Source organism: Homarus americanus, unplaced genomic scaffold (assembly GCF_018991925.1).
Source record: "Homarus americanus isolate GMGI-L3 unplaced genomic scaffold, GMGI_Hamer_2.0 scaffold57980, whole genome shotgun sequence".
Lineage (NCBI taxonomy): Eukaryota > Metazoa > Arthropoda > Malacostraca > Decapoda > Nephropidae > Homarus > Homarus americanus.
In genome coordinates, this window is record NW_024716703.1 from 14,861,637 (window position 1) to 15,005,815 (window position 144,179).

Genomic DNA, 144,179 nt, shown 5'->3' on the forward strand with positions numbered 1-144,179 from the left:
TTTTTGTGGAAATGTGTTTTTATTTTAACTTCCGAGTGAAGAAGTTTTTGTCAGCGGGGAAAGTTATTGACTGAACTCTTGATCATTTTCCGCACCAGCCACTCTGTGACTTCAATGCGTGATAACATGTGACTAAGGTTAGGTTAGATTATGGTTTGTTGCATTTCAATGGAAAATGGTCATAGTAACATTTTTATTGTTATCTTTTTTTACATCGTGATTCTCAACTCGGAAGTTGAAAAAAAATAAAATAAAATTTAGTGTTTCTCCCCCCAAAAAGACTATCTCCATTGCATTAAGCATCAAATATTGAGCAAAATGAGACCAAAATTGTCTGCCAACTAGCAACAGTCAAGATCCAAATATTAGCCAATTTTTCTCTCAATGCACTCAACACAAAATAAAGTCTTCAGTATAGGCCAATCAATTTTTGGGCCCAGAGAAATGAAAGGGTTTATAAAAGCTGCAAACATGTGGCTACCATACATAACACTTAATATAGAGATAAAATTTCTTCCAGGGTTATGGCTTTGACTATCATGCATGAGCCATGACTTGGCTAGGAGGTATATGAATTAAAGAAAAAAACATAGTACTGTACTGTATGTAAGTATCTATGCATTCTTTGGTCATGTCCTTGTAACACATGACTTATGTCTTACTCAGTATATCATTCTCTTATAAAAAAAATCATATGCTGTACACATAAGAGTGGTGAGTAATATGTATGCACAGAAATGGTGAGCATATGTATGCAGTCTAAAAAAGATATAGTATACCCTTGATATTCGTAGCAAATTGGATTTCTGAAGAACCTCACAAATGCAGAATCCGCAAGAGTAAAATCCTTGGTTCATTGAAAAACAGGGGTTAAGCTCCAGGTACAAATGAACATAAGAAAGGGAAATCATAAATGCTTAAGAAAAGTGGCTACAATAAACACTGCACCTGTCAATAATAGTACAGTACTGTAATACATAATGCATATTGAAAGCATACTTCCTTTTTTTACTTCTCTTTGATGATAAAGATTTAAGGCAATCTGTGTGACATTGACTAGTGTGCCAAATTTATATTTAAAAAAGTGTGCATCAATGATACACAAAACAGTTTCACATATTTTTTTCTTTTATGAGAAAAGTCCGATACAGTGACCCCTCCATTAACGAACTCAATCCGTTCCAGAAGGTCGTTCGTTAACCGAAACCATTGTTTCAATGGGTTTTTGGGTAATTGGTTCCAGCTCACCGAAAATTTCCTAATTTCAACAAAAATGGTAGAAACATTTACTTACTTTGAGGTGTGTATGTAGAAGGCTCCTGGATGATGATGATAATGATGTGCATTTGAAGTGGGAGGTGGAGGAGGAGAAGGGAGAAGAGAAGGAAGTGGAGGTGGAGGAGAAGCATTTTACTGCTTCTTGGAAGGTGAGTCACCTTCCATGAAAATGTCAGGAACCTCTGGACCGACAGATTCTCCACCATGAACATCCTCTCTCCTTCTTGAAGTGGAAGGCTGAGGGCTAGCATCTTGTTCCCTCTGCCTTTTACTGAAGAAAGTGTCAATTGTGGTCTGTGGGGCATCTGTCCTCCTCACCATTAACTTATGTTTAAAGAAGGAGACCACCGAGTCCTCAACATGACACAAAGTTAGTTCAGTTTTTTCCACTTCTGGGAGCTTTGAAGCCAGTTCCCTGAACTTCTCCCAGTAGTAAATCACATCTTTCAACTGTTTAGTTGACATATGGTCATCACTTTCAATTTCCTCCTCACCACTGTCAGCCTCTACCCGTAACATCTCATCCAGTTGCTTCAAGTCATCAGGAGTAAGTTCCTCCTCATGAGACATCACAAGCTCTTCCACATCCTTCTCCTCCACTTCAAGGCCCAATGACTGACCAATGGACACAATCTCCTGGTCCAACTCTGTTTCTTCCTCAAATCCCTCAAAATCATGGACTACTGATGGCCACAGTGCTTTCCATGAAGAATTGAGGGTTCTAGTGGAGACTTCTTGCCATGATGACACAATCAATTTTACAGCCTCCAGGACGTTGAATTGTGTCTTCCAGAACTGTTTCAGTGTTAGTTCAGGATCAGTGGAAGTTGCCTGATGACACCTCCTAAACATTTTCTTCATGTACAACTTCTTGAAGTTGCTGATTACATTCTGGTCCATTGGCTGTATGATTGATGTAGTGTTTGGAGGCAAAAACAACACCTTTCACAAAGTCAAATTGATACTCCAAATTGCTGGCAAGGTCAGGGTCATGACCAGGAGCATTATCCATGAGAAGAACCTTTAAAGGGAGTTTATTGATGGTTAGGTAGCTCTTGACAGAAGGGCAAAACACATCAACAGCCCATTCATTAAAGAGCTGTCTTGTCACCCATGCCTTATGGTTGGACTTCCAATAAACTCCAAGTTTTGTTCTTACCACTTTCTGTTGCTGAACACCCTGGGGTTTTCAGAGTGGTAGACAAGCATAGGCTTCAGTCGGAAATCCCCTGAAGCATTGGCACCAAGCAATAGAGTGAGACGGTCTTTCATGGGTTTATGTCCAGGTAAAGAGGCTTCATCTTTGGTGATGAATGTTCTTTTGGGCATCGTTTTCCAGAACAGCCCAGTTTCGTCCACATTGAACACTTGCTGTGTTAGATAATTTTCTTCTTCCATCAGTTTTTTAAATTCAACTAAAAACTTTGCTGCCCCTTCTTTATCAGCACTAGCAGCTTCACCATGCCTAACAACACTTAAAATGTCACTTCTTTTCTTAAATTTTTCGAACCAGCCTTTGCTAGCCCGAAAATCTTCAAATTCTGTTCCTGAAGAACCAGGTTGATCTGCCTTTAAATGTTCATAAATCTCCCTGGCTCTTTCACAAATGAAATCACCAGAAACTGAATCACCTTTCATCTGTTTTTCCCTAATCCAGATGATAAGTAACCTCTCAGTTTCTACGATTAGGGATCTACTTTTAAACACTCTTGTAGATTTGTCTCTCACGTTCACTTCTTTAAATTTGTCTTTTTGTGCAAGAATTGTCGGCACAGTTGATGCCGACATGCCATATTCTTTGCATAGCGCATTTGATTTAATGCCTTGTTCGTGTTTTTTTATTATTTCCTGCTTGATTTGGATTGAAATTGCTTTTCTTGATCTCTTAGGCCCCATGCTGGATTCAAACAATGTCAACACGTGTTTTTCAAAGTTAAACTAGCTGTAAATAAAGAATATTTTCTTTAAAATAACACTGCACTGCGCTATATATTGTCAATATGTAAAATAAATTTCAAAATGACCAACAATTTGCTTGGAAACACAGAAAAAAAGCGTTTAGTTGAATAGAGTCTCAAGCAAGATGTTACCTCCAGTGAAAACAGAGAGAGACTACGGTAACTCCTGTTTGCTGTGTTAAGAGGCTGGATGCCGCGCATTAAACTAGTCACTTTACCTTCAATTATGTTCAATAATTGTTAAAATGACTAAAAAATTGAATACTAAACTTTTCAAATTATTGAATAGTATAAACTTCTTGATATTTACTAAAATAGTAAGGAATTTAAGCCCTAGAACCGATTAATGTATTGGCGGACTGATACTAAAGCTGGTTGCCCGGTCAGTGCAAGCGAAAACATGTTGAGGTCGGTTCGTAAGAACTTCGTTAACCGAATTTTTTTTCGTTAACCGAATTGAAGATCCTTATGGAAGGCAGTTCATTAATCGAAATTACGTTAACCGAGGTGTTCGTTAAACGAGGGGTCACTGTACATCACAATCAGAAAAACTTGTTAACAATGCTAACATGTAAAGTTATGGCAAAAAAAAGTGCAACAGCATCACAATTCCACACATGTGAAAGCCATAAACTCAATGCTTAATGGCTGAGACACAAGACAGCTTCAATACTGATTGGTTGTGGAGTGAAGTAGGTTCTTCTCACACTTACCCAAACCCAAGCCATTTTCTTGAATAGTGCATGTTAAGCTATTTACCTTAGTAGCGCAAGAAGGATAACTCATAAAATCATATAAAATTAAAAAATTACAGTACAGCACATATTTTTATTATTCTACAGGTATTTACCAAACTAAAAAATATATACAGTATCTATCAAATTTATGCTTTAAATCTACATTTAAAAGCAGTACTGGTATATGTAGTTTTATTCTCTGAAATTTTACTTTTGATTGTCAACATGTATAAAAGTTCAAGCACCAGCAGTTGCTTGTCCAATGCATAGAGCATGGGTGTCCCAAGTCTCATTTATTATTTATTATGAAGATATCTATATTTCCAGATATTTGCCAAAAGAATTTTAAGTAGTACTGTAGTGAACAAAAGTAGCCTTTTAAGTGGTGGTTTTTTAACCTTAAACAAAGGTGGTTGTAAACATATGATGAGTGCCCCCCAATGATAGTGGTCATCTTATTAGTAGTATAACAAAAAACTTTCTGCTCGAGTGATTTATTGAAACTTTTCCTTCCCCATGTTGGTCCCTCCTCGTGTCCTTCCTTCAACCAGAAACAGTTTTTGTTATCATGGAGGAAGTATCTGGCAATTCCAGTGATGAGTTGCAGAGAAAGACCCCTCATTGCATTGTGATGCCTTGACATCCTAGAAAAACAAGTAAAATATAATGGGAATCAGAGAATGAGGGTGAGTTTAAAGAACTGATAGATTCACTGAGTAAATTCTGAAATGATAGCTTCGGCAAGAGTGACACTGACAAACTATAGTCTATTACCACACTGTTTCACATGCTAATTCTTGCTTCCCCAAGTGTGGAAATTATCAGAGATCAATACAGAATAGCTATTTTCCCTTAAAATATCAGAATTAAATACTGTATAGGTAATAATTAAATAATTAGGAACTGTAGTGACTTTTCCAACGTCCATGCACCAGCCAAACTACTTCCTTGCTACAAACTAACCATAGACCTCAGTTGCAATCTTCAGGTGAAGAGACTATAGTCATCTGCATAAGAGAAGTGCTTAGAGATCAGGAGGAAAGCTAGGTACATATACACTGTACGTAGTTGTCATTTTTATCGAATCCATGACCATTGTTTTCTTACCCTTTTTTATTGTTGATTTGTGTACCAGGGATTATTCAAACATGATTTAGCTTCTATGCACTTCTGAAACATGTCAGCTAACTCCACGGGAGAACAAATTCCGAAATGTTGGCCAGTGGTCATTTTCACCATGCAGCCGGTGATAACTTTTGAATTAGATACACTAGAACCATGAATAAGAGATCATTTTCCACTAATTTTGAGGCGAGAAGTCTGATGGGGTGGTAAATTTTTAGTTAGGGCACCATCTTGACCTCCAAATCCAAGATGGCATCCGTCGCCAAGGTTAAAAATGGGAAACGAATAACTAAGGAACCAACCGATCTATATGCACGATTGAAGCTTCTTCTACCACTAGTTCCAGCGTGGCACCTTGATCCTTTATACAAAATAGTTTCACTCTGAAATTTTATAGATACAGGTGGGAAGATAATGGTCACCGATTTCATTAAAGCAGCACCACCATGTGAAAATAATTTGTGATCTCAGTATCAAGGTTATATACTGAATAAAATTAAACAAAGTTCCTTTTTTATGCTTCACTACAATACATTTTAAGCATCATTGTTCCTGTCACTGCTAAGGCCACTGCTGCCATTAGAACCACGGTCACTATCAGAACATCTCCATTGTCACTTTCACTGTGTCCAAGTCTTCATCCAACGGATTCAAGGGTAGGCGGTACTGATGTGGGGGCTGGGCGTAGTGGACAGGCAGGCACAGGCCATCTGACAAATGCCATCCATGTCCAATGGGTAAGGCATGGAATTTGAGGTTGGGTGTTTAAGCAGAAAACTGAGATAGTTTGTTTACTTTAAGTGGAGGTGAAGACTATCTGAGTCAGGTGCCACTTGGACGGTGTTCGTCTTCTTTTGTGTCCTTCACTGAGCTGCCCTTACTTCTCCCAGATTCGTGTTCTTGGCGTCACAATAGATGTATCGGATCACAAACTTCTCCAAGTCATCGAGGACTTCTTTTGGGGCTGGCAGCTCTGTGCCACATGATGCCAAGAGGTCACGTGCCTCCTTAGAACTTTGGACACGATCTGCCACCAGTTTCTTGCTGGTGCCATAGAAGCCAGAGTTATGATTGCAGACGGTGAGGACATGAAGTGGAACGATGCAGGTCGCCATTTCCTCATTGCATAGACTTTGAGAGGTGATGAATTGTATCTTCCTCTTCAGACATAATACTCCTGACATTTGCTGGGCAACATAAGCTGCCTGCACATAGTAATCGGTGTCTTCTGTGTCAAGAATGAAAGCTTATGTATAGCCCTCTGACCAGAAGACACTGTAGATGAAAAACAGTGCAGTGCCAGTCTCTGCATGGGAACACGTGAACTGTGGTGCAGGCTAGCCTATACTGAAGTTTTTCGCACTGGAGCCTATACAGTAGAAGATTTTGACAGCAGATGTGTCTGCAGTGCTCTGGAATCCAGCCTGCAGAAAGGCCTGCAAATGGAAATTATTTTCTGCTTTACCCAGAAAAAGGTGGAAGTCCTTGATTGCAAGCAACTATCTTCAGACTTCATGTAAATGTTACTGATTGATGCACTCTTCTGACATAGCATCCGCTCATTGTCTGTAATTGTTCATCTCTGATCGTATGGGTCATTCACACAAATGATCCGCTCTGCATTTTTATGCCTTGTCAAAACTGTGCGCACCACCTCCTTTCTATAATCTTTCCAGGTGTATTTGGTACCATCGTCCGTCTCTCGATCTTCGGTGGTTGGGGCAGCCAGACGCCAAATTAGGCCCATGTCAACGATCTATGTGTATGTATCAGGTTCTTGTATGGGTGTCATCGTGAGTTTCTCTTGCAACTTGCTTTTATACACCTTCCGCATCGTGCCATTGGTGTTGAAGATCGACAGACTCTTCTGTGACACAATGCTGCAACACCTGTTCAAGTTTGAGGGAACCACTCTCTTCAATTAGGGCAAGAATGGAATCCATGGCATTTGTTAACAATTCCTCTGTCTTCCCTTTCACATTATTGTTGTCGGCCTTTGTGACTTTGTTGGTAGTAAAGTTTTGGCGTCTGGTTTTCGGGACTCGGTCGTTCAGTGACTTCACCTTGGAATAAAAAAAAATTTCCATACCATTTACCTTTGCAGATTTCAATCAGCAGCGATCATTTCGGAAGCCGGAATGCCTGACTGCAGAGAACGAACTGTCTGATTGGTATGGCCAAATGGATCGCATTTGAATTCAGTGAGGCATGCACTGAGATCTGCATTAGCTTTTTCTTCTATCTTGATTTTACTCATCGCCGAATCGGCATGCTTCATATCAGCATTTTTGTTGGGATTGGCATGGTGATGCACGCTTGCCCTCACTCTGTTTACGTTCTTGATGTTGGGAGTGTTGGAAAGTAACGGTTTCTCATGATTGAGAATAACAAGCCAGTCCGACTCCAGCTTGGATCCCTTATTCATTGTTGATTCAAGCCACATGAAGGAGTATGGTTTCCCGGTCATGAACTGGGCAAACAGACCATTTTCCATATATTCAGCCTGTTCACCCTGAAGATTGTCGAGAACTGCACTGAAATCTGGAAGATACTGGCCATATTTGTCATTGTCATAGATTGTCATCCATGGCAGCATGAGTTTTAGTGATGATATGAACTCATGCCAGTTTTGAGTCCTGAGGGCATGAATGTCCTGAGTCAGAATCTCCACCATCTCCAAGAAAGATATTCAATACTGGGCTTGCAGGAATTTTCATAGTCTTTGAAGAGAGTATTGACAAGCTTCTTCAAGACCTCATTGGTTTTAATCTCAGCGTAGGGTTTCACAAGCTGTGCGATGGCCGCCATCTTGGATTTGGAGGTCAAGATGGAGATCTAACTAAAGATTTACCAGCCCATCAGATTTCTCACCTCAAATGACCCCTTATTTATAATTCTAGTGTATCTAGTTCAAAAGTTATCACCGGCCATGTGGTGAAAATGACTACTGGCCGCTATTTCAGAATTTGCGTTCACGCAAAGTTAGCTGACATTTTTCAAAGGAACACAGGAACCTAATCTTATTTGAATAGTCCCTGGTACACAAAATAAGAAAAAAAGAAAAAGTAGGAACACAATGGCCACAGATTCAATGATAATGACTACTAGTAGAAATGCTTCTCAACATGTTGCTTATGTACTGGCTAAGTGTGCATCAACATGTGCACGAGGTGTTTGTGGCGCCATTCCCATAAACCTGTTATTTATAATTACTGATAAAAACACGACTATCCGAGGTAACCTGTATTTGGGAAGTACATCAACAGGTGCAGACACCAATAGCATTGTCTTGACTCCAATCCACACAACTTTTAAGCCCAGCCCTATCAAGTCTTATTCTCTGTAATCAGCAAACAAAGTATGATTCTTTTCATCGCAATACAGGACAGTACTTCATTTTATTTCATTTCTCATCATATTAAATGGTTTGTTTTAATGAAATTTTTAATTAACCTGAAGTGTCACAGATGGGAGACATGGGTTGAGGGGCCAGGAGATACCTTCCGATACTGGTTATCCTTTTATTTTCAAGTAAATTTACATGTATTTTCTATTATTGAGAATGTATTATTATTTATGATGAATTGTACACCATAAGAGGCTGATCATGTGACAATATAATAATGAATCAATAATAAAACAGGTTCAAATCTGTCCCACGCAGAAATGCCTCAATCTCACCCATCCTCCCACCTGGTCACATACTGTACACAGTTTCATCCTTCCCATTGCTTGTTTCTCTCATTGGGTATACATGGAATCTGATTACAAGCAAAAGTTGTCCTTTTCATAAGAAAATTTTATATTTTTCCCATTCAAAAAAAAAAAGAAGAAAACTCCTTGTCAGAGAAATAGTCTACACAAATAGGGTTAATATTAATTGTTTTTAACATACAAATATGGAATTCAATATACAAAATGTTCTAATAAAAGTGAAAAGTTACCTCAATGTAATATAGAATAATATGTAAAAACTGAACATTCTCAAATTTTTAAGTAAATTTGATAGTGGTACAGTATATGGAAAAAGAATGTGGTTTTATCCTCAATGTAGTTACTGTTATAATAAATGATATTTCTTGAATTATATTTTTCATGTTTTAAGATACTGTAATAATTTCACCCTAATCTTTGAAAATTTGCAAATACCAGAGGTTAGGGAGTCAAGAATATGGAATCAGCATACATTTACTAAAATTGTGAATATATGCAAAATTTGTGAATACCAAGGGGCTACTGTATACTTGTCCTTTAACTTAAATTTTAATCCATGTGCCAGGGGCCTTAATGTACAGTTTACAGCACCTTATACCACCATTCTACTGGTTATTGGGATGCTTAAGAGGAACTGCAGACTAAGGCACTGAGGACACAGATTTCATGTTTCAGGCACATAGGGTAAAATTTTTCAACTGAAAATATTTATTCGCTGACTACTGTACTGTATATCACTCACTCATTCTTCTGTCACATAGGGCAGAGATCAGGATTTAAAGTTTCATAATTTATCCTAAAACCATGAAATAACTATATACATCACAAACACAGATTACTAAAAACTTTCTTCATGATGAGAAGAAAAGTTATCAGCATCTTAAGAGTCAGAGTTAGCTTTTCTTTAACAAACTTTCCAATATTCATGTCAAATGAATGTTAACAAAGAAGGGAATATCAAATTTCTTATCCTTATAACACAAGAAAAACCTTGCCTATTTAACATTAGGGAACTTCTACATACAGTAATACTATTTACATTTCATTAAAGGGTTACTTAATGTTCTATTCATAGTCTTCAAATAAGGCCAATTTTCTTTCAAACAGATTTATTTTATCATAAATTTTCAGCTGAAAAAAGCTCAGCAATACTGTATCATGTAAGGCAACATCATATTAAAAAGTTCAATGAAACCCAGATGCTGTATCAATGATCTCACAGATCAACATAAGACCACTGAATGTATATATCATATAAGACAATACCCTCTGTACTTAAATTCATGATAATCTCTTCATAAGCCATATTAGGATCCTGATGAAATCTCCTGTTTTATGTACTGTATATTTAACACTTTCTTTTATTCATTATGATTTGTTTAATATCCTAAGAGATCATAGGTTAATTAAGAAAGTGAAAGTTTGTGACCTTTCATTCATTCATTGGCCTGAGAGCTTCATGAACCACTGGAGTGGATAAGATTTTCAAACATATCGAGGAGGCGCCTCACTTCCTTACTGAGATTAGAATTTAGGAAAACAAGTCTTTTAGTATGACAAAAAACAATACAGGGGTAATAATAAGAAGCATTAACCAATATCAATAAACTATGCTATTTAATTATTATAGGGTACAGTATTTACAAATTTTAACCATTCACTTATACAGCGGAGTCACATTAATTTGAAAAAAAAAAAAAAAAAAAAATTTGCATTCTTAAATTCGCAGGTACTGTACCTCAATTACTACCTCCTTTTTAAAATTTTGCGGCCAAGTGCTGGCTGCCACATTGTTTATTTTCATAAGAAACAATAAAAGTTGTAGAAATGTCACTTCACTGTTCCAATGTGGCAAGTGAATTGTGGGCAGGACACTGCGACATCCTTAATATAGCATTATCAAATTTAACCATAATTCCTTCATTAATTTGGTTCATTTGGTAATGTACAGTTGTAGAAATGTGTTCCTACACCCCCTGTGGTAACCAGTGTCTCTAAGTGGCCAATCTATTATGACCTATAGCAAACCTATGCACCAATCACGTCCATTGTTACACAACCAATACTCATCCTTTCATAAATAGTGAAACTACTACTACTGCGACATTGTCGTTTGGAGACATGGATTAACCACAGGGGGTGTAGAAACACATTTCTGCAATTGTACCGGGTTAACAAGACATTATTGTAATACATTTTCAGACACAAAAAAATCCCATATTCAACCCAGATGAGTTATTGTTTGGTACTGTATTAAATTCTGTGTATGTTTTTACCCCACAATTCGCCTCTATTTCAAAGTACTGTACTGAAAATTTTGTAGCCCAAACAATGGACCCTATATTCATGTTGAATTGTATACTGTATCTGAATAAATACTATTATTATTATCACTGTACTATTATTCAAACTTGGATTAATGTAGCCTGATCTTCAAACTTTTTCCACTGTAGGAGCCTGATCTTAAAACCTCATTTAAAATTTTCAACATTACATTGGTAGTTGTGTAGTTTTGAAGCTGTACTGCACTTTTTTTTAAACGTTGGTCATCAATAAACTAGCAAGCACAGTATTCAATGAAAAAGTGGTGTCACTGCCAGTTCTGTTAGCAAATTGTGAATACCATGATGTTCTTGTATCATGCCTGTTTAAAAACTACAATAAAATGCACTGGTTAACTGCCTGCAATTTTTTTTTTATAGTAAATGGTGTAAACTGGTGTAACTACCACCATCACTATTACTGAAGAACTGAACGGAGAATATTCCTTTAAGTTGTAAATACAGTAGTCGGGATATATCGCTAATTTATATAAAAAAAAAATTATATCGCGGCTACCAAAATTATCGACATTTTCATACATATAGCGATAAATTTTTTTATTTCCCGAGGGAAATCAGGCAGGAAATAATTCAAATGTACCTCCATGGCAAACAAATGCATTATTTGCTCACCAGAGGTGCCACCGTGGCTGCTCACTCATGCATTCACGCTCGCCCGCTCAATCTTTCCGAGTGAGTGACAAGAAAGCAGCCGAGTCTGCTGCAGATTACGACTTCTAAAGTGAGTGTTAATGGGTTGCTAGTGACGGGAAAAGTGAAGTGAAGATAATGGAAAGTTTAATGGAAAAGATTTAATACTGTTACTAATATTTTGGGTTTGTTCGTTTATGATTGTTAAGTGCGGGTGGCAGTCTGTTTTCACGGGATGGCGCATCAGCTGCCGAGTCTGGTGCAGATTCCAATTTCTAAAGCGAGTGTAAATGGGTTGCTAGTGACATGAAAAGTGAGGTGAGGAAAATGGAAAGTTTAATGGAAAAGATATAATACTGTAACTAATATTTTTGGCGTTCGTTTATGTAGGTGTGGGATTGCCAAGTGAGGGTGGCAGTGTGGGGTCTATTGCCGAGTCTGGTGTTCCTTGATATTGATACCGACATTGAAATAGCCTGTTGTTCCCGAGTCTAGCATTCATTGGTGCTTTAGTTAGTAAGAAAATGAACTTGTTAAGTCAAGTTTAGTCACTTTTATTAGCCTCCAGAACCTAACCCAATTTTCCCCATTAATTATATGTAATTATATATTGTGATTTAGTATACAGTGAACATAACTATACAGGTTTAATACTTTAAGATATGTGACAAACCATACCGTTAGCCCAAGTTACCAGGCTAGCTAGGGACCCATATAATCGAGCTTAATTATTCAAATGCTGGCAAAAAATGTAAAAAAGTAACAGTTGTGGGAATTATCCTAGCAGGTATAATGCAGTTGAGTTAATCATCCTGAAAGGGTTGACAGTGATGACATAATCAGGCTTGAGCAAGCTGAAATGATAAAGGTGAGATGGCTGTGTAATGTGACATTGAAAGATATGAAACACTATTCAGAGCTAAGCAGGAGGCTGGGTAGTGAGAGGATTGGTGAAGTTTTGCATAGAAGTTGGCTGAAATAGTCTGGGCATATGGAGAGAATGGAGGAGACCAAATGGGTAAAGAGATGCATGAATTTGAATGTGGAGGAGAGGAGAGCCCGAGCTAGGTCAAAATGATGTAAGAAATGATCTCAGACACAAAAGCCTGATGAGAGAGGCTGCAAGAGACCACACAGCATGGAGAGCTGCCATCAGGTAATCATAACTAACCCACACAAGTATGGAAAATGGCCATAAGAAGGTGATGATGATAATGGGCATAAAGGACAGGTGGATTTATCATCATCATCACCGATTTACAGTCATACTTGCCTTGATTACCTGATAGCATGGTGTCCTAGTTGCCATGAGGCAAATTTGAAGTAAGTTTTATGGCTGGATGCTAACCCACTTTTACAGTGGGAATGGTGTATCATACGAGTACAGTATGTAGAACTAACAAGCACCCACTTAACTGGCAAGGCAGGATTAATAGCCCCTGAGGTAATGAAAGATTACCATCCTACCATAAAAAATTAAATAAAAAATGGTAGCTTCATCTGGGAACCATCAAGTGGTAATTTATGTTCTACCAGCAGGAGTCAGACACCCTCACTATTCCACTGATCACAATGCTTCCTTTTTGGGGACTGCAGTTGTATTAGGAATGAATAACTATGTTCGCAATTTCTTCTGAATCTATCAGTTATTTGGAAATTAGCCTCATGCAAATGTATCATAGGTCCTGAGACCTGGGATTTCAACCCCTTAGACTGGTGACTGTTCTTGAGTCATCAAAGATGAGCCTAGACTGAAAATAAGCTAAATATTATATTAACCCAATGAATAATGTATGGGCAAGTGCTATAACAAATCTGTGACAGAAAGATGGGCTGCCAGACAGACAGATACAATGAAAATAGTATGCAAGACATAAATATGAAGCAGAAGAACATTATCAAAAGGATACATTTGCTCTTGAAGCTTGTAGATAGGCTTCATCGACTTGCTCAGCTCCTCAGTTTTGGCCATCAGTTGGTACATTGACTGGAAAGATGTACATCCGTCAAAAGACTTGAATGAACAAGGCAATATAAATTTGAGATTTTATTGGATCATTTGTTGATAATAGTTTCTTCAAAAGGGGGCCTTAGTATTACACAGGAATGAGATACAGTAAAGTATATAGTAACAAATCTGAGGGAGAAAAAAGAGAAAAAGAAATCAATTATAGCATACAGTACTTCTCATTTAAAGGAGTATGCAACTATCTTGCCACTTAGTTTTCTAGTTACAAACTAATTCATTGGTTCAATCCCCATAGGAAGGTAGCTCATAAGATGCACTTTTATTTCCTTAAAATCAGCCTGCATCTTATCGGTTGAAGGTCAGTTTAAGGTTAAAAGTTCTGTTCAAAACATGAACCCCAGAGATGTCAAACACAATCCCCAAATTACCCGGAATTATTATACAAGCTTATACTATGCTCAGATAATGAGAAACTAATTACTGTATAGACTTAAAATTGGTATGATCATTAGCTTAAAAATATTACTGGGACATAATTCCTATAATTGTGGAACATTATCGTGTTTACCGCCCGGGCACCGCTTGTTTTGGTAAACTAAGGCCATCTACAGGTAGGTGAACCAACTACCATAATAGCTCGGGAGTACAGTACAGTAAAAGTCCAAAAATCCGGATGCCAGAAATCCGGACCACCCGAGAATCTGGGTTTTTCGAAAACTCACTTTTTTTTTAAAATTTAGCGGGCTTTTGTGTGTATGTGCACATGCGTGAGCGCCACAGCTGCACAGCAACAACAAGCGTCCACACGGTCGCCACTTTAAAACGAGCAATCAAACTGTGACAACGCATGTAATTTTGAGTCCTACTCTTTCCATTTACAGATTACTGTACAAGCCAATAATAATGGCTCCTAAAGTAGATAAACTTCGTTGTGTGAAGAGAAAGAAGAACACGTTGAAATTGAGTGACAAACTTGAAATAATTAAGAAACTAGAACGTGGTGTGAGCAATGCTGTTCTAATGGAAACATCGACAATGGGAAGTCTACAATTTATGATATAAAAAAGGCAAAGAATAAAATTCTAGAACTCGCAGCTTTTTCTTTAAAACTGCTCGTTTTGAAAAATGAGGCATGCTATATTTGCTAATGAATAAACTATCAAAATGTACCTGTTCATCTCTTCTTTGTTCCTCCTTAAATTTGAATTTTAAAAGTACTTCCTGAGAATCCGGAAAATCCGAAAATCCGGACTGACCCAATCCCCAAGCAGTCCGGATTTTTGGACTTCTACTGTACCAGTATTGCCTTTCCAACGTCAAAACAAAAAAATTTGCTATGATAAACAATAAAACTGATATACAGTATAGCATATAAAATACAATAGCACATATTTTATGTTAAAAAAAATAGCTCCTTCCACACTCAAACCATCCTCTGGGCGATCTTGACATAGTTCAGTTGAGCCAGGCAGTCACCCAGCTGACTCAGAGATGTGTGTGGCTGCTGCTGAGCTGCGCTATGTGCATGTTGTGACGTCACATCGAGGGAGGGAGAGTGTGGCTGGGTGGCGAGTCAACAACACAGTTACAACCCACTGCCTCCACACACGTTCACTTCACACACATACACATCCACTTTTCTTATTTGACACAGCAGCTTTATATTATATTTTCTTTACTTCTAAGCTACATCAGAATATTGGAATGACCTTTTCACAACTGAATTAACGTCAAGTGAATTAACGCTAAATGAGGGATACCTGTACTGTCTAAACCCACAAATTGTAATTCTCTTATTAAGATTTCACCCAAAAAAAGAAAGAAAAAGAAAAGATATTTTGGGGTACATCTTAACCGCTGAAGCATCTTATGGGCTGGGAAATATGATAGGTTAAAACATGACCCTGTCCATAAATTTTTTGTATTTTCCCATACATAAAAAACAATGTACAGTGCAGTAAATACTGTGATGTTAAACAATAAAAAGTAATGTAAAATATATAATTTTAAATGTAACTTTGTATACTGAATATATTAACGACAATATGTCATTAATAACTTAACTATATTATGGTGAGAATGGCATTATATCATGGAGATATGTAATGGTGTGTGGGAGTGCATGGGTGGTGGCGATCAGCTGAACGGCATGAGACAGGGATAGGAAGGCGAGCTTTTTTTCAACACAAATCTCATTTCCCATTCTCTCCTCCTGTGTGGTCCAGATCTCAGAGTGCCGTAGATTTGAAGAGTGCAAGATTTACTGCTCAACAAGGTGTGTGGGAAAATTTTTTGAAGGTTGTGGCATAAATGTGATTTACACAGTCATCAGCAATTTGTTTTCAGTTGCATTTCTGTTTCAACAGGTGGCTGGCACTGAGGATTCAATCAATAAAATTATGGTTTTTAATTAAGCCAAATGAAGGTCAAGGAGCACACAGCCAGTGTGATGGCACATCTCTTTACCTTTCAGCCTTTACTAGCAGCTCGTTTTAAGAGTTGTGAGTCTCATGGGAAGGTTTTTAACTAATCTTTCAGTTAGTTCCAGCTAATCAGTTTGAGGGAACTGGGATTTTCACCTATGAGACATGGGCTGGGCAGGTAATACGGGCAGTCTTCGCTTAACACTGAGGTTCTATTCCTGAAAACTGTGATGTTAATTAAAACAATGCTAATCGAAACCAGAAATCCTGCAGGAATTTTAGAGGTACTAAGGCTGATAATTTTGTACACAAACATTTAAAAATTTATAAAAATAACAATAAATATCTACAAAAATATATATGAAATACATCTGAGAGGCATGTGCAAAATCTCCACCTCACAGCTGTTATTCAACTACCAGCTGCCACAAGGTCCAATCATCGTTTCCTAGTTACCACCACCTTATACGTACTATACACCCATTTTTACCACCCTTATGACATTTAAACAATAAACATGTAATAACTGTAAGAATGCATTAGATAATCATTAAATTTGTGGTAATAATAAAGTGTTAGTAATGAATGATATTCAATTTTTAATTTTAGGTTTTGGCCAACATTGTAAAAACTAAACAAAATCAATTGAGTCAACTTTAAGCAAGGACCTCCTGAACCTGGGTTGACCAAGCTAGGTGTTAAGGTTATGAAATATGCTTTCTGTTTCAAAACAAATTAACAGTAAAACAGTTTGGATAATAATGGCAATATCATTCAAGCTTACCTTAATATTAGCATCAACTGCATCACAAGTTTTACACACAGCATCCCGGTAAGTCTCAACACAGTCAACAGTTAGAGCAGAGATCTGAAAGTTGGTTACCCAGAATTTAATGAGAAAATGTGTTTAAGGTTAAAGCATGAATCATACATTTGATAATTTCAACCATTTCTTGTGCTAAACCCTAAATGTATCAACTGAAAAATTATACATAGTTATCAAACTCACACTAAGGAGAGTGCCAGTAAGATTTTCAATAAGTGTGTCAACAGATGTAGCAATATGCCTAGCATGAGTCTCAATATCATTGATGATGGATGGGTCTATAGGTGGCACTTGGGGGGCAAGTGCAGTCCGTAATAAACTTGGGGTTGAACTCCTTGATCCAGGGAAAGATGCCACAGCTGAAATAGTAACACATGAAAAATATATATATAAATGGTAAAAGTTCATAGTCTGGTTAACACAAAAACCCTGGCTCAACCCTACACCTCAGAAGAGTTGGTGCAGTAAGATGTTATAAACTATGGTATGTTAAAGACTTGTGACAGTCATCTTAAAGTTTTAAAGTATAACTGGTATCTACTTACAGACAGACTTTATCCCATTCACAAGATAGTATTGCTATGAATAAAAAAAAAATATTTAAGAAAACTCTATTTACTGTATATCCATCCTGCATATAATGTTTCATTACCACTGAAGGTAATCAGAAATAAGGTTAAACTTATTAAACTGACAAGAGAAAATAAGGTAAGTCAGGGAAATTCTAAATGACTTTCCATTCCAGCACTAAAATTGTCAGTCTAAGATTTACACTAATGAGGTAAAATTGTCAACTGACAATCAAAGAATTTGCACTCTGTTTTTAACAAAGTGTGGGCTGATATCACTCTCAGGGTGCTGTGTAGGGATATGTATTCCTATGCCCCAGGCAGGAGAGATGTGGCAAGATGGTGGTATATGGGGTTATTGTGAGTTAGGATATGGGGCAGCAGGAACATCTGCTTAACTAACATCAGTGTGGGAATGATCTTGACTTGGGCCAGCTATTCACCCAATGTTTGGGTCACATCTATGATCATCAACATAAGAGCCAAAATTTTCTATGTTAATGTCATATTGTGTTGGCCTGATCATCAATTCACTATCATCACCATTACTTGTCTCATGCACACTTTTTGTTTATAATGTGGGAGAAGTGACACAGTTGTTATCTTCTTCATAGATTACCTCATCACTGTTATCTTCATCAGGTACAATTTTAAAGAACTCGGTGGGAAGTGTTTTAATTCCTTTCTCACATCCAACCAAGGCATATCTTATACAAAATGGTCAGATAATGCCATGATACTACATACAATGAATGGAAGAACCCAATTCCCAAACTTACTTTTTGAAACAGGACTGGAGAGTTTTATCTTGTTATGTAGATCATCTGCTACAAAGGATATGATGTCTCCTTGTCTTGTAACAATTCCAGCACCTTGAAGAGCTGACTCTGCTTGGTCTGGGCTACATCTCCCCACTTTTAGACTCCAAGGTCGTTTCTGATAAAATATTATGTTAGGATGAGAATTAATTGTGAAAAATTATAATCTTACATAGAAATTTTAAATGAAAAAGTCTTTACTGCAATTCTCAAGGAAATTCTTAAAATTCTAAAATTATCTTGATGACAGTCTGTAATGTCTAAGAAATAAAAGAGAGAATGATGTAAGCAATGCTCATGAAAATTGATATTACGGTCCTATAGTAGTGAGTTACAGTTGGCCCTTAACATACACGGGGGTTAAGTAACAGAGATAGCCGTGGATGTTAAAAATCCGCAGGCGTCACGGAAGTTTTTGGGAACGGATGTATATGCGATCAGATGTTGTTCGGTTGGACGTTAACCGGTGCATGACTGTATAAAGATTAATTCAATCAAATACATATTCAGTAATAAACAATAATGAATCTTTTGTACGTTTGTTAAAAAGATAAATGACGTGGTATCATTAAATTTGCACATACAGTATATGTTGGCGTTCCCAATCCATCTTTTTTTTTTCTTTGCCATTAGTGGTTAGCTCCTTCTATTGTTCCATTTATTAACATTAAATAACGTTACTTAAAATATATATACAGTCGGCCCTTAACATACGGGGGTTAAACTTACACGGATTTGCAAATACATGGATTGCCGCTGGAGGAATATTCAGATTCAGATTTGCCCCCGAGGGGGCTAGTTTATTGGGCACCCCCCTTACATCCTGTGCAAGGTGAAGCGCAGAAGCGTTTACAGCGCCCAACAGGGAAGTATGAAAAGTTCATACTTGCCTTTATGACTTGTACATTAAGGGCGTAAAAGCCTGAAGGGTCATAGGTTCTGTCAAGTTACATAAAGTGAGAGAATGATGAGTGTGTGGGGGGAAAGTTCCCGGTACATTTTATCTGTTTGTGGCAGAGAGTGGCAGGTCCCTAATAATGTCAAATGCCAGGCCTGTGACTAGGAGGAGGGATATCTGGTCTGGGAGGGAAGAGGTGTTGGTAACGGCTGGGGACCTATAGGAGGAGGTCATAGGGCAAGTGAGGATGTAGTGAGAGAGGGTGTGAGAGTCGGGTTGGCCACAAAGTTTACAAACAGTGCGGTGAGGCTCAGGGTTGCCAATGTACTCCCATAGGTACCTGTACCCTAGGCGCAGTCTCATGTATATAAGCTGTTGAGATCGAGTCAGGGATTGATATGCTTTGTAGTGGCGGTTGTCGTCACCGGTTACAGCGTCATAGTGGCATAGTGTGACGCTACCCCGTTGTTTCAGGTGTGTCCAATTTTCGTTGAATGCCTCTCGTTGTGTGGCGTGTATGCGAGATTTGAGATGATTCAGGGAGAGGGCGAGAGTGGCTTCAGTATCTTCTTCTTGTGTAGCTTCTTTGGTAAGCCGATCAACAGTGTCACAGGCAGTTATTCCTATATGTGACGGGATCCAAAGAAACTTGACACGGATGTCATCAGTTTGTTCTAGCCCGGCAACGGCGGCTAGGGTGTGTTGGGCGGCAGGGGAGGAGGGGGAGGGTAATTTGAGCCTCGCTAGCGCAGAAGTGCTGTCACTGATTATAAGGAGGTTCCGGCGTTCAGTGCGAGCATAGGTCGCCCCCTCATGAATGCCCGCGAGGATGGCTATGCTTTCAGCATCAGTGGAGGAGGCCCAGTCGTGGACCCTGATTTTTCTGCAGGCCTGGCGCTCAGGAATCCACACAGCTGGCCCAGCGCTGCCCAGCGTGGTAACAGACCCATCACAGTAGACGAGGATAGGAGGGTGGGAGGTCTTTAGAGAGGAAGCGACATCATTAATCTGCTCAAGGCAGTTAAGTTTGAGCATATACCTCAGTTGGGTGGATTTACGACCAGGGAAGGTGTGGACGACAACATCAACACACGGGGAGGTCCACGGCGGTAGAGGCGGATGAGTGTACTCGGGAGGGAGAGAGGTCGAGGGGGTGTAGAGGTGATAACGCAGGATGTCAGCAGCAGTGTGGACGGGCCAGAGTTGAGAGGGAGGGGGGAAAGTAATGGGGACAGGCCGGCGCAGGAGGGTGTTAAGATGTGAGTTCAGTGAGCGCGACAGGGGAGTCGGTTGCTCACTGCGAAGAAGTTTAACACCAAGGATGGCATTGAGAGCAGTAATTCGATCGCAGACGGGAAGCAAGATTAGTTCGCGCTGCATGACTTCTATTCTGATGGTCATAGGGCAGCCGAGGATGAGTCTCATCGCCCTGTTTTGGATTTTCTCTATGCTTTGTTTCTCGCGCTGGGAGGCAACTACAAGGACAGGAGAGGCATAATCTATGACAGCTCCGACGATGGCAATGTACATGAGACGTAGGACCCTGACAGAGGCTCCTTTGAGGCCGTGAGTGAGGGACTGGAGGGGCCTCGTTCGTTGGCGGCACTGGGAGATGACGTGGGCGGCGACAGCGGAGGTCGTGGCTCTGGTAGTGGCTCGCACAGGTAGACCAAGGTACCTGTAGGTGCGTACTTGATCGATGTCTTGTCCTTGCAGAATCAGTGGTGTCTGACGCCGGAAGCGTGAGATGAACTTGGTTTTAGTGTGTGAGATGACTAGCCCGAGTGTTTGACAGGTCCGGGCGAACGTGGAGAGTATAGGTTGTTCATGTTGCACTGTAGTAATTTGGAGGAGGATATCATCAGCGTAGCTTATGATGTGACCGTCTAGGGCTCGCTCAGCAAAGATGACGTTGAGACGGCAGATGGAGTTCATGAGAACATTGAAGAGTGTAGGGCTGAGTACACCTCCCTGAGGCGTGCCAAGATCAAGGTCCCTGATCTTAGAGTAGTGGCCCTGAAAACGGACACGGGCCTGTCGATGGGAGAGGTAGTCAGCAATCCACGTGAGGAGTTTGCCCTTCACATCCATGTGAGTGAGGCCCTCAAGGATCACTTCACTGTTGGCTTTATCAAAAGCACCCTTGAAGTCGACGAAGAGGGAGGTTTTGGCGGAGGTGTTTGCCATGTAGTGAGCGATGCAGTGAGCAGTACTCTTTCCGGGGCGAAAACCATAGAGGTCAGGGTGCAGGTGGGCTTCAATTTTCCAGTGGAGGCGGTGGAGTATCATGCGCTCCATCATCTTTGAGAAGCAGGAGATGAGGGATATTGGACGATATTCATCTTGTCTGCCCGGTTTAGGGACTGGGATGATGGTGGCAGTCTTCCATGAGTGAGGCAGCTGACCAGTATCAAAAGAGAGGTTAAATAGACAGAGGAGGGGGTTACCAGGGGTGGCAATAAGGGCATTTAACACATCATATGTGACGCTGTCATCGCCTGGGGCAGTGGACCGACCACGCTTAACAGCATTTAGTAGTTCACACTGTGTGAAAGGCACATCAGTGTCTGCAAATAGGTCTTGGTACTCGAAGATGCACTGTCGGCGTTGTGGTTGCAGTGCGAGGGTGAGGTCTCGTACAGCGGGTGGTAGCGCATCAATGGAGGCGGCCTCCTGCCACGTCTGGGAGAGTGCCTCAGCTCGGGCAGCTGGTCTGGGGTGGAGCGCGGGTCTAGCGTTGGTACCCCGGGCACGGTTAATGGTGCGCCATATATCACCTATAGATGTAGACTGGTCAATAGAAGAAGCAAAATCAAACCACTGTTTCTCTCATGCGAGAGTGATGGCAGATTGGAGCTCTTTATTTGTGCGCATCAGGAAGCGTAGAGAGTCAGGGGGGCTGGGAGATTTCTTCCACTGGTCGACTGCTATTCGGTGCCATACTCGGATAGACTTAACATGAGGGTCACGGTTAACGTTCCACTGACTCCTGGGCTGGCGGTTAGGGCGGCGGTGTTTTGGGACAGGGCGGAGGAGTTCGGTGCATTGTTTAGACAGATCAAGGTAGAGTTGGTCTGCGGTGGTGACAGTGTAACCCTGAAACCATTCAGCAATGGAAGTGATGAAGGCAGGTATGTTGGCAGGGGGTAGCCTGAGCCTAGGGCCCTTGGGTGGAACGGGTATTCTCACATACTGGAGGGTAGTGTGGATAGGGAAATGGTCACTGTGGGGGGAGTGGAGGATGCGGGTGGAGTGTGGGCGGTGAGGGTCAGAGTAGAGAGCTATGTAGTCAAGTTTCCCTCCCCCGATGTGGGTGGGTGATGGAGGGCAGAGAAGACGTACAGGGTCATCAGTGGTTTGTAGGTAGGAGAGCCAGGTGTTACCCCGGGAGTTTGAGTGGGGCCCCTGGGAGCCGAGACTAGGGTGACGGGCATTGAGGTCCCCCACAAGGAGGGTGGGGGTGGAGGTGATATGGTGTGGTAGGACAGGTACAGTAGGGGTGGAGGGAGGCACATAGACATTGACAATATTGAGGGACATACCTTTTAGTGTGATTGTGATGGCATGTGCGTCGGTAGTGTCGTCATCAAGGGGGATGTCGAGAGGTTGGTAGGGGACATCCTTCTTGACGTAGATCCGTAGTCCACGTGCATGGCTTCGTGGTAGTCCGTCGATGCAGAGAACAGGAGTGGATGGGCTCTCAACACATGTGTAGCCACTGAGCACATAGGTACCAGCAGCACACCGCGTTTCTTGGAGGCACAGCACGTCGACGTCTTCAGTGTAGATGTAGGTTTTGAGGGCACCAAACTTGCTTTGCAAGCCGTTTATGTTCCAGGTGAGTACCTGCAGTCCTGTAGCGTTGCTATCCATTGTGGTGTATTAGACTGATTACCCCTGACGTGGACGGATGGGCCTTAGGTGCCGGCATGTCGGTGGAGTATGGGTAGCCGGGGGTGGAGTCCTCAGGTCCAACAGGTAGTCCTGGTGGAGACAGCACAGACACAGGAGCAGGCGAGGCTTGAGGTGGGTAGACAGGTTGAGGCACCACGTGACGTAAAGATGAGGCAGGGCTTGGCTCGGGGGCCCCAGTACACACAACCTGTGAGCAGGGGGGCTCACAGGGGGACTACCAGCTTGTGTCAAACCAAAAGAGGGGAGTGACTGGGTGGCAGCAAAGGGCAGGAGTTGGCGGTGTAGGTCGGAGATGGCGGTACAGAGTGTAACCAAGAGTTTCTCAACATGACTGGTAAATTCTTGGAAGAGGGACATGATCTGTGTCATGTCACTGGAGACGGGTTGTGGGGGGCACTGGTGGCGGCACAAGGCTTGACAGCGTCAGGGTAGAGACGGGGTTGTGGGGGGGCACTGGTGGCGGCACAAGGCTTGACAGCGTCAGGGTAGAGACGGGGTTGTGGGGGGGCACTGGTGGCGGCACAAGGCTTGACAGCGTCAGGGTAGAGACGGGGTTGTGGGGGGCACTGGTGGCGGCACAAAGGCTTGAACTAGAGGCTCGTCAGAGTAGAGACGGGGAGGAGGCTCAGTAGTGGTTGAGTTAGGGAATGGTAGGTGCGCTGGAGGAATATATATTCAAAGGAATATTCATTATTCAAATCGCGCGCGACACCACATACTGCACACCACACACTGCACACCACACACACACACATCACCCGCACCACCCCGCATTCCCTCAGTCAGTCAGTCTCGCTGTAACCACGCTTGTGTTGACATCAGCATTATAGTTGCAAAAATATTACATTTCTGTGAATGTATTACAGTAGAAGTCCAAAAATCCGGACTGCTTGGGGATTGGATCAGTCCGGATTTTCGGATTTTCGGATTTTCCGGATTCTCAGGCAGTACTTTTAAAATTCAAATTTAAGGAGGAATAAAGAAGAGATGAACAGGTACATTTTGATAGTTTATTCATAAGCAAATATAGCATGCTTCATTTATCAAAACGAGCAGTTTTAAAGAAAAAGCTGTGAATTCTAGAATTTTATTCTTTGCCTTTTTTATATCATAAATTGTAGACTTCCCAATGTCGATGTTTCCATTAGAACAGCATTGTTCACACCACGTTCTAGTTTCTTAATTATTTCAAGTTTGTCACTCAATTTCAACGTGTTCTTCTTTCTCTTCACACAACGAAGTTTATCTACTTTAGGAGCCATTATTATGGGCTTGTACAGTAATCTGTAAATGGAAAGAGTAGGACTCAAAATTACATACGTTGTCACAGTTTGATTGCTCGTTTTAAAGTGGCAACCGCGTGGTCGCTTGTTGTCGCTGTGCAGCTGTGGCGCTCATGCATGCGCACATACACACAAAAGCCCGCTAAAAAAAAACAATGTTTGAGTTTTCAAAAAGTCCGGATTCTCGGGTGGTCCGGATTTCTGGCATCCGGATTTTTGGTACTTTTACTGTATATCAAGCACAGTATGAATAGAATATCACTAATATAACAGTATTTTAACCAAAAACTATTAAAAAATGAGTAACATATCTTGAACATCGGAAGGTTGGGTAAAGTCTTTTGTTTTCATGTAGTTTATCCTAATTTACATTGAAATACATTATGTTTCAGCAAAACTACTATTTATTTCTGAGAATATGGAAATGTAATATTTTTGCTGAAATGACGTACGTATTACAGTGGAAAGTGACGAAAGCAATGACTTTCGCTTTGTTTCGTTCAAAATATGTTACCGTAATCGCTTTTCGAATGGTTTTCATTTAAAAAACTGTTGTATTACAATAATATTCTATCCTAATTCACTTGTGGTGCAACAGTTTTTCAACTGAAAACGATTCGAAACACACGTCTAGCTGATACGGCAGAGCCCTGGTGACATGGTCGCAATCAGACCAGAAATTGTGGTGAAATCTTTTAAGAAATGTGGGATTTCGAATGCTCTTGATGGGACAGAAGACAACTTGTTGTGGGATTATGAGGCTAATGAGAGCGTGATTGAGGATGAAGATATTGATGATCCTATGGCTGATGATGGTGTTGATCCATATGACGATACTGTTCAAGGAGAGGACTGTTTGGTGCTGATGACAAGGAAAACGATTTTGATGGATTTTAATGAAAATATCGTAGCATTTATTCAAATGAATTAGGATAGAATATTTGTAATACAACAGTTTTTAACTGAAAACCATTCGAAAAGCGATTACGGTAAAATCTTTTGAACAACGAAAGAAAGCAAAAGTCATTGTTTTCGTCATGATTTTATCCCACTTTCCACTGTAATACGTACGTCATTTCAGCAAAAATATTACATTTCCATATTTATTTCTGAGAATATATTCATTCAGTCACAGTTAAGGTAAAATATACTTGTGATGTAATATTTTAATGAAAATACCCGGTACAGTATTACCCCGCTTTACACGGTTTCCCTTTCCGCGACTTCTCATTTACGCGGTACCTTGCCAGAACCGGACTTTCACTTTCCGCGGTGCATCTACTCATATACGCGTGAAGTATATATATATTTTTTTTATTTAGCTCATAAAATTCATACAAATTACCCGGCCAGAATATAATTTACATTGCTGGAATTCTTACAATATGATGATCATTTTGAATATAAACATCATGGATTTTGCATTAGACATACAAATTTTAGATCTAATGTAATAATTTGGTTTACACAAAGCAAGTATTTTATCTTTTGTGCAAAATATATGAAGTTTACATTCAAAATATTCCCTGACCTGCAAGGAATCCAGAAATGTCAATTATATTATCCTAACTTTAGTCTGAGGTATTATTTATTACTAAACGTTAAAATCTAGTGTTTCACCCAATCATTTCTCAGAGAGGTAGGGGCCAGTGAGCTGGGAAGAGGGGGGGGGATTTGAGTCCATTATTTGAATGGACATTAACCTGGCGACTGTATTTCTCTTAAATATTAATTGTGTGAGCATACCATCATAAAATTTAGATGTTATTTTTACTACAACATAGGTATTGTGTCGGAAAAAGTGGAGTTTGGGGGTCGGGCCAGTCTCTATTGGAATTAATCCCATATGTTCTGTTGTTCACTTTCCGCGGTACCCTGTGGGTTCAATTGACCGCGTAAATCGGGGTACTACTGTATTTAGAAAAACGGTATCGTAGTTTTCTTTTGTTTTAAATTTAATTAACAAAGATTGATGTTTTAAATGTAATGAACAAAAATTTATGTATCTATAAATAAACTTTAAAAAATGAATACTTTATGTTTTACATTGTCCTGTGCATACCATACCATGCATTTGGCTACTTTGGGCTTGCTATGATGACGCAAGAGATCTGCCCTGGCAACTGTACCGACACTCACAGCTGGTGGTGCGTCGTTTCCATTGTTTACTGGTAGTTACTGGTAAATATTTTTCAACCTAATGAAACTATTACCTGTTTAGAGGTCGACCCCCAATTTTTTGCCAAAAAATTTGGTCTTAAAAACTCGAACTACACACAGGTATATACGGTAAATAAGGACATGGGGGGCCAGGGGCAGCAAAAGTACACGGATTCTTAACATCCACGGGTATCTCTGTTACCTAACCCCCGCGTATGTTAAGGGCCACTGTACAGTATATTAATTTTTTCTATTAATTTTACTCCAGCTACAACCAGGGTGTTATTTTCTTAATTTTCTCTTGTAGAACTATCGTCCCTGACTCCTGACTGTAAACACAAACGAAAACAATGGCGTCCCATCTCCTCTTGTGTGACCATATTATTATTCATTTATATTGTATAAGATGCATTCATAAACATTATTTAAAGAATATAGTTGGCATTTTTCATTAATTTTATTGTTTTGGGGGAAAAGAGGGTAACATGCCACACAAAAGATATGAAAAGGTCACACTTGGGAACACATCTCATTATTATTGCTTTATTTTAATGGTAATTAATGATTCACGATAAGACGATTCACCTTACACTGCAATACTGGAGGACACATTAACGTCGTTATTTGAGGCTTTACTGTACTGTAATGTAATACAGGTCCACAATCCCTTATCCCTTATGTGAGGTGTATAATGTCTTCATTCAAATTTTTCGTTATCTTGCAAGGATTCCAGCAATGCAAATTATATTCTCCTAACTTTAGTCTGAGAAATTTTATAAGATAAAAATTTTAAGCCTAAAAACACCTTCACCCCTGGGAAGGGGGAGGTGATGTGTTGACAGCCAGGCAGGGGGGAGGAGGGGAGGGTGAGGTGGGGTATTCACCAGCTGTCGGGGACATTAATCCTGTGTGTCTTATCTGTTTTTCACTTATAAAATGTCACTGAATTGACCGGGAAGAATATAATTAACAATGCTGGGAGTCTTGTAAGATAGTGTTTAATCTGAATATACACAATTTGAATATGCACCTGATATAAAAATTTTATTAATTATTTAGTACAGTGATCACTCAGTTAATGAAATTTCGGTTAACGAATTACCATCCATAAGAATCTTCAACTCGATTAATGAACAAAAATTCGGTTAACGAAATCCTTATGAAATCGTGTCAACATGTTTTCACCTGCTTACCAGCTGTAGTATTAGTCCGCCAATACAGTAATGAGTTTTAGAGCTTAAATTCGTTACCATTTGAGTAAATATCAAGAAGGTTGTACTATTCAATAATTTTCCAAGTCTTATATTAAAATTTTTAGTCATTTTAACAATTATTTAACATAATTGAAGTACAGGGAACTAGTTTTTGGTGCGCCAAACAGCCACTTGACTCACCCAGAATGGCGTCAATTTGTGTCTCTGCTCAGTGGAGGAAGCATCTTGCTTGAGACTCTCTTGAACATAAACTATTTTTACGTTTTTACAGTACAATTATTGGTCATTCTGAAATTTATTTTACATATTGACAATATATAGTGCAGTGCAGTGTTGATTTAAAGAAAATAATCTTGAAATACACCCAGTGAACTTAATTTTATGGGTGAAATGGTGGCATGAAGCATGAGGTAACTTCTCTTCCATCCCCACTGCCTTCTCTTCTCCCTTCTCCTCCACCCCCACTTCTAATTCCCATCATCATCATCAACCAGGAGCCTTCTACATGCACACCTCAAAGTAAGTGTACTTTACTGCATTTATTTTTAGTTTGTATGTAATTTTCGGTGAGCTGGAACCAATTACCCAAAATCCCATTGAAATAATGGTTTTGGCTAATGAACAACCTTCTGGAATGAATTGTGTTCATTAACCGAGGGACCACCGTACATTTGAGTACAAGTACAGTACAGAGTTGGCTTGTGTTTGGGCATTATGAACGAGTATGAGAAAGATTTAAGAGCACTAAATTGACACACACGAGAGGCAGCTGTTACACTGACAATACCCAAGCGGCAACTGAAGACAGAGAAGTGGGATGACGGGGTTGGAGCTTTGGCGGGCTTATGACCCATTCTGAAAATTTTGAGCTTGAAATTGGAAATTGTTACCTAACCCCGGGGTAATCCGCGCCAGATTTGACTCGCATAAAATAGGAAAGATTAGCTTTAAATTGATAAGGTGTCCTTAATTGTGGGTGTCGCTTTAAATCAATAATTTTAAATCGATTTGCTTTAAATCAACGTACTACATGTAGACAAAATATATATCTAAAAACAATTAGAATAATAATTTGGGATTTTAAGAACATATCTCAGCCATTTATTGAATATTAATGTACTGTAAAATATTTTGTTACTAGGAATACATGGGATTAATTCCAATAGAAACCGGCCCGACCCCCAAACTCCACTTTTTGAAGGCACATACCTATGTTGTAGTAAAAATAACATCTTAATTTTATGATGGTACATGCACACAATTAATACTTAAGAGAAATAGAGAAATACAGTCGCCAAGTTAATGTCCATTCAAATAATGGACTCAACCTTGCCTCCCCCCCTCTTCCAACCGCGCGGTCAGTCCCAACCCTCCCCCCCACCCCCCACCAATCCTCCCTTCCAGGGTTTTTAACATTTAGTATTAAATAATACCTCAGATTAAAGTTAGGATAATATAATTGACATTGCTGGATTCCTTGTAAGACCAGGAATATTTTGAATATAAATGTCATATATTTTGCACAAAAGATAACATAGTTAATTTGAGAAAAATTTTTATCTAAAATTTGTATGTCTAATGCAAAAATATGATGTTTATATTCAAAATGATCATCAAATTATAAGAATTCCAGCAATGTAAATTATATTCAGACCGGATAATTTGTATGAATTTTATGAGCTAAAACAAATATCTTCAGTTAATAAAAAAAAAAATAATTCTTCACAGGGTAACAGATGGTCGGTCGGTCCCTCCCTCCCCCCCACCCCCCACCAACAGTCCCAAGGAGATGTGTGGGATAACCACTAAATTTTAATAAATAATACCTCAAACTAAAGTTAGGATAATATAATTGACATTGCTGGATTCCTTGTAAGACCAGGAATATTTTGAATATAAATGTCATATATTTTGCACAAAAGATAACATAGTTAATTTGAGAAAAATTTTTATCTAAAATTTGTATGTCTAATGCAAAAATATGATGTTTATATTCAAAATGATCATCAAATTATAAGAATTCCAGCAATGTAAATTATATTCAGACCGGGTAATTTGTATGAATTTTATGAGCTAAAACAAATATCTTCAGTTAATAAAAAAAAATAATAATTCTTCACAGGGTAACAGATGGTCGGTCGGTCCCTCCCTCCCCCCCACCCCCCACCAACCGTCCCAAGGAGATGTGTGGGATAACCACTAAATTTTAATAAATAATACCTCAAACTAAAGTTAGGATAATATAATTGACATTGCTGGATTCCTTGTAAGACCAGGAATATTTTGAATATAAATGTCATATATTTTGCACAAAAGATAACATAGTTAATTTGAGAAAAATTTTTATCTAAAATTTGTATGTCTAATGCAAAAATATGATGTTTATATTCAAAATGATCACCAAATTATAAGAATTCCAGCAATGTAAATTATATTCTGGCCGGGTAATTTGTATGAATTTTATGAGCTAAAACAGGCAGTCAGGCAGGGTGGGGCAAATCTAAAAATAGCGTCTCGAGCCGGACACTCACCGCGTATATGTGGAAAAAATCCGTGTTAAGTGAAAGTTCAGCTCTGGCAAGGCACCGCGTATATGATAAAACGCGTTAAGTGAAACCGCGTTAGGCGGGGTAACTGTAATTAAATCTTGCATTTGAAACATCTGGTATTTCAAACTGAGAGGCAATCGGCTTTAATGGATTTTTGGCTTTGGCGACCATTGCCTTCCCCCAATTAGTTCGTTATCCCGAGGGTTTACTGTATTATTTATTTATTTTTATATAATTTATAATGGCAAAAATTAACAGTTAAAGACATTTAACCCTTATGGTCTGGGTGACATAAGATCCACTAGACATAATTTGGCAAAAAAAAACATCTTTTTTTTTAAACCACAGTTGAAAACTGGTATTTCAGGTGTAAAATTAGTGCAGGCATTCCAAGCATATTATTGTGGCTGGCGTGCACGTGGTCCTCAACGTCCACGGCCACCATGACCTCGCTGAAGGGATGGGGAAGGGGAGTGAGCGCCATTGTCTGTATCACTGACCTCACCACTGGCTGCCTCAACAAACTCTGCATCATCTGGATCTGTTTCCTCCTCATCACTGTTTTTCATCCTATATTATATCAATGCCACTCAAATCAAGCAACTCTTGATAAATAGCACTACAGTGAACCCTCCAAGATCCGGAGTAAAAGGAGGGACCACCTGTCCGAAAAAGCCAATTGTCCGTATCTTCCGGCAAATGTACTAAATGTATAAAACGATAAATAATGATATAAAAACACCAAAAATACATTTTACAGCATAAAAGAAGCAGTCCATAGTTAAGCAGGGAGCATGTAGGAAAAAATCTTGTGTGTATTTTCCTCCTGTAGCCATAGTTTTCTTTAAATAATACAGGGTGATTCAGCAATGAGTACATTAAATTGGAGGATGAAATCCTTGGATAATTCTAAACCACAATGGATCTATGGTAAAATGTCAGATTCTGCATAGTGTCCATGTTACAATACATTTAAGATGTTGTATTAATTAGAATGAATTTGAAGTGAAACTCCCTCCCCCTGTAACTGCCTTTATCTCATTCGTTCGTACACGGTCCCTGTCTTATTGCACCTGTGTCAGCCATCTGTGTCACGCTGTACTGCTGTACATAAGACATCTGTGAATAAATGATTACAAAAACCTATGAGGGTTTCACTTCAAATTCATTCTAATTAATACAACATCTTAAATGTATTGTAACATGGACACTATGCAGAATCTGACATTTTACCATAGATCCATTGTGGTTTAGAATTAATCAAGGATTTCATCCTCCAATTTAATGTGCTCTTTGCTGAATCACCCTGTATATACAGTACCAGGAAATATGAGGAATAAATAAAAATAATACCAATAAATAAGTTACAACAAAACATACTGTATCTCCAAATCAGTAAACAAAAGCTAAATGAAAGATTAACACAGTCGTCATTTGCATACACTCCCTGCTTCACCATATTAACGGAGACCAGCTGGGACACCGATTCCCTAGCAACACTCCCCATCCCCTAAACTCTGAGCTCTCCCGCTCCCTCACTGAGCCAGCTATCTCGTGTGCAAGGAAATGTATATTCCCTTTACATGTTTGCCCTTAGGATGGTGTGTGTTGATTTTAAGGCCCAAAAGCCATCGTTTGTTATTTCTGCTCACCTGACTATCACAAGATAATTCTGCCCCATATTCTGGGGCTTCCCCCTGTGAATCATCATGGGCCATGAAAGCAGTGAGGCGCTCTTGAGTAAGGAAAGCTTGAACTGGATCTACATTTGAACATACAGGAGTAACGGCATCCATCTGCAAATTGAAATGGTTTTTGTTGTAATTACTTACACAGGACTACCTTATATCTGTCCACTATAACGTACATACACTTATTAAACTGGTAAACATCAAGCCTTTCATATTATAGTATTGCACAGGTATCCCTCATTTAACGATCGCTTGCTGAGTGATATTTCCATTTAGCTGCAGTAGACTCGCAACTTATGCGAGGGTTATGTTCCTGCCCAGTTAAGATTCTTCAAGAATGGTTTACCAGATTCCCTAATCGAGGCCCCTATGTTTTCTCATCAAGGGATGGTAAGAAATAATCTCCTAGTCAAATGACAAAATCCTTATCTCAATTAGTGAATCAAGCAGACCCTGGCAAGAAATTTTTGGCACATGACACTAGGAAATATGTAGGGTCTGTGGCCTTTCTGCGGCATATGAGTCTCAGTCAGATCAAGGAAATGGGCTTTTGGAGATCTTCAAAACTTTTAAAGACAGCTATCTTCATCTATCTCTGAAAGATGCTTCAAATGTGGTGGTGCTGGGTTCCCCTCCCCCACCTAGTCAATCTCCACAACCAGGACCTTCTTCCTCATCAGAATAAATTGAGTATCCTTTTTGAGTAAATTAACATTTTACCTTCCGGTAAATGTTCCTAATTTGGGAAATATTCTTAACGGTTTATAACATAATCTGGACCTAAGTCAGCGGAGCCTTGTATGCAAAGTCACCTCTCTCTCCACCTCCTGCTCGGGTATTCTTGCTGAGCGTCGCATTACGACTAGAACAAAAAGCCGTTTTTTTCTAAAAAACAGTTTTTGTGATATAGCTCAGAATGCGACGCCGATAACCCACCCATCTCCACCCCTCGAGAGTTGACTTTTGTTTACTGCTCGCTCTAAGGCAAGAGATGAAGGTCGTGATGCGTATGGTGGGGGTGAAGGAGGGGGTATTGAGAATTGCAATTAAATGCCAGGTAGTGACGTGTCCTCCTAATATTACTTATTAAGTAATTATTAGATGTTTAAATTGCCTGTATGTTGGCCTGGTGAGTTAGCTAGGAATTAACATACCTAGGTAATATTGCTGAGCGTCGCATTCTGAGCTATATCACAAAAATTGGTTTTTAGAAAAAAAAAAAAACACAAAAAAAAACGGCTTTTTCTGGCTTTGAGAGTCGTCTCATTACACGGAAATCTCTCATTCCCGGAAGTGCTCTGCACCAATTGTTCCAGCTAATGGAGATATTACTGTATTGTAAAGATGTGCACTTGGAGCACAGAATCCCCAGTTTTTCCGACTTCCCTCCCGGATTTTTCCCAGAGAGCTGAAGATAGCTAAACAGAAAATTAGTAATTGTTAAACAACTAAGGGTGTTAAAAATTTTAAATCAATAAACCCAAAAATGGCTAAGTGAACGATCGTTAAACGTGGGATCCCTGTACTGTGATCATTTCTATAATATCAGGCTAGCTGTTCATATCTAAATACTTTTTTCGAATATCGTAATTTATAACATGAGAAGTGTTCACTACACTTCAGAAATATAAACATACACAGTATATATTCTGCTGATGTTTGCCATCTATGGGGCCTCATTATCAACCAAGGCTAAATACATCCTCATGCAAAGCGCTTGTGGCTGGCACAGTTAGAATGATAAGTGCCAAATTGACCTGGATCACCTTGTGTAACTGATTGCAACCCAGGAATGCCTACATATAGTCAACTTTTGCCTGATAGTGGATTAGTGAGGTAACTCTCTACCTGAACCCACACTTAATAGGTAGAATACTCTCTCCCAAAAAATCTAAAAAAAATAAAATAAAATAAAAACGTTGTCTTGAGCATAATTTTGAGACCACAGAAGACCAAGACTGAAACCGTTGATAAGCAACCGAGACCAGAAAAAAAAGGCCCCAAGACCTACATCACTCCCTCATTAACTATACAGTACATTATATACAGTGTAGCCTCAACTTACATCATCCCTGGCCATGTCATTGTCCCCTTCTTCTACTTGCTCATCTTCTTCAGCAATACGTTGTCCCAGCATTGGCCGCTCCAAGATCTCAGAGTATGAACCGGTCATTGTCTGTAACTTTAACAAGAGAAAGAGGATATACAATAGGTACCATTAACATCTACAGTACTACAAGAGTTTAAGGGTAAAAATCCTATTTAGTTATGTGGTCTGATTTTTAGTTATTTTTGGATGGAATTATTAACAGCATTTTTGTTTTACGGTAAGTCCTTGTTTAACGTTTCCCCCCGTTAACGTTGTTTTGTTATAACGTCGCTCCTCTTCAGATGCCAATAATTCGGTTAACGTCCGGACGACTCGATATAACGTCATTTTTGCGTTGTCGCGGACTACTATGCACGGAGCATCACTCTCTCTCGTCTTGGAGTGTTACCTCTCGCTCGCTGAACGTCACACGGCATCCACAAGCGACGCCGGTCTTTGTTAGCCTTCCGCGGCGTTCTTACGTGTTCGAGTATTTTTGCTCGTAATCCTGTACTCTAACCTTTCGAAATGGCTTCCAAGCACCTATCAACTGCTACTGATGCTAGTGTTGTGAAGAAGCAACTTAAGACCATTAGCCTTGCTACAAAAATGGAGGTTTTAACCCATTTAGAAAAAGGGGAATGTGCGGTGGACATTGCTAGTGCGCTTGGACTAACCCCCACAACGGTGCGTACTATGCGGACCAACACGTACAAGATTAAGGCTAGTGATGGAAGTGGGAGTTCTCTGAGTGCAACAAAGACAAGTCGTACTTGAAGTTCCGTGATTGAAAAGATGGAAAAGATGCTGGCAATGTGGATGGAGGACCAGAATTAAAGCAATGCCCCTGTGAGCCTTATGGTTACTCAGCATAAAGCAAAATCCTTGTTTGACGACATAAAGGTCAAAGAATGAGAACATTGCGGCCAGCCGAGGATGGTTTCAATGTTTTAAGCACCGTTATAACTTCCATAACATTAAGATGACTGGTGGAGCTGCTAGATCAGATATGGTTGCTGCCAAGATATTCCCGCCAAAATTCAAAAACATTATCGAGGAAGGAGGCTACTCAGCGAAGTAAGTCTTTAATGTGGATGAGACTGGTCTCTTTTGGAAGAGGATGCCAGATAGAACCTATATCTCAAAGGAAGAAAGAAGAGCACCAAGTTTTAAAGAAGCAAAAGACCGCTTGACGCTGCTGCTTGGCGCGAACACTGCTGGCGACTTCAAGCTGAAGCTTCTGCTAATTTCTCGCGCTGCCAACCCACGGCCCCTGAAAGGTTACTCTAAGGATCACCTTCCTGTTATCTACAAGGCAAATAAGAAGGGATGGATAACCGGCGCCATATTTAGCCAGTGGTTAAACGTGTACACCGTCCCTGCACTGAAGGAATACTGTGCCAAGGAGAACCTCAACTTCAAAATTCTTCTTGTCGTCGACAATGATCCAGCGCATCCTCCCAATATTGACGGCTTACATGACAGTGTTTGAGTTGTATTCCTGCCTCCCAACACGACAACACTGACACAGCCTATGGACCAAGGCGTCATCGCTGCATGCAAGGCGTATATTTACTGCATACCATGGATCAACTGCTAAAGGCTACTGATGGAGAAAATAAACCAACGATCCGAGAATATTGGCTCGGCTTCAACAATCTTCATGGAATTGACAACATTGGCAAGGCATGGGAAGAAGTTTCAGAAAGTTGCCTGAATGGTGTGTGGCGTAAACTATGTCCCGAGTGCGTCAACAGTCTTACTGGATTCACGGACTTAGTCCCAGCAGTGAATAGGGATATCCTCAGCTTGGTTAGACAGGCAGACTTTGATGAGCTGGAATCAGAGGATATTGAGGACGGCCTGGCATCCCATTCAGAAGAGCTCACCAACGAAGATCTGCAACAACTAACAGAACACAGTTCCATTGAAGACGACGACGGCGACGAAGAAGAACCTCAACGAACGTGAACTTCCAAGAGGTTGGCAGAAGCGTTCAACATGATCCAGCAAGGAATGCAAATCTTCATTGATGACAGAGAATGTAGCTCAAAGATTCAATGCAACATTGATGACACAGTCTTGGTTGCTACAATAAGATTTACAAGGACGAAAAGAGGAGCAGCACTAAGCAGTCAACGCTGGGTTCTTTTTTTTTTCGTCTCCAGAAGGCGGCAGCAGCAGCAGCATCTTCGCAACAGCCTGCAAGCGAGGAGGAGCAAGCAACAGCCGAGGAACCCCAGTGAGAGCGGGAGGAGGAGGCACCCACCGAGTCTCAGTGACTCACCACTCTCCTCCGCTCCAGCCATCCTCCTCCTCCGCTCCACTACCCACCACACACTCCACCCATCAGTGAGTACAGTAAGTCCTTGTATAACGTCAACCCGCTTAACATTGTTTCGGTACTACGTCGCTAAACTTTAGAGACCAATAATTCGTTCAACGTCCTGGTGATTCAATACTACGTCGTTTTGCATCGTCACAAACTACTTTCTACGGCTCATCACCCTCTCTTGTCTGGCCGCGCTACGCTCTCTCGGCTCAGCGCGCTGCCCTCACTTACGGAACGTCACAGCGTCCCCAAGCGACGCCAAGCCAGTCTGTTACAACTTCACATCATTCGTGTGTGCTTAAGTGCTTCTGCTCTAAAACTGTACTCTAACCTTTCGAAATGGCTTCCAAGCGCCCATCAAGTGCTACTGATGCTAGTGTAGTGAAGAGGCAACGTTAGACCATTACCCTTGCTATGAAAATGGATGTATTAACCCGATTTGAAAAAGGGGAAAGTGTTGTGGACATAGCAGCTGTGCTTGTTCTAACCCCTACAACGGTGCGTATTATCCGGACCAACGCTAACAAGATTAAGGTTAGTGCTGGAAGTGGGTCTTCTCTGAGTGCTACTAAGACACCTCGTACTAGAAGCACTGATAGAGAAGGTGGAAAAGATGCTGGCAATGTGGATGGAGGACCAGAATCAACGCAATGCCCCTGTGAGCCTAATGGTTATCCAGCATAAGGCCAGATCCTTGTTTGACGACAAAAAGGCAGAAGATGGTGAAGGATCGAAGGACGAGAACTTTACGGCCGCCGAGGATGGTTTCAACGATTTAAGCACAGGAATAGCTTCCACAACATAAAGATGACTGATGAAGCTGCCCATTCAGATACAGTTGCTGTCGAGACATTGCCGCCAGAATTCAAACAGATTATCCAGGAAGGAGGCTACTCATCGAAGCAAGTCTTCAATGTGGATGAGACTGGTCTCTTTTGGAAGAGGATGCCTGAGAGGACCTATATCTCCAAGGAGGAGAAAAGGGCGCCAGGGTTTAAAGCAGCTAAAGACCGCTTGATGCTGCTGCTTGGCGCAAACGCTGCCGGTGACTTGAAGCTAAAGCCTATGCTGATTTCTCGCGCTGCCAACCCACGGGCCCTGAAAGGTTACTCTAAGGATCACCTTCCTGTGATCTACAAGGCAAATAAGAAGGCATGGGATATCCTCAGCTTGGCTAGACAGGTAGGCTTTGATGAGCTGGAATCAGAGGATATTGAAGACGGCCTGGCATCCCATTCAGAAGAGCTCACCAATGAAGATCTGCAACAACTAACAGAACACAGTCCCGTTGAAGACGACTACGACGACGAAGAAGAACCTCAACAAACGCTAACTTCCAAGAGGTTGGCAGAATCATTCAACATGTTCCAGCAAGCAAAACAAATCCTTATAGATATCGACCCAAACAGAGAACGTAGCTCAAAGGTTCAATGCAGCATTGAGGACAGTCTTGGTTGTTACTCTGAGATCTATAAGGTCCTTATAATAAGGAGAAGAAGAGTAGATACCAAGCAGTCAACACTGGATTGATAATAAAGTTATAATAAATAACAGACTATTTTTGCATTTGTGCACACAACTTTCCTATCCCAAGACTATTATTATATTAAAAAAAGATGTGCAATTATAAGATAATTTTCTTCTGATACATTACTGTCACAAACGTATAATAACGGAGATAGCACATCCAAAATTTTCTCTACTTTCTCCCATTAATCTTCTGCCATCATCGCCTACCTCACCTCCCACACTGCGTGTTTCCTTCATAAATCGTCACGCGCATGTGTTACCGTCCACGTCACTCGGCCAATCAAAAGCTTTTTTTTTTGCCACCAATTAAAATGATTTGTTGTTTAATTCGCGGTAATTTTGACCCAATCAAATTCTATTTTTATTTTGGGTCTCTCATTTTTCAAAATTCAAAGTCATTTCCGACCATGGCAGTTTGCAATTGGTGTCAGTTCAATTATATGGAGTTGATTGAGCACTTTGGGGAAAAAACGAACAAGCAATATAATTTTTTTAGATCTCATGGTGTTCTCCCGACCTCAGTAAAGTGTCCTAAGTGCAAAAACGAATGTAAATATCGTCAAGACCAACATATGTGGCAATGTGGTAACTCGTTCCTTATCCTCAAGACAAAGAAGAGATGTTGCAGAACAATAAGGTAAGAAATAAGTGATTGCATCATATGGTGAGAGTTAGTTAGGCTAGGTTATGTTAGGTCAGGTCAGGTTTTTCTAGTGTTTTTTTGTGTGTTTTGTATTCGCTTAGCCATATTTTTTTGGAAAACGCCCCACCCAAAACCCCTGACAACTAAAAAACGGGCAATTTCCGACGGAAATGAAGGTCAAAACCAATCAAAACACACAAATATACACTAGAAAAACATAGTTTTGACTTTCTAACAGAGTTGTGTGCACTAATGTAAATTTACCCCAAAAAGCCTGAGAATTAATACCATTGTTGACATCAGGTTGTGGGCCGAGATTACCGAAATGGGGGTCCGACTAATTACCCAAATGTACCCAAATGTAGCCGCAACGAAGCCAAATAATGGTCCTACATGAATAAATCGGACTGCCAATCACTTCTCGACTGGTATTTGGTGTCACGAAGTCACAAAAAATTGGTAAACTTAATTTAATCTGAGTTAATAGATCAAGTGCATGTACCTAACCTAACCTAACACAACTCAGATTAAATTAAGTTTACCAATTTTTTGTGACTTCGTGACACCAAATACTAGTCGAGAAGTGATTGGCAGTCCGATTTATTCATGTAGGACCATTATTTGACTTTTTTGCGGCTACATTTGGCTACATTAGGGTACATTTGAGTAATTAGTCGGACCGCTGAAATGGGGCCGAGATCACCACTGTAACTGGGCCAAGTTCACTGGGCCTAAGCCACCAAGGGCCAACTTCACTTGTATCCAAAATCGACCAAATAACGGTAAAATAGCGTTAGTATCAACAGTAAACTACCCACTGCGTTGAGAAATAATCAATTTAACCATGAAATTTCGATTGAGTCACACTGCTTACCTTTTCATCATCAATATCAATGGACATACTAACTGCAGCTCGGCCCATGACCCACACTTGTCTGCTGGGGATCTCTGCTTGAGGGGTTTGGTCAGGATCACCCAGTAATTCCTGTGATCCAGTTATGGTGGAGGTAATGGATCCCTCAGTAGAGCCTTCAGTAGGTTCGAGGCCAGCCTGTAACACGTCTTCTTCCACTAAACTGCCATCAGTGTATAAGAAAGGGTTAGTGGATATCCTCTTCCTCTCGTACTCCTCCCCCATGTTTACCTCAGCTGGCGACGATCACAGACACAGTAACGTCATTCACTAACTGTTACATCACCCTCACACACACATACATACACAAATAAATAAATCAATAAATCAATGAATGAATTGATTTATTAATTTATTGATTTATTTATTTAGTTATTTATGTGTATGAGACAACAGACAGTGAACCGTGGTGTAACATAAGTGGCTCAGTTGTTGTGACTGTTATCTTCACGTCACGGTGCAGTAGGTGAGTCTGTCCCTTCCTCATGTAATGGGGGTCTTGATGTATACTGTATAAAAGTGGTGTTATAAATGACCTATCTCATCCAGATCATCAGGCTTCAAGGTGGTAAATGGTAAATTTGCATTTTCAACTAATATGGCTCTTCAGTTTAGCAATGTGTGGTAAATATTCTTACATTGGCTGTCCTCAGGTTTTGGTACAAGGATAGGTTTATTTGGTGTGTTTTACTCAAATCTGACCTTCATTAACCCTTTGGCTGCAGGAGGTTACTCTAAGCTGAATAAAATTGCCTGGCGGTAGCCAGAATAAAGTGGCAGGTGCGCGAAATGGTTAACTCCTATTTGTATAATGGCAACATGTGAGATTTTTCCACCTAATCTTACCCTATCCTAACCTAGCATAACTTAACCTGTCCGACTAATTACCCAAATGTAGCCGCAATGAAGCCAAATAATGGTCCTACATGAATAAATCGGACTGCCAACCACTTCTCGACTAGTATTTGGTGTCACAAAGTCCAAAAAAATTGGTAAACTTAATTTAAACTGAGTTAATAGATCGCGAGCTTGTACCGGGGGAGCGAGTAATTACCCAAATGTAGCCGCAATGAAGTCAAATGATGGTCCTACAAGCGTAAATCGGGCTGTGAATCACTTCTCGATTATTATTTGGTGTCATAAAGTCACAAAAAATTGGTAAACTTAATTTAATCTGAGTTGTGTTAGGTTAGGTTAGGTACATGCACGCGATCTATTAACTCAGTTTAAATTAAGTTTACCAATTTTTTGTGACTTCGTGACACCAAATACTAGTCGAGAAGTGGTTGGCAGTCCGATTTATTCATGTAGGACCATTATTTGACTTCATTGCGGCTACATTTGGGTACATTTGGGTAATTAGTCGGACCCTAACTTTACACCTGCCGTGGATGAACTTACTGTTACTGAGATGGGGAAAGCAGCTGTAAAATCCTTCACTTAGTTGAAACCTGGAAGCGTCAAAAAGAAGTGTCTTCAAATTGTCTAAATCATCGGAAAAACACATTGTGGTTAATATTCGTCTATTGGCTGTCTGGAGGTTCCCGCTATGTTTACTTGAGGCTATACTCCTCACTTTGAGTCACTTGACTCCTCCTTTCCTCCTAAGTTAGTTAGGTTAGGTAGGTTGGTTCCTTTGGTATTAGAATAGTTTTTTGTGTGTGTTTTTTTGTGTGCTTTACTCAAATCTTTCTCTATTCTTGTGTAAATTAGCGGCTCGTTAAAAGTTAAAAATGTAAATTTTTTGCAAAATCCGCTAATTTGCACAAGAATGAAGGTCAGATTTGAGAAAAACACCAAATAAACCTATGCTCGTACCAAAGCCTGAGGACAGCCAATGGACGAATATTTACTGATAAGCCTTGCTCTGATTTCAGAACCTAGAGATTTTCCATAAAAATCAAGGTAAATAGTGGGTAAATATTTAGTAGTTGCCTTCACCTAATTGACTTATGAAAATGGGTTTTTATAGTGTAAATCATTGTGTTAAATACACATATGACCTTCATTGCCATTGGAAGTGAACAGTAGTTGCGATACTGAAAAAAAAGTGGAAGGTCAAACAATGTGGAAACCTCAAATATAATTAAAAAAAACCTCATCTCACCAAATGTAACCCCTAGTCACTAGTGTCTTACCTTAAGTAAGAGATACAGGAGGTTAAGAGCGATGTGACTTAAATGAGGAAGTGGTGTCTTCGTCAGTGTCGTCTCTTACCACAGTGCCATACATGGTGATCTACACAGTACTAACACTCTGACCTACATCTTGGACACTTTACAGATGAAACAAGAACTCTGTGAGCCCTAAAAATGACAACGGCTGCTGTTTCATTGTCCAAAATACGCTGAATAATGCGTCAGCCAGCCAATGTACAGCACATCCATCTCGCAGAGACGCCATCTTCCAACTGCCCTCAAATGCTGATTAACATACGAGTATTACGTCACATTGGCACTCGTGCTGATTGGTGCGTACTCCTATGATGTTACATCAACACTGACGCTGATTGGCCAAATATTATAAAATAAAAGTTAAAATAACTCGAAAACCATCAAATTAAGACGGAAGCATAAGAGAATAAATTATTTCAATTTTTTTTTCCGCTATTTCCCCATATATGACTCAATGTTCAGTTAGGGTGTGGCAACTACTAAATATTAACCCAAAAGTGTTCAAAACACATCGAAAACCTTCAGAAAAACTAGACCCTAACCAGCCAAACTTAACCTAATTGGGGAGCTCCGCGGTCGTTTGATGTTTTGCGTATGTACCACTACGTCGTTTGATGTTCTGGGTGTGTACCGCCACGTACGAACAAACATAATAAAATGTTAAATATCTCGCTTAAACGTAGTTTGCGCTAGAAATGTCATTGAATAAAAGTGTCTTAGACTTGTCAAAATTACCAATTACAACTATAAAATTCATGAGATCCGTTTAGTGGCAACAAGTGAAACACAGTAATATGGGTTAGGTTAGGTTAACTTGAACTTTTATTTATTTTATTTTTTTACGAGATTAGCCCACCAGAGCACAGGTCAATGACCCACATCCAGGCCTTTTGGGCGAAAATATAATAATAATAATAATAATAATAATCATCACTATTATTATTATTATTATTATTATTATTAGATAGAAATTACTAAAAAAAAATATATATATATATATAAAAAATATTAAATAATAATACAGTCGACCCTCGTTAAAACGGACTAATAGGGGGGGAAGGGTGTCCGTTTTAGCCGATTATCTGAATTAACCAATTTAGGTTAGGTTAATATTGCATAATATTGCAGTGAGTTTGTCCTTAGCCTTGCGTATGTCCGAAACTGTTTGCTTTTTAATACCATACTCATCACAAACTCTTGACACCGAAGCACCAGCTTCTAACTTCCTTATAAGTTCAAGTTTCTGGTTCACAGAAAGGGTCTCATACTTCCTCTTCGGCGTATTAAAGGTACTCCCCCTTGAAGACAAGATGTAAAATACAAGGCTGAAAGATCCCTAATCACAGAAATATCAACGAAAATTGTAGGGCAACACAACACTGATACTCGAATATGGCGCGAAGTCAACAATGACTGGCGGTCTGGCGTGCGCACCATCTATCGGATAATCCCAGAACCAGAAATTTGACACGGACAGTCCCTTGCTCAGTTCAGATTTCATCCGAATTATCCGAAATCCAGATTAAAGGGGTCCGAATTAGCGAGGGTCGACTGTAATAATAATAATAATATGATAATAATAATAAAAAAAAGGACCCCAAAAAATAAAAAAGATCAAAAGTGAGAAACGATATATGTATGTTGTGTTGTCAAAGTAAGAGAAACAATTGAGACCCTGCAATTGTGTGTAAATGAAGCAGAAAGTCAGATCAGCAACCTGGGACTTGGTCACAATTTTTGTGATGCCATATGGCAGCAGGGTCAACCATTAGACAGCACATTATGCTTCCAATATCTTCCCAGGGGTAGTACCTCCCTGTTTGATAGCTGCCTACTACCTATTACTTTTACTTTACTTTTATCCTCTTCGCCACTGATCGGCTTGTTAGTCGCTTGGGCGATCGGTCAAGTCTCTGATTACTTTTCCTGTCACGCACTGTTGGCAAATACTGGGCATGCACCTGCTCCTAAATGTACCTGAACCCACTCCAGTGTTGGTCAAGTCTTGTCTTGAAAGAGCTAACACTCGGTTCCGTCACAACACTCTCTGGTAGATTGTTCCAAGAGTTTACAACCCTCACTCCGAAAAAGTTTGCCCTCACGGTTTTCTGGACTTGTGGCTTCTTCAATCTTGAGCTGTGACCCCTTGTGGGGCGAACGTCCGCCAGCTCCAAGTAAGGACACTCAACTGAATAGTGCCCCCTGAGATGCTTATACACCTCAACTAGGTCCCCCCTTGCCCGTCTGTAGTATAAGCTAGGCAAGTTCAAGCGCTCCAATCTCTCAGGGTAGCTGAGGTGCCGAAGTGTAGGCAACAGTCTGGTGGCCCTCCTTTGAACATTTTCAACCAACTGACAGTCCCTAGCATATCTCGGGGACCAGATGGGGTGACAGTACTCCAGATGGGGAAGCACTTCACTCCTGAAGATCGTTACGAGGGATGAACCGTCTAGATATCTGAACGACCTTCTTATAAGACCCAATAATTTATTTGCCTGATTTACCTTCCTCTCGCAATGGCCCGAGAACTTCGGCTTATTGTCAACATACACACCTAAGTCCTTCTCACACACAGTCTCAACTAGTGCAGTTTCTTCATCCTGTTGGGACATATGATACGCCTCCTTCCCGTTGGTACGCCCCAGGTGCATCCTCTTACACTTCGTGACATTGAATCTCAGCAGCCATTTCTTCGACCATTCCTGGAGCCCTCAGAGGTCCTTCTGCAGTTCTTCACAGTCCGCTTGGTTCTTAATTTCCCGAAATAACTTGGCGTCATCGGCAAACATTTGTATGGAGGAGTGTACAACGTCAGGCATGTCATTTATGAAACAAACAAACAACAGCGGGCCCACTACACTGCCCTGTGGTACCCCACTTGTGACAGGTGCAGATGACGATTTCGTGCCATTAATCACCACACACTGCTTGCGGTCATGTAGAAAGTCTTCTATCCACGCTAGGACATTTCCCCGAATTCCGTACCCTTCCAGTTTGATTTTCAGCCTTTCGTGGGGTACACTGTCGAAAGCCTTGGCAAAATCTAGGTAAATATTGTCGATATTACCACCCCGTTCCAGAATATGGGTCCAAATATCCAATACCTTGAGCAATTGTGTTAAGCAGGAGCGCCCCGGCATAAAACCGTGATGGCAATCTTTTACAAGGTTGTTTCGTATTAGATGTTCCATTGCGTCATCTCTGATAATACCCTCAAGTACTTTACATATTATGCTGGTCAGTCTCACCGGTCTATAGTTGTTCGTGAAGTGACGATCGCCCTTCTTGAAGATAGGACTCGCATAAGCCACTTACCATTCACTGGGGACCATTTGTTCATCCAGGCATTTACAAAACAGGAGCTTCAGGGGCTCTGCAAGCTCGTTGCACAACTCTCTTAGCACTCTAGGATGCACCATGTCAGGTCCGGGACTCTTATGGACCTTTAGCCTGGACAGTTTATTTCTAATACCCTCTTCTGTGAACACAATATGGGTCAGTGCTGTGTCGAACCGTCTGTCCTCAAACACAGGAAGGTTAGTTGCATCCTCTCTTGTGAACACCGAGGAAAAGAAGCTGTTCAATGCCTCAGCTTTATCCTGGTCAGAATCTGCGTAAGTACCATCCACCAGCCTCAGGTCTGATACTCCTACTCGCGTTTTCAATTTCGACTTTGCATAGCGATAAAACGCCTTTGGGTTTGACTTGACCTCGCTTGCAACCAGCCTCTGGAACTCCTTTTCAGCCCTCCTACACTCTATCTTTGCTTGGTTTCTGGCTCTTGCATACACCCTCCTGTCTTGCTCATCGTTTGACCCAATAAACACAGTGAAATTGCGGCATTTTTATATTCGTTTTCTATGAAAAATCAGCGGCTGTGAAGTCAAAAACATTTACCTTAGTTTTGTAAAGCCATGGAATCTGGGATTTTTAACACATGCAATAGATAAATCTCTTCATTCTGACTAACTTTCATTGGTAAAATTATAATTTTGTTTATCCAGCCATTTTTTGGATTTTAAGTTTTGGAGTCCATAGTTTATACATTTCTAAGTCACTTTTATTCTATGGCATTTCTTCTGCTCATGATTACTTTAAGAGAAAATCGCCATAAAAAATGGAAGATCGTCGTATTTTTTCTAAACTGTTGGAAGTTGAAATTATGTTTTCCGATGTTTTTGATGTGTTTCGAACGAATCTGATCTTCTTTTCTACCCCTAATCACACCAAACCTTACCTAACCTAGGCCTTGGACTTAGGGATAGAAACCCCTTACCAGCCTAATGAGGATCTTATAAAAGGAAAGTCAAGAACCATGGTTTTCCGAGGAGTAACAAACAACCGTTTGAGATGGACATCTCTTTACTATAAAAATATAACACAAAACTCTGACACCACTCAACAAACATCAAATAACAAATACGGGAGTCAAACAATTATGAGAATCAACAATTAAATGGGCGTCAACAATTGATGGAATCAAACAATTAATGGGAGTCAGCAATTAATGGAATCAAACAAACAATAGAATCAAACAATGAATAGATATTTCCTACGGAAGCCGCCCTGGGGAAGGTTCTGGAACGCAGTGATCCACTCGGGGCAAGTCAGGCTTCCTCACTCGAGAGGTGGCGATGTCTTGCTGGTGCAGGAGAAACACCGGGGCACAGACGGGGGAGATGAACTGGCGGTAGTGGCAGCCGTGGTAGTGGTTGGGGTAGATGTCCAGAGATTGACAGTCGATAGGTGAAGGTCTGGGGAAACAGCCCATGAGTCCAGAGCCTTTGATGAGAACACCACCAGAATTTGGACGAGCAACGGGGAGGTGTGTCTGGTTTGCTATCTGGGTAATGTCAGTCGGCGTCACTGGTAGCAGCGACCTTCTCACCTCCGTCTAACCCCCCAAGTGTGGGTCGCGAGCCAGCAAACGAGCAAATGAGCGACGGCAACCATCTTCCTGCTCGTTACCGCCCTTACACCAACTTAGGTAAAATTACCATTCGGTTATCCAGCAATTTTTAGGATTTTAAGTTTTGGAATCAGTAGTGTTTACCTTAATTAAATTCAGAAGACTTGGAGTTGGGGTCATCCTCGTCATCCACAGGTTGTATTGGCCACTTTTTGTCAGCTTTATAGCTACATGGCTCCTTACAGTTCGTGCAAGTAACCTCAGTTGGCAAAACACCGTGTAGGTGGAGAAATTCAATGACTCACCGTACTTACCGTAATATTCAACATGAAATCTTACGATGGCTTGGAAATAATCGGCATCACTGCCATTGCACAAGGGAGACATCTAGGAAATATTGTAAATTCAAATTCCATGTGGTAAATTATGGGGGACCTACAGTATACTGAACTGTGACTGGTTGATCCAAAATCATGCCAACCAATTAACGTGTGAGATTCTTCCAAAAAAACAACTGTGTATGCGTAATGCAGCATACTAACCAACACACGAGCTCTCAGGGACGGTGATAACATCGACGAGAACTAGAAAAAATACGACGATTTTCCAAAAATTTATTGCAATTTTCTCTGAAAGTAACCATGAGGAGAAGAAATGCTATTGAAGAAAAGTGCCTTAGAATTGTTTAAGATACTGATTCCAAAACTTAAAATCCTAAAAATCGATGGATGACCAAAATGATAAGACATTATGTAATACCCTTTCATTCTATACACTTTTGTTGCAAGTGAATAATAATGAACCTAATAGAACCTGACCCAACCAACCAAAGAAACCTACCTAGCTTTTTAACTTGCTAGACAGGGGGCTAACCTGCCATATTAAGGAGAAGGTACTTTATTTTGATATCTGGTACTAATGAAATTTGACATTTACGAGGTATCATAGAAGAAAACAGTCATAGAATTATTAGATCTATATATAATAGATTGAAAATGCCAAAATCCCCAAATGAGATAGTTGTATAGTAGAACGTCGATATAACACAGGATAGGTTCCAAGAGAGGTCGCTTTAAACCGAATTCGGCACTAAATCGAAGTGTTGTTTCAATGGAATAATTTAGTTGGGTACTTGAGAGAAACACAAAATACTAAAATGACTGAGAGTCTACCCAGATGCACCTCAGCCCATCTAGAATAAACCAAACATTGTTTTTTGTAGTATTATGTTAAAACAAACACTCATAAATCAACACAGCTAAAATAATGGGACGTGAAATGGTCTGTTTAATAGCAATCAGCTGATGGGAAGATAGAGTGGGGGGGGGGAGGTGAGGTGATATGTCTGATAGTTGATGCCAAGGTCTAGTGCTTATTTATTTATTTGTCCTCAAGAGTGACTTTATGTTTTACTCTTTAAAATGTCACTGAACTGACATGTTCTAATTATTTTTTTTACAAAGGGCTAAAATTATTATCTCTTTTACAAAATATATGACGTTTATATTCAAATTATTCACCGTATTGCAAGGATTCCAGCAATGCAAATTATATTCTCTTAACTTTAGTCTATGATATTATATAAGATAAAAACTTAAAGCCTATAACCACCAAACCCTGGCTGGGGGGGGTGACATGTTTGACAGTTGGCACGGAAGGTCTAGTGAAGTATTTATTTGTTTGTTTATGTCCTTTAGATTGAGTTTTTGTTTTTTGTTTATAAAATGTCACTGAAGTGACCGGGGAGAATATACTGTAATTTACATTGCTGGAATTCTTGTAAGATAGTGATTAATTTGAATATAATCATGCTATAATTTGCACTAGACAAAGATTTTTGTAGTCATTTAGTACATTATTTTGAGTACATGTACAGTACAGCTTTGCCCAGAGAAACATCAGGCGCGAATTTTAAAATATGATGCGCCAGATTGGCTGTCGCAAAATAGGAAAGATTCGCTTTAAATTAAAATATTGTCCTTAATTGTGGGTGTCGCTTTAAATCAATAATCTTAAATTGAATTGCTTTAAATCGACGTTCTAATGTACCGCGTAAAAGTAGAAACGCGTAAAAAAAAACCGCGTAAAGCGGGGTAATACTGTACCTGTTTCTCTCACAAATGACCTAAAAATGCATAACCTAGCCTCCTAATTGGGGGGGTTTCGCCCCCCTGGATCCACCTGTATATTTAAGTCACTTGCGAGGAAAGTGTCACAGAGGAAAAGTGGGTTAATATATAGGAAGAAAGAGAATACCAACAAAATAATTTATTTTATATACCTGCCTGAAATTTATGTTTTTTGAGAACAGTATTTTAGCAGAAAATTACCAACAATATTAGCTGTTGAAAGTGAGCAGACCTTTGAAATAGAGGAAAAATGTGGGTTATATAATTAAAATATTATTGACTACCGACCCGCCGGTGATTTAGCATAGTAAACAATTTTAAAAACGCCACATTTTCACCATGTTTTATAGAGGTCACTGTCATAGTTTGTGCAAATGATTTTTTTTTAACCCAACCTAACCTTAACCTGAACATAAAACTGCTGCATTACTGTCAAGAAGACAAAGTAGTGTGCACCTTAGGTATCTTAATATCTACCAAACGAAGCATTTGCACAAGAAATAATTATTGCACAGTATTAGTATTCACTGATGAAAATAGAGGAAGAAAATAATCACCAAAAGAAATAACTCATGTTAAGAATCTGAACACCAAACAACACCAACTCCTACTGAACACCAAACAACACCAACTCCTACTGAACACCAAACAACACCAACTCCTACTGAACACCAAACAACACCAACTCCTACTGAACACCAAACAACACCAACTCCTACTGAACACCAAACAACACCAACTCCTACTGAACACCAAACAACACCAACCCTACTGAACACCAAACAACACCCAACCCTACTGAACACCAAACAACACCAACTCTACTGAACACCAAACAACACCAACTCCACCGAACACCAAACAACACCAACCCTACTGAACACCAAACAACACCAACTCCTACTGAACACCAAACAACACCAACTCCTACTGAACACCAAACAACACCAACTCCTACTGAACACCAAACAACACCAACTCCTACTGAACACCAAACAACACCAACTCCTACTGAACACCAAACAACACCAACTCCTACTGAACACCAAACAACACCAACCCTACTGAACACCAAACAACACCAACCCTACTGAACACCAAACAACACCAACTCCTACTGAACACCAAACAACACCAACCCTACTGAACACCAAACAACACCAACTCCTACTGAACACCAAACAACACCAACTCCTACTGAACACCAAACAACACCAACTCCTACCACCAAACAACACCAACTCCTACTGAACACCAAACAACAACTCCTACTGAACACCAAACAACACCAACTCCTACTGAACACCAAACAACACCAACTCCTACTGAACACCAAACAACACCAACTCCTACTGAACACCTAAAACACCAACTCCTACTGAACACCAAACAACACCAACTCCTACTGAACACCAAACAACAACACCAACTCCTACTGAACACCAAAACAACACCAGCTCCTACTGAACACCAAACAACACCAGCTCCTACTGAACACCAAACAACACCAGCTCCTACTGAACACCAAACAACACCAGCTCCTACTGAACACCAAACAACACCAGCTCCTACTGAACACCAAACAACACCAGCTCCTACTGAACACCAAACAACACCAACTCCTACTGAACACCAAACAACACCAACTCCTACTGAACACCAAACAACACCAACTCCTACTGAACACCAAACAACACCAACACCTACTGAACACCAAACAACACCAACTCAGAGAGAGAGAGAGAGAGAGTGCTGAACACCAAACAACACCAACTCCTACTGAACACCAAACAACACCAGCTCCTACTGAACACCAAACAACACCAACTCCTACTGAACACCAAACAACACCAACTCCTACTGAACACCAAACAACACCAACTCCTACTGAACACCAAACAACACCAACTCCTACTGAGCACCAAACAACACCAACTCCTACTGAACACCAAACAACACCAACTCCTACTGAACACCAAACAACACCAACTCCTACTGAACACCAAACAACACCAACTCCTACTGAACACCAAACAACACCAACTCCTACTGAACACCAAACAACACCAACTCCTACTGAGCACCAAAAACAACACCAACATCTATTAAACATTTAAAACATGAATAAGGGAAACTTTTTAAAGTTTTTGGATTTTTTAAGGTATTATTATCATTTTGGTCATCCAGCATATTTTAGTAGGTTAGGTTAGGTTAGGTTAGGTCGCATTTGAGAAGTAGTGCTGTGACTAATTTTTTCCGATTAGTTTAGGTCAGGTTCCAAATAGGTGGATGACCGAAATGATAAATTTACCTTTTTAAAGGTTTAGGAAACGTTAGTTTAGGTTTTCAAAAGTTTCTTTATTGTATTTGTGAGTATTTTTTCTCCACTTTTTCCCTCTCCTCGAAAGCCTTGCCCACCTTGAACAAGTAATATTGTTGGTAATTTTAGCAGTTAAAAATACGCAAATAAGATAATTTTCCGACGGAAATGCAATACAATAAAAAAAAATATCTTTCTCCTTATATAAAACTCAATGTATTAGTAGATGTTGGCAACTGCTAAATATTTACCAAAAAGTGTCTTAAAATTGATACCCGGTATTATTTTAGTTTCGGTCATCCTGGGAATATTTGGAATTACTACTGTATTGGAATCAATAATTTGTAATTTAGACAATTCTAAGACAATTTTCTTCGACGTTTCCTTCACAACTACTTACATATGATGGGAAGGAGGGCAGAGCCCCCCAGTTAGGAGGTTATGTTAGGTACCAGAGGCAGGGTGAAGACTGAGGTGTTACTCATAAGGAGTGTCTTGGTAGGTAGGTATGTTGGCCATGGTGTTGTGCCTTTTTTTTTTTTTACGGGGAATAGCTCACCCGGGCACAGGTATTCGACCCACAACGGGACCTTGGGGGGCAAAATAATAAGAGTGAAAATAAATTTAAAATAAAAGAGAAAAAGTCTATATTAATCTACACCACGAAGATGCCGGAAAACCATCTTTTTGAAGTGAGACAGATTGTATGAGTATGGAAACACTGCTAACACCAAAAGGAGTTATTCAATTTCTTTATTTTTTTCACATGTTCTTAGCAAGTAGTAAGTACTGTACAGTACATACTGTATTTTAAAAGAGGCGACATTTACTAGAACTTACTAGAACCCGATCTAACCAACCAAAGAATCCTACCAAACCTTACTTAACTTACTAACTTGATGGCTCCTTTCCATGTTAAATAAAAAGCACTTACTTTGATATCTGGTACCAATTAAAGCAACCTTGTTGAAACGTCATGGTGTAATTTTGTGTTTTTTGGGGAAGTCAAAGTACGCTTGGACTGAGCGAGTCTGATGTAAACAAACATAACACGCTGATTCTGCAGATATTTCGGATGAGTATTTATGGTATATACAGGGGCCTCCATTTTCGTGGGGGTTAGGTTCTCAAAATGGCCGCGAATCGCCAAATCCGCGAATAACATTTGCGGCCGGGGGGGTGGGGTAGGGGTGGTACATTTTTACTCGTGTTCAAAGAAATGTATTTACCCTTTATGTGTTTGCCCTTAGGACAATTATTTCTTTTACCTGTAGTGCAGTATTGTATATGTGTGTGTGTGTGTGTGTTTCGAAGCCGGATTTGGTAAAACGTTACTCTGACCACCTACGTGATACGGGTAGTCCCCATTAGAGGGTCATGGCGCAATAAGCTCGTTGAACAGGCTTAGTGTGAAATATAACAGAGTCTAGGATTGCTTTTAGTATCCTGGCGGTCCAGCGGTTAGTGTTACCCGGTCACAGCCATGGGCTCGTGGGCCGTGGGTTCGAATCCTGGCGGGTTGAGGTGTTGATTGTATGTAGAAGTCCGCGTGTTTATTGGGCTATATATATATATATATATATATATATATATATATATATATATATATATATATATATATATATATATATATATATATATATATATATATATATATATATATATATATATATATATATATATATATATATATATATATATATACACAGTGGGGTATGCTATAACGAACGGATTCTACTACGAATATTCCTATAACGAACGATTTTACCTATCAAATTGAGAATGCTATAACGAACGCAACTCCTACAACGAATGCGGATGAATACGGGACTATTTCGTCTGGCGCATGAATATTGTTGTACCGCGGCTCACAGCAAGAGCGTCGGGCGCCATATTGGTTCATTGTGTAGTCAGTGCACCACTGAACTTGTTGAAATTTCGTCTTTTGATGTGGAAATTCGTGTTATTTTTATAACTATTTTGTTATACAAGTGTACAATTATAACAATGAATCGTCAAAAGCGAGTGAGAAAGCTAATAACCCTTAAAACTAAGAAAGAAATTATAAATAAACAGACAAAGTGCCTGTAAGACAGTCACCAAAGAGGGCTAGGAAGGATGACTCCTCTCCTTCCAACTCTTCTCCATAATTCTCTCCTCCCCCCTCCCCCTCTGCCTCCTGTCCTGTATGCTGAACAACACTAAGGTAAGATAAAGTACCGTATTTTTTACAATTTCCACAGAAATTTTTCAGTGTTAAGTGGTTGTATTTGGGGGCCTGGAACGGATTAATCCTATAACGAACGAATGCTATAACGAACGAGGTTCTAGAACCAATTAGATTCGTTATAGCATACCCCACTGTGTATATATATATATATATATATATATATATATATATATATATATATATATATATATATATATATATATATATATATATATATATATATATATATATATATATATATATATATATATATATATATATACATACACACACACATATATATATATATATATATATATATATATATATATATATATATATATATATATATATATATATATATATATATATATACATATACATATATACACAGTATTACCCCGCCTAACGCGGTTTCACTTAACGCGTTTTATCATATACGCGGTGCCTCGCCAGAGCTGAACTTTCACTTAACACGGATTTTTTCCACATATACGCGTGAGTGTCCGGCTCGAGACGCTATTTTTAGATTTGCCCCACCCGCCACCCTGCCTGACTGCCTGTTTTAGCTCATAAAATTCATACAAATTACCCGGCCAGAATATAATTTACATTGCTGGAATTCTTATAATTTGATGATCATTTTGAATATAAACATCATATATTTTGCATTAGACATACAAATTTTAGATAAAATGTTTACTCTTGAGTAAATATGTTATCTTTTGTGCAAAATATATGACATTTATATTCAAAATATTCCTGGTCTTACAAGGAATCCAGCAATGTCAATTATATTATCCTAACTTTAGTTTGAGGTATTATTTATTACAAAAAAGTTAAGTATTCTGGTTTTCCCACACATCTCCTTGGGACGGTTGGTGGGGGGTGGGGGGGAGGGAGGGACCGACCGACCATCTGTTACCCTGTGAAGAATATTTTTTTTTTTTTATTAACTGAAGATATTTGTTTTAGCTCATAAAATTCATACAAATTACCCGGTCAGAATATAATTTACATTGCTGGAATTCTTATAATTTGATGATCATTTTGAATATAAACATCATATATTTTGCATTAGACATAAAATTTTTAGATAAAATGTTTAATCTGAGTAAGTATGTTATCTTTTGTGCAAAATATATGACATTTATATTCAAAATATTCCTGGTCTTACAAGGAATCCAGCAATGTCAATTATATTATCCTAACTTTAATCTGAGGTATTATTTAATACAAAATGTTAAAATTTATTTTTTTCACCCCACATCTCTTGAAGGGAGGATTGGTGGGGGGTGGGGGGGAGGGTTGGGACTGACCGCGCGGTTGGAAGAGGGGGGAGGCAAGGTGGGGTACTTTGATTGACAGATAGTGTCGTGAAGATTATTTTTTTTTTTATTAACTGAAGTTATTTGTTTTAGCTCATAAAATTCATACAAATTACCCGGTCAGAATATAATTTACATTGCTGGAATTCTTATAATTTGGTGATCATTTTGAATATAAACATCATAGATTTTGCATTAGACATACAAATTTTAGATAAAAATTTTTCTCTGGGTAACTATGTTATCTTTTGTGCAAAATATATGACATTTATATTCAAAATATTCCTGGTCTTACAAGGAATCCAGCAATGTCAATTGTATTATCCTAACTTTAGTTTGAGGTATTATTTATTAAAATTTAGTGGTTTTCCCCCAAAAATTTCTCAGAGAGGGAAGAGCCGGCAGTGTAGTGTGAGAGGGGGAGGGAGTTGAGTCCATTATTTGAATGGACATTAACTTGGCGACTGTATTTCTCTATTTCTCTTAAGTATTAATTGTGTGCATGTACCATCATAAAATTAAGATGTTATTTTTACTACAACATAGTTATGTGTCTTCAAAAAGTGGAGTTTGGGGGTCGGGCCGGTTTCTATTGGAATTAATCCCATATGTTCTGTTGTTCACTTAACGCGGATTTCACTTAACATGGGACCCTCTGGGTTCTATTGACCGCGTTAAGTGGGGTACAACTGTATATATATATATATATATATATATATATATATATATATATATATATATATATATATATATATATATATATATATATATATATATATATATATATATATATATATACATACATACATACATACATAAGAACGTGTAGAAGAGTGGGTGTTAAACGTGTGGAGAAAATGGACACTTCAAGACTGAGTGGCCACAGAATTCCAAAAGAGGGAAAAAAAGCTGCCATATCACCCACACCTTTCTGCTTTCTTACTCCATATTTTAAGATGGTGTATAATGTAATGTTGAAGGGATACAACTTTGCTCATTAATACTTATCACAATCTCCATAAAAATACTTTAGGTTTCGTATTTATTCAAGACATCTTCAGGTCATGAGACCCACTAGTCCCTCACCCAAGAAAGGGTGACCTGACTTACCATCAGAAGGTCAGTAATATGAGACCACTAATCCCCCACCCTACCTCCACCTGACATTGACTCAGGTCTGGTCCCCCCCAAAATACTTGAGCTTTCGTCTTTATTCAAGACATTTTCAGATTATGCTCTCAACTTTCAACCTCAGAAAATTTTTTCCCAAAGCCAGAATTTTTATTAAATTCCGGCATTGGGAATGCATTTCCGAGCTAATTTCAATTCCTGTTATCAGCTGCTCCTCGACTTACGACGGGGTTAGGGACCCAAATTCAGGTCGTAAGTCGGAAATGCTTAAATATTACATAGGAAATCTAAAATGGGTGTCTCTTTTTCTTCTCAGCACCACAAATCTCTCACTTTTAAGCATGCTAGCCATTTTAAAGGGAATTACAAACGAAAAATTATTCAGTACACAGTGCAATCACTAACGTCGGGACTCGAAAATACGTAATTTGAAAAAAATTTGGTACGACTGGGGCGGTCGTATGTCCGGGTGGTCGTATGTCCGGGTGGTCGTATGTCCGGGTGGTCGTATGTCCGGGTGGTCGTATGTCCGGGTGGTCGTAAGTCGAGGAGTAGCTGTGTTGTATAGTACAGTACGTTTATGATTTTATGTACCTGTAGTGAGTAATCTTATAATCGAGACATAATTTCATATGTATTTATTTAACTTATAAAACAAATAAAGAAAACGTACTACATAATTGAGGAGTACAGTACTATGAATGTTAGCCGGAATCCCTCAAACCCGGAACTCTCCAATAGCCGGGATTGAAATTTTCTGAGGGTCACATATCCTGGAAAATTCCGAGAAAATTTTCCTGATTCCCATAAAATTCTGAAAAGTTCCAAGGACGGGGGATTTTTTCCAGGTTTGAGAGATGAAATCGGGCACATTTTCCGGAAATTCTGAGAATGGAAAAATTCTGGGGATGGGAAATAATTTTCCAGGTTCAAGAGGTGATGTAATGGGCAATTTCTGGAACTTCTGAGAACATTTGTCCACTACCCAGAAAATTCCGTGGATGGGGGATTTTTTCCGGCTCTGAGAGAGTCGTCTCGTCACCCGGAAATCTCTCATTCCTGGAAGTGCTCTGCCAATTGTTCCGGCTAACTGAGATATCACTATATATCGTTACAGTATCTGATACAAATTTTCTCTCTTTCAGATTTCATCATATGAGAAGATTACAGTGCTTGTGTACAAAAGGATTTTATGATTTAATTTCATGTATTGTGCTGATGTTGAGAAAGTTATAACAATGAAAGAGAATAAGTTATGGTTCATAGTATATATGGGACTCTGCTTATTCACTCTTTGTGTGAGTAGTGATCAATGTGGTGCACCACAAGAGAGTGAGAGTACATGTGGGTGTGCATCAACCAGCAGAAAATCATCTGGAAACGCTTTTCAATCTGATGAACTTGGTGACGGTATAGAAGATATTTCAAAAGAAGCACCAAATTTCAAATATAGTCAGGATGCCAATGCAGTAAAGGACTCGCTTCAGACCCATCAGATGGTTGAAATCCCAGGTGGCAAGTTCATAATGGGCACTAATAACCCTGTGTTCCATGCTGATGGAGAACACCCTGCCAGATGGGTAGAAATTCGTGCTTTCTTTATGGATATCTATGAAGTAACTAATGCAGAATTTGAGCGTTTTGTCAAAGCCAACAGTTACAAGACCGAAGTAAGTGATCTGTGATATTTTTATGAAATATGGTGATTCATTATTACGATAACATATTGTTGCCTCATTTGTCAATAGAAATGTATTGTAGGTGATGTAATTGTTTTCTTTCTGGTAATACTCCTTTGAAAACATATTTCAATGCTTGCTGGGTAAATTATTTTCCCCTCTCTACAGTAGAACGTCGATATAACACGATATACTTTCCAAGAGAGGTCGCTTTAAACCGAATTCATACAAAATCGAAGTGTTGTTTCAATGGAATAATTAAGTTTGGTACTTGAGAAAAACACAAAATACTAAAAAGACTGAGAGTCTACCCTGATGCACCTCAGCCCATCTAGAATATACCAAACATTGTTTTTTGTAATATTATGTTAGAACAAACACTCATAAATCAACACAGCTAAAATAATGGGACGTGAAATGGTCTGTTTACTAGTGATCAGCTGATGGGGGGATGGGGGAGGTGAGGTGATATGTTTGACAGTTGATTGTTTATTTATTTATCTGTCCTTAAGAATGACTTTAAGTATTTCTCTTATAAATTGTCACTGAACTGACCTGGGAAATATAATTTACATTGCTGGAATTCTTATAAGATAGTGATTAGTTTGAATATATACATGCTATAGTTCGCAATAGACTACAAATTTTAGTTGTAATAAATCTTATTACAAAGGGCTAAAATTTTTATCTCTTGTGCAAAACATATGATGTTTATATTCAAATTATTCTCTGTCTTGCAAGGATTCTAGCAATGCAAATTAATTTATCCTAACTTTAGTCTGTGATATTATATAAGATAAAAACTGTAAGCCTAAAACACCAAACCCTGGTTGGGAAGATGGGGGTGGGAGGAAGGGGAGGTGACAAAGACGTGTTTGACAGTTGGCGCCGAAGGTCTAGTGAAGTATTTATTTGTTTGTTTATGTCCTTTAGATTGAGTTTTTGTTTTTTGTTTATAAAATGTCACAGAAGTGACCTGGGATAATATAATCTACTTTGCCGGAATTCTTTTAAGATGGTGATTAATTTGAATGTAAACACAAAGTTTAGTAATCATTTAGTACATTATTTTGAGTACATATACAGTACAGCTTTGGCTTTAGGACAGTGTAGCGTGCCCAGAGAAACATTAGTCGCGAATTTTAAAATATGATGCACCAGATTGACTCGTGCAAAATAGGAAAGATTCGCTTTAAATTAAAACATTGTCCTTAATTGTAGGTGTCGCTTTTAATCAATAACTTAAATTGAATTGCTTTAAATCGACGTTCTACTGTATAATGTTATTTAAAATGTCACCCATTCTTTCATTCTTTGACACATCTAGTCTTAGTTATCAGAAATGCCTCATTTCCTCCATACTATCCATTTAAATCATAGATGCACAACCTTTTCGCTTCCAGGGCCACATCACCAAACTAACTCGTAAGCGAGGGCTGCATGATTTATGAAATGTCACCATAATTAGATGTTTGAATGACATATTCAAATTCTTTACTCAAACGCACATACAGTAAGTCCTCGTTTAACGCCGGGGTTACGTTCCTAAAAATGTGACATTATACGAAACAATGTTAAGTGGATCAATTTTCCCCATAAGAAATAGATAAAATACGGGAGTTACGTTCCTGAGCCTCCCTTTGCCCCATGAAATACATTACTGTACATATGCAGAAAATCATTGCCATGTCTGTAGAAAATAGTGCATACATATACAACTACTAAGTTTGAAAAGGGACTCACCGATGGGCGGAGGTGGTAGAGCGAGTGTGTGGTGGGTAGTGAAGCAGAGGAGGTGGATGGCAGGAGGGGAGGAGTATGGTGGGAGCGGAGGAGGGCGGGAGAGGAGGAGGGTGGTGAGTCACCGAGACTGTAACGAGCCAAAAGAGCGTAGCGCTGTAGAAAGTAGTCCGTGACGACGCAAAACGACGTAGTATTGGATCACCGGGTCGTTAAACGGGTTTTTGGTCTCTAAAGTTTAGCGACGTAGTACCGAAACAACTTTAATGGGACGACGTTAAGCGCGGACTTACTGTATATTATTTCTTAAAATCAAATATAATGAATTTACTTACCGGGTAGACTAGAGATAACCAAGAATTTGCTGCCACACATAATTAATTTTTATCTGACTTTATAAAAAGGCCAAGTACAGTATCATAAAAAATATTTATTAAAAGCAATGTGGTTACCTGGCATATCACGTGACAAGTTTTTCTTAATGTGATGTTTGACATTGGGACCGGAGACGAGCTTCTTGATGTTAGGGTCAAACTTTGTGGCTGCCGGTCACAAAACAGAGTGCAAATTTTCGTCCTTTAGCCTATTTCGAATCTTGTACTTGTTGAGATTCAACAGACTAAATGTTTGCTCACAAGATGTATGTGGAGCCAAACATGCATAAATAGCAGCCTTATTTCTCAAATATGGATACTGATCTTCAGCACCTGTAAAAATTGAGCAAGTTCCTTCCATAAACTTGGCACGAAGACTGTCACTATTCTGGAGATCAATCAGTTCTAACTGGGCCTCTAGTTCTACGTCTTTAGGTGATAGGGAGAAAGGATTGCTCGACAGTTGCAAAATTTTCTGCTCTTTCTTGATGTCTCCAAATCGCCTACCAAACACTTCCCGGATATTTCCTGTTGTTGTTCCATAGTTTTCAGCTTTGTGATGTACAATACAGTCAGCCAAACATCCAGCGACCCCAACCTGGGTTTAGTACTTGTAATTTTACGTGGCAATACTTGGTAAAGTAAGGCATAGTTTGATATGTTGGAAAGTGTCCCAACTCTCCTTTAATGAGTTGTGACTGAAGCAGCTTAAGTTTTTGTTCAAAAGCTGACACATGGTTTGTAACTTGAGAAACAAGTTGGTTACTCCCCTAAAGTTTGGCATTCAAGTTATTTAAATGACTGGTGATATCACCAAGAAATGCCAGACCACAAAGTCACTCCACATTTTCCAGCTGTGGAGCCACTTCACTCTTGTCATCAAGAAATATCACTGTTTCATCCAGGAAGTTGATGAATCATTGCAGTGTATTTCCCAGACTTAACCACCTGACTTCAGTGAAAAACACTAGATCACCATACAAGTACTCAAACTAATTTCTTCTAGAAACTGCTTGAATTGGCAATGGTTCAAAGCTCGCGATTTTATAAAATTGACTGTTGAAACAACAATTTTCATTACATTTTCAAAGTTCAGTTCTTTCCCACACAAATTCATTTTTGCACTGTCTCAGGTGTTTGGTCAACAGTGGCACCATTCCATTGTGCCTACCAATCATCGAAGGCGCCCCATCAGTTGTTATGCCAACTAAGTTGTCTATATTCAACTCAAGTGCTAATTTGTTCCAGAAGTCCACTTAGCAAGTTACTCCCTTTAGTTTGCCCCTTCAGAGAACTGAGACCAACAAGTTCTTCATGAACAGTGAAGTCGTCTGTTACACCACATACGAAAACTAATAAATGAGCTGTTGATGTGACATCAGTCAGTTCGTCAGCGGCTACAAAAAAGTACACGGAGTTTTTTCCTTTCTCTTTCAGCTGGTCTACTATGTCACTTGATAAATCACAAATTCTGCATTGCACTGTCATGTGATTCAAACTAATGTTTTCAAACTTCTTCACTGCATCAGGACACAGATTTTGATCAGCAATAACCATACACTTTTCACAAGATCACCATCTGTAAATGACCATGAACATTTTGTCATCAGATGTGCGACTTCATAGCTCACTTCTGTCACATCTTGTGCTTCTTTCTTCCTTTTGAGTGAACATGGTTTATCCATCAAAGAATTTATTTTTTGTTTTCTCAGTTCACCTGTGATTTCTTCATATGCTTTATGCTTGGATAAATAATGTCTTTGCAAATTACAGTGGTCCCTCGGTTAACGAGCATAATCCGTTCTAGAAGGTTGCTCGTTAACCGAAAAACTCGTTAACCGAAACCATTGTTTCAATGGGTTTTGGGTAATTGGTTCCAGCTCACCGAAAATTGCCTAAATTCAACAAAAAAGGTAGAAAAGTACACTTACTTTGAGGTGTGTATGTAGAAGGCTCCTGGGTGATGATGATGATGATGGGAATTAGAATGGGGGTGGAGGAGAAGGAAGAAGAGAAGGCATTGGGGTGGAAGAGAAGTCACCCCATGGCTCCATTTCACCCATAAAATTTTAGTTCTCTTGGTGTAATTCAAGATTATTTTCTTTAAATCAACACTACACTGCATAATATATTGTCAATATGTAAAATAAATTTCAAAATGACCAATAATTTGCTTGCAAACACAGAAAAAAGCGTTTAGTTGAAGAGAGTCTCAAGCAAGATGTTACCTCCACTGAAAAGACACAAAGACTGACGTCTGTATGCTGTGTTAACAGGCTGGATGGCGTGCCACAAACTAGTGACCCTACCTTCAATTATGTTCAATAATAATTGTTAAAATGACTAAAAATTTTAATATTAAACTTTTAAAATGATTGAATAGTATAAACTTCTTGATATTTACTAAAAGGGTAAGGAATTTAAGCCCTAGAACCGATTATTGTATTGGCGGACTAATACTACAGCTGGTGGACCGCCAAATGCAAGCTAAAACATGTGGAGGTCGGCTCGTAAGAAACTCGTTAATCGAGGGATTGCTCGTTAACCGAAGTTAAGAATCTTATGGAAGGTAACTCGTTAACCGAAATCTCGTCAACCGAGGGACCACTGTATACTCCTTGCAAACGGCCACACATATTTGACAAATCGAGCAAATTATTTTCTTTGCACTGTTTTCCACAAAGAAATAGTTATAGGTCCATATTTCTTGAAACTTTCTGTTCTCGTCCTCAAGTTTCCTCTTCCATGATGTATTTTTCACAGTCAACTTACTAGCCTTTGTGAGGTGTAAAAAAAATATTAAATAATGCTCCAATAATGGTAATTGTCTCAACTGAGTGCCAGTGGATATTGTTTCAGCCAATCAATCAATCACCTCAGCCAAGTTCCAGCCAAAACTGCTGGAGTTGGTTGTATGTACCGTATGAGTGGTAATGATGCCATAATTCTCTTCTTATTTTTATTAGTACAGTAGTACCCCGCTTAACGGCTTAACGCGGTCAATAAAACCCACAGGGTACCATGTTAAGTGAAAACCGCGCTAAGTGATCAACAGAACATATGGGATTAATTCCAATAGAAACTGGCTCAACCCCCAAACTCCACTTTTTCCGACACAATACCTATGTTCTAGTAAAAATAACATCTTAATTTTATGATGGTACATGCACACAATTAATACTTAAGAGAAATAGAGAAATACAGTCGCAAAGTTAATGTCCATTCAAATAATGGACTCAAATCAATCCCCCTCTTCTCACACTACACTCGCTGGCTCTTCCCTCTCTGAGAAATTTTGGGGGGAAACCACTAAATTTTAATAAATAATACCTCAAACTAAAGTTAGGATAATACAATTGACATTGCTGGATTCCTTGTAAGACCAGGAATATTTTGAATATAAATGTCATATATTTTGCACAAAAGATAACATATTTACTCAGAGTAAACATTACATCTAAAATTTGTATGTCTAATGCAAAATCTATGATGTTTATATTCAAAATGATCATCAAATTATAAGAATTCCAGCAATGTAAATTATATTCTTACCGGGTAATTTGTATGAATTTTATGAGCTAAAACAAATATCTTAAGTTAATAAAAAAAAAAATATTCTTCACATGGTAGCAGATGGTCGGTCGGTCCCTCCCTCCCCCCCACCCCCCACCAACCGTCCCTACCAGATGTGTGGGAAAACCAGAATATTTACCTTTTTAGTAATAAATAATACCTCAAACTACAGTTCGGATAATATAATTGACATTGCTGGATTCCTTGTAAGACCAGGAATTTTTTGAATACAAATGTCATATATTTTGCACAAAAAATAACATATTTACTCAGAGTAAACATTATATCTAAAATTTGTATGTCTAATGCAAAATCGATCATGTTTATATTCAAAATGATCATCATATTGTAAGAATTCCAGCAATGTAAATTATATTCTGGCCGGGTAATTTGTATGAATTTTATGAGCTAAAACAGGCAGGCAGGCAGGGTGGCAGGTGGGGGGGTGGGGCGAATCTAAAAATAGCTCTCGAGCCGGACACTGCCACACTCTGCGCATATACATATACGTGGAAAAAACCCGGGTTAAGTGAAAGTTCAGCTCTGGGTGCGAGGCACCGCGTATACGTGAAATCGCGCTAAGCGAAACCGTGTTAAGCGGGGTATTACTGTAATCATCTAATTTCGTAAAATATGAACCATATAGTTTTCTCGTTCATTTCTATCAGTTTCTCATGGATAAAAGTTAGATATGTTGAGGAAGACGTAATACTGAGATAAAATCAACATAACTGGCTAAGCGGCAACGGTGCTCCCACCTAGACAGCCTGGCTCTCCGCTCGACACGTTCACTTCCCGTCCAGCTTTGGACCTGTCTGCTGACTGTGATCTCCAAACTGTTACAGTCAATTTGAAATTTTTATTACTTTTCAGCAAAATGCCATGCAAAAATGAAAGACATAAGCTTTTCAGTATAGCTGGTAAAAACTGTAAGTGTAAACTGAATGAAGGTAGAGATTGTTCCCATTGCCTCAAGTCCCAGTTTTATTTCATAATTTTGTATTTCAACAGTCTTGATTAGAAGACACCGAGAGCCGCAACAGAGCTACTGGAGGGCCGCATGGGTCACAGGTTGTGCATCCCGGATTTAAAGTAACCTTCATCTCAGTGTATTTTATTCATGTTACTAGTACTGTAATACCTTTTACCACACAGGCAGAAAAGTTTGGTGATTCATTTGTACTGGATGGGGAGTTATCAGAAGCAGTAAAAGCGACTGTAGAAAATGCTGTTGCTGCTGCCCCCTGGTGGGTGCCTGTAAAGGGAGCTGACTGGAAGCACCCTGAAGGCCCAAACTCTGATATTGCCGGTAAAAGGAGTTTTATAGTTTTATGTTTACTGTAATCCCATTAGTTCACAGGTGTCCATAATAGATACAAAATTTATGGGTTGAGTGGACAGGATTCTTTAGTTTTTATTTACAGCATTCTGGACTGTATCACAAAAACTGTTTTTTTTTTTTTAGAAAAAACGGCTTCTTTTATTAGTTTTATTACTATGTAATCCTTACTGATATGGCCATCACAATGTGTTCTGTTCAAATACATTCTCAACCTGAGCTACCTGTAATGACACAATGACTGTCTGCCTGGTGGTGGGGGTGTCATTAATGCTAACTCCTCAGACGATAGTATTTGGTACTATTTTTGTATTCTTAGTGAAAATACAGTTAATCTTTTAATTACTAGGATTTCCTTGCTTACATTCACAACTCCATGATGTATGTTATTTTGTATAAGTACTTTACTAAGATCTGAGAAGTTCTTGTGCCTGTGAGATACTATATAATATTCACCATAAGCACAACTTAGCTGTCCTGTTGTGTGGTTGGCACTCCTCTGATGCCTATGTCTCCTTGTCCTGTGTTATTTCATATAAGAGTTCACTAATACAGTATTCCACTTAATTTATTTGTTTCAAGTTTTCTGAATATAGTTACTAGAATCACTATGGATAGTCATAGACACAGCTACCCGGTAAGTAAATACAGTTAACCCTCACTTTACGCGGTCCCACATTCCGCGTTTCCACGTTTACGCGGTGCCCTGCCGGAACCCAGGATGCTCACATTCCGCGGTGCGTGTACCCCTTTACGCGGAGAGCGGCTGGCGAGCCGCGCCATTTTTGGATCCAAACCTCCCGCCATCCGCCATGTTGTGTAAGCGGCGCGAACATGGTGCGCACAAGGTCGCCCAGTCATCAAAACATTACCAGTTCTTCACCCGCCACCCACCACAGCCGGCCCAAGTCAGTGATAGTGATAATTATGGTGAGGATATGGACTTATATGGACTTTGGGGAGTTTGACAAAGAGGCCCTGCAAGCCTCTGTGGTGGATAGTGATACAATTGATACAAGTGACACAGGTGAGGGCCAATAATCTGCCCTCTGCCTCGGAACCAACCGCCCATCCCCGTGTGCCCAGCCATTTTTTCTACTAATGTAAGTGTTAAAAAACCTAATATTATTGATATTTCTCTTAATTATTAATTGTGTGTGCATACCATCATAAAGTTAAGATAATATTTTTACTACAACATAGTTGTGTGTCGTCAAAAAGTGGAGTTTGGGGATCGGCCCGGACTCCATTTCAATTAATCCCATATGTTATGTTATTCACTTTACGCGTTTCTCACTTTACGCGGGACCCTCCGGGTTACATTAACCGCGTAAAGTGAGGGTTAACTGTATTCTATAAGATTGTGATATGTGGCTCTAGATTTTTCAGTCACATCTAAATGAAACTTGAGCTTCACTTGCAAACATAAAAAAATTTGCTGCACTGATTGACACATTTACTATTGATTCACTGCCCAATATCTGCCACTGGACAAACAGAAGCCCAAATGCCAACATGCTCTATACCGAGGCATGACCTGACATGACATGACCTTCATTTGTCTAATATTTTACCAGATATCCATGTGTAGGGTGAAATATTGACCACAAAAGGATAATAGCAGTTATGTACTATCAATAGTTTGATGGTTGAACCAGGGTCAACAGAAAGTGACTTCATATTCCAGGATTCATATGAGGAGCAGAAGGAAAACTGCAAAGTCACTATATTCCCTTCTCCATTTTCTTCTGTTATTGTAAGGTTTCAAGAAATGGTGTGATGAAAATGTAAAGACATTACATTACAGTAATATCTCCCTTTGCTGGAATCCCTCTAACCTGGAACTCTCTGATAGCCGGAATTAAAATTTTTCGGAAAATCGTTTGAAAATTCCGGCTTTGGGAACGATTTTCCGAGGGGCACATTTAACGGAAAATTCTGAGAAAATTTTCCTGATACCCGGAAAATTTCAAGGATGGTGGAGTTTTTTCCAAATTTAAGAGATGAAAATCAGGAGTATTTTCTTGAAATTCCGAGAAAAATATTCCGTTACCGGAAAATTAAGGAAAATTCCGGGGATGAAGGATATTTTTCCGGGATCGAGAGATGATGAAATGGGCAATTTCTGGAACTTCCGAGAATATTTTTACGTTACCCAGAAAATTCTGGGGATGGGGGATTTTTTCTGACTTTGAGTAAGTCGTCTCGTTACCCGGAAATCTCTCATTCCCGGAAGTGCTCTGCACCAATTGTTCCGGCTAATGGGGATATCACTGTATTAGTACAGTATTGGATTGTGGCGTGAGAGGAAAATCCGTTTCCTATTTATGCTGTTTTTTCATGTTTTATTCTTTAATTTTCAGATCGTATGGATCATCCAGTTGTTCATGTATCTTGGAATGATGCAGCCAAATTCTGCAAGTGGATGGGCAAACGACTTCCGACAGAGGCTGAGTGGGAACGTGCATGTCGAGCTGGAAAACAGGAAAGACTATTTTCTTGGGGCAATAAATTTACACCAAATAATGTGTACAGGTATTGATTGTATACAGGTATTTGATTTTGTTATCCATTTTTAATTCAGTAACTGACAATCTGTTTATTGATATTTTAATATTACTAACTAAGGAAGTAAAGGCCACACTTACTGGTATTCTTGGAAAAAGTTTTCATTCGGTGAATTCTTGTTAATCAGAACCCATTTTCCTATATGGTTCCATGTAAAAAGCTGATATGCCTCATGCCCATAGAATTTCAATCCCAAAACCTAACGCTAGCACTTGTGTGTCATGGGGCTTAGCTCGACAAATACCCTCTCAGGCAATGCTTCTCCAAATATCACGGTGTGGGATGATTTTCTCCTAGGTGCCTGTGTATGTTCAGATGTGAAGAAAGATTGGCAGTCAGACCAGGTGACTGGCCACCCTACTAGCTGCCACACTGACTTAACTATCAGTGGTGATGTTTATCAATGCTAATGCATTACACGTCAGCTGTTATTTATTTAATAAAAGAATGTGTATTCAAGCAAACAAGCCCACAAGTCAAACAGGACAGGACAATTGTAAGTACTGTATGATTTTATGAAATATGAGTGGGGCACCTCATGAGGGGGAAAAACAAACAAAAACAATGTTTCTTTTCCATTATCTGCCCCAGTCAATATATAAAAATTTCTAAGTACAGTACCAGACACTGGGCAATGATGGAAAAACAAGTGGAAAAAGCTTGCATGGTAGACAGTAGATGTGCACTCCATTAGTGACCATCATGAACTGAACGTGATGCGTATAGTACTGTACTATAGTACAGTATAGTCTGGGTTTACGCTGTCAATTGAACCCATGGAGGTCCGCGTATAACGTGAAACGCGTAAACAAAATAACAGAACATATGGGATTAATTGAAATAGAGACTGGACCGACCCCCAGACTACCCTTTTTCCGACACAATATCTACGTTGTAGTAAAAATAACATCTTAATTTTATGATGGTATGCACACACAATTAATATTTAAGAGAAATATCAATAATGTTAGGTTTTTTAACACTTACGTTAGTAGAAGCGATGGCTGGGCACACGGGGATGGGGGGTTGGTTCCGAGGCAGAGGGCAGATTATTGGCCCTCACCTGTATCACTTGTATCACCTGTATCACTATCCACCACAGAGGCTAGCGGGGCCTCCTTGTCAAACTCCTCAAAGTCCATATCCTCACTATCACTGACTTGGGCTGGCTGTGGTGGGTTGCGGGTGAAGAACTCGGTAATGTTTTGTTGACGGCTAGCATTGATGTGGTCGTGATACATCTGAACATAGGGCTCCATGCATTTCAACAGAAGGTTATTAGACATAGCAATGATTGACTGGGTCTTTGGCAAGGTTGAGCTTCATTTTCTCAGCAAACTCGATGACCTCCTTGACATCAGCATGTGTTAGTTTCTGCTCTTGTTCTTGCGCCGTAACACCTCGCTGCTCACTGACGTCATCATCTTCCAACATCTCGTCCGCAGTCACTTTAGGTTGCCTGATTACCTCCAGGATGTCGTCGTTGGTGGTCTCAGAGAAGCCTGCAGTTCTAACACTCTGTGCAGCCTCTCTTGCAATGTCCAATGCCACAGCAACAGACTGAGCCTTTCCAGCCACCGCTTGACTCTGCCTCCCACCTGGGATACCCTGCAACACATGCCGCCACACGTGACGAATCGTTGCCACAGACAGCTGCCCCCATGCCTCCACCAAGAAATCAACAGCCTTCTTTACGTTAAACAGCTTCCAGAACTGCTTGACCCGCACTTCATGGTCCATCAAATCTTGTTCTAGATCCTTGTCCTCGCTCTCGGTGCCACTCAGGAGGTTCTGCAATTCATCCTTGGTGTTGGTGAAGTTGTTCAGGAGCCGAAACTTCTTTGCGGAGAAAGCAGCCTTCATGTTGCAAATCAACTGCTGATCCATGGGCTGGATTAACGACGTAGTGTTAGGGGGAAGGAAGACCACTTTTACGTTGGGGTGACGATCCAGCAATAGGGGCGAGTGTCTTGGTGTGTTGTCAAGGAGCAACAAAATGTTGAATGGCACATTATTTTGCTCGCAGAATTTCTTCACATCAGGAATGAAACAGTTGTCAAACCAGGAAAGGGACAGAGCAGTGAACATCCATGCCTTCCCTGAGGTTAGCCAGTGGACATTTAACTTGCTCATGTCCATATTCTTGTATGCATGCGGCTTGCGGGCTTTATGGATTACCGACAACTTCAGCTTACAAGTGCCGGAGGCATTGGTGGTGAACAGTACGGTGATGCACTCCTTCTGCATTTTGCGCCCCCGACACTTGCTCGCAGACTTGACTACGAAGGTCTTGGATGGCAATTTTTTCCAAAGCAACCCGGATTCATCCATAATGAACACTTGGTCGTCGGTGTACTGTCCTTCCTCCATAATTTCTCGTAAAAATTGGGGAAAATTCATGGCGGCAGCCCGGTTGGCACTTGCTCCTTCACCGAATATCTCAATGTTCGTGATCTTATGACGTTGTTTGAAACCTTGCAGCCACCCAGCGGAAGCAGTGAAGGGTTTGGGCTCTGCAACTCCCATTTTTCTAGCCACTGATTGGTAGAGTTCTCTCGCGTAGTCCTGCACTGCCCGAGTGTCGACCGCCATGTTCCTTCTTGACTGACAAATCAAATAGCTGACTAATAAACCCTCGGTCTTGAACAGCACCTTATTGTGGCAATATTTCACCATCGAGGCACCTACAGACGTTGTAATGCTCATATGTTCTTTGATCTTGCCGGCATCCTTCTTGATCGTGCGGATCGTCGATTTGTTCACTCCATATTGTCTGGCCAGATCCACCTGCCTCGTGCCTTTTTCTAACTCCTGAACGATCTTGTACTTAACTTCATAGCTTAAGGCGTATCGCACCTTCTTGGGCTTCGGGCGGCTTGGGCCAGGTAGTTCAAGGTTTCTCGGGGGTGGTGGGGGTCCAGTGGAAGCCATTGTTGAACAGGTTATCGGGCACGAGGGAGCACTGTTTACGCGGAGATGGAAGACAATGGGACTGACACAGCCAAGGTCAGCGACTTAACCCTTCTGATGGCAGGGCACGCAAAGTTAAATAGACCAATCACAGCTCGCAGCGGAGGGGATGCGTGGGTGGTAAGGATACGTGGCCCAATCACAGTCCGAAACGTCAGCGGCCAGGACCTTGCACAGCTTGCCCACGCCGCTTGCCGCATAAATTAAGGAATGTACCGCGTAACTAATAATTGGCGCGTCTGGACAGGTGCCACGTAAATGACCAAACGCGTATAAAATATTTGCGTAAACCCAGACTATACTGTACGTGTTTACACTGAGGCAGGTGGTTGTATCCTGTGGCTGCATAGCAGCAAGACATGTGCTTCATATATATACAGGGGTATTCGTAAATGTCTCTCATATTCTGAAATTCTGCAAAATATTGTGAAATTTGTAATATATATTTCGTAACAGCAATATATTACGAATTATGAGTGATTTTGAATTTGAGGGGTACAAATTATGGGGATTTTACTGTACAGTGGACCTTTACCATTTGCGGTTTTATGGTTTGCGGTTTCAACTACTGTATTCGTGGTTCATTCCATAAAAAATATTATAATAAAAAGAACAAAATATTGGTTGGAGATACAAACAACATAATTCTATTAGTTCTATATTACATAAATAGTTCATTCCCTTCTCATAATCAACCTTTGGGGTACACCATTACACTTTTAAATAAATAACATAGAGACAGGCAGATGCTGGGGCTCGCCTGCTGGTCAGCAATAATGTTTCGTTAAGCACACACTTAATGAACCTAAATAATATGGGAATTATGGTCAAACTGCATATTGTACTTTTGTTATAAAGGGGTTGGGGAATTGTTGGGTACAGCCCAGCCACCCACCATACTTCATCACACACAGTTCCGCTTACCACTTAATTTTTTCTTATTTTATACTTACTGTATAGTATATTGTAGGATTTCATTGCTTTATTAATGATTTTCACCATTGTATGTGTATTTAAGGAAAATATACAGTAAATCCCTGGTAACTCAGCATTCAATATCTCTAAATTTCATGTACTTCGGCATGGATATGGTCACGGAATTTATTATAAAGTAACTCGGGAAATGCCGAGTTATATAAAATGATCTCGGAAAATCTCTGCATACTACCGTATATGGTCGCGTAGGTAATTCTCGCCACGCTCCACTCTTGGTCAGTCTGGTGTTTGTAATTGTGATCGGGTGCATGCTGGCTCAGTCCAACCAGTACATGGACCTGGGAAGGGAAGGTGCTGTAGCACCCCAATATTTTGGGTATAAGGTAGTACTATACAGTGGTCCCTCGGTTAACGAACACAATTCGTTCCAGAAGGTCGTTCGTTAACCGAAACCATTGTTTCAATGGGATTTTGGGTAATTGGTTCCAGCTCACCGAAAATTACATACAAAGTAAAGTACACTTACTTTGAGGTGTGTATGTAGAAGGCTCCTGGTTGATGATGATGATGATGATGGGAATTAGAAGTGGGGGTGGAAGAGAAATCTCCCCATGCTTGATGCCGTCATTTCACCCATAAAATTTTAAGTTCACTAGGTGTAATTCAAGATTATTTTCTTTAAATCAACACTGCACTGCACTATATCTTGTCAATATGTTAAACAAATTTCAGAATGACCAATAATTGTACTGCAAAAACTTAAAAATACACTGTGTTCAAGAGACCCACAAGCAAGATGTTACCTCCACTGAACAGAGATACAAACTGAGGCCTTGGTGGGTGAGTGAAGTGGCTGATGGGCACACCGAAAACTAGTTCCCTGTACTGCAATTATGTTAAATAAGTGTTAAAATTACTAAAAATTTTAATATAAAACTTGGAAAATTATTGAATAGTACAAACTTCTTGATATTTACTCCAATTTTAACGAATGTAAGTCCTAGAACCGATTTCTGTATTGGCGAACTAATCTTCCAGCTGGTGAGCAAGCCAAAGCATGTCGAAACATTTTTGTAAGAATTTCGTTAACCGAATTTTTTTTCATTAACCGAAATGAAGATTCTTATGGAAGGTATAGTAATTCGTTAACCGAGGCGTTCGTTAACCGAGGGACCACTGTACATTGCACCACAGAGTATCTAGGGAACCAGAATTAATATTCAGCACTCCCTGGTAAAATTTGATTTTTGCAGTACAAACCCAGTAGCACCCAACAACCTCCTCCACTCATGTCAGGCCAGCCACTGTATGCAGAACATCTCCACTATTATGGTAAATCCAATGTCGTAGACTTTATTTAATTTAGAGTGCAATTCATTTTATTCAAATTCCAACTACTGCTACTCCTCGACTTACGACATACTCGACCTATGACCACCCGGACATACGACCATCCCAGTCGTACAAAAAAAAATAAAATTACGTATTTTCGAGTCTGAACGTTAGTGATTGCATTGTGTACTGAAAAAATTTTCGTTTGTAATTCCCTTTAAAATGGTTGGCATGTGTAAAAGTGAGAGTTCGCGTGGTGCTGAGAAAAAAAAAGAGACGCCCAGAAATTTATGTAAATCTAACCAAAGATATACCGTATATACTTGTGTATAGTTCGAGTTTTTAAGACCAAATTTTTAGGCAAAAAATTGGGGGTCGTCCTATACATGCGTAATAGTTTTGTTAGGTTGAACCCGTGCATGATGGGAAGGGCGAGGAGCAACTTTTAGCTTCAGACATGAAAAATATTTACCATTTACTGCCAGTAAACAATGGAAACGTAAAATATGTACCAATTAGTAATGAAAAGTTGTGCAGTTCCTTCAGTAAATGAAGTTCACCAACTTACAATAGGCTAAATTACCTTACAACATGCATTCAGTAGTCTATGTTGAAGTTCTTAGCACAGGCTAACTTATCATATCATATACGGTATCACAGTTCTCATTGATCTACAAAAAATACCGGTAATAAAAACCTTTTCGATATTTCACACTTAATATAATACCTGGTAATCTACTTCAACCTCCTATTGTTTACAACGACACATGACGCACCACCAGCTGTATCACCTAGACGGTACACGTGTTTTTCGAATCGTTTTCAGTTAAAAAACTGTTGCATCACATGTATATTTTACCTTAACTGTGCCTTTTCTTTTAATTGTAAATCTCCCTGTAGCAAGCAAGTGCATCTTGGATCATTCAACATTTTGATCCATTTCTTCAAACATTTGCATCCCCTTATTAACATACCCTTATTAATACTGTAGTAGCAAATGCCTCTGCCATTTGTTTCACTGAAAACTTTTTGGGGGGTGCAGGTTCTTCTACATTTTGTCTCTCTTCTTCCTCTGCAATTTTCTGTGCATCCAGTTCAATAAGATCCTCTTTACTTAGCTCTTCTGCTACACTTTCAACCAACTGCTCAACATCTTCATTATCAATTTCTAACTCCAGCTGTTTACCCAACTCCACTATCTTGTTACTAATCTCAGAAATTGTTTCATCTTCATTAAATCCTTTGAAACTGTTCACATATCTTTTCAGGACCTTTTTCCATATTCCATTCATGCACTGACCTGTAACCTCCTCCCATGCTGCAGCTATGTTCTTTATACATTTCAAAATGTAGGTCGTTCAGGTGTGGTGGGTGTCCCGGAGCATTATCTAAAATTAATAAAATCTTGAACGCAATCCCTTGTTGCAAACAATACTCCTTGGCTCGTGGAATGAAACAACTCAGGAACCAATCCTCAAACAGTGCTAGGGTCATCCACGCTTTCTTATTACTGCGATAAAACACTGGCAATGTGTGCTTGCTGACATTTTTAAGAGCCCTTGGGCTCTCTGAATGATATATCATGAAGGGTTTTACCTTGAAACCAGCTACATTCCCCTCCCAACAGCAGTGTGAATCGGTCCTTGAATGCCTTGAAACCCGGCATGGTTTTCACTTCTTTGTGGATGTATCTCCGTTCTGGCATGCGCTTCCAGTGTTTACTCAACATTCATACTTCCCAAGCTCACCTATGCCTCCCCTGCCTGGTCTTCCTTCCTAAATGTCACACAATGGAAACACCGAGAAAAGTGCAGAAGAGGTCATGCAAGATTATTCTTTCCCCCTCCAATCCACATATCAAGAAGTGCTCAATACACTGACCCTCGTGGTTCTCTCTGATCATTGCCACGACCTCATACTACAAATTTGGTGAGAAGCTTCTGTACAATCCTCGACACCGGCTCCTACTTCCACCCGAGATCTTTCGTTCGCATATTGCTGTTCGACATCCAGCCCATATGAGCATGTATGGATTGCTACAAGAACAACCCAGTCCCAACCATTGTAAAAATTATCAACAACTCATAATCAACCAATGTATTCACTCCCAATCGAGCTCAGTGTTACCTTTTTGCACTGTCACTATGTTGAAATGCCCTGTAGTACAGGTATAACGTTCTCCCCACTTAGTTATTATATATCATATATCAGCCTTCTGGGCTGCCATGTTCTTTCAGTAAACCGCTAATTATTATTATTATTTATTATTAGAATGTTAAAAAAAATAATAATCAACATTAGATAAAAAATCTGAAATGATTAAAGATTACTTCCTGTGCCAGTGGGAGGTGAAGCATTGCTAAGGGAAGTCTCCAGCTGGGCTGGGTTGCTATGGTGAGGCTTGAGGGAGGCCATGCATGACTCAAGCCAGCTTCTGCAAATGGCTGCGGTGTTAAACTTTCAGGAATTAATTTCATGGACATGCCAGTGCCTCCACAACATCATGTTTAAGTGAACTTGGTAGATGTACTGTACTGTACTGTATGTGAATTAGTGAGCTGGTACTTTGAACTTTAGTTTTGGAGCATTTTTGGTGTGTGTGTGTGTGTGTGGGGGGAGGGGGTGGGGGGGCTTTTAGGAATCCAACTGGTGCATCCCTTATTTCCCTGTGTTATAATGGGTTTGCTCTAGACAACATTTTCTGAAAATGCAACCCCCGTGGTAAGGAAGGGGGCAGTGTAAGACACTACATGGCACACCTGTTAGAGACATTGATAATCCTGAAAGGGATGGAAAATTTTAACTTGGATTACTTCTATAAGATGGTCAAGTGTTATAAACAAGAAATCATATCTTCAAGCTCACCCAGTTGTCATACAGAACAATATGGAAGTACTTTTTCATGCACAGGGCGGTAGACCTATGAAACCATCTACCAGCTGCAGCCATGAAAGTAAGAACAGTCCTGGACTTGAAAATAGCCCTGGACAAGACTCTTAAGAACACTGAGGGGATCTTACACAAGCCACCAGCCTCCTTCCTCCCATCATGGTGACCACTAGCTCTTGTGGCTGTTAGGTAAATTAGGGAAATATGATAATTATCAACATTTATGTAATAACCCATTGCCTTTCAGAAAGAGTTATACACTGCACCTTATATAGAATAGTATAGAAGAAAAACACTCTTATTTACGAAGCTTCTGAGAATTATATTGAAACTCAAAGAGTTTCCCAACATTTTTTAAAAGTTGTCTTCTTGTAAACAAGAATTTTGAGTACTTCTGAATAAATCCCAATTTCCTTTTCAATTTTATACGTATTTGAAACATATTTGTTCAGGGAATTAATATACTACATATTCTATCTTACCCTTAGGGCTAACATATGGCAGGGAAGTTTTCCAGAACAAGACACAGGTGAGGATGGATGGGCAGGTCGGTGCCCCGTCACTGCTTTTCCTCCCAATGGCTATGGCCTGCACAATATCCTAGGCAATGTTTGGGAATGGACAGCTGATTGGTGGGAAGTTAGCCATTCTCCAAGTCTTCAGACAAATCCAGTATGTCCTCTACCCTATCCATCACTTGTAGTACTGTAGTTCACTGATTTTATGTTTATTGTACCATAATGTATCAGCTTTAAGATGATTCATGATAATATACACACACACACACACACACACACACACACACACACACACATGCTGAAAAGGTTTTACATAATACATTAAAAACTCCTTGAGCTAAGACTCAACTCCAGCAACCAGTGCCCATGATCAACCCCAGAAGGAGATGGCAACCAAACCCAAGCTGAAAGTACCCTTCTGCAAAACATGTAAAAAGAAGGTACATGTAACAGAAAAATTTTGGTTCAAAGGTCAGTGAGAAAACTCTCTACTCATCCAGGTCAGAAAGATCAAGGAAAAAGACTTCAAATAAATACCAATATTCGGGACATACAGTATAGATCAAAGATAAAGTCATTATCAAAGACCGATGAAAATGTGGTGTGTAGTTCATTAAAGCAAAATCCACAACAGTTAAGAATATAAAGAAAGACTTACAAGTTGCAGGCATCAGTCAGGGGAAGATGCTCATCCAAGTCGTTATGAATATGGTGGAGGATGGAGGCCAGTAACACTAGTTAACAAGGTTTTTGGTTCATGAATCATACTAGATGTTTATTACTACAGGTTGTACCTCTCTAGTCCGGCATTCTGTGGTCCGGAAACTCCCGTGGTCCGGAACGATTTTAGTTTGTCCAATAGGTAGATAGGCAGCTTTTTTTTTTTTTTTACTTATCTGAATTATTATTTTTATTATTATTATTAGGAGTATTAAATTTTTTTTGCCCCTCAGGCCCCAATGTGGGTCAGCGACCTATGCCGGGTGGGCTAATTTCGTAAAAACAAAAACAAAAACAAAAGCATGAAAGTAGGTTTGTTTACATCCGGCCTCTCTCTCTCTCTCTCTCTCTCTCTCTCTCTCTCTCTCTCTCTCTCTCTCTCTCTCTCTCTCTCTCTCTCTCTCTCTCTCTCTCTCTCTCTCTCTCTCTCTCTCTCTCTCTCTCTCTCTCTCTCTCTCTCTCTCTCTCTCTCTCTCTCTCTCTCTCTCTCTCTCTCTCTCTCTCTCTCTCTCTCTCTCTCTCTCTCTCTCTCTCTCTCTCTCTCTCTCTCTCTCTCTCTCTCTCTCTCTCTCTCTCTCTCTCTCTCTCTCTCTCTCTCTCTCTCTCTCTCTCTCTCTCTCTCTCTCTCTCTCTCTCTCTCTCTCTCTCTCTCTCTCTCTCTCTCTCTCTCTCTCTCTCTCTCTCTCTCTCTCTCTCTCTCTCTCTCTCTCTCTCTCTCTCTCTCTCTCTCTCTCTCTCTCTCTCTCTCTCTCTCTCTCTCTCTCTCTCTCTCTCTCTCTCTCTCTCTCTCTCTCTCTCTCTCTCTCTCTCTCTCTCTCTCTCTCTCTCTCTCTCTCTCTCTCTCTCTCTCTCTCTCTCTCTCTCTCTCTCTCTCTCTCTCTCTCTCTCTCTCTCTCTCTCTCTCTCTCTCTCTCTCTCTCTCTCTCTCTCTCTCTCTCTCTCTCTCTCTCTCTCTCTCTCTCTCTCTCTCTCTCTCTCTCTCTCTCTCTCTCTCTCTCTCTCTCTCTCTCTCTCTCTCTCTCTCTCTCTCTCTCTCTCTCTCTCTCTCTCTCTCTCTCTCTCTCTCTCTCTCTCTCTCTCTCTCTCTCTCTCTCTCTCTCTCTCTCTCTCTCTCTCTCTCTCTCTCTCTCTCTCTCTCTCTCTCTCTCTCTCTCTCTCTCTCTCTCTCTCTCTCTCTCTCTCTCTCTCTCTCTCTCTCTCTCTCTCTCTCTCTCTCTCTCTCTCTCTCTCTCTCTCTCTCTCTCTCTCTCTCTCTCTCTCTCTCTCTCTCTCTCTCTCTCTCTCTCTCTCTCTCTCTCTCTCTCTCTCTCTCTCTCTCTCTCTCTGCTTGTCTATACAGAGTACAACATTTAACCCTTCAATATATATGAGCAGTAAATAAGCGTTGCTTTCATATTCTTATGTAGAGTAATGATGATATGTTTTCGCATGTGCGCACTTACATACGCGCAGTCTCACTTTTTTTTACCATTAATGGTTAGCTACTTATATTGTTCCATTTATTAACATTAAATAACGTTACAGCTACTTCAAACAACCATATTAATTTTTTACATTAATTTTACTACAGCTGAAATCAGGGTCTTATTTTCTTCAGTTTTATATGTAGAACCAATCAGTCACTGGTTTCATAAGCTTTAACATAAACAATGCCGGCAGCCGTCTCGTCTCCTCTAATATTCCACGTATTATTAATAAATTGTATTGTTAATTTTGCACACACGTACATTAATTCAATAAAACAAATTCAGAAACATTAATTAAAATATATATGAACAGTAAATAAGTGTTGCTTTCATATTCTTATGTAAAGTAATGACGATATGTTTTCATGTGTGCGCATGCGCACTTACATACGCGATCTCTCTTTTTTCTTTACCATTATCGTTAGCTACTTCTATTGTTCCATTTATTAACATTAAATAACATTACTTAAAACAACCATATTAATTTTACTACAGCTATAACCAAGGTCTTATTTTCTTCAGTTTTATATGTAGAACCAGTCAGTCACTGGTTTTGTAATCAACGAAAACAATGCTGTGTCATTTCCTCGTGTTTTAATATTCTACGTATTATTTATGAATTGTATTGCTCATTTTGCACACACAGTAATAAACAATAATGCATCTTTTATACATAAGAAAAATGACGCTGTTTACACGATTATGCACGTCGTCTGCACGTTGGCGGGCCGTTCAAACCCGTCGAAATTCAAGTTTCCGCCATCAAAATTTTTATTTATTTATTTTTTTGTGTGTTCCAATAAAATTCGTTAAGAATTAAAAACTTGCGAAATTTGAGAAGCTACTATACGACATTTATCCCTTCAATATGTCTTCAAAGAGACCATGACGCAGAGAAAGTGGTGCTAGTGCTTCCAAGCATAAGCACAAGTCACTATCTATCCAGGAAAAGGGTGAATTTCCATGGTCCGGCAATTTCCATGGTCCGGCACCGGTCAGGTCCCGAGGTTGCCGGACTAGAGAGGTACAACCTGTAATTGAAACATGCTTATTTCAAATCTGCCCTTAGCTTTGCTGTATCACATCTAGTTTTCAAAATATTTATTATACTTCAATATTTGAACTGTCAAGGTGACTGACTTAAGGATATTGAGCTCTTTAGCAGGGGCATCATTTTGGTGGGGTGGGGGGGGGGGAAGGGCACTCGTCCCCCCAAGACCTGGCTTGCTTCCCCCAAGACCTGGCTTGCCCTTCCCAAGGGCTGTCTTGTTCTCCAAGGATAATTGTAATTATTTTGGATTTGGTGAAAACATCTCAATGTTATTTTTACTATACATAATTAAACAAAATGATAAGTTTTCATCTATTTTCATTGTTCCCATTGCTTATCATTTATAAACTGAATAAAAGGCAAGGGAGTAAGTCATATTGCTAGCAGCCACACGGTCCACACCGGGCAGATGCAAATTGAAAATATAAAACGTGTTGGAACGTTTTTTGTCTGTTACAGCATCATGGTGGAGCAAGATTTTGACCCCTACTCTTTGCATGTAATGGTGTTGCCTCCCCCTAAGCAAAATCTGAAATGACACCCCTGCTCTTGAGGCAAAAGACAAAATTGTGAAGTTCACCTTATTATGATAAAATACTGACAAAGCCACACTTGGGAGGTCTACTGGGGTTGCCGTAATAGCACCTACTACATCTGCATGGCTCAACAAGGAAAACTACAAATAGTTTTATCAACTACTGTAGCTAAAGAATGGGAGGTCTCAGTTTACCAATAAGCTCTATGTAAAATTCAATTTATAGATACATATGTGTATATACAGTAGTCACATATAGATATTGTAATGCATTTCTGTATTGACAGTTTCTAAAAAAATATACAAATTTGTAAGACATTGTCTCATATAAGAATTTTTTTTCAACATACCTTTCATGTCTAATGGCTTTTGTCCATTCTGGGGCTTTGTAAAGAGAGGGTTGTCACTACTGTTTTTTATAATTCACTTTTATTTCTAAACTTTTATCTGAATCACCCACTAAAGCTGACTTACTTGCCACATGCATCCGAAGCTACCTGTATTTATAGAAAACCTTACTTTGTTCTCAGCAAGGTCCTCGGTCTGGAGACGACAAAGTCAAGAAGGGAGGCTCCTATATGTGCACCAAGGAATACTGTTACAGGTGAAGGTTCTTCTTAACCTGAATGATAATTGTTTTTTTTATTCCTGAGCCTTTTATACTTCACCTTCCTCACAGGGATAATATATGACAAGGAGGTTCTCCCAAGGAAGATGTAAGAAAAAATGAATGGATGAGTTGCTGCCTTGACAAAGAAAATGCAGTTGGACGAGTTCCTGCCTTGATATAGTATAGATGAGTTGCTACTTTGATGTAGCTGCTGTGATATAGGATGGATGGGTTGCTGCCTTGATACAAGAAATGATCAATGGATGATTTAGTCTTGATATAGATTGGATGAGTTATAGTGATATCTCACTTAGCCAGAACAATTGGTGCAGAGCATTTCCGGGAATGAGAGATTTCCGGGTAACGAGACGACTCTCTCAGAGCCGGAAAGAAATCCCTCATCCTGAAATTTTCCGGGTAACGGAAAAATGTTCTCGGAAGTTCCAGAAATTGCCCATTACTTCATCTCTCAAACCCGAAAAAATATCCCCCATCCCCAGAATTTTCCATAATTTTTTTTTTCCGGAAAATGCGCCTGATTTTCATCTCTTAGACCCTGAAAAGAACTCTCTCATTACCGGAATTTTCCAAGTATCGGAAAAATTTTCTTGGAAATTTCTGGAAAATGCGCCCCTCGGAAAATCATTTCCAAAGCCGGAATTTTCCGAAAAATTCCGGCTTTGGGAAAATTTTTCCTAGAAAATTTCTATTCCGGCTGTCAGAGAGTTCCAGGTTTGAGGGTTTCTGGCTAATGGAGATAGTACTGTACTGTACTGTACTATGTACAGTCCCCCCATAAAGTATCGTTATATTTTCTGTCGCTACAGTTTGAAACACTAGACAAAATGCTTTGAAATGATCCCCAATGCATCCTCATAAGTTAGTACGTCTGGTCATTATATACAACAGCTAGAGATGGTGGTAGGGGGTCGTCTCTGTATGGCACACTAGATACTTCAATATAACAAGAAATATAATAAGCTATATTACAGTGACCCCTCGGTTAACGAACTCAATCCGTTCCAGAAGGTCGTTCGTTAACCGAAAAGTTCGTTAACTGAAACCATTGTTTCAATGGGTTTTTGGGTAATTGGTTCCAGCTCACTGAAAATTTCCTAAATTAAAACAAAAATGGTAGAAAAGTTCACTTACTTTGAGGTGTGTATGTAGAAGGCTCCTGGATGATGATGATGATGTGCATTTGAAGTGGGAGATGGAGGAGGAGAAGGGAGAAGAGAAGGCATTGGGGTGGAAGAGAAGTCACCCCATGGCACCATTTCACCCATAAAATTTTAGTTCTCTTGGTGTATTTCAAGATTATTTTCTTTAAATCAACACTGCACTGCATTATATATTGTCAATATGTAAAATAAATTTCAAAATGACCAATAATTTGCTTGGAAACACAGAAAAAAAGCGTTTAGTTGAAGAGAGTCTCAAGCAAGATGTTACCTCCAGTGAAAACAGAGAGAGACTAACGCCTGTTTGCTGTGTTAAGAGGCTGGATGCCGTGCATTAAACTAGTCACTTTACCTTCAGTTATGTTCAATAATTGTTAAAATGACTAAAAAATTGAATATTAAACTTTTAAAATTATTGAATAGTATAAACTTGATATTTACTAAAATAGTAAGGAATTTAAGCCCTAGAACCGATTAATGTATTGGCGGACTGATACTAAAGCTGGTTGCCCGGTCAGTGCAAGCGAAAACATGTTGAGGTCGGTTCGTAAGAAATTCGTTAACCGAATTTTTGTTCGTTAACCGAATTGAAGATCCTTATGGAAGGCAGTTCGTTAACCGAAATTTCGTTAACCGAGGCATTCGTTAAACGAGGGGTCACTGTATTGTATGTATCGTGCTGGGTAGATGCAAGGCATATGTAAGCAAGCCACTGACTGATGATGACAATATCACCAAAATATACTTCAAATGGAAGTGTTTCGGAACATCACAACTGAGCCTAAGACAGACTTCAAAATGGACATTTCACCATTATATCGTTGTAGTAACGGAGTTTCATTCATACTGAGTTTCACAATATGCCTACTCATGTTGTTCACAGTAAATCTGATTTATGAAAAGTGACTAAGCAAATAGTACTTGATATTAGAGTGAACAGCTACAGCAATTTACAATATTGTATATCAGTCTACATGGGATCTGCCATGTTACTGATATGTAAATTGCATTGGTTTAACTCCGAAATAAGGTTTTAAATCAAGGGACGTGCAGGCACCAAAACCCCCCATTCACCTATGGAAAGACATTTGTGATTGTATAATTCAGTGTGGCACCAGTTGTTTCATGGCGTCTAACCAATCATGATTCTGTGGGTTCGCTCACCCCAATTCGCCCTGCTCTCTCAGTATTACATATATATCCTTATTGTTAAGGGCAATGATGGCACCTTTCACATCTTACTATGTCTCCCCAATAATTCCTCGCTCCATTTGATGAAAGATACCGTTGATGACTAGCATGGCGTTGGTATCCATTTACGACATACACTCTGAGTCATGTAATATATGATCTGAAACCTCAGAGGATTCACATCATTCAAAAATGTATACCTGTATACAATACTCATTCATGCTCAAAGGTCGTGGATATAGAATTACCAACATTTCAGAAACAAGTCTAGTAACATTGCTCAGAAAGCATTAAATCACATCGAGCCCATGGCTAATGATACTTTTTGGGGGACTGTACGGTACCTTGATGTAGGGAGAGATAATGGATGAGTTACTGCCTAGGTGGATGAATAACTCTTTGGTACAGGTAAATATGAATGAATGAGCGAGTTACTCCCTTGATATAGGAAAAGATGAATGAATGAGTTGTTGCCTTGATATAATTACTATTTTAATTAATTAATTTTTTAAATATTTAAATTACATTACAATAAAATCATTATCTTTGTGCTTCGCTTGACACCACTGTGGGATGGAAACAGTGTTTCCCAAGCTGATTGACATTTGAATATCATGAATTGTCTGAGTAATCTTATGTATATCTTTATTATACAATATTGATTACTGGCACAGGTGGCCTATCAAAAATCCGGCAACTTCGAAAATGCCGGAAAACTGGTGGTTATATTTGCTGTATAAGTTTAACAGAAAATGACTAGGCTACTTGTACAGTCCTTTAAACAAAGAAAATTAAACACTTAAGTTAGGATAATATAATTGACATTACTGGATTCCTTGTAAGACCAGGAATATTTTGAATATAAATTTCATATATTTTGCACAAAAGATAACATATTTACTCAGAGTAAACATTATATCTAAAATTTGTATGTCTAATGCAAAATCTATGATGTTTATATTCAAAATGATCATCAAATTGTAAGAATTCCAGCAATGTAAATTATATTCTGGCCGGGTAATTTGCATGAATTTTATGAGCTAAAACAAATATCTTCAGTTAATAAAAAAAAAAAATATTCTTCACGACACTATCTGTCAATCAAAGTACCCCACCTTGCCTCCCCCCCTCTTCCAACCGCGCGGTCCGTCCCAACCCTCCCTCCCACCCCCCACCTTCCATCCCTAACTTTTAACTTAATAAATAATACCTCAAACTAAAGTTAGGATAATATAATTGACATTGCTGGATTCCTTGTAAGACCAGGAATATTTTGAATATAAATGTCATATATTTTGCAAAAATAACATATTTATTCAGAGTAAACATTATATAAAATTTGTATGTCTAATGCAAAATCTATGATGTTTATATTCAAAATGATCATCAAAATTGTGAAATTCCAGCAATGTAAATTATATTCTGGCCGGGTAATTTGTATGAATTTTATGAGCTAAAACAAATATCTTCAGTTAATAAAAAAAGTTATTCTTCACACCGTGCCAGATGGTCGGACGGTCCTCCCCCTCCCCCACCCCCCACCAACCCTCCCTACCAGATAAATGTGTGGGAAAACCAGACTATTTACCTTTTTAGTAATAAATAATACCTCAAACTAAAGTTAGGATAATATAATTGACATTGCTGGATTCCTTGTAAGACCAGGAATATTTTGAATATAAATGTCATATATTTTGCACAAAAGATAACATACTTACTCAGATTAAACATTTTATCTAAAAATTTTATGTCTAATGCAAAATATTTGATGTTTATATTCAAAATGATCATCAAATTGTAAGAATTCCAGCAATGTAAATTATATTCTGGCCGGGTAATTTGTATGAATTTTATGAGCTAAAACAAATATCTTCAGTCAATAAAAAAAAAAAATATTCTTCAGGACACTATCCGTCAATCAAAGTACCCCACCTTGCCTCCCCCCCTCTTCCAACCGCGCGGTCACTCCCAACCCTCCCCCCCACCCCCCACCACTCCTCCCTTCAAGAGATGTTGGGTGAAAAATTTAGATTTTAACATTTTGTATTAAATAATACCTCAGATTAAAGTTAATAAAAAAAAAAAATAATTCTTCACGGGGTAACAGATGGTCGGTCGGTCCCTCCCTCCCCCCCACCCCCCACCAACCGTCCCAAGGAGATGTGTGGGATAACCACTAAATTTTAATAAATAATACCTCAAACTAAAGTTAGGATAATATAATTGACATTGCTGGATTCCTTGTAAGACCAGGAATATTTTGAATATAAATGTCATATATTTTGCACAAAAGATAACATAGTTACTCTGAGAAAATTTTTTATCTAAAATTTGTATGTCTAATGCAAAATATATGATGTTTATATTCAAAATGATCACCAAATTATAAGAATTCCAGCAATGTAAATTATATTTTGGCCGGGTAATTTGTATGAATTTTATGAGCTAAAACAGGCAGTCAGGCAGGGTGGCGGGTGGGGTCAAATCTAAAAATAGCGTCTCGAGCCGGACACTCACCGCGTATATGTGGAAAAAATCCGTGTTAAGTGAAAGTTCAGCTCTGGCGAGGCACCGCGTATATGATAAAACGCGTTAAGTGAAACCGCGTTAGGCGGGGTAATACTGTATATATCCCACCTTTCTTGTTGCAGCAAAATGTTTCATTGTTAAAGCATTATTATTATAACATGATTTAGAGCTACATTTACTTATTATAGATAAAAGAAAACAGGCATTTGATAATGACAAATATAAGGCTGTAAGTCATCAGTACCTGGTAGTGCAGCAGCCATAGAAACATTATCACCATCCCACTCATCACCACCACCTCCCTTATCATTACAGGTACTCCTTGACTTACGACATACTCAACTTACGACAACCCGGACATACGACCGCCGTGGTCGTATAAAATATTTTTCAAAATACGTATTTTCTAGTACCGACGATAGTGATCGAGCTGTGTACTGACAAAATTTTTGTTTGTAATTCCCTTTAAAATGGCTGGCAAGCGTAAAAGTGAGAGTTCTCGTGGTGCTGAGAAGAAAAAGAGACACCCGTTTTAGAATTTTTATGTATTATTTTTGCCTTTTCGACTTACGACCTAGTCGTCGGGACGGAACCCCGTCGTAAGTTGAGGAGAGACTGTATATACAAGTTTATTATTACACTCTTACCCCTCAGCTTTTTTGCTGCATTCAGTCATTGTTAAATCATTTTTATTATAAAATCATGTTGTTGCTAGTAAAGATTATGGAAGATTTTCTTTTTACTTGCAAATGCTAGGATTTTGTTTATTTTTTTCCATGTTGAGAATTATTTGTAATTGTCTTATAAAATTCTAACTCTGCTATACAGGTATCGATGTGCTGCCAGGAGTCAGAACACCCCAGACAGTACTGCTGGTAACCTTGGATTTAGATGTGCTGCCGACCACCTTCCACAGTACAGTACTTAGAAAATTAACATTTGGTGTTTCTAGTTTGTTGAATATAAAAATGTGCAAAGCTGATACTATTGGGTTTGTCAGTCTTTCATGGTATAATGAGAGTGTAATTTGTTAATGATTACCATAGATATGTTTATTGTACTAGGTCAGCTATCCATTGGTCCTGGGTTCAAATTTTGACTGAGGAGGCAGTGAGTAATTGATAGCGAATGTAGGCGGGTAGTCTTTGATTACATCAAGGAGTTGTAACCTTGCCTTGGCAGCTGTTCCTACCCTGTGGGTTAGCATTAGGAAGGGCTGTAAATCTTTGCCTCAAGATACCTGATGCTAACCGAGTCAACAGAGCTGGGTCCATCTGGCCTCCTCTGCATTTTCTTGAATGGTGCCCTGGGTAAGTGTGAGGGGCATCCCATTGAGGTTTTACCCAGCATCTGCTTGCAGGTAATCATGACTAACCTATGCAAGCATGGGAAACAACCTTGGGACCTAGAGGTGGTTTGACAATAAAAAAAAGTGTGGGTAATAGAATGGTCTCCAGGTAAAGTCCCCTTCACTACTGCATTTACAGAGGCTCGTTTTATTAACGTCCCCACAAATCATTACATTGAGATAATTGTTTTTATATTATTTTACTTTGATTCCATAGTACAGTATATTTACTATTGCGAGTTTACTTCTGTCAAATGTAAACAAACACAGGGCTGTTACACTGCACAAAACCTGATGAGTCCCTGTAAACACACTAGTGAAGGGGACTGTACAGTAGTGTATAGCCAGCCATACAAAGTATAAAAAAAAAAAACTGGTTTTACTAAAAGAAAATTTATGAATTTCTTTTTGAACATCTAATCATTTAAAAAGATGCAGCAGTACCTGATCTTGTCTTCTCACATTACTAACAGGAATTGTAGTGCATTATTAGTCATACTGAGCATTACAACACTGCAACATCACTTTGTCTAGTTTCTCAAGTTTTGGCTTATTAAGCACTTTCACCCTACCAGATCATACAGTATACCGGTATAGCTTACTGCTTATTAAGAAATAATTCCCGTTATTTATATATACTATATATATATATATATATATATATATATATATATATATATATATATATATATATATATATATATATATATATATATATATATATATATATATATATATATATATATATATATATATATATATATATATATATATATATATATATATATATATATATATATATATATATATATAAAACATTGATAATTTTTTTTTATGAAGTGAACAACATTTACTAAATACTGTACAGTGGTCTCATCAGATTGCTATAGGCCTACTGAGAACTAAGACACTTGAGTATGTAAGCAGGCTGGTGATGATCAGGTGTTGCCACGTTCGTCAGGTTTATTTATTTATTCAGTATTCTATTCTCATATGATTGGCCTCTTATGGGTTATGGTTCATCAAGATTAATATAACATCTTCAGTAATAGAGAAAAACAATACTGTATGTAATTCATAATATGACGAAAATAAAAAGATAAGCTGTATCAAAAGGTTGCTTACTCAAGATGTGTTCGTGTGACAGCTTTCAGCAGACCAGCTCACAACAGGGAGCACTATAACACACTGTATAGTATTTGATATGAAGACTCCTTCCTAACAATGTTATTTACTACCTTTTGAGTGTTATATGATGACCCAGTTGGCTACTTGTGCACATAGAAAAATGATTAATGAATAAACCAGGGTATATGCAGATACACAATATTGTACACTACAATACAGTAGTATACTTAAATGATGATAAATACACAACTGTACTATACTAATTTGCTAAGCTGATCAGCTGTTTGCCCTTTGTAAATAAATGACTCATGGTGTTCAGTGTGGGATTTTTTTCTTCAGGAAAGCTGATTCTCTTAGGATATTTTATCAACCTGGTACCAAATGAACCAAAATTATATGAGAATTGTGGTGAAATTGCATAAAGAAGTGTTAAAGGAATCTTGGGGGAGAAATGGGAAGGGAGCCACCCACCCATGCTCCCCCCTTCCTTCTGCCAGCTGTTCCCAGATAAACACTCGTCTTCCACATACAGTACAATAAACTCCTACACTTATTTGTTCTTATTTTTATCTTTATAGTACTGTACAGTATACAGTTTTCTCTTAATTCATAAGAAAAATTCAGTGGTTACTTACATATAACACTTTACAGTAAATAATAATCATCTCGGTGACAACAGTTGTGACAACCAGACTTAGACTAAGTTCTGATTTTCAGCCCAGAGAGTTTATTTCATATTTTTTTTATTATTGGTAATGTAATATTCTTTTGATAACCTTGTTATACACTTAAAGACCTTAGTTGTTGAAGTGCAGTAATAACAGAACTGATTTTCTTTAAACAGTTCAGATAAGCAGTGTCTCCCCATATATATTCTCTTTTTTCGGACTTACGCATTTTATGGACTGGGGTCTGCCCCAATTAAGTCCAGTTTATCAAGGTTCTAGAATGTTGTGAATATGGGTATGTAGTAATTTAACTTTATATAGTACAAGGTATATATTCTTTAAAGTTAGTGCTGAATGTTTAATTACAGTATTACAGAAATAAATTTTCATGCTATCTTTTATATTGTCTTTACAACCTTAGTGCATAATTACTAGATGGCTTGAATAGGGAACTAAGCCTGAAGTGAAATTGGAAAATATATTATCACAACTCATGTTGAATGAGAAAAAGTAAACTTCAACACTGCATGTGGGTTTTACTAGAATTTTAGAATTTATAGATCTACTTTACTCCTTTATTTATAAATTTTTCTATATACCTGTACAGTAGATTCGCAACTTACGCGAGGTTACGTTCCTGGGACCTCGCGTAAAGCCAAAAAATGCGTAAATTCAGGATGGGATGGAGAAAGGAAACTCACAATGTGCTCACTGTATACATATTGTATTGGATGTACAATGCAGCTTGCTGCTGGATAGGTAGCATGGTAATAAGCGTTGAGTAGAGAGAGCTGGTTGGTGAGGGTGCCCAGAGGAGCATGTGGCTTGAGGGACTCCAAGGTGGCGAGGGTGCGGGAGCCGCCAGGCTGGTGCGGAGGAGGAGGTGTTGCTTGCTGGTGGCACTGGGTAGAAAGAAAGAGAGAGTGGTCACAGCGGTGTCAGGCCTTATAAGGCGGGGGTAGATAGTTGACCCCCGCTCCGTGAGCGGTGCTGGAGGCGTAGGCTGGGGAATTTGAAAAGGTTCGATGCTTGTAGGGGAGGAATCCACTGCAATGTGACAGTTAGCGCCGAAGGTCTTGTGCGTATTTATTTATCTGTCCTTTAGAACAGTGATTCTCAAACTGGGGTCCGCGAAAAGTTTTTGAGAAATAGTGAGTTTAACATTTGTGAGAGATTTGGCGATTTCAATTCGCAGGATATTTTAGATTTGGGTTAAAATGAACAAATGCTTTGAACTATGATTTATTCTTTGATTACTGACAATATTTGCATGCGTCATGGTATAAGGGGTCCTTGGTTGAAAAAAAGTTTGAGAACCCCTGCTTTAGAGTGACTAAGTTTTACTCTAATAAAATGTCACTAACTGACCTGGGAGAATATAATTTACATTGCTAGGATTCTTGAGATAGTGATTAATTTGAATATAAACATACTATACAGTACAGTAATACCCCGCTTAACGCGGTTTCGCTTAGCGCGTTTTACCGTATACGCGGTGCCTCGCCAGAGCCGAACTTTCACTTAACGCGGGTTTTTTCCACGTATACGCGGTGAGTGTCCGGCTCGAGACGCTATTTTTAGATTTGCCCCACCCGCCTGCCTGCCTGCTCTCGCCTCTCCCTCCTCCTCCCTCCCTCCCGCCTCCCTCCGCCTGGGCAAGCCGCGCTGTAAGGTTGCGCAGTGTGTGTCTTCTACTAACTTAAGTGTTACACCTAACTTTTAATTTTCCTAACCTAACCTTTATTTTTCCTAACCTAACCTCTTCTATATTACTTGTTTGTTCATACCATCATAAAGTTAAGATAAAATTTTTACTACAACATAGTTATGTGTCGTCAAAAAGTGGAGTTTGGGGGTCGGGCCAGTTTCTATTGGAATTAATCCCATATGTTCTGTTGTTCACTTCGCGCGGTTTTCACTTAACACGGTACCCTGTGGGTTTTATTGACCGCGTTAAGCGGGGTACTACTGTAGTTTGCACTAGACATAAAAATTTTAGTAATTATTTAGTAGATTATTTTGAGTACATGTACAGGACAGCTTTGCCCTTAGGACAGTGTGTGCATGTAAATGAGAAAAAATAAATTAAGAAATTACGCATATTGAGTCAAAAATATTAGTTGAAAAACTTTATGTAGACAGATCTGTGTTGTTGTTTTGAAATAATTCATCCCCTTCCAACGTTACCGTGGGGAGCATCATCAAGGTCAGATAACGATGCAGGGGAGGATGTGGGCAGCTCAAGGTCACTGCGAGACGTTGAGGGCATTGACTGATCTGAGGTTTTATTAAAGAACATGGTGATGGGAAGCTGTCATTGTTGTTTCATAAACTGCTGGAACTTATTCTTATACTGTGCCATAAGACTTGTAAGGCCTCGTGAGAAGTTGATGCTGCGCTTCATAGAGGGGTCATACTCAGACACTAAGTTTTTCAAGTGCTCGGCCACCTGAAACACTTCACTAAACTTGTGTATATCCCAACATGCTGGCTCTTCTCGTTCTTCATCAATGTCGCCACTGTCGTCTTCGTCTGCTCTCACTGTATTTTCTCCAACTCACCAACAGTCAGAGTTCCCTGTGCCCTTCAATTAATTCCTCGATTTCCTGCTTGACCATGTCTTCAAACCCATCACTGCCTACAGCCCTGGCCACCGTCATGATGTGCTTTACTTCAGAGTCGATCGTCGGGAATCCTTTAAAGTCACGCACACAGTCACTCCACAGTGCCTGCCAACACCAATTAACCGACTCTGGTTTCAGTGCATCCATGGCCTCCTTCACAAAAGTGATGCAATTGGCAATGTTGAAATCCTTCCAGCATGCCATAACACTGTTGTTAGTGCCGTCCTCCATGGCGTTGCGAATGCAGACGAAGGTGAGGCGAGTGTACGCTGCCTTAAAGCACCGAATCACACACTGGTCGAGAGGCTGGAGGGTGGAGGTGGTGTTGGGTGGAAGGAGCACTACCTCGACGTCATCTGTGCGAATTTATGGCATCCGGGTGGCCTGGTGCGTTGTCAACAACCAGCAACACCTTAAAAGGCAGTCCCAGCTTCTCTAGGTAGCTCTTTACCTCGGGGATAAAAAATTTGTGGAACCACTCAAGGAAAAGCATTGCTGTCACCCAGGTTTTCTTGTTTGACTGCCAGTAGACAGAGAGGGAATTCTTATTATGTCCCTTTAGAGCACGAGGGTTGGCAGACCTATGAATCATTCCTGGCTTTATCATATGCCCTGCTGCGTTGCCACACAGCAGGACGGTTACGCGGTCCTTCGCAGCCTTGAACCCGGGGGCCTACTTCTCAGACTTGGAAATGTAGGTTCTGGTTGACATTTTCTTCCAAAACAAACCTGTTTCGTCAGCGTTGAAGACCTGCTCTGGAAGATATCCATTTTCCTCAATCAATTTACTGAATTCTTCTGGGAACACCCGTGCAGCTGCCTCATCCGCCGATGCCAATTCGCTAGTGAGTTATATTTTTCAGGTTGAAACGCTTCCTAAAACTGTTGAGCCAACCTGCACTGGCTTTCCAGAGCTGGTGGATGCTTTACCCTCAGGAACCTCAGATTTAAACGGGTCATAAACACTCGGTGCCTTTTCCCTGAGCATGTTGCCATCGTTGGGGGACATGTTTCTGGTTCATATCCTCCACCCAGATGTTTAATGCCTTCTCCACCTTCACTAGAGTTACATCTCTAGTCACTTTAGCAGTAAATGAGGCACTTTTAGACACGGTTTCACGAATTTCCTTCTCCCGAATCGTAATGGACCTCATGCTTGATTCGTTGCATCCGTACCTCCGTGCATGCCACAGCAGCGACCGACATCCCACCTTTTATTAAGTCTAAAACGGCCATGTTTTCTTCAAAGGTCATCACAGAGCGTTGTTTCTTTGCTGGAGGACCAGAAGCAGAGGTTGGCTTGCGTTGGGCATTGTGAACGAGTATGAGAGGTTTAAGCGCACTAAATTGACACACACGAGAGGCAGGTGTTACTCCGACAATACCCACGCGGCAACTGAAGACGGGGAGGTGGGATGGTGAGAGTGGAGCTTTGGCGGGCTTATGACCCATTCTGAAATTTTTGAGTTTGAAATTGGAAATTGTAACTTAACCCCCGGGGTAATCCGCATTTACTGTAGTTGAAACCGCTTAAGAAAAATACTTGTAAGTTGTGAGTCTACTATTTACACAAGCAATTTTCACAATTTATAAAACCCGACAAGTATTAAATTCATATGGCCTGGCAGAAAAGTGCTCTGGTTCAGCATATGCCAACATTCCCAAGTGTTGCTGCCGAGCAATCTGTAGCATAATGTTGTTTAGTAGCTGGTGAAAATATGACATATTTTATTTAATAGCTTATATTTTATTATCTCATCATCTCCATTATAATATCCAAAAGAAAATAATTTCGGGGAATATCTTGGGAAAAATGCACCGAGTATCTCAAGAGTGTGAGGGTTGCATTCCAAAAAATATTTACATAAACTGAAATTGCACAAAATGAACAACCACTGTATGGGCATTTAAATGTAAAAAATAGCAATAAATTCCACAGCATATGGTCTACTACAGGTATTCCCTGAAAACCAACACCTCATTAACCACTGATTACATAGTAGGGAACTACCCCATAAGTTTCATTTGATACCCTGGAGAAACACGATTGGGAGAGGAGTGGCAGAGCTGTTTTGAATTTGGCAGGCAGTGGCATTGCACATATTCTTGCCATGAGAGGGCTCTGCGTGCTGTCTCCGACTCATTCCTGCCTATCTGCACTAGTTTACACTTACCAGTCTTTGTGGTTTTTTCATTATTTCCAATTTTGTGTGTTATGCAATTATGCCTAAATGTCCCAGTGATAGTTCCTCTTGTGCTAGCTTAATGTGATGAGAAAAGGAGTAATAAGAGTGGTGATGGATGAGTAGTGATTGATAGAGACTTGAACTTGCCACCCTAAACCGTCTCTACCATCCTCAACACATGAAAATAACAGTCTCAAAATATGCTTTACATTCCTTATTTAGTGATTTTTGTATTTGCTTTATATGTCTGCTTTATTTTCTTGCTTGACAGTGTGCACAAGAGAGATATATCAAGGGTAGATTGAAGTTTTTGGGAGGTGGCCGGTCCCTAACACCATGAATTTTTTATATTCTTATGGGATTAATTGCTTCGATAACTGTTCATTCACACACCAACAACTTTTCATGGCCCCTATATGTGGCAGTTATTGGGGTATGCCTGTACCTCTTTCATTTCCCCATACAGTACTCTTAAATTGTCTGTACTCCCTTAATAATGTTGGGCAGTTGCCTGGTTTCTTCTAGTTCAATATACAGTGACCCCTCGTTTAACGAACACCTCGGTTAACGTAATTTCGATTAACGAACTGCCTTCCATAAGGATCTTCAATTCGGTTAACGAAAAAAAATTCGCTTAACGAACTTCTTACGAACCGACCTCAACATGTTTTCGCTTGCACTGACCGGGCAACCAGCTTTAGTATCAGTCCGCCAATACATTAATCGGTTCTAGGGCTTAAATTCCTTACTATTTTTGTAAATATCAAGAAGTTTATACTATTCAATAATTTTAAAAGTTTAATATTCTATTTTTTAGTCATTTTAACAATTATTGAACAAAATTGAAGGTAAAGTGACTAGTTTAATGCGCGGCATCCAGCCTCTTAACACAGCAAACAGGCGTCAGTCTCTCTCTGTTTTCACTGGAGGTAACATCTTGCTTGAGACTCTCTTCAACTAAACGCTTTTTTTCTGTGTTTCCAAGCAAATTATTGGTCATTTTGAAATATATTTTATATATTGACAATATATAATGCAGTGCAGCGTTGATTTAAAGAAAATAATCTTGAATTAAACCAGAGAGCTAAAATTTTATGGGTGAAATGGCACCATGGGGTGACTTCTCTTCCACCCCAATGCCTTCTCTTCTTCCTTCTCCTCCACCCCCATTCTAAATCCCATCATCATCATCATCATCCAGGAGCCTTCTACATACACACCTCAAAGTAAGTGAACTTTTCTACCATTTTTGTTGAATTTAGGAAATTTTCGGTGAGCTGGAACCAATTACCCAAAAACCCATTGAAACAATGGTTTCGGTTAACGAACGACCTTCTGGAACGGATTGAGTTCGTTAACCGAGGGGCCACTGTATAATCATTAGATCACTATTTCTTCTCCACTACATGTTTTCAATGTATGGAGTTTAATAACCATATTGTTGTACTATATTATAATATGTTTTCTTAAAATAAATTCACTCCCTTTTCTCATTATACAGAACAGATACTGAACACAAAAAAATAATTATTTGTACAGTATTTATACATTAGTTATCTTACAAACAATAATTGATGAGGGCAAATTAAAATTCAGTTTACAATTATATAACATTCATTTTAATTGTCAAAGTTTGCTGTAACTACTAACAGTGAGACTAGGACTTGTTGCCTTGAAGGTGATAAACCTACAATAAATATTCTTAAGTCACAAACAAAACACTGCTAACACAAGACATATACTGTACCACATACTGAACGACTATGAGTAACTTAAATGTAGTGCTGTACATAGTAGTAATTAGACAAATATCAGGCAGATACACTTTTAACAATAAAACTATTCAAACAGTTATCGTATATACTCGTGTATAAACTGATCTTGTATATCCAAATCCGGGTGAATTTTTTAAAACAAACATGGAATAAATGCTAAATAGATACCAGGAATGTACCATTTTTGTCTATAAATAAAAAACTAACAGCGCTGATGGTTTACATTAAAATAAATCTGCAAAAGGAATTTACTAAACAAAAGCAATTCCAGTACAGTATGACTAAAATAAGAGCTACTTTCAATTGTGCTTAAATATGTAGGACTGATAAAATTACCAAATAATTATTTATGCCCAACACTAAAATCAACAAACCTACATCTGTAGGAAACAAGTGAAGACAGTAGTTGTTCATATTTTTATTTTGTGTTTCTCAATAATTTCAAAAGTTTAGTCATCAAACCTGATTTTTTTATTTAAAAAAATAATAAAACCAATTATTCCAAGTTAACAAACCTGTTGGTCCACACAAAGTTTTCTAGGAATAAATTACTGACTCTTCATAGAAGTAAGTTTGCGGCTTCTTGCTCTGTTCTCAGTACGTGCGTGCGTGTATTCAAACCACAAAATGTTAGGGATCAGAGACGTATCACGAATCATAAGCCGTTCACACACACTCCTGAAATTTCAAAGGTGTTGGTAAATTCAGCAAATAACTATTGATTTAAGTTAAACATTTATAGGACTACTGGTTGTGTTCTCCAAATAAATTTTTAGCAAGCTAAATTAGCATTGTCAACATACTAGATGCCCCACTGCCAAAGAAAGCAGTAGTCAATAATATATATATATATATATATATATATATATATATATATATATATATATATATATATATATATATATATATATATATATATATATATATATATATATATATATATATATATATATATATATATATAAAAACACTTCGTGTTTGAAACACCTATCTTAACCATGTTCATTTTGAATTATAATCAGCTAAACCCGATTTACAGTTTCATACATAAGCACAAAATTTTCCCTCCTCCTCATCATCCTGCTTTAGTTTTCCTGGTTACAAATCCTTTTTTGAATCTTAGCAGTGGTGGTGGCAGTCTCTGTAGTTTTGTAAAACGTAAGATTTCTCTGACATAATATTTTAACTTATATCCCCATTTTGACTTCTTTTAAAAAAAATTTCTACCAGTAATACCAAATACTTGAGCTGTACAGTAGACTCACAACTTACGCATATTTTCTAATGCGGTTTCAACTACAAGCGGATTAAAATTAGGATACAATTTCCAATTTCAAGCTCAAAACTTTCAAAATGGGTCGCAAGCCCGCAGAACACACCACCCCGCCACTTCTGTCTGTCTCAGTTGCCATGTGTGTATCGTCAGAGTAACACCTGCCTCTCGTGTGTCAATTTAGCGCGCTTAAACCTCTCATACTCGTTCATAATGCCCAACGCAAAACCAACCTCTGCCTCTGATCCTCCAGCAAAGAAACAACGCTCTGTGATGACCTTTGAAGAAAAAGTGGCCGGTTTAGACTTAATAAAAGGTGGGATGACAGTCGCTGCTGTGGAACGCAGGGAGGTACGGATGCAACGAATCAAGAGTGAGGTCCATTAAGATTCGGGAAAAGGAAATTCGTGAAACAGTATCTAAAAGTGCCTCATTTACTGCTAAAGTGACTAGAGATGTAACTCTAGTGAAGGTGGAGAAGGCATTAAACATCTGGGTGGAGGATATGAACCAGAAACATGTCCCCCAACGATGGCAACATGCTCAGGGAAAAGGCACCGAGTGTTTATGACCCGTTTAAATCTGAGGTTCCTGAGGGTAAAGCATCCACCAGCTCTGGAAAGCCAGTGCAGGTTGGCTCAACAGTTTTAGGAAGCGTTTCAACCTGAAAAATATTACTCACTAGCGAATTGGCATCGGCGGATGAGGCAGCTGCACGGGTGTTCCCAGAAGAATTCAGTAAATTGATTGAGGAAAATGGATATCTTCCAGAGCAGGTCTTCAACACTGACGAAACAGGTTTGTTTTGAAGAAAATGTCAACCAGAACCTACATTTCCAAGTCTGAGAAGTAGGCCCCCGGGTTCAAGGCTGCGAAGGACCGTGTAACCGTCCTGCTATGTGGCAACGCAGCAGGGCACATGATAAAGCTAGGAATGATTCATAGGTCTGCCAACCCTCGTGCTCTAAAGGGACATAATAAGAATTTCCTCTCTGTCTACTGGCAGTCAAACAAGAAAGCCTGGGTGACAGCAATGCTTTTCCTTGAGTGGTTCCACAAGTGTTTTATCCCCGAGGTAAAGAGCTACCTAGAGAAGCTGGGACTGCCTTTCAAGGTGTTGCTGGTTGTTGACAACGCACCAGGCCACCCGGATGCCATAAATTCGCACAGATGACGTCGAGGTAGTGCTCCTTCCACCCAACACCACCTCCACCCTCCAGCCTCTCGACCAGTGTGTGATTCGGTGCTTTAAGGCAGCGTACACTCGCCTCACCTTCATCTGCATTCGCAACGCCATGGAGGACGGCACTAACAACAGTGTTATGGCATGCTGGAAGGATTTCAACATTGCCAATTGCATCACTTTTGTGAAGGAGGCCATGGATGCACTGAAACCAGAGTCGGTTAATTAGTGTTGGCAGGCACTGTGGAGTGACTGTGTGCTTGACTTCAAAGGATTCCCGACGATCGACTCTGAAGTAAAGCACATCATGACGGTGTCCAGGGCTGTAGGCAGTGATGGGTTTGAAGACATGGTCGAGCAGGAAATCGAGGAATTAATTGAAGGGCACAGGGAACTCTGACTGTTGGTGAGTTGGAGGAAATACAGTGAGAGCAGACGAAGACGACAGTGGCGACATTGATGAAGAACGAGAAGAGCCAGCATGTTGGGATATACACAGGTTTAGTGAAGTGTTTCAGGTGGCCAAGCACTTGAAAAACTTAGTGTCCGAGTATGACCCCTCTATGAAGCGCAGCATCAACTTCTGACGAGGTCTTACACGTCTTATGGCACAGTATAAGAATATGTTCCAGCAGTTTAAGAAACAACAATGACAGCTTCCTATCACCATGTTCTTTAATAAAACCTCAGCAGAACAGTCAATGCCCTCAAAGTCTCGCAATGACCGTGAGCTGCCCACATCCTCCCCTGCATCGTTATCTGAGCTAGACTGACAGACCCCCCCCCCCTGTGACGTAGGAAGGGGATGAATAATTTCAAAACAACAGAGGTCTGTCTACATACAGATAATGTCTGTTATATTAATGCTGTTATGCAGTTGTTACAGATGTTGATATTAAATTACAGTCGTGATTTATGAGTTCTAGTGTATATGTATGCATATATAATGATTTAAGGGCGATTTAGGGTATTTTTAGGAGCGTTTCCAACTTTACATGTCTTTTGGCTTTACGCTGGGTCCCAGGAAGGTAATCCCCACGTAAGTTGCGAGTCTACTGTATCTACCCCTCTCCTATTGTCTTTGCTACCCAGTCATCACATTCTCACTGATATCATACAAAATATTCAAAAATATTCAACCAAATCCCATGGCAAAATTCATAATGCTGGGTGATTTCAACTTCAACACAATATGTTTGATGCATTCTTCTCACACTGACCAGGTTGGTGTGGAGGATGTAACCTTTGACACCTCCCTTAATCTTAAACAATAGGTCAACACTCACAAAACCCCTCAAACGGGTATTGATGGACATCATCTCAATCTTTATTTAACCCTTCATGGAATGGGTGGGGGCCACCTGATCCTAAGGGTCCAGAATTAACACTACGACTCCTGTTGTCTCTGTGGGGTTGTCAAAATCCTTCGCCTTTTCCTCAAAGCCCAAACTTTTCCTTCTTCTTGGAAGCACGCCTTGGTTCGGCCCATCCCAAAGAAGGGTGACCATTCTAATTCCTCTATCGCCCCATTGCCCTAACTTCTTCCTTCTCTAAGATTTTCGAAACTATCTTGAACTCTCATTTTCTCCGTCACCTTGAAGGCCATTCTCTTTTGTCGGATCACCAGTATGGCTTTCACCAGGCAGGAACTACTGGTGATCTGCTCTCCTACTGCACCAATTTTTGGTTCTCCTCTCTTAGGGTTTATGGGGAAATTTTCATCGTGGCCCTCGACATTTCCAAACCATTTGACAGGGTATGGAACAAGTCTTTGCTTTCTAAGCTTACCTCTTATGGTTTCTCTCCCCTACTTTCTCTAATTTCTAGCTTCCTTGAGAACCGATCCATGGCAGTTGTCGTCGAGGGATCTCTCTCACTTTCTCTACCAATAGTGGTGTTCCACAGAGTTCTGTTCTTTCACCTACTCTCTTCCTTCTTTTTATCAATGATTTACTTCACAGTACGACTAATTCTGTCCATTCTTATGCTGATGATTCTACTCTTCACTCTTCTTCACATTTTCCTTTCCTCCTAACTCTCAAACTAGATCTGTTTCTAGAGCTGATATCATTACATGTATCACTGCGGATCTGTGCAGCAACTCCGAATGGGGAGGTAGAAACTTGGTTAAATTCAATAGTAATAAAACTCAGTATTTACCAATAACACTTTCCAAATTAGATAAACTCCCACCAATCACATTTCAGGATGAAATCATTCTGCCAAATTCTAAAATAGATATGCTAGGCCTCACCATTTCCTCTAAAATGTCATGGAAGCCAAACATCCTCAACATTGCTAAAGCTGCCTCCTGAAAGCTGGGAATGCTGTACAGATGCCGTAGCTACTTCACTTCTGAGCAGTTGCTTCAAGTATATAAAGGATTCATTCGTCCTAACTTGGAGTACTGCTTTATTATCTGGGGTGGTTGTTCTTCTGTCCAACTGTTAGATAGGGTGGAATCAAAGGCATTTTGTCTTATTAATTCTCCTCCTTTAGTTGATAATCTTTCTTCCCTTTTTCTTTGCCGCAATGTTGCTTCACTCTCTCTCTTTTACGGGTACTTTAACGGGCAATGTTCGGTGGATTTGGCATCCAGTGTACCACCGGCAAGGACGTGACCTTGTAACACTCATCTTGCCCCGTTGCCCAACGTTATAGTACATCCTTCTTTCCTCACACACACAGCCAATTGTGGAATGATCTGCCTTCCACTGTGTTTCCATATTCATACAAGCTGTCTCGCTTTAAAACGCTGGTTTTCCGTTATCTTCGTGGTGTAGATTAACATACCCCGTTTCTTTTCAGTTCTTTTTACTCTTATTTTTTTTGCCCCCCAGGCCCCGTTGTGGGTCGATGACCTGTGTCTGGGTGGGTTTGGTTATTCCCCGTAAAAAAAAAAGTGAAAAGGTTATACTGTTTAGAATTGGTATGGCAGCAAACTTCACTGGGGTGTGCAATGCATGGATCTCACTTGGTCTTCCGTATCACTAATTTGCTTTAATTTTTATCTTGTTCAATTGCTTACTCTTGATAGAAATCACATATCTTTGTATTTTGTAATACTGTATGTCTAATAATTATTATTACTGTACTGTGCATGATACAGTAAACCAGAAACTTTATACCCCAAGAACTTTTTTCTTAGCTGTTTTGAACACAGAGGTTGTTTTATTTAATTTGAATGTTAGAAAAAGGTTGTGAATTTGTTTCATAATTTTAAGTGTCATTAAATAAATAAATTCACCAAAAAGGACACCAGATGGATTGGATCTACATGGGGTGTCCTGGGAAACATTAATTTATAATTTAGTACATATAACAGACATCCACCATAAAAGTTTGGGGTTCATAAGGACCTCACTTGGTCTTTGGCGTTAGTAAACCACACCAAGTCCATGAAGGGTTAACCAACTATCCCCATTCTTATTCCTCTCCTCTTAGCTCTTCCATCCACTGTCTTAATTTTAACTCTGTGATCAACTCTCTTTAAAAGCACACAAAAATAATAAGTTAAAATTGCACAACTGACATTACAATTAGATAAAGTGAAATAGACTGGGATTGCTATTTCTTTTTTTCATAGTCATCTTTCTCTTCTGCTGCCCTTGTTATACTGTTGAACACTTGAACACACACTGATACCATAGAGGATGGTGGAATCCATACTAAATAACACATTCAAAGCACATCTCCTCTCCTCATCTTGGTTCAAGTGTTCCTGTGCCCCTATTGTAACTACCACTGTATACAAATCCAATCCATCTGTACACATTCAACAATTACAAATATGCTATAGATCATGTTAAAGTTATTATGTTATGAATATTAAACTTTCTGAATAATAACCATCCAAATTGTTGAACAATCCACACAACAGCAAACTATTCTGTCAGATTTTTAATGCATTCAGTTGCACCTTCAGCATCCATTCCTCCTCTCAACTCACCCGGTGGTATAGTGATCTCATATTCTCAGGAAAATCTATTTTTCTCAGACTTTTGCCTCTAACTCTACTGTCCAGGAAGATGAGAGGGAGATTCCCTATCTGGATTTGGGTGTGCCTGAAATTTAGACCCTTAAAATTAAAACAAATGATGTCAAAATACACATGAATGTCCTACTCAAAAACAAAATGCACAGTTCTGGACAGATTATTTTTGGTCTATCATTCAATCAATTCAAGGGTTTCTCAGATTTCTTTCTCAGTATCAACTCTTCTTTTAATACAAATTAATGATTTATTTCAATGACAGAGAATGTAATTCATTATTATGTAGATAATTCAGCTCTCCACAGACTTTTTACTTGACCCCCCAGCCTCAACAAGAAAATTTTTTTAATGCTAGGCAAGACATCCTCATCACTACAGGAAGACCTGCCTGCATGGCTGAGTACAGTGAACATAAATAGTTTACTTCAGTGCTACTTAATGTATGGCTAATCTTGAAATTCCTTTTTCTGAGGTAGCCCAAAACCATACACTACTCTTAATTTAGGACAAATTATTTGAGGTATATTTGTCTTCAGATAAGGTGACAGGTGCAGCCACTGACCCCCTTCTCTCTTTGAAAGGGAGGAAAGATCTGTAGGTCTGATTAGAGACAGTGACTACCCAATCAGCAACCCCTAGTGCTATGGTGGCTGCCCAACATTCTATGAATCCACTGAATCCAGATTCACTTTACCATTTCACTTCAGTTCCAAGTGTCTGAACACAAATCCAAGCATGTGTGAGACAGTATTGAAGCCATCTGGTTCTGCCAGAAAAGGGATTTCAGGATCAATAATTTCCATTTCTAGCCAACTGCCCTTGTAATCTCGAAGCAGCCTAAACAATGGGGAGGAGGAAGTGCTACAAAAGTTCCAGGATAAAATAGTAATAACATCCTCCTCAAGAGGTGACCTATATTTTCTTTTCAAGAGATGGAAACATGATGACCCTCGTCAACGGAAGAGGTTGACTAAAACTCTGGGTGTTAGCCTTTGATAAAGGATGAAAATAAGATTTAGCAGCTCAATTAATATTTGTTGCACTGTAGGTTAGTGTCTCCATTACAGTTTCGAATTTTCGAATGTAACAGAAATAACTATAATTCAGTCCTTACCTGTAACACAAACATGATAATTATCTCATATTTTGCCTGCCCATAAGATTTGTAGATCTGCAAACTGAAACTATGTAGAGACCTTATTATACATAATTATTATCATATACACAAGTCTAAATCAAGTTTATATCTCAAATGTGGGAGAATGATGATCAAGAATAAGGCAAGTGTGGTTAGGGGAATATAAATGAATAAAAACAAAATGAATGCTTAGCTTTAATTCCATGAAATTAACCCTCCCACGCGTGATGACACGATTTGCGTCATATTTATGATAAGACCAACTTCACGGTGACACCTCTGTCTCTGACAGTCCTGTAGGTCAGGTACATACTATAGTGACTGGCTTTTTCTCTGTTGTTTCACGATTTATTCTTATTAATTTACCACCATGAATACAGACCAACCAAAATAGTAACAGGAGTGATGCTGACAGCAACAGACAATTGATTGAACATTTTGAAAAGGGAGTGTCTGTTGAGAAGGGCAGCAGTGAGCAGCTGAAATATACAGGGCTTCTCTTTTGAATTTGTTTCCTCCTATTGTAAGTTTGTGTTTAATATATAAATAAGGATAAAGGCAACGCTTTGCACAGCCTGTACTTGTCCACCACAAGTGACAATCACTAAGGTAGACATGAACAAGTCCTGTTTGATCCTGTTAACTCAGGATCTGCTTGTGTGACAAACTTTATTGCAGTATATAAAATATTTAACAAAGAATAATGAATTAATGATACTATTCTGTAAAGAAAGAGAGAGAAGAGGAGGAGGATTAATATCTGGTGGGTTCGTATTGAAAATAGTAATTTATGAAATATATTAACCCTTTTGCGCATGATGACGTGATTTGCATCATATTCATGATAAGACCAACTTCACGGTGACACAAATTGAGTCACCAAACTTTAAAAAATTCGCCCAAAATTAAGTTTTCAACAGAATTGCGTCAAATTTTGAAGCGTCATAGTAGCAAGTAAGTTCTAATAAATAAACTAATTGACAACTCTCACACTGTAAGTGTGAGCCGTGTCCATTTAAATTTCCATAACTTCATGCAGGCTGCCTCAACTCCTGAATTACAGTGCTTACCCTACTCCCTGAGGTAATTTCTTTTTAGTGTTAGATAAGTGAAGTGATGGTTGTGTAATGTCACCCCACCACATGCCTCCCACAGTCACCAAGCACCTTCCATCTCCCACACTCCACTTTATCAGCTACACTACATTTGAATCCCTCTCCTTCTCGACACCTCACCCTCATCCACACTCACTCCACACACACAATCATTCACTCTCACTCTTACAGTTTACTCGGGCTCATTCACCCACTTCCTCTCGCAACAACTTCCTGAGGTCTTGCACCTTGCTGAAGGATGAGTAAAGAATGATCTTATTTTATATCAGTAAAGAATTAATTTATTTTATAATATATTTTCTGTTATTTTATATTGCATTTTATTATTAGATATTGTATTACAGTATGCCCGGAGGATTTTTATTTCACGGTCCTCTATTATTCGCGGATGACACCCTGGATGTACACAAGAATATCTGTGGGTAGTTTTAAAGTTGCCAGCATTTTTGCGGCTGGGACAAGGAGCCATTCGTTCTAGAGACAGTAATTTCCTTTACATGTACAGTGGTCCCTCGGTTAACAAACACAATTCGTTCCACAAAGTCGTTCGTTAACTGAACTAATTATTTCAATGGGATATTGAGTAATTGGTTCCAGTTCACAGAAAAGTACATACAAAGTACAGTAGTACCCCGATTTACGCGGTCAATTGAACCCACAGGGTACCGCGGAAAGTGAAATCCACGTAAATGGAACAACAGAACATATGGGATTAATTCCAATAGAGACTGGCCCGACCCCCAAACTCCACTTTTTCCGACACAATACCTATGTTGTAGTAAAAATAACATCTAAATTTTATGATGGTATGCTCACACAATTAATATTTAAGAGAAATACAGTCGCCAGGTTAATGTCCATTCAAATAATAGACTCAAATCCCCCCCCCCCTCTTCCCAGCTCACTGGCCCCTACCTCTCTGAGAAATGATTGGGTGAAACACTAGATTTTAACGTTTAGTAATAAATAATACCTCAGACTAAAGTTAGGATAATATAATTGACATTTCTGGATTCCTTGCAGGTCAGGGAATATTTTGAATGTAAACTTCATATATTTTGCACAAAAGATAAAATACTTGCTTTGTGTAAACCAAATTATTACATTAGATCTAAAATTTGTATGTCTAATGCAAAATCCATGATGTTTATATTCAAAATGATCATCATATTGTAAGAATTCCAGCAATGTAAATTATATTCTGGTCCAGTAATTTGTATGAATTTTATGAGCTAAAACAAATATCTTCAGTTAATAAAAAAAAAAATATTCTTCACGACACTATCTGTCAATCAAAGTACCCCAACTTGCCTCCCCCCTCTTCCAACCGCGCCAGATGGTCGGTCGGTCCCAACCCTCCCCCCACCCCCCACCTTCCCTCCCTACCAGAGAAATGTTGGGTGAAAAAACTAATTTTAACTTTTAGTAACAAATAATACCTCAGACTAAAGTTAGGATAATATAATTGACATTGCTGGATTCCTTGTAAGACCAGGAACATTTTGAATATAAATGTCATATATTTTGCACAAAAGATAACATATTTACTCAGAGTAAACATTAGATCTAAAATTTGTATGTCTAATGCAAAATCTATGATGTTTATATTCAAAATGATCATCAAATTGTAAGAATTCCAGCAATGTAAATTATATTCTGGCCGGGTAATTTGTATGAATTTTATGAGCTAAAAAAAAAAAAATTATACTTCACGCGTATATGGGTAGATGAACCGCGGAAAGTGAAAGTTCGGTTCTGGCGAGGCACCGCGTATATGAGAAATCGCGTAAAGTGAAACCGCGTAAAGCGGGGTAATACTGTGTATATATATATATATATATATATATATATATATATATATATATATATATATATATATATATATATATATATATATATATATATATATATATATATATATATATATATATATATATATATATATATACACACACAGTCATCCCTTGGTTATAGCGCACTTGGTTATCGTGATTTTCGTTATCACGCCTCCATCAAAATCTGCACACCAGTTATAGGCATTTTTCAGGTCGAGAATTTGGTCATCACGCATTTGCCTCCAGGTGTAATTTTAACCCCTTGGTTCACCTACATCTATTGAGAATAAAATCTTTCACCTACAAATTGACAATAACACATTTCCTGTAATCAGACATATCTAGTTGCCTCAACAATTGCAACCCCAGTTGCAATTTCAAATTCTGTGTCATTACTAAGGAATAACGAAGTCTCTGGTGCACTCTAAGATTAAGAGAGAAAACGGAGAACTCAGGCATCCTGAAGCAAGAGAAAATGGACTCTTATGACAGGGGACACAAGCACTCACACGTGTCACTCACACTGACAGACTTGACAAGTTTTACCAACCATTAGTTGTGTACGTTATCTAGTGAATTTAGTCAATATTGTACAGTACAAGTACACTGCATTAGAGTGGTCCCTCGGTTAACAATGGACCTAAGTGCAAACCTGTACTGTACATGTACTAAATGATTACGGTACTAAAATTGTTATGTCTATTGCAAATATAGATTGTTTATACAGGTATTTAAATAAATCACTATCTTACAAGAATCCCAGCAATGTAAGTTATATTCACTCAGGTCGTTTGGGTGGCAAATTATGAAAAGAGCTTAGTCACTCTTCAGTAATGATAAATAAACACGCAGGCCTTCAGTGCCAACTGTCAAATCATATCTCAAATAAATAAACAAACACCAGACACTTTGTCACCTCACCTCCCGCTCCTCCCTTCTTCCCACGCTCGCTGGCTACCTCCCTTCTTGCCTCTCTCCTTGTGTTCCCAGACAAAAGATTGGTGATAACTTTATGCTTTAAGGTGTTTATCTTATATAATATCTCAGACTAAAGTTAGGATAATATAATTTGCATTGCTGAAATCCTTGCAAGACAGAGATTAATTTGAATACAGTATTACCCCACCTAACGCGGTTTCACTTAGCGCGTTTTACCGTATATGCGGTGCCTCGCCAGAGCTGAACTTTCACTTAACGCGGGTTTTTTCCACATATACACGGTGAGTGTCCGGCTCGAGACCTATTTTTAGATTTGCCCCACCCGCCACCGCCACCCTGCCTGACTGCCTGTTTTAGCTCATAAAATTCATACAAATTACCCGGCCAGAATATAATTTACATTGCTGGAATTCTTACAATATGATGATCATTTTGAATATAAACATCATAGATTTTGCATTAGACATACAAATTTTAGATAAAATGTTTACTCTGAGTAAATATGTTATTTTTTGTGCAAAATATATGACATTTGTATTCAAAATATTCCTGGTCTTACAAGGAATCCAGCAATGTCAATTATATTATCCTAACTTTAGTTTGAGGTATTATTTATTACTAAAAAGTTAAATATTCTGGTTTTCCCACACATCTCCTTGGGACGGTTGGTGGGGGGTGGGGGGGAGGGAGGGACCGACCGACCATCTGTTACCCTGTGAAGAATATTTTTTTTTTTATTAACTGAAGATATTTGTTTTAGCTCATAAAATTCATACAAATTACCCGGTCAGAATATAATTTACATTGCTGGAATTCTTATAATTTGATGATCATTTTGAATATAAACATCATAGATTTTGCATTAGACATACAAATTTTAGATAAAATGTTTACTCTGAGTAAATATGTTATCTTTTGTGCAAAATATATGACATTTATATTCAAAATATTCCTGGTCTTACAAGGAATCCAGCAATGTCAATTATATTATCCTAACTTTAATCTGAGGTATTATTTAATACAAAATGTTAAAATTTAGTTTTTTCACCCAACATCTCTTGAAGGGAGGATTGGTGGGGGGTGGGGGGGAGGGTTGGGACTGACCCGCGGTTGGAAGAGGGGGGAGGCAAGGTGGGGTACTTTGATTGACAGATAGTGTCGTGAAGAATATTTTTTTTATTATTAACTGAAGATATTTGTTTTAGCTCATAAAATTCATACAAATTACCCGGCCAGAATATAATTTACATTGCTGGAATTCTTACAATTTGGTGATCATTTTGAATATAAACATCATAGATTTTGCATTAGACATACAAATTTTAGATAAAATGTTTACTCTGAGTAAATATGTTATCTTTTGTGCAAAATATATGACATTTATATTCAAAATATTCCTGGTCTTACAAGGAATCCAGCAATGTCAATTGTATTATCCTAACTTTAGTTTGAGGTATTATTTATTAAAATTTAGTGGTTTTCCCCCAAAAATTTCTCAGAGAGGGAAGAGCCAGCAGTGTAGTGTGAGAAGAGGGGGAGGGAGTTGAGTCCATTATTTGAATGGACATTAACTTGGCGACTGTATTTCTCTATTTCTCTTAAGTATTAATTGTGTGCATGTACCATCATAAAATTAAGATGTTATTTTTACTACAACATAGTTATGTGTCTTCAAAAAGTGGAGTTTGGGGGGTCGGGCCGGTTTCTATTGGAATTAATCCCATATGTTCTGTTGTTCACTTAACGCGGTTTTCACTTAACACGGTACCCTCTGGGTTTTATTGACCGCGTTAAGTGGGGTACAACTGTATAAACGTCATATATTTTGCTGAAGAGATAAAAATTGTAGCACATTAGTGTACAATACTGTAGTACATTTAATAAAAAGTTTTTCAACTGTATTTTTGGGTAGATTTACATAAATTTCTTCATTTATTTCATCCCTTTACATGCACACACCATACTAAAAGAAACGTAAAAGAAATAAATGACCTTAGTGCAAAGCTGGAGTGCACATGTACTAATTTGATTACAGTACTCAAATTGTTATGTCTAGTGCGAATTATAGGTTGTTTATATTTAAATTAATCAACATCTTACAAGAATCCCAGCAATGTAAATTATATTCACCCAGGTCATTTCACTGGCTTTTTATAAGAGAGAAGCTTAGTCACTTACGAACTGATAAATATACACGCGTTAGACCTGGCCCAACTGTCAAACCGCTCCCCTCCCCCCACGCCCCCTCGCTCGCTCCCTCCCTCCCTCCTCAAACTTGCTTATGTCACTGCTGATCCCAGTATCTAGATCGTTTATGTAGATTATGAACAAGAGTGGGCCTAGTACTGACCCCTGGGGAACCCCACTGGTTACACCGCCTCACTCAAATTTAACACCCTCTGCGTTCTATCGGTGAGCCAGGATTTTATCCAATTTAAAACTTTCCCCTCGATACCATGAGCCTTAATTTTTCTCAGAAGCCTCTGATGCGGTACTCTGTCAAATGCTTTGCTAAAGTCTAAGTAAATAACATCGTAATTTTCGTCATTATCTACTACCTCAAAGACTTTCCTAAAAAACGTCAGCAAATTCGTTAGACAAGAATTTCCCTTTGTAAACCCATGTTGAGAGTCGTAGATTAACTTGCTTTTCTCTAAATGCGATCGGATGCTATCTGCTATAATTGACTCAAGAAATTTCCCCACTACTGACGTCAAACTGATCGGCCGGTAATTTGACGCTGATGCTCTGTCTCCATTTTTGAATATGGGTACTACATTTGCCTGTTTCCACAAGTCTGGCACAACTCCAGTGTCTAATGATTTTGTAAAAAATTTACGAGGGGCCCGCTAATCTGTTCCCTACACTCTTTCAAGACTCGAGGGAAAATTTCATCCGGCCCTGGGGATTTTGTCTTCTTTAGTTTATTTATCCTCTTAAGAACATCCTCTTTTCTGATAGTGATAATCATTAATTTCTCTTCTTCCTTTCCCCTAAATATCAGTTCCACCTCTGGAATTTCCTCGCGAATTTCTTCTGTGAAAACTGATAAGAAGTAGCTGTTCAATGCCTTGCTTATTTCTTCACTGCCATTTATCACTTCTCCCCTCCCTGAATTTAAAGGCCCAACTTTGTCCTTGACCTTTGTTCTGTATACCTGGAAAAATCCCTAGGTGGTGTTATATGTAGTGATGATGGATGGTGTTATATGTAGTGATGATGGATAATGTTATATGTAGTGATGATGGATGGTGTTATATGTACTGATGATGGGTGGTGTTATATGTAGTGATGATCGATGGTGTTATATGTAGTGATGATGGATGATGTTATATGTAGTGATGATTAGACAATAAAATAATAACAGTTTAATGCAAAAAAAATATACTTTGCTGTACCGTTGTAGTGAAAAATATGATGGAACTTACATACACCGTTAATGAACTATTGATGGAAGAAGAAGTTTTGGGGACTGAACAGTGAGACAATGTGGAGCCTCCCGGAGGGCAGCGTCCTTCCGTCGCCTAGCGGATGAGCCGCCCTGAGCGAACAGCGGACAGTCGGTCACAGGAAACAGATCAGGAAAGGGAATCCCGTCTTAATACTAACAGAAAGCGAACAGCGGACAGTCGGTCACAGGAAACAGATCAGGAAAGGGAATCCCATCTTAATGCTGACAGATAGCAAACAGCAGAAAGGTCTTCTCTAGAAAATGATCAAGCGCATGAAATTCGTTTGAATGCTAATAGACAGAGAGTTGCGGGATCCAGAATTCTAAGAAAGAATGCACAGTGGCATTCACTTGAAAGAGCAGCATTTAACTATGACAATGAGATAGAATATGAAAAGTATCCCTCTGTTGTCACTGGCAACATGGATAAGAAATGTGAACACTGCGGTGCAAAGAAGTATAAAGGAGAATCTGCTGGACTGTGCTGCTCTCATGGGAAAGTACGACTGCCAAATTTGGGAAAACCACCACAACCATTGAAGACTCTCATGCTGGGAACAACACCAGAGTCAAAACACTTCTTGGAAAATATACTGAAGTACAATTCATGCTTCCAGATGATGTCCTTTGGAGCTACAAGAGTAGTTCATGAGCATGGATACATACCAACATTCAAAGTCCAGGGTCAAGTCTATCACAAAGCAGGATCCCTCTTACCACTGGAAGATGAGCAGGTAAAGTTCCTCCAAATCTACTTCATGGGAGATCATGAAAAGCAGACTACTATCAGGTGTGGCAATATTCAAGGTGTCAGACATGACATTGTCCTATCCATCCAAGAAATGCTGCATGAGCGCAACACGTATGTACAGTCATTAAAAAATGCCCTGGAAAACATGCCCTCTGATGAGTACAAAGTCAGGATCAAAGCAGACACGACCCCTAAGGGAGAACATGAAAGAAGATTCAATGCTCCTGTAGTTGATGAAGTAGCCATCCTGATTGTCGGTCAAGAGTTTGAGAAACGAGACATCATACTCAAAATGAGAGACGAATCACTCACAAGAAGAACATGATGCCACATGTACTGGAAGCTACAATACTGACAGGAAAAGCTAAAGGAGAGGAAGTTTTTATACCAAGGATACCTCTCATCACCACTGACCTGCCGTTTGAGTTCAAGCAACTTCAGTTCCCGGTTAAAGTGAGCTTTGCCATGACCATCTACAAAAGCCAGGGACAGTCCCTAAAGATGGTTGGCTTAAACCTGGTGTTTCCTTGTTTCTCTCATGGACAGATCTATGTTGGACGCTCCAGAGAGGAAACTGGCAAATCTGTACATACTTGCTGCTAATGGCAAAACCAAAAATGTGGTCTACCTTAATGCACTACAGTGAGACAATGTGGAGCCTCCCAGAAGGTGGCGTCCTACCGTGGCCTAGCAACAGAGCCGCCCGGAGTGTTGATTTAAAGAAAATAATCTTGAATTACACCAAGTGAACTTAAAATTTTATGGGTGAAATGATGGCATCAAGCATGGGGTGATTTCTCTTCCACCCCCACTTCTAATTCCCATCATCATCATCAACCAGGACCCTTCTACATACACACCTCAAAGTAAGCGTACTTTACTGCATTATTTTTTTACTTTGTAAATAATTTTCGGTGAGCTGGAACCAATTACCCAATATCCCATTGAAACAATGGCTTCAGTTAATGAATGACCCTCTCGAACGAATTGAGTTCGTTAACCGAGGGACCACTGTGTATGTATGTATGTATGTACAGTATATATATATATATATATATATATATATATATATATATATATATATATATATATATATATATATATATATATATATATATATATATATATATATATATATATACAGTTAACCCTCACTTTACGCGGTTAATGTAACCCGGAGGGTCCCGCGTAAAGTGAATAACATAACATATGGGATTAATTGAAATGGAGTCCGGGCCGACCCCCAAACTCCACTTTTTGACGACACACAACTATGTTGTAGTAAAAATTTTATCTTAACTTTATGATGGTATGAAAAAACAAGTAATATAGAAGAGGTTAGGTTAGGAAAAATAAAGGTTAACATAGGAAAAATAAAGGTTAGGTTAGAAAAACTAAAAGTTAGGTGGAACACTTACGGTAGTAGAAGAGATGGGTCGGCATACGGGGATGGAGGCTGGTTCCGAGGCAGAGGGCAGATTACTGGCCCTCAGGTGAATCACCATTACTAGGTGAATCACCATCACTGTCACTTACAGTTGTCAGGGCTTCCCTGACAAATCCCTCAAAGTCATCTTCACTGTCACTATCACTGGCTTGGGCTGGCTGTGGTGGGTTGCGGGCGAAGAACTCGGTTATGCTTTTTTGACGGCTGGTGTTTATGTTGTCGTGATACACCGTGATGTACGGCTCCATAGCCTGCACCAGCCGGGTATGGAAGACTTCATAGCGGTCATCGTCATTGTCGCGGGAAAGGAAGGACTTCATTTTCTCTGCACACTCCATGGCACCCTTAATATCACTATGACTTAAACTGTGTTCTTCGGAGAATGACGCACCTTCTTCCTCCTCTTCACTGACGTGATCTTCTTCCAACATCTCGTCGGCAGTCACTTCAGGATCTCTGATCACCTCCAGGATGTCGTCGTTGGTGGTCTCGGAGAAGCCTGAAACTGTAACAGTCTGCGCAGCTTCTCTGGCAAGGTCCACTGCTACTGCAACACTCTGAACCTCACCAGTCACAGATTGACTCCTCTCACCTGGTATTCCATCCAACACATGTCTCCATGCATGACGAATTGTAGCAATAGACAGCTGATCCCATGACTCCACCAAGAAGTCCACAGCTTTCTTGATGTTAAATACTTTCCAGAATTGTTTGAACAGTATTTTTTGCTGTGCCAACTGTTGATCCTCATCTTCTTCGCTCTTGCTATCGGTGGTGGTGTCACTCAGGTTACGCAACTCTTCCCTGGTGTTGGTGTAGTCGTTCAGGAGCTGGAATTTTTTTGTTGAGAATGCAGCTTTTACATTACAGATTAACTCTTGGTCCATGGGCTGTAATATAGACGTAGTGTTGGGAGGAAGGAAGACCACTTTTGCGTTGGGGTGACGATCTAACAGTAGGGGCGAGTGTCCTGGTGCGTTGTCCAGCAGCAACAAAATATTGAATGGCACATTCTGTCGCTCACAGAATTTCTTTACATTGGGAACAAAACAGTCATCAAACCAGGAGAGGGACAGTGTAGAGAACATCCACGCCTTACGTGCGGTCAGCCAGTGGACATTTAGCTTGGTCATGTCCATGGTTTTGTAGGTGTGCGGCTTGCGTGCTATGTGGATCACCGATAACTTGAGCTTACAGGTACCGGAGGCATTGGTGGCAAACAGGACGGTGATGCGCTCCTTCTGCATCTTCCAGCCCCGAATCCTGCTGGCATTCTTTACAACGAAGGACTTGGAAGGTAGCTTTTTCCAGAAAAGACCAGATTCGTCCATGTTAAACACCTGGTCGTCACTGTACTGTCCTTCCTCCATAATCTCACGTAAAAACGGAGGAAATTCCCTAGCCGCATCACGGTCAGCACTAACTTCTTCTTCACCACCAATGTTTATATTGGTGATCTTGTTCTGGATCTTAAACCTCTGTAACCACCCAGAGGAAGCATTAAAGGGTTTGGGCTCTGTAGTTCCCATCTTTCGTGCCACTGCGATGTACAGTTCACGTGCGTAGTCCTTAACAGAGCGCGTGTCGACCGCCATGTTCCGTCGCGCCTGACGCACCAAGTACCTCACTAGTAATTTTTCTGTCTTGAGAAGCACCTGGTTGTGAAAATACTTGATCATAGAAGCACCTGTAGACTTTGTGATCTTCATGTGCTCCTTTATCTTGGCTGCATCCTTCTTTATTGTTCGAATCGTAGATTCATTCACACCATGCTGGCGCGCCAAATCAACCTGCCTTGTTCCTTTCTCCAACTTTTGGATGATGGTATACTTCACCTCGTAGCTTAAGGAACGTCGTGTCTTCTTTGGCTTAGTGCCGCTGGGTCCAGGTAAGGAAAGGTTTCTCTCTGGGGGTGGTGGTCTGGCGGAAGCCAATTTACGGAACAATGGATGCGCGTTTACACGGTGTGGCCTTGAGGGATGAAACTGCCGCGGCTAGGTCAAGCGTCGTCTTTCCTCCCTCCCGCGTGTGGACACGTCATAATACTTTAAGCCAATTACAGCTAGCAGCAGAGGGGGGTAGGGATGCATGGCCAATCACAGTCCGATACGTCATATGACGTCAGTGATAACGCAACAAAGAGACACACTGCGCAACCTTACCGCGCCGCTTGCCCAAGCAGAGGGAGGAGGAGGGAGAGGGGAGGAGCACAGGCAGGCAGGCGGGCGGGCGGGTGGGGCGAATCTAAAAATAGCGTCGCGCCGGACACTCTCCGCGTAATGGGGTTCACGTACTGCGTAATGTGAGCACGTTAGGTTCTGGCAAGGCACCGCGTAAACGTGGAAACGCGGGACCGCGTAAAGTGAGGGTTAACTGTATGTATATGTATATGTGTGTATATATATATATATATATATATATATATATATATATATATATATATATATATATATATATATATATATATATATATATATATATATATATATATATATATATATACATACATACATACAGTCTACGCCGAAGGTTAAGGCACACCGTGGGGAAAAAATAAAAAAATCATGTTAAGGCAATAAAAAAATGAAAATAACACTCACCCACCCCTCTTTGTATTTTGTTGTGTTTCCCTTCCTCTTCAGCACCTCTTTCAGTCGTTGTGAACACTGTCTGCAAGGTTTTGCAGGTGCTGTGGGGTGAAATTGGCCCACAGTTGCTTAATTGCTGTGGTGAGCTTGGGGACGGACGAGGTGTCGAGGTCACGTAGGCAACGTTTCATGAGCCCCAAAGGTTCTCAATAGGGTTGATGTCGGGGGAATTGCCAGGCCAGCCCTTAAAATATGAAACTTGGCAATCCTCCAACCACTGAGCAACCGACTTGGCTGTGTGGCAGGGAGCACCGTCCTGCATGAACACGACAGCGCGTGTTTTCTCAAACGAGTCAGGCAGAACATCACAAAAGCTCGAGGTACACACCATGGTTAACTTTAATGTTTTTTTCAAGCACAACCAACTCCCCAACACCGTAATAAGTGAAACAACCCCATACCATCACTGAATCAGGATGCTTGACCGTCTTGACGGTGTACCTGGGGTCGAGCGGGTCAGAGTCTGGCCGGCGGTACACCCTATCGTGACCACAACCACTCACTGTAAACGTGGCTTCATCACTCCGCAGGACGTTCCTCCAATCCTGAAGGGACCAGACACTGTACTTCTTCGCAAAAGTGATCCTCTTCTTCTTCTGGGCAGCAGTCAGCAGGGGCTTACGCCGTGGTCGGTAGGCGCGATAACCGAGATCGTCATGAAGAAGCTGCTGCACCGACCTTAAGGAGACGTGACCAAAGAGTCTGGGGTTAGCTTGCTTTAATTCCCGGGCCGTGAGCTTAGGATTAGCATTAACTTGCCTAGCAATCACCTTCCTGGTTCTAGGAGACGTAAGCCGTGGTCGCCCAGACCTGGGTTTAGGGGTAGGCAACTCTTCCTGGCTGTTTGCCTCAAACTCCGAGATGAATCGGTACACTGACCGGCGGCACACACCGGTTAATTCAACTATTTCAGTAACTTTATGATTAGCCTTGTATAAACCAATCACCTGTGCAATATCCTCACGCTTAGTAACTCTCCTGGACATCTTAAAGACCCAGAAATCACACGATAAAGCACTGTAACTCAGGCCTAAAATCACGGCACGTGGCGCTCACATGGGTACAATAACCTCCACCCACGCAACCTAAACAAAGACTGAGCGGTTCCTGCTATGTGACAGCTGTCGCCTAAGGGTTCCAGATGCCGTTAGAATTGTGACTAAATATTTTTGATCAAAATTTATCCCTATCTCGAGGGTAAAACGATTTGTGCTAAAAGTGAAGTCACAGCCCAATTTGTGCCTTAACCTTCCGCGTAGACTGTATATATATAGTCATGCACTGGTTAACGTCCTAGATACGTTCTTGGAAACGTGACGTTAACCGAAATGGACGTTGTCCGATCATCACATAAACTTTTTATTTATACTTACGTGTATGTGGAATACTATATACAGTGAACCCTCACTTTGCGCGGTCAATTGAACCCACGGCGGCCCGCGTAAAGTGAGAAACGCGTAAAGTGAACAACAACATATGGGATTAATTGAAATAGAGACCGGGCCGACCCCTAAACTCCACTTTTTCAGATACAATACCTACGTTGTAGTAAAAATAACTTCTTAATTTTATGATGGTATGCACACACAATTAATAATTAAGAGAAATATCAATAATATTAGGTTTTTTAACACTTACATTAGTAGAAAAGATGGCTGGGCACACGGGGATGGGGGGTTGGTTCCGAGGCAGAGGGCAGATTATTGGCCCTCACCTGTATCACTTGTATCAATTGTATCACTATCCACCACAGAGGCTTGCAGGGCCTCTTTGTCAAACCCCTCAAAGTCCATATAAGTCCATATCCTCACTATCATTATCACTATCACTGACTTGGGCCGGCTGTGGTGGGTGACGGGTGAAGAACTCGGTAATGTTTTGATGACTGGGCGACCTTGTGCGCACCCTGCTCGCGCCGCTCTCCGCGTAAAAGGGTACACACACCGCGGAAAGTGAGCATTCCGTGTTTGGCAGGGTACCGCGTAAACGTGGAAACGCGTAAAGTGGGACCCCGTAAAGCGAGGGTTGAATGTACGTACATATACACTTTTACTCTTAAATCATTACTGTAATGTGATACAGGTGATTAATTTTTATCTCTTGTGCAAAATACATGACGTTTATATTAAAATTATTCACCGTTTTACAAGGATTCCAGGAACGCCAGCAGATGGGGGAGAGAGAGGGTGCGAGGGGGCGTGGGGGGAGGGGAGGTACTATGTTTCACAGTCGGCACAGGCCCAGGTCTAACGCGTGTATGTTTATCAGTTCTTAGGTGGCTAAGCTTCTCTCTTATAAAAAGCCAGTGAAATGACCTGGGTGAATATAATTAACATAGCTGGGATTCTTGTAACATACTGATTAATTTGAATATAAACATGCTATAATTTGCACTAGACAAAACAATTTTAGTACCGTAATCAAATTAGTACATGTGCACTCCAGCTTTGCACTAAGAAATCTATGTAAATCTACCCAAAAATACAGTTGAAAAACTTTTTTTATAAAATGTACTCCAGTACTGTACACTAATGTAAAACAATTTTTATCTCTTGAGCAAAATATATGACGTTAATATTCAAATTATTCGCTGTCTTGCAAGGATTCCAGCAATGCAAATTATAATCTCCTAACTTTAGTCTGAGATATTATATAAGATAAAAACTGTAAGCCTAAAAGCCTGGCTGGGGGAGGGGGACTGACGGCTCCGCCACCCAGCGAGGGGTTGGGGCGGGGGTGGGGGGGTTGAGGTGATAAGTTTGAGGCGAAGGTCTGTGTGTGTTTATTTAACAGTCCTACTAAGCTTCTCTCATTTTAAAATGCCAGTGATATGACCTAGGAATATATAATACATAACTGGGATTCTTGTAAGATACTGATTTATTTGAATATAAACATGCAATAATTTGCACTAGACAAAACAATTTTAGTACCGTAATCAAATTAGTACATGTGCACTCCAGCTTTGCACTAAGAAATCTATGTAAATCTACCCAAAAATACAGTTGAAAAACTTTTTCCAAAATGTACTACAGTATTGTACACTAATGTACTACATTTTTTATATCTTGAGCAAAATATATGACATTTATATTCAAATTAATCTCTGTCTTGCAAGGATTTCAGCAATGCTAATTATATTATACTAACTTTAGTCTGAGATATTATATAAAATAAACATAAAGAAATCACCAATCTTTTATCTTGAACACGAGGAGGGTGGTGGGAAGAGGGGGGGGAGGTGAGGTGACAGAATGTCTGGCGTTTGTTTGTTTCTTTATTTCAGATAAGATTCGACAGTTGGCGCTGAAGGCCTGCGTGTTTATTTATCATTACTTAAGAGTGACTAAGCTCTTCTCATAATTTTCCACCCAAGCGACCTGGGTGAATATAACTTACATTGAAGGGATTCTTGTAAGATAGTAATTTATTTGAATGTTTTTTTTTTTCAATTTAAATTTTAATTGTTTATTCCTTGATAGAGGAAGCGGGATCCTAGTGCTGTCACTTGGTACCCCTGTACCATAATACTGTGCAGTCAACCCTCACTTTACGTGGTCCCACATTCAGCGTTTCCACGGTGCCCTGCCAGAACCCAGGATGCTCACATTCCGCGGTGGGTGTACCCCTTTACGCGGGTGAAGTATAATTTTTTTATTTAGCTCATAAAATTCATACAAATTATCCGGCCAGAATATAATTTACATTGCTGGAATTCTTACAATATGATGATCATTTTGAATATAAACATCATAGATTTTGCATTAGACATACAAATTTTAGATATAATGTTTACTCTGAGTAAATATGTTATCTTTTGTGCAAAATATATGACATTTATATTCAAAATATTCCTGGTCTTACAAGGAATCCAGCAATGTCAATTATATTATCCTAACTTTAGTTTGAGGTATTATTTATTAAAATCTAGTGGTTTTCCCCCCAAAATTTCTCAGAGAGGGAAGAGCCAGCAGTGTAGTGTGAGAAGAGGGGGAGGGAGTTGAATCCATTATTTGAATGGACATTAACTTGGCGACTGTATTTCTCTTAAGTATTAATTGTGTGCATGTACCATCATAAAATTAAGATGTTATTTTTACTAGAACATAGGTATTGTGTCGGAAAAAGTAGAGTTTGGGGGTCGGGCCAGTCTCTATTGGAATTAATCCCATAGGTTCTGTTGTTCCATTTACGCGGATTTCACTTAACGCGGTACCCTGTGGGTTCAATTGACCTCGTAAATCGGGGTACTACTGTGTGTGTATATATATATATATATATATATATATATATATATATATATATATATATATATATATATATATATATATATATATATATATATATATATATATATATATATATATATATATATATATATATATATATATATATATATATCATTTTGTATTGTACTTATACTCACTGATGGGCGGAGTGTGTGGTGGGTAGTGGAGCGGAGGAGGAGGATGGCGGGAGCGGAAGAGTGGTGAGTCACTGAGACTCGGTGGGTGCCTCCTCCTCCTCCCGCTCTCACTGGGGTTCCTCGGCTGTTGCTTGCTGCTCCTCGCTTGCAGGCTGTTGCGAAGATGATGCTGCTGCTGCTGCTGTCGCCTTCCGGCGACGAAAAAAGAATCCATCGTTGACTGCTTAGTGCTGCTCCTCTTTTTGTCTTTGTAAATCTCATTGTAACAACCAAGACTGTGTCATCAATGTTGCGTTGAACCTTTGAGCTACATTCTCTGTTTGAGTCGTCATCAATGAAGATTTGCATATTTTGCTGGATCATGTTGAACGCTTCTGCCATCCTCTTGGTAGTTTGCGTTCGTTGTGTTATTTCTTCGTCGTCGTTGTCGTCGTCTTCAAGGAGACTGTGTTCTGTTAAATGTTGCAAATTTTCATTGGTGAGCTCAATATCTTCTGATTCCAGCTCATGAAAGCTTGCCTGTCTAGCCAAGCTGAGGATATCCCTATTCACTGCTGGGACTAAATCCGTGAATCCCGTAAAACTGTTGACGCACTCGGGACACAGTTCACGCCACACACCATTCAGGCAACTTTCTGAAACTTCTTCCCATGCCTTGCCAATGTTGTCAATTCCATGAAGATTGTTGAAGCCTCGCCAATATTCTCGGATCGTTGGTTTATTTTCTCCATCAGTAGCCTTTAGCAGTTGATCCATGGTATGCAGTAAATATACGCCTTGCATGCAGCGATGACGCCTTGGTCCATAGGCTGCGTCAGTGTTGTCGTGTTGGGAGGCAGGAATACAACTCAAACACTGTCATGTAAGCCGTCAATATTGGGAGGATGTGCTGGATCATTGTCGACGACAAGAAGAATTTTGAAGTTGAGGTTCTCCTTGGCACAGTATTCCTTCAGTGCAGGGACGGTGTACACGTTTAACCACTGGCTAAATATGGCGCCGGTTATCCATCCCTTCTTATTTGCCTTGTAGATAACAGGAAGGTGATCCTTAGAGTAACCTTTCAGGGGCCGTGGGTTGGCAGCGCGAGAAATTAGCAGAAGCTTCAGCTTGAAGTCGCCAGCAGTGTTCGCGCCAAGCAGCAGCGTCAAGCGGTCTTTTGCCTCTTTAAAGCCTGGTGCTCTTTTTTCTTCCTTTGAGATGTAGGTTCTATCTGGCATCCTCTTCCAAAAGAGACCAGTCTCATCCACATTTAAGACTTACTTCGCTGAGTAGCCTCATTCCTCGATAATGTTTTTGAATTTAGGCGGGAATATCTCGGCAGCAACCATATCTGAACTAGCAGCTTCACCAGTCATCTCTATGTTATGGAAGTTATAACGGTGCTAAAAACATTGAAACCATCCTCGGCTGGCCGTAAAGTTCTCTTCCTTTGATCCTTCACCCTCTACTGCCTTAAGTCGTCAAACAAGGATTTTGCTTTATGCTGGATTATCATAAGGCTCACAGAGGCATTGCATTGATTCTGGTCCTCCATCCACATTGCCAGCATCTTTTCAATCACGGAACTTCAAGTACGACTTGTCTTTGTTGCACTCAAAGAAGTACTACTTCCAACTCTAGCCTTAATCGTTTCCGTGTTGGTTCGCATAGTACGCACTGTTGTGGGGGTTAGACCAAGCAGAGCAGCAATGTCCACCAGAAGTTCCCCTTTCTCAAAATGGTTTAAAACTTCCATTTTCATAGCAAGGGTAATGGTCTTGCATTGCTTCTTCACAACACTAGCATCAGTAGTCTTGATGGGCACTTGGAAGCCATTTCGAATGGTTGGAGTATAGGATTAAGAGCAAAAACTCTAAAACACGTAAGAATGCTTTGGAAGCCTAACAAAGACTGGCATCGCTTGGGGACGCTGTGTGATGCTCCGCAAGTGAGAGGTAGCGCGCCAAGCTGAGAGAGCGTAGCACAGCAAGATGAGAGAGGGTGATGCGCTGTAAAAAGTAGTCCGTGACGACGCAAAAACCAAGTTATATTTAGTCGTTGGGACATTATCCGAATTGTTGGTATCTAAAGAGTAGCAACGTCATAACGAAACAACGTTAACGGGGGCAACGTTAAACAAGGACTTATTGTAATATATTTTTCAAATTACTATTTTCAGTGCAAATCCACCAGTTATCAAGATATTTATTTAATTATAAATCTATACACTACCTACTGGTAATTTGAGTGCTTACTTCATGTTTGACACAAGTGGTAGTGATGAGTATAGAATTGAATAAATCCTGTTTGGTCTTATTTACTCACAGTAAGAAGTTAACAATATGTAGTGTATAGTTTGATATTAAAATCTCCTAATATCTGGTGGGATTGTGTTGAAAAAAGTTATTCACAGAATACTGTATTTATATACCTGGAGGAAACATAAGTGTATTATGTTTAACACTTAAGTAAGCTCAGCTAAACTATGTCTAGCAAGTTCCAATACGCACCAACTGACCGTACGGTCAATAGTAAACAATCTTCCCGATATTGGACCCTACTGGTTGAATCCATTAATTACACCAGACAAAAAAAAAAAAAAATTACTTGATATATCTGGTAATGAAAAGTCTGTTATTGAGAGGGTTTACTGTATACCTGAACTCATTTACCGTGAAACAAGTACAAATGTGAAAAAGTAAAAAATGCTAATTATCTAAAATTAAACAAACCAACGAAAATGACAGAGAGAGAGACAAGCGTGGATGTGCCACTGCCAACTTACCATGAAGCAATAACAGGGAAGAGTGGTGTTAATACAAGATGTGTGAGGGTGAACCAGCCACAACCTAGTAATATACCCAAAAGTGCCCCCCACAGCACCTGACTCCATGAATGGTACAGCAGGTACACTCTGGAATAAAAAATTAACAAGCAACATTACAGATTTAGAAGGTTTTGAATTATATTTAAAAAATATTTCCAAGTTCAAACCTAAAATAATAATCCTCATTGTTTTCTTGAAACCTTTCAATTTACAAAAAACAATTATACATTTCAACAAGGTCCATAGTTGAAGGTTACTCATTTCACTTAACATTCTATGTGACAAATAGCTTCAAGTATTTCTACAATTTGGATTTCTTCTACCATATTCAATTTTAGATCTACAGTACAAGGTATTCTAGTTTTATTAGAAATTATTAAAATGTATCATAGAATTACTGTGAAAAGGAAAAGAAAAAATTGAAAGTGATGGATAGATACTTAAATCACATTTTACAATCAAGCCCAGATCAGGTGACTTACCATATTACTAACCAAGTCTACGGGGTTGGATACAACAGTTACAACTCAAGGATAACAATGAGTTTTATTACTACATTAACATGAGTGCTCCATGACCCTCTTTTAGGTAAGTTACAAACTGCTATTTCCTGGGTCAACCTTCAGCCCCAATCTATCTCAGTGTTACCCACTGGGAGAAGAGAAGGTAAATGAGTTGCCTGATTCAGGCTCTGGCACAGAATGGAATTTCAGGATCTATCCTCTATTTATAATCTTGGGCAACTTGTGTAACCTGAATCCAACCAGTCGAAGGAATGATGGTGATACTAATATGCTCCACACTCCACATGCTAATGTGACAAGTAATCAACAACTCGAGTTATTTTACAAAAAGAAACATTGTACTCCACAGGGCCATGTAGTCTAAAAGCAGTATTAGTTCATTCAAGTAGTAACTAACAGCTTTTAGCCAGTGATCAGGCACCTTATAAGACTGCAAGGACCTGCCTCTCAGGAAAATCATTGAAAACATAATACCCCTGAAGTTTTGTGCCTTTGGAATGGAGACCAGTAAAGTTGACAATGTTAGAGGTATAAGCTCCAGTTGCTCCATACTTTTACAAAAATTAATGCTGATTAATGTGATCTATAGTCCTAAGGCTGCAGCCGCACTGAGAGCAGGCAGGCGTGGAAGACTTTGCAGCATTGTAACCCATAGACGTGGCCGCACTGGCAGCGGACGCAAGCTGGATACAACGAGTGCCCACTCTCAGTGCGGCCTAAGGTAAGACTGGACAGCCATCAATGACAGTTCTTCAAGCTTGAAAACAAGTGTCATTTGGTAAAAAAAAAAAAAAAAAAAAAAGGCATCTCATTCTTAGACCACAATTTCAGACCCAGTCACACATTAGTCGAATCAGTGAAGGGTCAAGGAAATGAAAACTATGACCTCTCCTCGTTGCATAAAGCTCCGAAAACTTTCTCCCTGAAGGGAGGGATACAGGAAAGCCTCCGATAACGAGGGTTCTACTAACGACGATTCATATTGAAGTTCCTGGTTAATTTAGGACCCAATTCAATTTACACCATTATTTTCTTCGTATTTACGAAGAAAATAGAATATAAAAATTAAAAAAATTAAATTTTCATGTAAATAATAACTAAATCCCGATATGTATTATACAAATAAAAAAAACACGCCTTGCACATGGAGACTGCCAGGCTTGTGAGTGGTGACGCCAGCATCTCTAGTATAAACAGTCGCAGCTGACGGGCTCTTTGTTTTCACGCATCTGAACAGGAAAAGGAGAAAAACTTTCCCAGGTTTCTTATGGCATTTCTGCATCCCTATTCAACATGAGCAAGAGAGCAAGTGATGGTTCAAAAGCTAAAAGAAAGTGTATAAGCTTAGCCGAGAAACTAGATGTGTTAAAACGATATGAAAAAGGTGAGAGGTCTGTGGATATTATATGGAGCAAGCAATGAACATATTTTCTGAAGTGGATCCATTAACAGAATGAAGCATTAAAATTAATGGACATGAAAAATGCAAATGACCTCTACATAAAGATGTATAATGAGAAAAGAAAGCAGCTGTGCAAGGTTCTTTCGACAGCTTTACTATTTGAAGGCCTAAACCATCAACTTCAGCTACACCATCAAATTCAGCATCATAAGCAGCTTCATCAACAACTTCAGTTTCAGCAACAGCTTTATGGAAAGCTACAGCTTCAGCCAGAGTTGAACCTGATGACTTCATCATCTGAGTAAAAACTCGCACAATATTCATTGGCTGTCCTTATGTTTTAGACTTTACCACCAATTGAAAGTAGAATTTTTGTTTTACATTCGTAAGTATTATTTAAAACATATATGAACAGTAATAAGTGTTGCTTTCATATTCATATGTAGAGAAATGACGATATGTTTTCACATGTACACACTGACTGTTCATACGTTGGCGTTCCTAATCGTCTCGCTTTATTTCTTTACCATTAGTGGTTAGCTACTTCCAGTGTTCTATTTATTAACATTAAATAACATTATTTAAAGCATACATACAGGGATCCATTTTTTACATTAAGTTCACTACAGCTACAACCAGGGTCTCATTTTCTTCAATTTCTTACGTAGAACCATCGTCACTCACAAAAACAATGCCGTCTTGTCTCCTCGTGTTTTTTAATAGTCTACGTATTATTAATGAATTGCATTGTTCATTTTGCATATATAAACATTAATCCAATCAAATACATATTCAGTAATAAAAAATAATGAATCTTTTGTACATATTCTTAAGATAAATGACTCTAAGTTCCCTTGAATGTGCAAGTATACATTGGAGTTCCACTATCAGTCTTACTTTTTTCTTTAATATCAGTGGTTACTTCTACTGTACATTAAATAACATAAATTTAAACATACATACTTTTTACATTACCGGTAATTTTACAACAAAAACAACCAGGGTCTAATTTTCTTCAGTTTCAGATGGATAACTGACATTATGGGTGTAACACTGACAACAACAATGCCATCTCTTATCCACCACTGCTGCCACAGGGAAGTTTCTAGAGGGGTCAATATATAGTTTTTCTTACTTCTTTTTTATTGTTTTATTATTTAAAAAGGTTAAAAATTATTTTTGGAAAAGTTTATTTTTCTTGATTTGCCCCCTAGTAGGGGATATGGCCAGTGGCACCCTAGGCTGGGACGTAGGGGTTAAGGAAAATTTATGGTTTGTCAAGTTTTGTCAATTGAGCCTCGGCTTACCAGAATTATTCTTTGCATTGTGTTACATATGCAAAAAATAGAATAAATGCTTTCTTACTTTTGTAGCTTCTTTTCATAGCTTAATACACATGCTTGAAGATATCTAGTTTATACTTACAAATTGCTGTATATTTATATTCACAGATATATAAACTTCATTTACAAGTTTCAAAAGTCATCCCCCTCCTTCAGTCACAACAAATCTATGCCACAGATTGTAAAACTTAACCCAAAAACTTCTATGGAACCTATGAATCTTGAAACTGGTTTAAGAAATAGTACAGGGTTTTAAGTATTTCCACTCTTAGACCACACCAGCATATACCTTTATAAATCTCAGGTCAACACCCACATCTGGAATGAAAGGTGCAATCATGCTATACCCCAAGTTATGCATCATGAAAAACAAAAAACATTCTCCCTCGAAATAGTACTGGGATGCACATGGCACATATACTACTAACACACCCTCTAATCTCAAATTGAGTTGTTCTGCAACTGTAATCACTTTTGCAATGGTAACAATACCATTCACAATACAGTACAAGTACACCACCGATTTTCCGGCACCCTTGGTTCCAAAGCCTTGCTGAATTATCGTTTTGCCGGACCAACTGAGGTCAGGTAATAATAAATCAACAATACCGTATATCTCGGCCTACAAGGCGACGGGGTATAAGACGACCCCAAAAATGTCCATTTAAAAAGTAGCTTTTGAGCTCTATTCGCTGTATAAGACCGGTACCCCAAATATGACACCTACCATTGGGAGCTTACTGACCCAGTAGTCCTTTACCAACCATCCCATTGACCAGTGTTGTTTACACATCCATGGTTTTTTAAAATAAGGCCAATTCACTTCAAGTAATGGCATCAAATGTTACCGGTTGGTGTAGTGTAAACACTAGTGACTCACTTAAGCGTCTGTTATTTAACTGGAACTAATGTCGGTGTCGAGTAAAATTTTTCCATTTACTTGAAATGGATTTACCGATTTATTTGTTTATTTATTTATAACATACAGTACTGTAATATATTAAACACACTGCAAGTATTTTCTTTAATTTATAAGCTTGCTTCACGAGAGACAATCGGTGGTGGGACTGTTCCCACTGTTTACACCAGCTACAGTATTCTAATTCATTAGTGTTTCATTAGGATTTGAGTGAAAAAGATTACTGTACATACTTACTATATACATTTATTACACAAATATATATATATATATATATATATATATATATATATATATATATATATATATATATATATATATATTATATATTTAATATACTAATTCACAATATTTTATAATTGCAGTCATGTATACTGAATATTCTATGAAAAAAATATAAATTTTAAATGAATTATTTATAGTGTGGTCGACTTCCTACACAAAGACGGGCTATAAATAGCCGTCTTATCTCCCCTCCATCTCTTACCCTCTGTTCTCAGAGAGAAGGTCTTGGTAAATAACTTTTGTTTGTTTATTTTCATTGTTTGTCTAATTCAGTGGTTCTCAACCTTGTTTGCCCCATGCACCCCTTTCACCATATGTCAGAATGTCATTCCCCCCTCCTTTCCAAGATTGTCTGCCTCAAAAAGTGCATTCCAAATAATATGCATATAATACTGAAAATCCTTTATTTTTTCCATATTAGTACAATTCCCCCCCTGGGGGTAATTCCCCCCTGGTTGAGAACCCCTGGTCTAATTTATCATGTTGTATCAAAGTAATATTACCAAACAGGGAGATACTACCGCCTGGGAAGATATTGGAAGCATAATGTACAGTATTATCTAATGGTAGATCCTACTTCCATATGGCATCACAAAAATTGTGACCAAGTCTTAGGTTGCTGATCTATCTTTCTGCCTCATTTACACACAATTGCAGTTTCAATTGCTTCTCTTCCTTTGACAACACAACATACATACAATATAATGTTTCTCACCTTTGATCTTTTTTCATTTTTGCATTTATTTATGGTTGGTATTTAAAATAAGGCCAATTCACTTCAAATATTGGCATCAAATTTTACCGGCTGGTGTACAGTAGTGTAAACACTAGTGACTCACTTAAGTTTCTGTTATTTAGCTGGAACTAATGTTGGTGTGAGTAAAAATTTTCCATTTACTTGAAATAGATTTACCGATTTATTTGTTTATTTATTTATTTATAATATACTGTAATATATTAAACACACTGCAAGTATTTTCATTAATTTATATACTTGTTTGGTGAAAAAGGGAGGCTACCACAGTCAAGGTCACTTTCCCTTTCTTGTCACTGGCAAGTGGGGAGGGGGGGATGATAGCAGCTGTGTTTATTACCGGGGTATATTGTTCTTTTACGGTATGTTAGACAGGTTTATAATACATTTGTATTATTTTAATATACCGGTATTCTTAATTTTAATCCAGCTTCCCAAACGTAAGTTTCAGTATAAAATAATTAGTGGTAGGACCTTGTGAGTGGTTTATCATGTTTCCATCACCACTCTTGACACGCTAAACCGCAATATTTAAGAGGTAAGAATTTTATATCTGGTGCTTAAGACGACCCCCTAACTTTGGGCTTATTTTTTTTATGGTTCAAATTCCGTCTTATAGGCCGAGATATACAGTACACCTCTGACCCACTAATGATACACCTCCTGTGTCTCTAAAGCACCATGGACTGCTAGAAACTTAAATTAAACAAATCTTAAATATAAATTAAATGTAAAAAATCCATATTTTTGAGCAACATTACTGCACACTCTTTGTACACAAATGTACTGTACTACACTAGACTAAAATTTTTGTCTCATGTGATGTTTATACTCAAATTTATCAATATATTACAATGATTCCAGCAATGTAATTCATATTCTGCCAAGTCTAGTCAGCGACATTTTACAAGATAAAAACCTTAAGCCTAAACTGCCTTCACCCTGGCTGTGAGGGGGGGTGGGGGTTGACGGTTGACAGCTGTCAGGTAGGGGAGATAACAAAGTGGTAGTTATCAAAACAGAAGGAGTTTTAGCTTTTCCCTTATGAAATGTGACCGTATTGACTTGGCAGTATATAATTTGCATTGTTGTAATTCTTGTAAAATATTGATTAATTTGAGTATAAACATCACATAGTTTGCAGTAGACATAAATTTTTAGTAATTAACTTATTACAGGTTTACCCTTAGGACAATTATTTCTTTTACTTTTTTCGCAATACAGTGGGGTATGCTATAACGAACGGATCCTACTACGAATATTCCTATAACGAACGGTTTTACCTATAAAATTGAGAATGCTATAACGAACGAAACTCCTACAACGAACATTGTTTAATTTTTTTTTCTAATTTATTGTTTTTTTATTACAAATATTAATGATATTCTTTATTTCAGGGGTTTAGATGCATATTTATGCACTTTTTTACAATTTTTACAATTTTATATTATATTTTTCAGTGTTAAGTGGTTGTATTTGGGGGCCTGGAACGGATTAATCCTATAACGAACGAATGCTATAACGAACAAGGTTCTAGAACCAATTAGATTCGTTATAGCATACCCCACTGTATACATTTAGATGGTGTGTGCATGTAAAGGAGTAAAAATAAATGAAGAAAGTTACATTTATCTTCCCAAAAATATGAGTTAAAAAACTTGTACACAAATGTACTACACTAGACCAAAATTTCTATCTCTTGTGCAAACTATGTGATTTTTATACTCAAATTAATTACTATCTTACAAGGATTCCAGCAATGCAATTTATATTCTGCTAAGTCTAATCAGCTACATTTTATAAGATAAAAACTTTAAGCCTAAAACTACCTTCACCCAGGCTGGGAGGGAGGGAAGTTAAGTGCCCCCTCGTAATTTTGTCCAGACTAAAGGAGGTGCCGGATCACCAGTTCCCGAATAATCGGTGGTGTACCTGTACTAACATTTATGGCTGCATGGCTACAGGCACATTCTGTACAGATTGTCAAACAGTTGTACTTTGCTCCTGACATGAGATGGGAAGTAACCATCAATCTGAATGAATGGTTGGAATTGAAAGGTTGGCCAAAAAATAACAGTTATAACGAAGTCAAAATAATGAGGATAACAAATTACACATGTTAATCAGGCTGTAATCCTTATTGCCTTCAGCATTGAGAGATAACTGTTGTATCCAAGTCTGTTTCTTTATACCTGGATATGACTGAAAAATATGAGCTCGATGATGATTAGTTTTAGCCACCATTGTCAAGGATTTTAACCCACAATCTTGCTTAATCATACATGTGTCACCTGAATCAGGTGTTAGGTCATGACAATAATAACAATGGACAGTACCTGGAAAACATAACAATGAAAGCAGCAGTAACAAGAGCCACAGCCACCAGCACTTTCCACAGCAGCTCCATGACAGAGTTACTTATGTGACGTAATCTGGTAACAAAAGTTGTTCAACATTAGGAATACTGTACACAATGGATAAGAGTATGACAAGCTTCTGGGTTTAGTATTATAATTAAATATAAACATTTTGTTTTCTCTTTCAAGGTACTGAGAAGTTCCTACAGACAAATCTTAAATTACAGTACAGTGAACCCTCGAAGATCCGGACTAAACTAGGGGACAACCTGTCTGGAAAAGCCGATTGGCCAAATCTTCCGGTGAATGTGCTAAATGTATACAAACGATAAATAATTATATGAAAAAACACCAAAAATACAGTACATATTATCCTGACTACTGGAGTTAGTTATACAGACCTTTTCCTGTGAAAAAGCTAAATTTTAAGGAACATATAACTGTACTCATTTGTACTCAAATGTACTACACTAAAGGATTAAAAAATTTAACTTTTTTGCAAAATATGTAATATCTATACAGGTACTCAAATTATTCGCTATCTTGCAAGGATTCCAGCAATGCAATTTATATTCTGCTAATTTTAGTCTAACATTTTATAAGATACAAACTTTCAGCCTAAAACTACCTTCACACTGTTTTGGGAATGCTTCTTAGGGAAACTTCTTAGCCCAGAACCTCCATTTTGTTTTTGTCAGAATCTTCCAAAATCCGGATTTACGGGTCCGGATCTTTGAGGGTTTACTGTGCTATCAAATATTGTATTCTAATTTTTGTTTTTGTCTCAGAAGTGTAAACACAGCCATTGACTCTATAGTTCCCTCAGACCATCCACATGATAATAAAAACAAAAACAAATTTAAATCATTAAAGAATCCTACAGTGAATTAAGCAGTTAATCATCATAAGTATGTTTTGGGTGAAAACAGCTTTCATCCCTAAAACTTTCATAAAAATTCACAGACCTGTTTTCCAAGCACAGTATGATTGAGAAAAAGACAAATCAAGCAGATGTCACTCCAACATCATCACCCACTATGTAAAACTCTACCACCACGTATATCATCTTGTCTACCCAAGCTCTTGTACAGTACAGTATCTGCTTTTATTGGTAAGTACTATACAGGTGCTCTTCTACTTATGAACGAGTTACGTTCCTGAGGCTTGTTTGCAAGTCCAACTTTACTCTTGTAGATACCAAACATATTGTAAAAATTGAAAAGATTATGGATATTTAGTACAGCTATACCCTTTAATACAGCCTTAAAACCTGGCTCATTCTTCTCCTCTTAGGTAACGTTTGTTCAGTCTGGAATTTTCTTCAAAATAATCCAGTCTCATCCACATTAAACACCTGTTCTGGCAGGTAACCCCCTCAGTGATGATGTTTGTATATCTGAAAGTTTGCAAGTTGAACGTTCTTAAGTTGAGGAGCACCAGTATTGAACTGTACCTTTGCTTTATCTATTATTTAACAAATAAATAATGCATTAAATGGTTTATTTGTCTTGAAATTGTATTGAAAATGGGTCTGGAACATTTTCATTTTGGGTAAAGGAACACATCCTATTTTTCCCCATGTAACTTAGTATTCGATATACTAGGCGATTTCAGTTTTTTGTAAGGGTTTTCAGAAACACATCCCTAGCCTATATCGAAGACTTAATTTGAATTTTCAGCAATATGTTCATAAGAATAAAATTAAGACCTATGACTATGTAATTGGTACATTGTAATTCAGTGCTTAAAACCACAAAGAACACTAAGCTGTCCGTCCTTAAGGTCAAAGGAGAACTGTTCATATTGTGTGACAGGTGACTGTGATCTGAAGTGGCTGAACTTGACCAAGGGCTCCCAAACCTGGGGTCATAAAGAGTCGGATATAGCTTATGAGATCACTGGGGTCACCTGGCCTTTGCAATGGTCACAAGTAATTTTTCTTAGGCCAGGTGTCAAGGGAGAAAAAGAGAATAACAGTTGATATCTTGTTAGGTCGGGACCATAAATTATGGTCAGGGTATTAATTAGTCACTTTTCTTCGGTCAGGTCATGGGAAAACAGGGGTGTGTCATGTGAAATATTTGACAACTTAAGTCCCACACTCATGCCCTCTAATAGAGCTCAAGGTGTGACTCATTACTGCTGAAATGGCAGAATTTCAGGTTAAATTTTGACACTTATGATGACATCGCAAAGTTTTCAATTAGCATATCAAAGAGAAGCACAGCAGTTAAAAATTGAGCTATCAAGGTTTTGTACAACTTGGAACCACCTACAGTATGCATGTGTGGCAACTTTTTTTTCAAAGGTGTATGCAAGAGATATCCCCGTTAGCCAGAACAATTAGTGCAGATCACTTCCGGGTAACCAGACGACTTTCTCGAACCTGGAAAATTCCTTACCCCCGGAATCTTCTCCGCGTATCTAAGCTTCAAGTCTGGCACAAACAGACACTAGCCCACATCCTCAGATGTTTCTGGGTGCAGGGGATGTTTTCTTTGAGTTTAAACTACCAGCGTCCATAAATGCAGTTCTAATGAAGTTAGTAACTCCATTTCTTTACAAAAGTAATCCAGAATATTTACTCTAAAAGTTTTGTTAAACAAATATATTTAAAAACTAAAAATCTATATACATGGGCATGAATGAAACTGTGTGTTACAGCAAAGACTGTTATTTTCCACTCACATGGAGCAGTAGAGGCTTAGTGTGTCTCATGTAACTGACCTGACCTGTCACAATGTCAGGTGGAGGAAGGGTGGGGGATTAGTGGTCTAATACAATATTACCAGTAGGGGGCACGGTTCCGCTAACCGCTAATTAGCGAAGCTAACTTTCTCGCTAGCGGATTAGCGTTTTCGCTAACTTTGTACACCATTAGCTGACCAATTAGCTTCTGCTAAATTTAGTTCCGCTAACTTTAAGTCTGCCAACAAAATGTATACATGTTTGTTCCTGTCTGTTGTAAGCGTGTGACGCAGCGACGAGTGTCTCCAGCAGCCAGTCAGGCACGCTTGGCTGACTGCGTGTTAGTACGTGTAAACGTGACAAGACATGATTTGTCGACGCCGCGCTGCAGCAGCTGAGCAGCATTGTGTAATTCCGCACTAGTATAATGTGTATGTGGTTGGTATTGCATATTTACACGGATAATGAATAAGGCCGATACGTTGTATGAAAATGCAAATTTATTATTTGTGAAATTGTGTACAGTGTACACCTTGATAAGTTGATCATCATCTGATCTTGACATGATGCTATTTGCTACCTATGCTACAGGTTGACAACCATTTATCCGAAATTCCAAAAACCGAAAAGCTCTGAAAACCTAAAGTTTTTTGTGGAGCATTTTTTTTAATGGGTATTAGCCCACCCAGGCACAGGTCACTGACCCACATCGGGGTCTGGGGGGCGAAAATGTAATAGTAATAATAATAATAATAATAATAATAATAATATTAATAATACAGTAATAATAATAATTAATCATAGTAAATAAAATTTTTAATAAAAAATACACAATAATAATAATACTGTAATAACAATAATACTGTAATAAGAAAATAATAATAATAATACTTGTAATAATAAATAAATACAAGAATGAAAAAAATGATCAAAAGTGAGAAACACGACCTAGACCTATGAATTATTATTATTATAATTATTATTATTATTATATTTTAGCCACCAGGCACCAATGTGGGTCAGTGACCTGTGCCCAGGTGGGCTGATCCCTGTTAAAAAAAAAAAAAAAAAATTCTGAAATCCGAAAAATTCCGAAAACCGAAATGCATCTGGTTCCAAGGATTTCGGATAAGGGATTGTCAACCTGTATACAGTACTATAGTTTTTGGATTCATTTAATACTTTCTGTCTTTTCATACAGTAAATAAAAAATATAAAGTGTATGTTGAAACTTGAATGTAAACTGATGTTTAATTTCATTTGTTCATTGAATTATTTGTGTACACCTTGATCATCATCTGATCTTGGCATGCTATACCTTTTTGGAAAGCTCTATGTCTAAGCTACAAGACAACATATGAAAATTTCAGCTCTCTAGGTCTGTTTTTAAGGATTTTAGAGCAAAAAAAAAGAAAAAAAGAAGAAGCTAAATTCAAAATTCATATAATAAAAGTTAACAGTTAGCGTTAGCTTCCGCTAATTTTTTTAGCTGTTTAGCGTTAGCAAAGTTAACTTTTTAGTTAGCAGATTGGCGGTTAGTGAAGCTAACTTTTCATTTAGCTGTGCCCACAAGTGCATATTACTGATCTTCTGATGGAATGTCAGGTCACCCTTTCTTGGGTGTGGGATTAGTGGGTCTCATGACCTGAAGATATCTTAAATAAAGGCAAAAGGTAAAGTATTTTTAGGGAGATTGTGATAAGTATTAATGAGCAAAGTTGTATCCCTTCAACATTCCGTAACATAACATTGTAAAATATGGAGAGAAAGCAGAAAAGTGTGGGTAATTACAGAGATGGAGTGGAAAGAAGTGGTAACATGCACCAGTGTTGCCAAGCGATAAGCTCCTCAACAGCTGATCTTTTAATTCGCATCGATGCAGTCACACAAAAAGACCCTCACTGGTTGCTTGCTGTCTTAATTCCCGTGTGTGTGTGTGTATTTTGACCTTGCCAAGCACAGTGTAGGATTTGAAGAAGTTAATGAAGATTTTGTTCAGGAGTCAGGTGGTGAGGTAACATGCCAAGATACTTCCTCAGCACACACAAACATTAACAGCACTACGAAGCCATTGTCTTATAACATTTTACATTATAATTTCTATTTTAAAATAAATTGATACATGATGACTTGACTGGGCTACATTTGCACTTAGACAACTGATCAATGAATGAACCAGGGCATATGGAGACGCATTATACATTAGTGATGTCACGAAGCTTCGAAACTGCAACCACATAAATTATCAGAACTTGTACTCAAATGTACTAAGTTAATTACTAAAATTATTATGTCTGGTGCACAATAAGGGATGTTTATACTCAAATTAATCGCTCTCTTACATTTATAAGCAAAAAAAATAACCCCCCTGCCTTTCATAATTCTTGAGTAAGCTTTAATCTCCCCTTCTGTCTGTCGACACCCCACCTCCCCTCCTCCTCCCAGCCAGCAGAGGGGGAGCAGACGACGTTGATAATGCTTAATGGGGCGAGTTTTGTTTTAGGCTTAAGTTTTCTCTTATAAAATATCACAGACTTGACTTAAGAGAATATAACTTGCACTGCTGGAGTTCTTGTAAAACAGTAATTAATTTTGAGTATAAACATCTCATAATTTGCACAAGAGATAAAAATTTTAGTTCTTTAGCTAAGTACATTTAGTACAAAATGAGTACATTGATGTGCTGCTCAAAATTATGGCTTTATCACAGGGAAAACTGGTCAGGATATTATGGTATCAAATGTTACTGAGTATTTCAAAGAAATTCTTCTTCCAGTACCCTTCACATGCAGTAAAATACTTATTTTTACCTTCTAATTCAGCTTGTCATTTAAGGATATCATATTAGAAATGTCTCATAGAGGATCATTATGGTATCTAATTCATCACTTTAACACAAATACAGTGAAGATTATAACATTTGTTGTGAGCTAGGGAGAGGGATAAAGGTCCATTGCGGGGTATAAGTGACCGCGACACCCCCCTCCCCCAAAGGGTCGCCTCACTGTCTACTCTACTGACTCATTCATGATACAATATTGTTTATTTGTTTCTCATTAATTAGTAAAGATACATTACTGTAATACAGTGGTTCCTCGGTTTACGAACTCAATTCGTTCCAGAGGGTCGTTCGTTAACCGAAACCATTGTTTCAATGGGATATTGGGTAATTGGTTCCAGCTCACAGAAATGTACATACAAAGTAAAGCCAAAATGCATAAAGTCAGAAACACTCCTAAAATTCCCCTAAATTGCCCTTAAATCACTATATACAGTAAATATGTACATATACACTCTTACTCTTAAATCACTACTGTAATGTGATACAGGTGATTAATTTTTATCTCTTGTGCAAAATATATGACGTTTATATTCAAATTATTTGCTGTCTTACAAGGATTCCAGCAATGCAAATTATATTCTCCTAACTTTAGTCTGAGATATTATACAAGATAAAAACTGTAAGCCTAAAACCCTGGCTGGGCAGATGGGGGAGAGGGAGGGAGGGAGGGAGGAAGGGAATGTGGGGGGGAGCGGGAGGTGAGGTGATAGTTTGACAGTTAGAGCCGAAGGTCTAGTGAAGTATTTGTTTATTTGCCCTTGAGATTGAGTTTTTGTTTTTTGCTTATAAAATTTCATAGAAGTGACCAGGGAGAATATTATTTACATTGCTGGAATTCTTATATGATAGTGATTAATTTGAATGTAAACATGCAATAGTTTGCACTAGACTAAAATTTTAGTATTCATTTTGTACATTATTTTGATTACATGTACAATACAGTTTTGCCCTTAGGACAGTGTATGCATGTAAATGAGTTTCAATAAATGAATAAAGTTACATATATCGAGCCAAAAATAATAGTTGAAAAACTTTATGTAGACAGAGCTTGGATGGCTAAATTTTAGAATGACCAATAATTTTAATATAAAAATGCACAAATATTAAATAGCACAATTTTCTTGATGTTCATTGCACTGGAAATGAATGTAAACATAGAAAAGATTACTGAATTACTGAATTGGCAGACTAGCCCATCAGCTGATGCTCACAACAAAACGTGATGTTAGTAAGGATTTTGTTAATCAAATTTTTGTTCGTTAACCGTATTGAAGATTCTTATGGAAGGTAATTCGTTAACCAAAATTTTGTTGACCGAGGGACCACTGTAATCTGTGCTTATTAATACATGTACCCTTCATATACAATATAGTGGTCCCTCGGTTAACGAACGGTGTGATAACGAAATTTCGGTTAACGAAATCCTTATGACAAACACATTTTGTTGTGCGCATCAGCTGATCGGCTAGTCCGCCAATACAGTAATTGGTTCTATGTTTACATTTGTTTCCAGTAAATGTCAAGAAAGTTGGTCTCTTGAATGTTTCTGCATTTTTTTTTATTAAAATCATTGGTCATTTTGAAATCTAGTTAACATATTGATAATATACAGTACAGGGAACAGTTTTTGTGTGCCCATCAGCTGATTGAATCACCCAACAACACTTCTCCGTTTTACTTTGTTTACAGTGGAGTGAATATCAATTTTGTTGGTCTCTTGAATATTTTTGCATTTTTACATTAAAACTATTGGTCATTCTGAAATTTAGTTAACATATTGATTATATACAGGGCAGAAATTATTATAAAACATGAAGAAGGCATTAGAACCAATGCAATCTGTAAAAAATATGGCATTTTGTCATCATCGGCTGCACCTACAATTACCGATGAATGAATTGCAGGAATAGAAATGAATTATATTAAGATATTGTATAAAACTATGTTTGGTGTATAGCCGGGGAGAGGAAGGGGGGATGGAGGAAGGAGGGAGGACAACTCACCACCTCCGGCCCATGAGCCCTTCATAACAACAGTATGCAATTCACCACAATTCCTATATTATTTAGGTTCTTCTGATACCGGGTTAATAAAACATAATCGAAAAATAATTAATTTTCCCAAAAAATCCCACATCGCTGTACAGTCAACCCTCACTTTACGCGGTTAATTCAACCCACGGCGGCCCGCGTAAAGTGAACAACATAACATATGGGATTAATTGAAATAGAGACCGGGCCGACCCCCAAACTCCACTTTTTGACGACACACAACTATGTTGTAGTAAAAATATTATCTTAACTTTATGATGGTATGCACACACAATTAATATAGAAGAGGTTAGGTTAGGAAAAATAAAGGTTAAGTTAGGAAAAATAAAGGTTGGGGTTAACACTTACGTTAGTAGAAGAGATGGGTCGGCGTACGGGAATGGAGGCTGGTTTCGAGGCAGAGGGCAGGCTACTGGCCCTCAGGTGAGTCACCATCACTGTCATCCACACTTGTCAGGGCCTCCCTGACAAATCCCTCAAAGTCATCATCACAGTCTCTACCTCTGTCACTATCAATGGCTTGGGTTGGCTGTGGTGGGTTGCGGGCGAAGAACTCTGTTATGCTTTGCTGACGGCTGGTGTTTGTGTTGTCGTGATAAACCTTGATGTAGGGCTCCATAGTCTGCAACAGCTGGGTAGTGAAGATTTCATACCTGTTAGCGTCAGGGTCGTCGGAAAGGAGGAGCTTGACTTTCTCGATACACTCGATGGCACCCCTAACATTACTATGGGATAAGCGGTGTTCTTCTTGGGATGATGCACCACCTGCCTCTTCACTGACGTCATCATCATCTACCATCTCGTCGGTAGTCACATCAGGATCCCTTATCACCTCCAGGATGTCGTCGTTGGTGGTCTCGGAGAAGCCTGCAGCTGTAACACTCTGCGCAGCTTCTCTGGCAAGGTCCACTGCTACTGCAACAGTCTGAACCTCACCAGTCACAGATTGACTCTGCCTAACGGCCGGAATGTCTTGCAACACATGTCTCCATGCGTGACGAACAGTTGCTACAGACAGCTGATCCCATGCCTCCACCAATAAGTCCACAGCTTTCTTGATGTTGAATATTCTCCAGAATTGTTTTAAAAGTACTTGTTGCTCTGCCAACTGTTGATCCTTGTCGTCTTCGCTCTTGCTATCGGTGGTGGTGTCACTCAGGTTACGCAACTCTTCCCTGGTGTTGGTGTAGTCGTTCAGGAGCTTGAATTTTTTAAGTAGAGAATGCAGCTTTTACATTACAGATTAACTCTTGGTCCATGGGCTGTAATATAGACGTAGTGTTGGGAGGAAGGAAGACCACTTTTACGTTGGGGTGACGATCTAACAGTAGGGGCGAGTGTCCTGGTGCGTTGTCCAGCAGCAACAAAATCTTGAATGGCACATTCTGTTGCTCACAGAATTTCTTCACGTCGGGAATGAAAGTCATCAAACCAGGAGAGGGACAGTGTAAAGAACATCCACGCCTTACGTGCGGTCAGCCAGTGGACATTTAGCTTGGTCATGTCCATGCTCTTGTAGGCGTGCGGCTTGCGTGCTCTGTGGATCACCGATAACTTGAGCTTACAGGTACCGGAGGCATTGGTGGTAAACAGGACGGTGATGCGCTCCTTCTGCAACTTCCGGCCCCGAATCTTGCTGGCATTCTTCACAACGAAGGTCTTGGAAGGTAGCTTTTTCCAAAAAAGACCAGATTCGTCCATGTTAAACACCTGGTCGTCGGTGTACTGTCCTTCCTACTTAGTCTCACGTAAAAACGGAGGAAATTCCCTAGCCGCAACACGGTCAGCACTAGCTTCTTCACCACCAATGTTGATATTGGTGATCTTGTTCCTCTTCTTAAACCTCTGTAACCACCCAGAGGAAGCATTAAAGGGTTTGGGCTCTGTAATTCCCATCTTTCGTGACACTGCAGCATGCAGTTCACGTGCGTACTCCTTAACAGAGCGCGTGTCCACCGCCATGTTCCGTCGCGCCTGACGCACCAAGTAGCTCACAAGTAATTTTTCCGTCTTGAGAAGCACCTGGTTGTGGAAATACTTGATCATAGAAGCACCTGTAGACTTTGTGATGTTCATGTGCTCCTTTATCTTGGCTGCATCCTTCTTAATTGTCCTGATCGTAGACTCGTTAACACCATGCTGGCGCGCGAGATCAACCTGTCTTGTTCCTTTCTCCAACTCTTGTATGATCTTATACTTAATTTCGTAGCTTAAGGAACGTCGTGTCTTCTTTGGCTTAGGGCGGCTGGGTCCAGGTAAGGAAAGGTTTCTCTCTGGGGGCAGTGGTCCAGCGGAAGCCATTTTACAGAACAATGGATGCACGATTACATGGTGTGGCCTGGAGGGATGAAACTGCCGCGGCTAGGTCAAGCGTCGTCTTTCCTCCCTCCCTCCCTCCCCCGGGTGGACACGTCATATTACTTTAAACCAATTACAGTTAGCAGCGGAGGGAGGTAGGGATGCATGGCCAATCACAGTCTGATACGTCATATGACGTCACTGATAACACAACAGAGACATGCACTGTGCAACCTTACCGCGCGGCTTGCCCAGGCGGGAGCAGGCGGGAGGGGCGAATCTAAAAATAGCGTCGAGCCAGACACTCTCCGCGTAAAGGGGTACACGCACCGCGGAATGTGAGCATTCCGGTTTCGGCAGGGTACCGCGTAAACGTGGAATGTGGGACCGCGTAAAGCGAGGGTTGACTGTATATTCTCATTTTTTTGTTTACAGAGAAGAAAGTTGACATTGCTCTCCCTAATACCCCCTGTAATGTTCTCAATACTCACCATCTTTCAATCACCATTGTTGTCACTGCTCAAGAGGGTTGGTGGTTACCACAAGGTCTGTCTTGAGCAATTAATATATAATATTGTAGCATATTTTTCAGAACTTAATAAATATTATTGTAGAGTACATGTATGATGTGTCTCATCTGCCCTGGTTTATTCACTGATCAGTTGTCTAAGTGCAAAAGTAGCCAAATCAAGCCATCATGTATTAATTAATTTTTAATTATAAAGTAAAATGTTATAAGACAATGGTTTAGTAGTGCTGTTAATGTGTGTGTTGTGTAAGTGTCTTGGCATGTCACCTCACCACCTGCCTCATCACCTCACCACTTGCCATGTCACCTCACCACCTGCCTCATCACCTCAGCACATGCCTTATCACCTTACCTACTGCCTCGTTACCTCACTTACTGCCTCGTCACCTCACTTACTGCCTCGTCACCTAACCACCTGACTCGTCACCTCACCCTCTGCCTTGTTAGTTCAGCTCAGAGTTACATTGATTTATACTGTATAATTAAATTTTTTAGTATAGTTTGTACATTTAAAGAAAAATTTATGTTTGCACAGTAATTATAAATAAACCCAGAGCAAAAAAATCCAACGTTACCCAAGCGGCTGGTCTTCCCACCCATGCACCAAACCATGTGATGCAGTTAAACATGATGCAATCTTTTATAATCCCAGGAACCTTTGTCCCCCAGGCCCTGAACAGAAAGGTTTGGAGTGATATTCTCTCCATTTTATCAGATTATCCGGTAATTACGCATTATTTCATAATCAACATTTGCTCCCAGTCCCAGAATTATAAATTTGGACAGATTTTCCGCTGTTTTTTAATTTTCAGAAAATGCTCCTGATTTTCAACCTAAGAATTTGTTCTCAAGCCCGGAACTGAGAGAATTTTCTGGAAATATTCCGAGCAAATTTCAATTCCAGCTATTGGAGTGTAAAATATAATTACCGTAACCATATTTCACACTTCAACTTAAAAAACTTAAAGGACCTTCTTACCAAATGGTCAAGAATAATGTTAAAATTAAATCTATTTAAATGTTAAATCCCAGTGAAGACAGATCCTTTTGTTAATTTATATACTGTACATTGCACTTTAAAGTAAATGCACTTCAGAGCTATTACGGGTTAGAGAAGTCCTAAACATCAAATTGAAGTCAAGGCTTTATCTATATTATGCTTCTTGATAACTTAATTCACTTTAGGAAACATCTCTACCTTACCTGAAAATCAAGAATAATATCGAGTAAACAGTAAAGAACCACATCATCTGTGAATGAGATGAAGGCATTCCATATTCTGTGTAGAGTCCACCTCGTAGCACAGGCCGCGGCTCTGCTATAATGTTCTTCAGTACCAAGTTTATGACTTCATTTAATAGTGCCCCAGCAAAAAACATTATCTGTAAAGAGATGTGGACCTGAATATTCTCTATAATGCTAGTTAACTCCACTGTTTAATACCAATTATTTTTAAATAACATTTAGACTTACATTGTCTACTGTTGACTATGTATTATTACCTTTCCTAAACTTTATCCAAACGAAGACATAAGGAAAAAATTCACAAGGAAAATTACAGTGAGATAATAGAGGAATACAAACAAGGAAAGTACAGTAAACAATTAGCATATTACACAAAATGAAAATGAAACACAGTAGCAAAATCCAATTCACATCCTTAATTTATACTTCATGCAAGGTTTGAGAGAGTCCACCAGCAAGGTGGCCTGCTGCCAGGAAACATTTTTTGTAATCAAAACCACACAGGATATTTTTTAAGGAAAGTGGATAAAGCTATTTGATATTTTGCAGTAAAACAAATTGTCTGGAAAAGACAGGACAGCACAAAGTAATCAAAAATATGGTCAATGAAAAATTACAATAAAAAAAGGTTCCAAAACAAACTGCAAAATACTGATTGGTTGCATGTGACAAATTGAGTGGAGGTAAACGAAGCCTCAAAGAAGATCCAAACTACTTTTACTGGTGTCCTTGATGCTGTAGCAAAGTTAAAGAAGATAAGAATAAAAACTAGGAATGAACCTTGGATTACTAGCGAGATATTAGAATAAATCAGACATAGAGATCAACTTGCTCATAAGTGCTTTGAAATTTGCAATAAACCTGATACTTTGCTAATCCGGATCACCTTTACCCCCCCAATTAGTTGGAATTAATGAGGTTTCACTGGGCTACTAAGTGAAAAACTGCAGACTTTCAGCATTGGGTCTGTTGACTGGTTTAAATCATATCTTAGCAACAGTAAACAAATTGTCATTGCAAATAACCTGTGGAGTCCCACAAGAAAGTATCCTAGGACCTTTGTTCGTCCTCTGCCGATGACAGTGCCTTTTTAATGTCAGGTAAAGATGATATAGCGGAGTTATCATCTGAACTGGAGTCATGCAAACAGTGGCTCATAGATAATAAACTAGCCCTACATCTTGTTAAGACTGAAGCAAAATAATCTGGAGAAAAAATAACTAACTAAAAAAGGTAAACAAATTCATTGTACAGTACTATGTGGGAATGAATTCATCTCAACTGTAACCTCAGTGAAATTCCTTGGACTAACTCTTGACTATCGTTTGTCTGGTGAGTCAATTGTAGATAGTACTGTACATGTATAGTTAAAAAAAATATTACCCAAATAAAACTTCTTTTTCAAATGCAAAATACCTCTCAGCTGATGCTGATAGTACCCCTTGCTTGGTGCTCATACAATGTCACTTGAACTATTCCTGCTCATCATGGTACTCTGCCTTAAGACAGACACTAAAATCCAAGCTACAAATTATTCAAAACAAGGCTTTGAGGTTCATTCTTGATATTCTTGGTCACAAAGTCTTACAATCACTGAACATATTAAGTGTGGCAGATATAGTGCAGTAAACTTGGCTGAACCATGCTTACAGGATTTTCAATGGACTGTACCCAGAGTCCTCGACAACAAAATTTGCAAGGATTAGGGATATGAACCAGCAGGGCACTAGAGAGAGTGAACATAATTTTATGGTACTGTACCTGGTGTCTGTGGTCAAATGAAAAACACTTTCTTCTTTACTGCTATTACAGACTGGAACAAATTACCACACCACATCAAAACCAGTTACAGTATTAAACAATTCATAGCTACAAAAAAAAAAAATACAAAACAGTTGAAGCTACAGCAAAGGAAGAGAGTGAGATTCTATGTTATTAACCACAAATTGTTGTACTGTTCAAGTGATCCACCAGCTTCGCAACACGGGTAACTATATACTCCCACAGCCTATGTGCCCCATATACCGACATTGCCTATATTCATGCTGAACTGTATACTGTACCTGCATAGTTTATAAACATACCTATCCAATCTAAACTTGTATGACAATTTTACTGAATAAATATTATTATTGTAGATATTAAATCTAGGTTAATAAAATGTAATAAAAAAAAAATATATACCTGTACTATAATTACCTAAGCTAGCCCCGTACGCTTAAAATAGCGGTACCCAAGAACAAGTGATCACCTAAACTTTAAAAAGGTACTTAGCTATTATTTTAGGGGCTGCTATGGGTTGTAAAGAGTCTTGGAGGAACTGAGAAGCTGGAATATCCTTGGGTTGCCGGCTGTCTACTACATTTTGGAGAGTTGAGTCTGCCTCCCATGAAGTGTGAAATGAGAATGGCACTTTTACTGCCTTGTACAATTGCATGACCCAATCACGCAGAGATACATAAACAAGAACTAAATATTCATTATTATTTTTCTTTACAATACTATTTCTTAATAGAAATAAATATTGACATTTTTAGTTAACTACCGCCACCGATATCGTGTAAATTAAATGGTATTAAAGTGATCAATAGAGAAAGAGGAATACCGCACTACTTCCCGTGAAGTAATCCATCTTGCGGGTGTCAAATAGTGTCTTTTCCACTAACTTTTGTACACTCCACATATTCATTTCCCTAACCTAACTAGCTAATTAAATCATTAATTAATTCGCAAATTATTTACATATACCACATTGGATTGTTATTCCAAGTCCGATAACACACAAGATCACTACTACGGTGCTTCAAGGACCTGGAGGATAAAGGTGGAAATTAATTCCCATAATTATTATAATCTGTGAATTTGCAACAGCAACAGGTATAGTTTCACTGATGTATTTATGTAGACTTTCGGTTTCTGAACACTACTTAAAATTCACAGACAGTATCTATTCAATCAGAGGTTTACTCACTAAACTGCATGTCAAATTGAGTAAACCTAGCAAATTGGCAACATTGCCACAGATCCGTGGCAGGAGATATTTTGGGGCTGAAACACTGCTGACAGGAAGGAAAAATATTCATCAAGCCCTAAAGCCATGTACAGTAGAGATATTCCTCAATTTATGGGAGGGTTCTGTTCCAGAAAAACCTTTCGTAAAAAATCTTTTTGCTAATTAAAACAAAGACCTGTATAGT

The 144,179-nt window shown here is 39.1% G+C and overlaps 3 protein-coding genes across 9 annotated transcripts in view; 1 reads left to right on the top strand and 2 right to left on the bottom strand.

Moving 5' to 3' along the window:
* Positions 1 to 4,050: 4,050 nt before the first annotated feature.
* On the bottom strand, positions 4,051 to 39,947 carry LOC121858307. Of its 2 annotated transcripts, XM_042354637.1 has the most exons (8): positions 39,568 to 39,946; positions 34,165 to 34,281; positions 32,061 to 32,204; positions 18,351 to 18,507; positions 17,186 to 17,361; positions 16,961 to 17,044; positions 13,695 to 13,771; positions 4,051 to 10,330 (listed from the first exon to the last, which is right to left on the bottom strand). In XM_042354637.1, exons 1-8 carry the CDS (start codon positions 39,829 to 39,831, stop codon positions 10,270 to 10,272), a joined length of 1,080 nt encoding a protein of 359 aa, XP_042210571.1. In that variant the 5' UTR covers positions 39,832 to 39,946; the 3' UTR covers positions 4,051 to 10,269. The 2 variants fall into 2 exon arrangements, with proteins under 2 accessions (XP_042210571.1, XP_042210570.1); XM_042354636.1 differs by lacking the exon at positions 4,051 to 10,330 and having other exon boundaries at positions 12,323 to 13,771; positions 39,568 to 39,947.
* A 27-nt stretch (positions 39,948 to 39,974) lies between these two features.
* LOC121858306 (formylglycine-generating enzyme-like) lies at positions 39,975 to 87,010 on the top strand. 3 transcript variants are annotated; one of them, XM_042354632.1, is made up of 7 exons: positions 39,975 to 40,072; positions 56,952 to 57,476; positions 64,328 to 64,481; positions 66,875 to 67,046; positions 75,695 to 75,878; positions 80,027 to 80,100; positions 85,836 to 87,010. In XM_042354632.1, exons 2-7 carry the CDS (start codon positions 57,012 to 57,014, stop codon positions 85,933 to 85,935), a joined length of 1,149 nt encoding a protein of 382 aa, XP_042210566.1. In that variant the 5' UTR covers positions 39,975 to 40,072; positions 56,952 to 57,011; the 3' UTR covers positions 85,936 to 87,010. The 3 variants fall into 3 exon arrangements, with proteins under 3 accessions (XP_042210566.1, XP_042210568.1, XP_042210569.1); XM_042354634.1 differs by having other exon boundaries at positions 40,071 to 40,181; XM_042354635.1 differs by lacking the exon at positions 39,975 to 40,072 and adding an exon at positions 40,104 to 40,169.
* Positions 87,011 to 88,892: 1,882 nt separating this feature from the next.
* The window catches only part of LOC121858308 (dolichyldiphosphatase 1-like), a 62,410-nt gene continuing 7,123 nt past the window's right edge, over positions 88,893 to 144,179 (bottom strand). Inside the window, exons 3-7 of one of the 4 annotated variants that reach the window (XM_042354639.1) lie at positions 140,941 to 141,119; positions 129,309 to 129,404; positions 121,704 to 121,832; positions 95,252 to 95,414; positions 88,893 to 89,053 (exon numbers count right to left, since the gene is read on the bottom strand). In XM_042354639.1, the coding sequence (XP_042210573.1) occupies positions 95,285 to 95,414; positions 121,704 to 121,832; positions 129,309 to 129,404; positions 140,941 to 141,119 (534 nt within the window). In that variant the 3' untranslated portion in view covers positions 88,893 to 89,053; positions 95,252 to 95,284. Of the gene's footprint in view, positions 89,054 to 94,557; positions 95,415 to 101,141; positions 101,257 to 121,703; positions 121,833 to 129,308; positions 129,405 to 140,940; positions 141,120 to 144,179 lie in introns of those variants that run through there. The other 3 variants (XM_042354640.1, XM_042354638.1, XM_042354641.1) reach the window with 3 other exon arrangements.

Coding starts and splice junctions, on each gene's coding strand:
- LOC121858307 (XM_042354636.1), bottom strand. CDS start 39,831: ATGGGGGAGGAGTACGAGAGGAAGAGGATATCCACTAACCCTTTCTTA. Junction 32,205..34,164: donor ATGACATGGCCAGGGATGAT/GTAAGTTGAGGC, acceptor TTCAATTTGCAG/ATGGATGCCGTTACTCCTGT. Junction 18,508..32,060: donor AATTATCTTGTGATAGTCAG/GTGAGCAGAAAT, acceptor ATATTTTATCAG/AAACGACCTTGGAGTCTAAA.
- LOC121858306 (XM_042354632.1), top strand. CDS start 57,012: ATGTATTGTGCTGATGTTGAGAAAGTTATAACAATGAAAGAGAATAAG. Junction 57,477..64,327: donor CCAACAGTTACAAGACCGAA/GTAAGTGATCTG, acceptor TTTACCACACAG/GCAGAAAAGTTTGGTGATTC. Junction 67,047..75,694: donor ACACCAAATAATGTGTACAG/GTATTGATTGTA, acceptor TCTTACCCTTAG/GGCTAACATATGGCAGGGAA.